The 144,179-nt window shown below is 36.1% G+C and overlaps 7 protein-coding genes, 3 long non-coding RNA genes and 8 pseudogenes across 18 annotated transcripts in view; 10 read left to right on the top strand and 8 right to left on the bottom strand.

The window, feature by feature from the left end:
• LOC104783774 (putative LRR receptor-like serine/threonine-protein kinase At3g47570) overlaps window positions 1-2,878 on the bottom strand; it is a 3,389-nt gene extending 511 nt beyond the window's left edge. Inside the window, exons 1-2 of the mRNA XM_019244612.2 lie at window positions 190-2,878; window positions 1-97 (exon numbers count right to left, since the gene is read on the bottom strand). The exon at window positions 1-97 is cut by the window's left edge and continues 511 nt beyond it. Coding sequence (XP_019100157.2) covers window positions 1-97; window positions 190-970 — 878 coding nt within the window. The 5' untranslated portion in view covers window positions 971-2,878. The remainder of the gene's footprint in view (window positions 98-189) is intronic.
• LOC147945829 (putative receptor-like protein kinase At3g47110 pseudogene) lies at window positions 1,003-2,878 on the bottom strand (annotated as a pseudogene).
• A 5,258-nt stretch (window positions 2,879-8,136) lies between these two features.
• On the top strand, window positions 8,137-10,299 carry LOC104780332 (putative F-box/LRR-repeat protein At3g44810). 2 transcript variants are annotated; one of them, XM_087510226.1, is made up of 4 exons: window positions 8,137-8,252; window positions 8,617-9,543; window positions 9,629-9,775; window positions 9,857-10,299. In XM_087510226.1, exons 2-4 carry the CDS (start codon window positions 8,629-8,631, stop codon window positions 10,121-10,123), a joined length of 1,329 nt encoding a protein of 442 aa, XP_087366352.1. In that variant the 5' UTR covers window positions 8,137-8,252; window positions 8,617-8,628; the 3' UTR covers window positions 10,124-10,299. The 2 variants fall into 2 exon arrangements, with proteins under 2 accessions (XP_087366352.1, XP_019100160.2); XM_019244615.2 differs by lacking the exon at window positions 8,137-8,252 and having other exon boundaries at window positions 8,608-9,543.
• An 8,679-nt stretch (window positions 10,300-18,978) lies between these two features.
• LOC104780330 (uncharacterized) lies at window positions 18,979-20,231 on the bottom strand. Its single transcript, XR_766704.2, has 3 exons — window positions 20,059-20,231; window positions 19,854-19,968; window positions 18,979-19,473 (listed from the first exon to the last, which is right to left on the bottom strand). It is a non-coding gene; the product is annotated as an uncharacterized LOC104780330 (long non-coding RNA).
• A 4,673-nt stretch (window positions 20,232-24,904) lies between these two features.
• Window positions 24,905-27,155, top strand: LOC104780329 (putative F-box/LRR-repeat protein At3g44810). 2 transcript variants are annotated; one of them, XM_019244616.2, is made up of 4 exons: window positions 24,905-25,044; window positions 25,414-26,346; window positions 26,431-26,577; window positions 26,686-27,155. In XM_019244616.2, exons 2-4 carry the CDS (start codon window positions 25,432-25,434, stop codon window positions 26,950-26,952), a joined length of 1,329 nt encoding a protein of 442 aa, XP_019100161.2. In that variant the 5' UTR covers window positions 24,905-25,044; window positions 25,414-25,431; the 3' UTR covers window positions 26,953-27,155. The 2 variants fall into 2 exon arrangements, with proteins under 2 accessions (XP_019100161.2, XP_087366351.1); XM_087510225.1 differs by having other exon boundaries at window positions 24,958-25,290.
• Window positions 27,156-27,436: 281 nt separating this feature from the next.
• LOC147945828 (uncharacterized) lies at window positions 27,437-30,084 on the top strand. Its single transcript, XR_015596148.1, has 4 exons — window positions 27,437-27,516; window positions 27,761-28,724; window positions 28,879-29,560; window positions 29,665-30,084. It is a non-coding gene; the product is annotated as an uncharacterized LOC147945828 (long non-coding RNA).
• Window positions 30,085-31,426: 1,342 nt separating this feature from the next.
• On the bottom strand, window positions 31,427-32,107 carry LOC147945827 (uncharacterized; annotated as a pseudogene).
• Window positions 32,108-36,981: 4,874 nt separating this feature from the next.
• LOC147945826 (putative F-box/LRR-repeat protein At3g44810 pseudogene) lies at window positions 36,982-38,545 on the top strand (annotated as a pseudogene).
• A 9,927-nt stretch (window positions 38,546-48,472) lies between these two features.
• Window positions 48,473-49,854, bottom strand: LOC147945825 (MATH domain and coiled-coil domain-containing protein At3g44790-like; annotated as a pseudogene).
• Window positions 49,855-52,850: 2,996 nt separating this feature from the next.
• LOC147945824 (uncharacterized) lies at window positions 52,851-55,450 on the bottom strand (annotated as a pseudogene).
• Window positions 55,451-56,319: 869 nt separating this feature from the next.
• Window positions 56,320-57,555, top strand: LOC147945823 (uncharacterized; annotated as a pseudogene).
• Window positions 57,556-58,453: 898 nt separating this feature from the next.
• LOC104780328 (MATH domain and coiled-coil domain-containing protein At3g44800-like) lies at window positions 58,454-60,007 on the bottom strand. 2 transcript variants are annotated; one of them, XM_087509071.1, is made up of 5 exons: window positions 59,910-60,007; window positions 59,655-59,803; window positions 59,242-59,531; window positions 58,650-58,952; window positions 58,479-58,586 (listed from the first exon to the last, which is right to left on the bottom strand). In XM_087509071.1, exons 1-5 carry the CDS (start codon window positions 60,005-60,007, stop codon window positions 58,479-58,481), a joined length of 948 nt encoding a protein of 315 aa, XP_087365197.1. The 2 variants fall into 2 exon arrangements, with proteins under 2 accessions (XP_087365195.1, XP_087365197.1); XM_087509069.1 differs by having other exon boundaries at window positions 58,454-58,952.
• Window positions 60,008-60,218: 211 nt separating this feature from the next.
• LOC104780327 (splicing factor U2af small subunit B) lies at window positions 60,219-62,915 on the top strand. Of its 4 annotated transcripts, none has more exons than XM_087510224.1 (5): window positions 60,219-60,596; window positions 60,863-60,949; window positions 61,050-61,131; window positions 61,238-61,803; window positions 62,629-62,915. In XM_087510224.1, the coding sequence occupies exons 1-4, from the start codon at window positions 60,360-60,362 to the stop codon at window positions 61,783-61,785; spliced, it is 954 nt and encodes a 317-aa protein (XP_087366350.1). In that variant the 5' UTR covers window positions 60,219-60,359; the 3' UTR covers window positions 61,786-61,803; window positions 62,629-62,915. The 4 variants fall into 4 exon arrangements, with proteins under 4 accessions (XP_087366350.1, XP_010503126.2, XP_087366349.1 ...); XM_010504824.3 differs by having other exon boundaries at window positions 62,578-62,915; XM_087510223.1 differs by having other exon boundaries at window positions 62,506-62,915.
• Window positions 62,916-67,371: 4,456 nt separating this feature from the next.
• LOC104780326 (uncharacterized) lies at window positions 67,372-69,227 on the top strand. Of its 2 annotated transcripts, none has more exons than XR_766701.3 (5): window positions 67,372-67,679; window positions 67,759-67,920; window positions 68,029-68,288; window positions 68,554-68,811; window positions 68,890-69,227. It is a non-coding gene; the product is annotated as an uncharacterized LOC104780326 (long non-coding RNA). The 2 variants fall into 2 exon arrangements; XR_766702.3 differs by having other exon boundaries at window positions 67,422-67,679; window positions 67,765-67,920.
• Window positions 69,228-80,186: 10,959 nt separating this feature from the next.
• On the bottom strand, window positions 80,187-82,818 carry LOC104783770 (UPF0725 protein At3g44770-like; annotated as a pseudogene).
• A 3,116-nt stretch (window positions 82,819-85,934) lies between these two features.
• On the top strand, window positions 85,935-87,395 carry LOC147945822 (protein HEAT-INDUCED TAS1 TARGET 2-like; annotated as a pseudogene). The gene is made up of 5 exons (XR_015596291.1): window positions 85,935-85,976; window positions 86,120-86,317; window positions 86,460-86,532; window positions 86,632-87,026; window positions 87,155-87,395. The product of XR_015596291.1 is annotated as a protein HEAT-INDUCED TAS1 TARGET 2-like (transcript).
• An 8,526-nt stretch (window positions 87,396-95,921) lies between these two features.
• On the top strand, window positions 95,922-99,697 carry LOC147945821 (uncharacterized). The gene is made up of 6 exons (XM_087509381.1): window positions 95,922-96,844; window positions 96,962-97,047; window positions 97,987-98,745; window positions 98,926-99,192; window positions 99,406-99,522; window positions 99,579-99,697. Exons 1-6 carry the CDS (start codon window positions 95,922-95,924, stop codon window positions 99,695-99,697), a joined length of 2,271 nt encoding a protein of 756 aa, XP_087365507.1.
• A 182-nt stretch (window positions 99,698-99,879) lies between these two features.
• On the top strand, window positions 99,880-116,323 carry LOC104780325 (UPF0725 protein At3g44770). Its single transcript, XM_087509380.1, has 8 exons — window positions 99,880-100,122; window positions 101,663-102,013; window positions 102,098-102,150; window positions 114,963-115,044; window positions 115,118-115,328; window positions 115,426-115,550; window positions 115,639-115,722; window positions 115,833-116,323. Exons 1-8 carry the CDS (start codon window positions 99,880-99,882, stop codon window positions 116,064-116,066), a joined length of 1,383 nt encoding a protein of 460 aa, XP_087365506.1. The 3' UTR covers window positions 116,067-116,323.
• Window positions 116,324-144,179: the final 27,856 nt, after the last annotated feature.

Here is a 144,179-nt window from a genome sequence, read left to right as displayed (position 1 = left end):
TCACTGGTTGGTCGTTTTCCAGTGAACATTTCCAAAAGGAGAACCCCAAAGCTATAAACATCACCATGTGTTGATGGTTGTCCTCCCATTCCATACTCTGCACCATAATCCATAAAAAACAAGATTGTATATGAAAACATAATATATGCGTTTTCTACGTACAAGATATCACATGTGTGACAGTTTTACCCGGTGCAACATAGCCGACGGTTCCTCTGACGTCGGTCGAGCTGAGTTGGCTGAGGAAGGACTCTTGGTCGAATTTTAGGAGAAGCTGGGATAGACCAAAGTCGCTAACATGAGCTGTAAGATCATCGTCTAGAAGGACATTGCTTGGCTTAAGATCGCAATGAGCTATAGGTTCATGACAATGGAAATGAAGATAGTCCAAAACAGAAGCCACGTCTATGGCAATGTTGAGCCTTTCAAGAAATGTCAATGTTCTTGAAGGCCTATGGATCTCTTCGACTTCTTCTGTGTGCAGCCAATTATCCAAGCTTCCATTAGGCATGAACTCATAAATGAGAGCTCTAAATTCGTTTCCTTGGAAATCAATACTTGAACAAGCCGTCAATAGTTTCACAAGATTACGATGCTTTATGTCCTTGAGGGATTCACATTCTGACATAAAGCTTCTCATTGCTCCACGTCTCTGCATGTTTAGAACTTTCACTGCAACAATCTTGTTCTCTGCAGGGAGCAAGGCTTTATATACAGTACCAAAACTTCCTGACCCAACCATATTGCTCGAAGAGAATCCATCAGTCGCATTTCGGATCTCTCCATAACTTATATGCTCATGAAAGACATCCAGTGTGGAAGTAGATGGATTATTACTCTGCTGGTTCTTCTTTCTTTTTCTAAACCAACGTAGAGAAAGTAAAGCTATGAAAAACAGCAAAAGCAAACCCATGCCTATGCTTACTTCAATCGCAACCTTCTTTAGGTAAGAGGAATGCTTTGATCCCATAAGTGGACCTCCCGTAAAGCATGGATTAAGTTTTAATTCCTTGATGCCTCCACAAAGATTTTTGTTTCCAAATACTGAAACTGTTGTAGCATTCTGAAATATTCCTTCTGTTCATCTGTTGGCACACTTCCCTCCAAGTTGTTGACCGATAAGTTGAGATATTCTAAAGAGGAAAAATTTGCAAGATATGCAGGTATACTCCCAGAGAGATTATTGTTCGAGAAATCAACTCTGTTAACAGCTTTTAACCTTCTTATATCTGGAATGGCCCCATCAAAATAGTTTCCTTGCATCAAAAGTATTTCCATCGAGAGACAATTTCCCAAGGCATGTGGGATTTGTCCAGACAATTTATTATGTCCAACTGATAGTTGAACAAGATATTCAAGTTGTCCAACATCTAGTGGTAGAAAGCCGGTCAAGAAATTACCTGACATGTCTAGATTAACAAGGGACTGGATTTGCATAATTTCCCGTGGTATAGTCCCAACCAACTTATTAGAATTAATGTATAACTCCCGCAGAGAAGTACAGTTACTGAGACTCAGAGGAATAGTTACTTCAAAATTATTGTTGTCCAAATATAGAATGTCTAACCGAGTGTGGTTGCCTAGGAAAGATGGTAATTCTCCTGAAAAATTATTTGACATGAGATTTAATCCCTCCAAGTTGAAAAGCTTACTAAGAGAAGTTGGAAATGCACCAGTCAACATATTTTCTTGCAAGCCAAGGCTTCGTAAACTTATGAGATTCCCAATGTCATAAGGAATGCTTCCATAGATGAAATTTATTCCAAGGTCTAGATGGTAGAGGTTCGTGGAGAGATTCGCAGTGGCGGTAGGTAATTCACCCCCGAGCCTATTGTGACCAATCTCTAAGGTCTCTAGTTTTGTGCAGTTAGTTAGAGCAACCATAAATTCAAGATCTCCAACAGAGTAACTTCCTAACGAATTACTTTGAATTAATAGCAGTTGCAAATTCCGTAATTTCCCAAAGCTTGGAGGAATACTGCCAATCAGATTGTTATCATCGATCCCTAACTTTTGAAGGGTCGAGATATTGGAAAGTGTTGTTGGAATGACTCCTGTGAGACTATTACCTCCCATATTTAACTCTTGTAGGTTTGGTAGCAGCTTACCAAAATCAGGCCTCAAGGAACCCGAGAAATGGTTACCAGAGATGTATAAATACTTAAGTGAGGAAAAATTGTAGATGGCTGGAGGAAAAACACCTACGAAATTGTTCACTCCTAAATTAAGTTCCACCATGTGAGTCAATCTAGCTATATCTTCTGAAATTTCTCCTTTCATGTTGTTACGTGCAATCGTAAGACTTCTCAGGGATGTCAAGTTTCCAAGAGATGCAGGGAGCTTCCCTTCCAGCTTGTTTCGACCAAGATATAAAAATACAAGCTTTGTCAATGACCCTAGTTCTGAAGGAACACCTTCTCCAAGATGATTTGAAAATAAATCAAGCCCTTGCAATCTAGAGCAGTTAGACAGGCTGACTTGAATCCCCTCCTCCCAAAAAATTAAAGCTCATATCCAAGTGTTTAAGTCTAAACAAGTTTCCAACTTCTTGAGGGATGATACCACTGAAAGAGTTATCCGAGAGATTAAGTGATATGAGAAACGAAAGATTACCAATAGATGGTGATATCACGCCGCCCAATTGCAATCTTCCAAGGTCCAAAGCAGTTACTCTCTTGTGTTTGCGGCCACAGGTAATCCCATTCCATTTGAAGAGAGGATTTGAGTTATTCCAAGAGGACAAGACAACTCTTTTTTCTTCAGAAACTTGATACTTGAACTCCAGCAACGCCATCATATCGGTTTCATCTTTAAAACGATATGCTTCATCACGTAGCATGAGAGCACTAAAAAAAACAAGTAAAACAAACAATCTCATAATTTGCAGGGAAGTAAGTACAAAGAAGGAACAAAAACATGCAAATGGTAGAAATGGTGGTGGTAGTAGTAATGTAGTATTAATGAAACTTATAGAGTAAAAACATACAAAAATATGCAAATAATTGTTTTCTCAAAACTCAAGTCAAGTCAAGTTGTCCACTTTCTCAAAAGCAAAACCATTTGACTAATCTTTAAGAATAGAACCAATTGACGACAGGTTTCGTGTTATATCACTGCCGACTAAACAGTTTGTAAAAATTGTAAAATTCTAAAGAGTAATTTTAAAACTCCACCATGAATTAGAATCTTACTTCCATTCTAAAACTCATTAACCCATTCTAAATTTTGGAATATGATCATTTTTTGGTTATAATTTGAATAATAACATTATTACTAAAACAAATTCATAGTATTATTTTTACTATTTTAAAATTTTTATTTATTTTACTTAATTCATTTTTATATAGTTATTAATTTTATTATGTGTACTAAAAAAATCTATTATTCCTCATACTATTTAAAAATTTAATTAATTTTAGTTAATTCATTTTTTATTTATTTTTATTATAATTAATGATAAATAATAAATAAGTAATTAATGAATCTATATTAATAAAAAGTAGGAGCTATAAGCTCCTAAAGCCGTCCACCTAGGATTTTAAACAACCAATAGAAATTTGACATATCACTTATTAACATTTTATATGATTTCCAGAATTTTCTATATTAAGAATTATTTTAAACAATCAATCATGATTTGACATGTCATCATTAACATTTTTAAATTTACAGAATTTTTTTAAAAAAGGAAAATTTTAAATTTATGTAAATCAAAGAACTAAGCACAATATCCCACATCGGCTAGAAAGTTTTTAGACAATGGTTCAGAACCAATATAAATAAGATTAATATGCTTCCAACAACGAATGAGCAGGAAAGCTTGATTTATCAGGCGTCCAAGTTTAAACGTTTTATTTGGTTTGACCTGGTTTTTTATTTGATCAAATTAAAACTTTAAACAGTTTCAAAAAAATATTATAATATTTAATAATTTTATAAGTTTAAATATTATAAATATTGAAACTTTTAAAAGTTCTTAGCTTTTAAAAAGTTTTTAAATATTATAAGTTTTAAATTTTAAAATTTAAAATATTATAAATATTGAAAATTTTTAAAAGGTTCAAATTTTATATTTCAAAACCTTTTAAAAGTTTAAAATATTCTAAATATTGATGCAAAACATAAATTATCTTATTTATCTATATTTGCGATTTTTATTTCTTATGAGCTATAAAACATATTATTGTGTATGATTTTATAGATGAGTTGATATTCTTTCATTAATTTTTTATTTTTTGGTCTAAGGAAGAAGGATTGACATCGCAAGACCTTAATTTGATGTTTGAGTCAAATTTTGAGGTTTAAAGAAGAAAGATGGACGACAAACACACATGTTTTATTAGCTATACATAGGCATGACCAGGGTTACAGTTGTCACGGTTAAGGTTTATTAACCATCGGTTATGGTTATAATTTTTTGTAACCTTAACCAGCACCGTTTAACAAACGGTTAAACGGTTACGTTTAAATACGGTTACGGTTCAAGCGGTTACTGTTATATACGGTTACGGTTATTTGATAATATGATACGATTGATATTATTTGATGATATAATATAATTGATATTATTTATTTATAATTAATATGTTCTTATAGTGTACTCATATTTCTATATATCATATGATTCATATTAAATAAATAATTATAAGTATATTTTATTATGTTTTTAAAATATTATAAACCAATTAAGAATTTTGGTTTGAGAAGTTTCTAAACGCGTGGATCTAAAACCAAATAAGTATATGGATAAAATTGTCAATAATTGGGTGCATGTGTTGAGTATGTTGGTAATCATGAATTTCACAAATTTTATGAGAAAAGAAATGATTTTGTTTTTAGAGTTTGATGGGTTAACAAGTTGTGTGGTAGTCTAAAAAAAGATTTTTCAGTGGAAGAATGTGAAGAAGTTGACGAGGAAGAAGAAGAAAAAGAGTATAACGAAAAACCAAACGGTAAAAGTTACAATGACAATTAACACAAAATTTGACAATGAAAATGAGAAGAAAGAATATGAAGAATAAGAAAAGATTGAATAAAAAACACGAAAACATAGGTGGTAGCGATCGATTAAATATGAAAACGAGTTAAATTCATGATTATAAAATTGTTTCGTTTTTCTGGTGGTCAAAGAAAATGGTTTAGGATATGTGAGGTCATCAGTTTGATTTGCCTCGTCTGGACGTCAAGTTAAATTAATGATTTTTTTATGAGATTTGATTTTATAACACAACTGATTTTTATATTTTAAAAAATTATGTATCTGAAATTTATTTTTTTTTCCTTAGTTTTAATTTTAATTTTTTATGAGATAATAATTTATTACCGTAATCAATCATATATAATATTTATCAAAATATATCAAATAAACTCACGCGTAACGTGGGTTGAAAACCTAGTATTTAAAATAGTATTTTTTTATGCAAAAACAAAAGTAAATATTGATTAGATGAATGATGATGTGGAAGATGAAGAGAGAAAAATTAATTTTATATATATAGATAGATACAAAACGAGCAGTAAATAGTTAAGCAAAAAGTAAAGTTATCAATCACTAGTGTCCTGCGAAGGCAGTATAGACGACTAAGAAACTGATAATACTTAAGATATATTTGGTAGTTAACTCAACCATGCATAGATAAAACTAAAATATTAGATCAAAGATTTTAAACATTATTTTCATTCTTCTTTTCATGAGATTCATCAACTCCACAAACACAACATAATTTATAATATTCTAATAATATACAACTGTCATATTCTTTGAGAAGAAAGACAAAGATTCACATTTCTTTATAACTTTTAAACTAATTAATTGTGGTTTTCTAGTTCAGTGAAAATATATAAAAGATTCACATGGTTTCAATTTTTTTTTTTTTAAAACGCTTCCAATCTAGAATCATAAAATATCTGAGCGCTTCTAAAATGCATTCAAATAAATTTATTTCTTTCGAAATCGCCTTTGTTTTGTGCTTCTTTACACTTCCAAAAATTTCCAAAAACCTTAGGAAGAAGCTTCCGTATCAGGGTTATCTTCTCTAACTTCAAATATAAATTGAAACATAACTCAAAATCATTTTTGTTCGGTGCTGGCTTCCATCTTCCTCCACTATGGCACCTGCTGCCAAAGTCTCTGAGTTTCACAGAGAAGGAAACAAATGGTAAATCCCTCGCTCCATTTTCAGCTTTTGCAACTCTTTGCTCGCCATATCATTCAAAATATGCTCAGAAAAGAAGTGTTTAGAAACTGTTTGGTTTGTTCATGAGAAAATTTGGATCTTGACATGGGAAAAAACGAACTCATGCCTGTTACATACTCATATCTCAACCATTTAATAGAGATAGTACAGAAGATGTATGTTCTTTCAGGGATTTCGATTTTGCAGGTTTTGCAAATCAGGGTTGAAAAAGTGATATCACTGTGGTTGTTGCTGACCTGAAGTTCCACCTTTCATAAGGTATATAGCATTTGATTATTCTTTGATGCTTTGCTTTTTTCCTGACTTTGGTATCTCCTCTGACGTCTTTGATAAGTATGTATTTGATCATTAGACCATAGAATTTGTTGTGAAACTCTCTGAGAAGTAGGAAAAATGCTGGATTCAACTAGTGGTTCTTGCTATGGTGATATTAAGAACATATATGATAAAGTTTCACCTTCATAAGGTTTATCTGATGCTTTGTTTTGTTCATGGGTTGGTATTGCGGTTATTCTCTTTGCTAAGTATGTGTTTAATGGTTGAGCCATAGAATTTTCGTAAACTTCTAAGGAGAGTAAGTATATGCTCACTGGAACTAGTGGTGAATTTAGGTAGGTAGGCTTGACCTATTTAGATAAACGATAGAAAGATAAGTCTTGTTGGTGGTCTATTGTGCCCATTAGTCTACTTGCTGACACTCAAGTAAAGTAGTGTTGTGTGTATCACATTTCTTATGGGTATGTAAGAACTGAATATATGTATGATGTTACTTACATGTTTAAGTATATGTGTATTAGTAAATTCCGAGAGAGAGTTTTAGAAGAACTACTATGTTAGTGTATATTTGCATTTTTTGCTGGTGTCGGAAATGGGAGATGTTAGCATATGGATTATGAAAATTCGTAAAACACTAATAAGAAATTATTTTGGACACGTATACTTTCCTTACAGCTACGAGATTCTGTTGTGACGCTCAAGTAAAGTTCACCTCAACACACTTAGTTTCCTTCCATACCCTCTGCCCTGCTTCCGAGTACTACCTCGAAATGACAATTAAATACGGTGAAGACAACCATATATTTCCCAAGTCGAAACAACCCGAAAACCCTCTCTCTCAGTAGCTTCCTATGTTGTGATGATCTATTGTGAACCCTCTGCACTTATATTTATTAGCTCCAAAGTCTCCTAGTCCTTATATGAATTAGATTTGAAGTCTTTTCCACTCTGGGAATGCTGTTGCTTCTCTCACAAGAAACACAAAACACACAAAATAGGTTTTGGGCTATTCTCTTGTTATTTCCTGCGTCCCATCTTCTACCCCAGCTAGCCCCTGTCCCCTGACCCGTGACAATAGGATCCACAAAATCAAACTATACCAATATTTCTTCAGCATCAAGGAAATAAAATCAAACATAGGATACACTGAAGTTATGCCAATGATAACTCTACCTAATATCAAATTTAAAGGTTTATTATATATAACAGCAACACAGAAAGCACCATTGTAGATTTTTCTCTACCTATTATTTGAACTATCTATCTTGCCATTTACACTTTATAATCTTTCATAATATATAATGTTTTAGAGGTTTTTCTTTGTTTCATAATATAAGATGCTTTCAACTTTTTAAGTAATTTTTAGATTATTTTTATATTTTCTTATTATTTATTTTTATGCAGTCTTGTTTATGATTGGTTGATCTTTTTTAAAGTGGTTATTTCTTAATCTGCGTGCTTTCACTCAAAACATCTTATATTTTGAAACGGAGGGAGTATAATCTAATTATATATATATATAGAATTAAATCACTAAAGTTACCTAAATCAGAAGAAAATACAAATTTTCCCACATGGCATCTTTACACAAATTCTTACCTAGTTATAGCCAATAAGGTGATGAGTTAAGTGATAACCTATCCAATGACTAATAAGCTCCATTATCATCCACCTTATAACATCCTAAAAACCAATCAAGACCACAGAAAAAAAAAAGAGACAAAAATTCTCAAAACTAAACCTTGAGAAATGAGAAATTGAGAAGAAGTTGTTGTTCGTGTAAGTATCCTTGAGTTCGTTTTCAATTGTTGATGAATTTATTTTTATGTCTCTTGGAGAGAAAGCTTGAAATTTTAGGGTTTTGGTGTTTAAATTGAACCTGAAAGCTTTGGCCTAGTAGCTTTGTTTAAGGAATCTTAAAGTCTCTCTCTAATGTAATTTTTTTCAATATGGAAACTGTATCTATTTGTCTGTGTAGAAACCATCTCCTTATCTTCCGTTTTTTGGTGTCAATTTTGATTTTTGTCTAGGTTGTCGGAATATTCCATTTTCTCTAAAGTGTGTTGTCCTTTACATACTTGTGGCATATTGGTGGTTGCTGGAATGTGTTAATTAGTGATAGACCTCAATTTTCATGTTTCAGGTACAACTAGGGATGGGTTCTGTCTCTATGGCTTCATGGGATTGTCTTCCAGACGAACTTCTTGTCGAAATCTTGTCCTTCCTTCCAACCAAACAGGCCGCTTCAACTTCTGTTCTCGCCAAGAGGTGGAGGACTTTGTTTGCTGTCCGGCAGAATCTCGACTTTGACGACTCCGACTTTTTGAACCCGGAAGAAGTAGGTGAAGATGATATGGACGAAATCAATGAGAGTTTCAGGAATTTTGTGGACAGAACATTGGCTTTGCAAGGCGCTCAACCTATCAACAAGTTGTCACTCAAATGTGGAGAGGAACCTGGCGAGGATCATGTTGACGGCTGGATAATAAATACCCTGGACCGAGGTGTCTCTGAGCTGCAGCTATGCTTAACATTTCATATGCGGACTCGTTTGCCATCCAATTTATTCGTCAGCAAAACATTGGTGAAGCTAATATTGGGAAAAGAATTTTGCATCGACTGTGTTCCTTCTGATACGTTTCTTCCAGTACTTAAGATTCTGTTCCTTCATTCAGTTTGGTTTATGGGAACCGAGTTTTCTGATGTGCTTCTTGCTGGTTGCCCTGCACTTGAGGACTTAACCATACACCACAAGTATTTTTTTGGAACACCAGAAATCATTTCCAGCAAAACCCTTAAGAGACTTTCTATCATCTCTAAATGCGCTGAAGATGTTCATCTGTTCGAATTCATTTCACTTGATGCACCAAATCTTGTCGACCTCTTCTATGCTGATTATGCTCGGCGTAAGTATCATCGTTGTAATTTGGATTCACTTGTCAAAGCTACGCTGGATCTTCATTTCCTAGAACCTGAAGAATGTGATGAGCCATTTGAACCGAATGTGACGGTTCTCATGAATGGGATACGCAACGTCAAGAAGCTTCAATTGACATTTTCTGCTACTGAGGTCAGTTTCTTTGTGTGCATGGTCACATTATCATTCGGTTAGAACTTATACAACAAAAATAACATACTGTGTGTGTGTGTTTCAGGTGATTTCGGAATGCTGCAAAGGTGGGCTACCTGTATTCAAGAACCTCCTTGAGTTGGTGTTTTTTGGTAACAAAGAAAAAGTTTGGAAAGAGCTATTGCCACTTGTGCTAAAGAATTCTCCAAACCTAAAATGTCTAATCCTCTCGGTAAGAAGCAAAAATCTTACTTTATATATATGACTATGGCATGAAACTAAATTAAAGTGGTCTCTTATGTTAATACTTCAGGCTCTGTACCCTTGCACGTATGGACATGAGTTTGATGGAATCCCCATTCCACAGACTAACAAGATAAACTTCTTGGGTATCACGTGTTATCAAGGAACTGAAAACGAGCTGAAGCATGTCAGCCACTTCCTACTGAAAATGGAGCGCCTTCAATTGCTGCAAGTCCACTTTTCAATGACATTGGTTGACTCCAAAAGGGTGCAACTCACAGAGGATCTGTTGAAGCTTCCGAGAGCCTCATCCACTCTCACGATGCAATTTGTTTGATCATCATCATCAGCAGCAGCAGCAGCATCCTTATCATCTATATGTTGTTCTATATGTCTTATGTTTTAATAATTTATGCTGGTCCTTAAACTATGGCTTCTTGAACAACTATTGTTCCTTTTATAAGTATCTTTCTTTTAAAGAATATTATTCTTAATATATCTCTTGATTATTAATTCTATGGCTTCTTCCTACTCCTCTATGCCAAAGTCTATAACCTTACAGTAACTGGTAATTTTCGCTCTCCGTTTGCATGAATCTGTGTTTGTGCATAAATTTTTGCTAACTGTTTGATGAGTGACTACGAACAGTGGTGGATTTGGGTAGCATAAATGTTCAGTATGATGATTTAGGAACATAGATGATCTCAAGACACAGTTGTGCAACGTAGGCATAAGGAAAAAGCTTTGAAGACTCTTACCATAAAGTTAATAGGGTTTTGGAAAAGACCTTTGTGATTTTTTGGGATATGGATAAGTAAATAACTACAGTTAGGATCTACACATAGATATAGTTGTGTTTGAACCTACAGTATGTATTTTTAAATACAATGACTGCATTTTTAAAAATTAATTAGAAATATAATAAATTTATTAAATGAAATATATAAAATTTTATTAAACAATTTAATTACTCATATTAAATTAAATAAAAAACTTTGTAATATTAATTGAATTTTAAAATTATTATGAATTTCCCTTGTTATCAATTGAAAAAAAAACTAATTTATTTTGAATTTTTGTACCAAAATTAATACCTTAAAATGTGTTATAAATTACTAAATTTTCCTATAATTAAAGAGAAATACCCTAAAATAGCATTAAAACAATTTTTATGGATAATTAAAGCACACTCCATAGTTTCCCAAATCTACCACCATTTAATATAATTATAATATTAGAAATTAATATTAGATTTTGTTTTAGGTTTGGTTTCTTTTTTATTATAAATTTAAGCATTTTTCAAAACATCCAAGCCTAATTACTCCCCGTGTAATCACTAACCCCACTTTATCTGTCTCGATTAATGACTAATCGTCTAATAAAATCAGATCTCTGATTATTTTACGCCTAATCCGATTATTTTCCGATTACAAATATAAACAGTATTTTTTGTCTTTTATTAATCAACAAGTCTGTCTCCCGGCAACACACGTGTACCGTTTCCTTTTCTTAAAATATAAAATTTTATAAAACTAAAATATAATTTTGATTAAATTTATAAATTAATGACAAAATTTAAGGTCCAAATTCTGATAAGAAAATATTAGGAAAAGTTACAAATATTTTTCTATAACCATAGAAAGGTTTTGCATTGTTCACATTTCTAGTTTGATTTTTCATTTTAAGTTTGGAAGTTAAAAAAGAAAAGTAAGAGAATATTTAGTGTACGTAATAGATCGTATTATTCACAGGTTTCAAACATTAATAATTTAAAATGTGTTTTAGTTTGAATTGAACAGTAGATAAAAAAAAAGGGTATCAGATTTAGTACGTTTTTGAAAGTTAATTAAGTTTTTAGTACATTGACTATTCAAAATTATAAAAATGGGTGTGAGTGTGAGAGAGTGAGAGAGAGTGAGAGAGAGTGAGAGAGGGTGAGAGTGGGTGAGAGTGGGCGTGAGAGAGGGTGTGAGAGAGGGTGTGAGAGAAGGAAAATTTATGTGGGACCCATGTGAGATATAATTTTTTTTTAAAAAAAATACTTTTATTCAGATATTTGATAATATAATTTTTTTTTCAGATACAAAAGTACTATATTTTTTCTTTATAATTTGATATGAGATATAATTTTGTTTTTTAATTTTTTTTTTTAAACACCCCATGTCTAGTTATTCAGATATTTGATAATATTATTTTTTTTCATATACAAAAGTACTATATTTTTTTCTTTATAATTTGATATGAGATATAATTTTTGTATTTTTATTTTTTTTAAAAACACCCCATATCTAGTTGTTTAGATATTTGATAATATAATTTTTTTTGATAATTTGTTAAAAATACCGGATACCTTTTCAAAAATACCATCTTTTTTGAACATTTTCATTTTTACCCTCTTTTAGATAATTTCAATGTGTTAAATTAATTTTTAGAATTTTTTTTTTGGTTTGGGTTTTCATTTTACATTTAGGATATAGTTTTGAGGGGTTAGGGTTTAATATTTGGAGTTTAGGGTTTAGAATTTAGTGGTTTTATTCATAGAAAAGTGTATTTTTGAAAATGACCAACATGAAAGGGTATTTTTAAAAAGTGATATAAGAAAATGGGTATTTTTGAAAATCCCTTTTTTCAGATACAAAAGTACTATATTTTTTTCTTTATAATTTGATATGCATTTTGTTTTATTTATTTCAAATGTATTTTATACCAAAAGTGGTATATGTAATAAAAAAAAATTCATATACAAAAAATCTATGTTTTTTTATATAATTTGATATGCATTTTGTTTTATTATTTTTAATTTTTTTTATATCACAACTGATGTATATGATTGTTCTCTACACATTTATTGTTGGATGGTTGTTAATCCGTACACTGGATTGTTTTGATCAGTAAACATTTATGGCAGTATGGTTTTGATCTGTACAAGTTTATGGCTGGATGGTTATTATACATGTTTTTTTGTTGGAATTGATTTATATATGTTTATGGCTGGATGGTTGTTAATCCGTACACTGAATTGTTTTGATCAGTAAACATTTATGGTTGTATGGTTTTGATCTATACAGGTTTATGGCTGGATGATTATTATACATGTTTTTTTGTTGGAATTGATTTGTATACGTTTATGGCTGGATGGTTTTGCTGGAATTGATATATCTAACAATCCAGTGTACGGATTATAAACCATCCAACTATAAATATGTACAGAACACTAATATATATCAGTTGTGTTATAAAAATATTTAATATAATAATACAAAATGCATATCAAACTATAAAAAAGAAAACATAGACAAAAATTTAGAAGAAAATATATCTGACCAAATATTTGTATCTCTCATAAGTGATCCTATTATGAATAGTGAACATACTATATTCCTAAATAAGTTTTGGAAATATTAAAATTACAATTATCCTGAGAAATAAGTTTTATAAAAAATATTTAATATTATCAAATAAAATCATCAAACAAAAAACATATCAAATTAAAAAAAAACAAAGATTTTTTGTATCTGATAAATTACATCTGTACACTTAATTATGTGTATAGACATCTGTAAAGAGCTATTGCATATATCGCTTTTGATATGAATATATATTTGAAATTACTAAAATAAAATGCATATCAAAGTGTAAAGAAAAAAATTTAGATTTTTATGTATCTGAAAATTTCAAAAAAAAACTAATTTATACTAGGATGTATTTCAAATTTAGATTAGGAGGTGTAATAGTGAAATGAAAAAAAAAAACAAAAAAAAAGTAAAGATATATATGTCGATGGAAAAAAGAAGGAGAAAAAAAAAAAGTTGCTTCTCACCCCACGTTCCCCTCTGCCTCTCACTCAAGTCACTTTATTTTATCTCAAGTGTATCTAACAAAGAGAAAGTCAAATGTACTACTTTTATAATTTTGAATAGGAAACATACTAAAAACCTAATTTTTTCTTTAAAACGTACTAAATTTACAAATACTCCTAAAAAACTTAGCTCATGGATAATGGATTACGTCATTAACATGATGAACACATAACACATCCGTGCTTTCCAGAATGAACATTTTGCTTCGTTATGACTTGTGAGATAATCAGAGAGGGTTGATTTCCTTCACATCACATTCTCTCTGGGACTGTTTCTTAAGTAAAGAAAAGAGCATGTGCCTTGGCTTTGCTTTCTCATCAGAGTAGTGCATCTTTTCCGGTAATAGATACTTTTGGTGTTGTCTTCAAGTGTTATGAACTGCACCCAAAAAAGAGACAGAAAATCTTATCTGCCCAAAACTTTTAGTGAAAAGAGTAAGAGTTGTGAGAGTTGAATAACACTTGCAAAAGGATGAAAAGAAGCAAAAGATATAAAAATTATGGATACCGTAAACATATGAAGAACTATGGTTTCTGTCAATTTTTGTCCTACATTTTGTCTTTGCAACCTGCAAAAGGAAGTAGATAGGAAGATTCTTATCTTAGAACCAAAAAGAAAAAAGAAGTAAAAATTGTTGATATAAACTGTTTCACGGATATTTTGAGTTTCAAATCAAGAGAGTAGAGTGTGGTTATTACATTGCCTCTCGATTGTATCTATAGGCTTTGGTAGCATAGAAAGAGAATATTGAAGAATATTGATCAGTGATGGCGGTGGGAGGAGAAAAGATGAACTCGAGTATCGTATGTGGAATATAATCGCGTCATCTAACCTTGAAGAACTTTTTTGCGTAAGGAAGCGAAAGAGAAGAGACAGAGTAAACAATTTGCAAACCAACAATCAAAACCTTCGGAGGGAGAAGAAGATATATGACACACAAATAGTAGAAACATGGTCTCTAAAAATCAAAAATTGTGTCAATTGTTTACTATGATGGAAGTTGAATTAAGTTGAATCAGTTATTGATTGTGCCATGATTTATCCCTAACCGTGGTGGTATTAGTGTGAGAAATTTTAGGAATATAGTTTTACAGTTTTTCTCTAATACACGAAAGTTTCGCATCGGAGAAGAAAAAATTGTTTTCCTACTAATAGTTAATAATAACATTTAAAATTTTGTTAATTATCAGATTTTTTTATTTGTTTTGCACGATCTTAGGCTCTTAGGTTTTATTTAAAATTATTATGTGGTGTAAATTAGAAAATAAAAATCTATATAGCAGTATATGATTGGTCAAGTGACTTGTGCTTTATAGGATAAAGGATTAGACTGACAGTTTATGATGTTTTACAATAATTTATGTTCAAAATTTTAAATGAAAATCATAAATTGGGTTTTAAAAATAAGTTTTCATGTGTTTACTACAATTTTTTTAACAATACTATAGTTTTGTATTTTATATTATGTTTTTGTTATTATTATAAATTTGATAAAATAGCTTTAAAAGTAGTCTACTTTTATTAAAGTCGGTTTATCAATAAATTTTATAGAACTTAAAGAAGACATTACTTTATTAAAGTCGGTTTATCAAATGACGTGAAACAATCAAAATAGAAATCAAATTACTGTCTTTATCTAGATGTACCAAAATAGAATTATTGGATTTTGGCCAAAAAAAAAAACTGAATTCAGCTTCCTACAAGGTTTCACTTTATTTAATGTTCTTTTCAAATCTTTTGCATACATGTGACTTGTGAAAACCGAAATTAAGTAGGAACATGTATCTGGGTTAATATTGTAGAAGTGTTGGTGTGATCAGGAGAGGAGAGAATCCAAGCATATTCGTTCCATCCAATGATCCAACTATGGGAAAATGGTTCTATGTAGATGTTCCTGCCAAGGCTCAAGGCTCGAGTCATAGGTCTTCCCAAAAACACAATCTACATAGAGGATTGATCAAAAGGTCAATTAAAACCTAATGTTCACTCAACCAAGATCTAGTGATATCGTCGAAATATTTCAGTATCGAATCCATAGAGACCAAGCTATTGCACTATGAAAATATGAATATCAAATATAGCTAAGGCAAAAAGAAGAAGTTTGTGTTTCAAGAAACTAATAAAAACGGAAAGTAAATAAGTTGTTTTAAATCAAAAAAGAAATATTGGGCGTAGGGAATCTATAGGGAATATAATCTCGGACTAGGATGATTGGATAGGGATGCGTTAAGCACCGTTCTAGAACTCAAATCACGGTTGTAAAGCTAACCTACTCTCACAACGTTAACTATCTATGCAATGAATTTAATAAACCCTAAACCATCATTTGGATCTAGCAAACCAAGCAAGCAATAATAAGTTCAAGTTTAATTAGTTCATAAGGTGTCTTAACTTCAACTCTCGTTCGTTATGGATCACCTTGCTTGCCTATGTTCTTTTCAAGCAACTCAACAACACTTTTGGTGCCACGATGAATTAAACCTACGATCATAAACTAGGTAGCTAATCTAGTTTAAGCTTTAAGAACAACAATAAATGAAACAAAATAAATCTATAACACCATCGTTAGAGAATTATAAACCCCTTTGAAACCCGAAACCCAATAGAGAAACTACTCAGGAAAATAAAAAGAACAGCAAATCAAAGATGAAGAAAACATAATTGAATTGCAAAAGAAAAATAAAAATAGAAAAGGTTCAGAATTCTTCTCCAAAGTGTTAAAGAGGATTAGAGATCTTCTCCCAAAGCTTACAAATGCTCAAAGGCTGCGTAGAATAAAAGTTGTGTTTTTAGAGGTCGAGCCTCATGCTTAAATACTAAAATAAAACCCTAAAATTCGGTTTAAAACGAAAAAGGAAAAGTTTCTTCAGGTACGGGATTGGTCGATCCTGGATGAGGATCAGTCGATCCAGGGTGCTTTTTCTGTGTTTGTTCCATCTGTTTGCTAGTCCGATCAGTCTTCAACAAATTGGCTCCAAATGCATGTTTTCATCTTCAAAACACTCAGTTTCCTTCAAAAGTAACTAGAACCTGTACAAACTCATAAAATATTGAAAAGACTTTAAAAGCACACTTTGACTCAATAAAAGACTCAAAACAAATGTAAATTACTATGACTAAAACTAGGCCTGGACAAAATACCCGACCCGAAATATCCGTATTGGAACCGAACCGAAAAACTTCGGTTCGGATTGGGTATGGATCTTCCCCAACATATTAGTTGGATCTTAATTGTAAATACTTTTGGGTATTGGGTACTACCCGATCCGAACTGATACCCAATCAATACCCATGTATATCTGAACCTATGTTGTTTATCATTTCACATATATAATCTTTATGTGTGTTTATTAGTTGAGATTGCATTGAAGAAGAAGAATCGTATTTATCAGTTCGTCTCCACTCTCCACTACCTATATGGCTATATCTGCGGAAGATTTGTTTTTCTTTATAAATTCTATAACCCTAATCCACAATTTGAATCTGGATTCTTTAAATTTCTTTGCTTCTTCTCCTGAATCTCCTCTTTCAGAGACGTTAAAGACTCATTCAAAGGTAAATACCATTGCTTAGTGAATTTAGTTCTTCAATTGACACTTATATTGTATATAGAGTTAACCACGAGAGTTTGATGCATTTAAGTATTTAACCTAGAGTGTTTGGTACTTTAGACTGTATATAGAATTGGTTTAGTTATTTTCGTATGATTTTTTTAGTTATAACTTCATGAAATTTGATATAGTTATTCAATTTATATATAGGGTATTATAGTTATATATGGGGGTATTTTGGTTCTAAATGGGTAAAAAATACTTATACCGAACCGAACCCAAAACATATTAGATATATTTCGGTATTCCAAAAAAAATACCCGAACCGACCCGAACCCGAAAAAATCCGAACCGAACCCGAACTGAATTTTCCATAATACCTATATGATTCTATAAATTATAAACCCAAATTACCCGAAACCCAAATTACTCGAACTTAATCCAAACCGATACCCGAATGCCCACCACAAACTAAAACCTATAAAATACAGACACATCAAGGATTTTCATGGAAACATAGATAGCATATGAATAAACCATACCCTTCTCCATGTTCCTAAGATTTTGTATTTTTTTAAGATATTATGTTTGGCCTCTTATTAAATATTTTTCCTTTTAATTTTTATGTTAAGTGCATTGTTATTTTGTATTTTTAGCTGTCATAAGTTATTTAAATTAAAAAGAAAACAAAACAGTGAAGTGACTTTAGTGCAGTAGCAGAAGGTAAATCCATTTGTAGAAGGCACCATCACACCCGGGATCGATTCCTGGTTCCTACGAATGTAAGAATTTGGCTAATGGATTGGCCAATTGTGGCCCAATGGTTGACAAAAAAAAACAAAAAACAAAAAAATCAGATAGATAGCGTTGGTTTCAAACATTGAAAAATGACCCATTTTTTTTTTTACGTTAATTAAAACATCAGTTATTTAAATAACGCAAAGAAATTTATGTCACCCCATAATACGTCTGATATTTTTTCTTGTAGTGAAATATACACTTATATATACAAAATTGGTATTAAGAATGATTATGCAAAAAATTGTATGAATTTTTGATTATTTAATGAGTGTGTTAGTATATTTTGATTTATGATTTATTTTTAAATACTTTAATTTATTTATAATTAGTTTTGCATGATGTAAATTATTATTTATAAACAAAATTGCCTTGGTCCAAAGGTAAAAGAAAAAAAATCCCGTCACCTGTGTTCGAGTAATAATGGCCATGAGAATTCGAAATTTAACATGGTTTTCCCTGACCTTAAGAAATTAGTCTTTAGGCCTAGAAAACTTAAACACTTAAGCAAATTGTCAACTATGAAACCCCTGAGCCACTACAAGAAAAACTGTCTGATTTTTTGCAGCTATGCTCCAAATCTTGTGGCTATATTGCCTATAGCAATGGAAAGACACAAAAAAAAATTGTGGCTATAGCGTTGTAGCTAATTGAATTTTGTGGCTATCCATGGTTACATTGCCACGACGTAGCCATAACAGAGTTTGTAGCCAATAGCCACGAAATCGCCACAAAACTGTTTGTGTCTATAATAGCCACAGTTTAACAACAAAATAATTCGTAACCATTAGCCATGACATGTTACAAATATGATCGTAGCTTAAATCCACAAATTGGCGACGAGTAAGGTAATGGCTATAGTATCCACAACTTAGCTACAAATAATCTGTAACTATTTGTCACAAATTGGCCACAACAAAACAGTGGCTAAGTAAAAAAATATACTAAAACAAAACTATTGGGAAATTAAATTAATTTGCTAATAATATAAAAGCCATTAATCTTATTAACACCATAGAGTTTTATATCCAAACTACACAGGTTTAAAGATACAAAAAAAAAACAAAAATGACAAATTACATAGATTCAAGTCCATTGAAACGACATATTAGTAGAGACCAAATTTAAATACCTCAACAGATATCAAAGTCATGTTGGATAGGTTGATCGGAGAGGTGCGGTTGGGTGCTGCACTGGTTCTTGTGTTGGACCAACAGCTGAGTCAGCATGTGTAGATGGACTTGCAGTTGATGAAAGCTCCATCAGCACGTGGAGTCTTGACTTGTTGGTTTGAAGAGTAGTTACTGAATCTTCTCCGTTACGGCGTTAAAATTATATCCAAGTCCCGCGCAATCACATCTATGTTTTCTTCATCGAAGTTTCGACGAAGAGAAGCAGAAACAGACTCATTAGGATCATCATTTTGATATTGAAATGATCCAAGACCATAGATATGCCCTTTGTTTGTTAATTACCATCTGCAGAGAAAAAAAAGTCAATCAAAACTTGGTTAGCAAAAGAGAAGCAGCAAATTAAAAATACATTATCACACAAGCTTTGACAGAACATTAGATTATTAATAACACTCACATAAATAAAACACATTATCAAATCATAAGAGAACATTAGTAAAAGGAAACAAACAAATCTCACTGATCTTAATTATAAGACCACCACACGAAAACAATGATTTGCAGAGAGAGAGTTTTGACACATTCACAATCACAATCACAAATCTCAGTTGCTGAAGGTGGTACTCCACCAGCCTCAAGTGACTCAGAAAGCATAGTGTCAATAATAACCACAAACACAAAAAATGAGAAAGGTGGACAAACCATCTCATAAGCAACACACGTACGTTTTTTTTTTGGCTCCTGAAACATTGCGGTGAGTGCCTAATCCATCTGGATCTGAGAGGTGGTGCAGTCCATGTGGATGTCTGGAAGTCCGGTTAGCTCCTTGCGAACATTCATCTGCAAATATGTTAAAGACTTAGTTAAATTGGCTAGGGTTATATACAGATTTGAACCACACAAGATTATACTCATACAAAACCTTCTTACTCAGAGAAAGAGATCGAAATTCAGAGGTTTCGGACCTTTGTGAGACGGAGAACCGACGATCCGGGGTTTGAAATGTCCAGCGCGTCCCGCCTCTCGTCCAAGAAACCGTCAGGGAGAATGAAAGAGAAAGGGATTAGAGAAAGAAAGAGAGACTGAGGAACAAACAACAGAGTAATTAAAGATGAACTATGGCTAACTTGTAATACTACTCGTTGAGAGAGAGAGTGAAATCGGCGGACTAGAGAGAATCAGAGAAAGAAATTTACACCAAACACTTGGATTTACACCAAACACTTGTAAATATGAATCTGTCAAACTCATTTTGTCTCTTTAATTTGCTGGATTTACACCAAACACTTGTTTTTTTTTCTTGGAAGATTTTCAAAATTTTAAGTTTGATTTGTCTTCGATGAAACCATAAGTAAAACACGATTCATACTATGATTTTTGTCATAGTTAATGATAAGAAGTACTGAATTCATTCCAAATCATGAGCAAAGCATTTGCCACATATAGTGAGGACAGTACAAATATTTACCAATTCGAACTAGTTCTATGTCTATAGCAACAAATATTTACAATTTTTGGTTTTGGCTATCTTTTGCCACAAAATATACTTAACTAGGTCGTGGTTATATAGTTATGAAAAATTTTGTGGCTACATGTGGCTATCTTGCCACAAATAATCACAGAAAATGTTTGTGGCTATATAGACACAAATTAGACACAAAATAGCCACAAATTTCCACGTTTTAAGATTGTGTCTCATTTGAGGCTAAAATTACATAGCCACGACATGTTTGTAGCTCATTTGCGGCTATGGACAGTTTTTTCTTGTAGTGAGCATATCAAGATCAAGCCGTAAACAGAACAAAAAATCAAGTTATTAATCACTAGATCCGCCCCTGCATAATATACTGCAGATATATTTGGTAAATAATCAAAAATTCATTCTTATAAACTCAATTTTTTTCATACGCATGTGATAGCCAAAATATGCTTTTATGGTTTGGCTAGCCATCCACAATCGACTCTTCACATGTGATAGAATGCGGGCTTGGAATGTGGGTGTCAATCCGACCTGCACTCTCTGCAACCCAGTCTTTGGAAACTAGAAATCACCTGTTCTTTGCTTGTTGTTACTCTCGGGAGGTTTGGTCTGGCCTCACATCCAAACTACTCCTCACGCGCTACACACCCTCTTGGACTCACCTACTACCTTTATTGACAGATACCTCATTGGGCTCTACCAGACTATATCTATTACGGTATGTTTTTCAGCTCACCATTCATTCACTGTGGATGGAACGAAACGCAAGACGCAATGGGGACACATTCCTTCCTTCAGCTCAGCTAGTTCGACGACTCGATCAACAAATTCGAAATCGATTGCTTTCAATCCAAGAACAGGGAGACGGGAAGTTACACGACGGTCTGGTCACATGGCTCGCCACACGCTATCCTCCTACCTAAGGCACAAGTTTCTCAAGCTTTCTTCTTTTAAAATGTATGCTCTTTATTAAAACAAACGCTGCAACCGATGTACAAAAGTTTTTCTGAATAAATTTTACATTTTATTCAAAAAAAAAAAAAAAAAAAAAAAAATCATACGCATTCTTAATATCAATCTTGTATATACAAGTGTATATTTCACTACAAAAAAAAATATGGCGTAGGTTTATCATGTAAATATATACAGCTTGATCATGAATGATTCTTCTGTCATCGGGTGAGAAAGCTCGAACTTTTGGGGTTTCTAGGGTTTAAATTGAACCTTAAAGGTTTGGCCTTTAGCTTTGGGTACTATCTTGAACTCTCTTTGTTAATTCGATTAGTCAAATTACCTCTCTCCGTCTCTTCTCAGTTGCTCTGTTGAAACCTTCTCATTCTGTAATATGGTTTCGTTGATGCAATTTTAAGCTTTGTATATAAGTTTTCAAATGTTCTAATTTCTTCAAAATGTTGTAATTAATTAGGGTATACTGTCTATATGGCTTCGTTGAATTGTCTTCCAGAGGTGCCAAATTATGTACTTACTTCTCACGAACAAGCTGCTTCAACATATGTTTCTCTCCTTAAGGTATGGCTTCTTGAACAGTTTGGTTCTTCCTTTTACGAGTGTCTTTCTGTCAAAAGAATAGTATTCGTACCCGAGATCAGCTCTGATCTTCTTGATTTTTGTTTGTGTTGGGCTTTCCAAGCCCAAGCCAACTCCCCCTATTAGTATGATATTGTCCGTTTTAGGTCCAGGTGGCAAAGCCCGCACGGATTTCTTATTGGACACCTTCCCAAAATGTCTCATACTAATTGGAATTGGTCTTAGCTTATATATTAGAAACTTATTTTCTAATCTTTAGATGTGGGACATTGTTTGTATCCCAACAAACCTCCCCTCAAACTATGTACCACAATATTTTGGTCTCCCCTTCAGGGGAACCCATGTACCTAGGCTCCGGTACCCCTTTATTCCTGAAGTATTCTTGAGGCACCCTTCATCATATCATCTTCTTGAGAGATCCTTCTCACCGAACACTGAGCCCAACACCCACTCCCCTGGGTCCACTTTTCGACCTAGGCTCTGATACCAATTGTTTGGCTTTCCAAGCCTAAGCCAACTCTCCTATTAGTATGATATTGTCCGCTTTGGGCCCAGGTGGCAAAGCCCGCACGGATTTCTTAGGGCTCCTTCCCAAAAAACCTCATACTAATTGGAGTTGGTCTTCGCTTATATATTAGAAACTTATTTACTAATCTTCAGATGTGTGACATTGTTTGTATCCTACAGTTTGGTTCTGGCTTCCATCTTCGTCCTCTATGGCACCTGCTGCCAAAGTCTCTGAGCTTCAAAGAGAAGGAAACAAATGGTGAATTCCTCTCTCCATTTTCAGCTTTTGCAACGCCTGGCTCGCCATCTCATTCAAAATATGTTCAGAAAGACGTGTTTAGAAACTGTCTGAAAGAATTTGGATCTCGACGTGGGAAACAAACGAGTCTTGCCAGTTACACACTCAAAACTCAACCATTGCATAGATAGTACAGAAGGTATTGTTTCATATGTGATTTTGATTTTGCAAGTTTGGCAAATTAAGCTTATATCACTGAGGCTGTTGCTGACCTGAATTTCCACCTTTCATAAGGTATAGCATTTGATTATTCTTTGATGCTTTGCTTTCTTCCTGAGTTTGGTATCTCCTCTGACGTCTTTGATAAGTATGTATTTGATCATTAGGCCAAAGAATTTGTTGAACTTTTTAAATAAATGAGAAAGGTAAGTCTAGCTGGTGGTTTTTTGTTCTCATTACTCTACATGCTGACACTATTTAGTCATGTAAGCTACAAGTATTGTTGTGCACGTATTACCTTTCTTATAGTGATGTGTATTAGTAAATTCCTGGAGAGCTAGAGAAGGTTTTAGAAGAACTAGTAATACCATTGATAGGGTTATATTTGTGTGTATTTGCAGTTTTTGCTGGTGTCAAAATGGGAGATGCTAGCATATGGATTATGAAGATTCGTAAAGCACCAATAAGAAATTTCTCTGGACACATATCATGACAGCTGCTAGATTATGTTATGTGGCTCAAGTAAAATTCACCTCAAAATGACAATTAAAAACGATGAAGAATTGAAGATAAATATTTCCCAAGTCTAAACAACCCGGAAACCGTCTCTCTCTCTCTCTCTCTCTCTCTCTCTTGCTTCTTATCTTTTGATGATCTATTGAACCCTCTGAACTTGTATTTATTAGCTTCAAAGTCTCCCTAGCTAGTCCTTCTGTGAATCAGATTTGAAGTCTTTTTCCACTATGGGAATGCTGTTGCTTCTTTCACAAGAAACACAAAAAACACAAAATAGGTTTTGGGCTGTTCCCTGACCCTTGACAATAGAATCCACAAAATCAAAATATACCAATATTTCTTCAGCATCATAAAAATAAATTCAATAGGATACAATGGAGTTTTTACCCAAAGAACCCAAAAAAAAAAGGGATACAATGGAATTATCAAACACGATGGATATACAATGGAATTATCAAACACGATGGATACAATGGAGTTATCCACAAAATCAAACTATACCAATATGACCGACGTTGCATGGAAAACTTTTTTTTGAAGTCTGTTTCCTGTTTTCGAAAGTTTTGGAAACAAAAACTAGTGAAAACACGAAAACAAAGCACATAAACACGATTTCAAAAAAATTTCTATTTAAAAACACGATGGAAACTCTATTTCCGTTCTGGAAACGCAATGGAAACTTTTATTTAGTCTAAAACTTCATAAATAAATAACTTTGAAATATAAAAATTTATTATAAATATAAATATATAATATTATTAGTGTTTTAATTCAACTATTTAATATTTATATTTTGAACTTTTGTTGTTTGAAGCCTTTTTAAATGGTTTTATGTTTGGTGTTTTATTATATTTATATATATATATATATATATATATATATTCATATGTTTCTAAAACATTTTCATTTCCTAATTTTAGTAAAAAGTCATTTCTCCTTTTCGAAACGTTTCGTTTTCGTTTCCGCATATCTGTTTCCGTTTCCATACAACCTACTTATGCCAATGGTAACTCTACCTATAGTGATATCAAAAAGCACCATTGTAGATTTTTCTCTATCGTTATTTGAACTATACAGTATCTTGCAATTTACACTTTTAATCTTTATAATTAATTAATATAATCTAATTATATATAAATTAAAGCACTAAAGTTATACCTAAAACAGAAGAAAATACAAAATTTCCCACATGGCGTCTTCACACGAAATCTTACCTAGTAATAACCAATAAGATCACTATTTAAGTGATAACCTATCCAGTTACTGATGACGCCATTATCCTCCATTATCCTCCACCGTATAAACAACCTAAAGACCTATCAAGACAACAGAAAAAAAAAACGAAGAGAAAAACAATCTCAAAACTAAACCTTGAGAAATGGGAAATTGAGAAGAAGCTGTTGTTCGTGTCAGTCTTGTCTATCCCTTGAGTTCGTTTACAATTTGATGAAATTTATTCTCATGTCTCTTGGGGAGAAAGCTTGAACTTTTAGGGTTTTGGTATTCGAATTGAACCTGAAAGCCTTGACCTAGTAGCTTTGTTTACTGTGTCATAAAGTCTCTTTCTATTGTATTTTTTTTTCAATATGGAAACTGTATCTATTTGTCTGTGGGAATAATCTCCTTATCTTCCGTTTGTGGTGTCAATTTTGAGGTTTGTCTAGGTTATCGGAATGTTCCATTTTCTTTAAAGTTTATTGTTCTATACATACTTGTGACATAATGTTGTTTGCGGGAATGTGTTAATTAGTGATAGAGCTCAAATGTCATGTTTCAGTTTCAGGTACCACTAGGGATGGGTTCTGTCTCTATGGCTTCAATGAATTGTCTTCCAGACGAACTTCTTGTCCAAATCTTGTCCTTCCTTCCAACCAAAAAGGCCGCTTCAACTTCTGTTCTCGCCAAGAGGTGGAGGACTTTGTTTGCTGTCCGGCAGAATCTCGACTTCGACGACTCCGACTTTTTGAACCCGGAAGAAGTAGGTGAAGATGATATGGACGAAATCAAAGAGAGTTTCAGGAATTTTGTGGGTAGAACATTGTCTTTGCAAGGCGCTCAACCTATCAACAAGTTGTCACTCAAATGTGGAGAGGTACCTGGCGAGGATCATGTTGACGGCTGGATAATAAATGCCCTGGACCGAGGTGTCTCTGAGCTGAAACTATGCTTAACAGATGAGATACGGACCTTTTTGCCATCCAATTTATTCATCAACAAAACATTGGTGAATCTAACATTGGGGAAAAAACTTGCCATCAACAATATTCCTTATGATACGTTTCTTCCAGTACTTACGATTCTCTTCCTTCGTTCAGTTTGGTTTCTAGGAAGAGAGTTGTCTGATGTGCTTCTTGCTGGTTGCCCTGCACTTGAGGACTTAACCATACACCACAAGCATTTTTCAGGAACGCCACAAGTCATTTGCAGCAAAACCATTAAGAGACTCTCTATCATCTCTAAATCCGCGGAAGATGTTAATCTGTTCAGCTTCGTTTCACTTGATGCACCAAATCTTGTCAACCTCTTCTATGTTGATTATGCTCGGCCTAGGTATCTTCGTTGGAATTTGGATTCACTAGTCAAAGCTACGCTGGATCTTCATTTCCTAGAACATGAAGAATGTGATGAGCCATTTGAACCGAATGTCACAGTTCTCATGAATGGGGTACGCAACGTCAAGATGCTTCAGTTGACATTTTCTGCTACTGAGGTCAGTTTCATTGTTTGTATGGTCACATTGTCATTCGGTTAGAACTTAGAAAACAAGATAACATTCTGTGTGTGTGTGTTTCAGGTGATTTCGGAATGCTGCAAATGTGGACTACCTATGTTCAAGAACCTCCTTGATTTGGTGTTTTTCGGTAACAAAGAAAGAGTTTGGAAAGAGCTACTGCCACTTATGCTAGAGCATTCTCCAAGCCTAAAATGTCTGATCCTCTCGGTAAAAAGCAAAATCTTACGTTATATATATATATATATGTGTGTGTGTGTGTGTGAATGTGGCATGAAACTAATTAAATTAAAGTGATCACTCTTGTTAATACTTCAGGGTCTGAAATGTTGCACGTATGAACAAGAGTTTGATGGGATTCGCATTCCACAGACTAACAAGGTAAACTTCTTGGGTATCATGTGTTATCAAGGAACTGAAAACGAGTTGAAGCATGTCAGCCACTTCCTACTGAAAATGGAGCGGCTTCAAGGGCTGCAAGTCCAATTTCCAACGACAATGGTTGAATCCAAAAGGGTGCAACTCACAGAGGATTTGTTGAAGCTTCCCAGAGCGTCATCCACTCTCACAATGCAAGCTGTTTGATCATCATCATCATTGTCAGCATCGTCAGCAGCATCATCGATCATCAGCATCATCATCCTTATTACCATCCATCTCATGTTCTATATCATATGTTTTAATGATTTATGTTGGTCCTTAAATTATGGCTTCTTGAACAGTTGTTGTGGGTATCATGTGTTATGTATTAAGTATGTTTTTATTTAAATGGTTATGGATTTGTCTAAGAAGTGCTTTGCTCTAGCAACGTAAAAAAAAATTATTTTTCTTTGAATATAATCTAAATTCTAATTTCTAACATTAAATTCAAAAAAAAATTATATCCAGATAAGTTAAAACACTAAAATTACCTTTTAAAGTAAAAAATACTAACTTGCCCACGTGGCGGCTTTTTGTGAAGTCTTACTTTGTAATAGCCAATAACTGGCTAGTTTAGTGAAGCTAATCTATCCAGTTACTGATAAGCTCCATCCTCCACCTTATAAACAAGAAAACCTAAAGACATATCAAGAGCCAAAAGAAAAAAAAAAAAAAAAATCTCAAACTGAACCTTGAGAAATGGGAAATTAAGAAGAGGCTGTTGTTCGTGTAAGTCTTGTCTGCCCTTGATTTTGTTTATAATTGAGAAGAAGCTGTTGTTCATGTAGTATTGTCTGTCCCTTTAGGGCTTTTATCATCTAATCATCTGAGGCTTTGTGGTGGCAATTTTTGAGTTTTGTCTAGGTTGTCGGAATGTTCCATTTTCTTCAAAGTATATTGTTGGTTCTTGCTATGTGTTAATTAGTGTTATATTGTTGGTTCTTCAAAGTGTGTTGTACTTGTCATGTTTCAGGTACCACTAGGGATGGGTTCTGTCTCTATGGCTTCTTTGAACTTCTGGTCCAAATCTTGTTGGTCTTAGAATATGACGATTTTCATGAGCCTTTTGACCCGAATGTGACAGATCCCATCAACGGAATAGGCAACATCAAGATCCTTCAATTGACTTCTTCTGCTGTTGAGGTCAGTTTCAAGATCCTTAGATGGATGATGATGATGACGATGACCATGATAACATGACTTACAAGACGATCAGTTTGATGGAGTGTATTCAAGAGATGCAATTCAAAGAGGATATGTTGAAGCTTCCCAAGCTTCATCCAGGCTTAAGATTCAAGTTGTTTTATCATTGTCATCTTCATCATCATCTTCCATCTGTTGTTCTTTTTCTTCCAAAACCAATTCATAAGGTCTTAATTAAGTTTTTAATGATTTATTATTTATGCTCATAATTCATAAGTTCATGTTTAGGCATTATATATTGTGGTCCTTAAGCTATGGCATCTTGAACAATTGCTGTTCCTTCTTGAAACATTTAACAACTCTGATGTTCCTGATTTTGTTTTGGTGCTGGCTTTTTCGTCCTCTTCTATGTTACCACTGCTGCCAAAGTCTCTGACTTTCACAGCGAAAGGAAGCAACTGGTAAATCTTTCTCTCCATTTGCATGAATGTGTGTTTGTTCATGATTAGGCTTTGCCAAAACATTGACTCAGTCTTAACAGTTTTATGATTGGGGTATCTCCGTGACCTTAATATTGTAGGGAGCTGGATTTTAAAGTTTGTTGTTTTTGCAAAACAGAGCTGGTCAAAGTGATATGTAAAATTGTATATACCCATAACGTCCATCTAGTCGTTTTCTACATACAAGCATACCATATAGGTACTCATTTCAGTTTCTTAATTGTTTTATTAATTGCTTTTGTTTGTTTGGAAGGTACGTAGTGGTGTCATATAAGAGGATCCTTATGTATTCAGGTTTGATTATATTCTTCCCTTCTATTTATATTGGCTAATCTGATTGACAGATGACAAGCATCTCTATCTGTTTAGGCTACTTTAAACAATGAGGATCACAATTTACACTGCACATAGTTAGTCACTAACCATTCATTATGATTGCAATGTATAGATTGGTGTGTGAAATCTGGATGGCGAGGACACTTACCCGCAGGGTATTCTTAGTCGACTCTACGGGAGTTCTCGACTCTCTTATAGGTCAGTTACTGCCTTTACAGGAAACTATCGGTTGATATATAACTTCTTCTTTTTTGCTTACTGTTTACTGCTAGATTTGGATTCAATGCAAGTCAATTCAATATATGTCTTGTTGCTCTTATCAAATGTATCTACATCTCTCGGAGGTTAGAGGTGTGAGAGACCTTGCTCTTCCAGAAACGGAGAATCTGTTAGATAGTTTCCGGGATTGTAAGTATTCTATATATTTTCACTTCATCACGGATCTTGAATGTAGTTTTGTTAAAGGATCCCAACCCTAATAATCAAGTGACAAAGACAACCTTTCTACTCTGGAAGTACAAGAACCATTCTCCGTTTGATCTAACTTTTTTCTGATATTCCAATCATAGTGTTGTTTTATTCCAGTTCACGCATTAGTGACTAGTCACTTTCCCAAATGGCCATGTGGACCTGTATGCAGTAATCTTAAGCCTGGAGTTGATATGGAGTTTTTATTTTCAGTAATGGTAGCTAAAATATTGCCATCTCAAAATGATGTGTATTTTCTATTTTCAGGCAAGGATTGAAACTGACCCAGCAGGCAGGACCTAACTGCGGTTAACAGTAGCCTCAGGGTATCCTCCTACACTACATTTAACTTCTGTAAAATTCTTGAATCATGCTGAGTGCTGACTAACCTTTTTCTTACATGTTGACGTGTCTTCCATGTTTAATTCAGTTGATCATTATGCAAGATCACTTTATTTGACTGGCATATTGAATAACCTCATCATGAGCTGCGCATAGACTCTGCCACTAGCACCACAAACCTTAAACTGTTTAATTCTCGATGATATGGAGTTTTCTTCCAACAGCCCTGTGCACCTGTAAAGACGTGAAGTATGAGAGGGCGACATGTAGAGACGGACTAAAAGTAAAGTTATAGTTTTTTATCCAATCATGCCTGTGTCCATGAAAATTTTGCTTGTGGGCTTATAATTATAAGATTAAAGGTTCATTTTCCCCCTATTTTATAAGATTAAGTTTGCAAATTTTGGCTATTTTTGCAACTCTTTGTATATCTATGTGATAAATCCATTTATCTTTTAGAGAAGAATCTAAAAAAAATATTTAAAAAATTTCCATTTAGAATACAAAATTTGTTGATTTTAAATTTAATACACTACCTAGTTAAAATTTGTTAGTAATCCTCTTTTAAATAATTAGATAAGGATCCGCGTAAATACACGGGTGTTTAAATAAATACATTGCTAACATTACATTTTCCAATATAATTTAACTATCTATTTCATCATAATATATAAGTGCAGTTTGTCTAAATTAATCGAATCAGAGCTGAACTTTCATCATATAAAATTATTTTTTGTTAGTATGAAAATTATTAAAATAAATTAATAAAACATAAATAGTATAAAAAAAATACACAAAATTTTTGGAAAACTAATTTTGTTTTAAATATAATTTTGATATGTTGTAGTCGCATACCTAATAATTTTTCATTATGTCAAACTAACTCTAAATGAATAAAAATATAAAAATAAAATAAAATATACTAACACACTCATCAAGTAATCAAAAGCTCATTCTTATAATCAACCTTTATTTTTTTTCCAAAACTTTGTGTTTTTCGCATTTGATTACATTTGCTAAAATTGATAAGATACGTAAAAATATACTAATATTTACATTTGATTACATTTGATAAAATTATAAGATACGTTAAACTACACAAATATTCACATGATACAATAAACATATCACTCTTATAATTTCATTCTTTTTAAATTTTTGTATTTATTCTTACGTATAAATATATTCTATTAAAATTGTATTTTTCAATCCAATCAAACTAATGTTAATAACATATATCGCTATTTTAAGCTTTAATATTATTTTTTATTGGTTAAATTTCTACGCTAAATGAATAAAATAACTTATGAACACATGTATATTAGCAAAGATAGATTTATATTTTTTTGTTTATTTTTATTCATTTAATATAAAAAATTTAATTTAATGAGTGTATATTTTAATTTACCAAATTTCAATTATGTGTAATTTTTTTATATAATTTACATAATATTATGTAAGATATTAATACAAACAAATTTACACTTGTAAGATATGGAGAAAGCGGATCAAGCGGATCAAGCGGATCAGGCGGAATAAAAGCGGATCAAGCAGATCTAGCGGAACAAGTGCGGATCAAGCGGATCTAGCGGTTCAAAATGTATGTTTGAATGGTGAAAGCGGATCAAATAATACGGATCAAATATTTATATTGTAAAAAATAAAAATTGTAAATAAATTATTTTACATAATATAATACATATTAATATAAATGTTATTTATATTTATGCAAATTAAAATTATAAAAAATATTTAATGTATACATATTCAATTAAAATGCTACAAATATATTTATTGTCATAAATACTAAAACATTAAGTAGAAACTTAAATACAACATAACAAAAAAAACTAACATCGAGTACTTTGATTTTCCCATAACATATCTGCAATATTTTCGCTGATATTTGCCAAGATTGCCATCAGCTATCTATGCAGATTTCATAGCCCCTATATCAAACTCAGAATTTGTGTTAATAATCTATGTCTCTCTCATGACTTGTGCAAAATCGTCATCTGAAAATTTGAAATTCTGATAAAATTATGTAGTCCCATCGTAGCTGTTACCACTCTTTTTTGCACATGAATATTATATCTAGGAAATTCATAGAGAATCCTTCATTTCTTCTTCCAAACTCCAAATGTCCTCTTAATAACAGAACGTAAAGATGTGTGACATCGATTAAATAGTTCTTGTTTATTCCTAGGAGGAGGTCCATTTTCGAACTGTGACATATGATACCGAATAATCCTGTTTCGTGAAGATCTTTATGGAGCAAGAAACCCTTGTTTATTTGGATAGCCAGGATCAACAACATAATATTTTTTCTAGTGGAGGCAAATGAAATTCAGAATCACTATCTTGTGCTATTGCGAGAACTGATGTATCATGACAAGATTCTGGTGCTCCATTCTAGACATATGTAAACAATATATTCAAATCACATATTTTCATGATGTTGTACCATGTCGATTCCAATACATTCTTTGTAATTCAGGCTTCACCTGAACATATACATGAACCCTATCCATGGCTCCAACAAATCCACTAAAATATGGCCAATATCTTCGATCTATTTGCAGTCGTTCGGGAATTCGGAATAGTTCTTGTCTTGTTGGAATCTTATAACTGGTAAAAAAATAGAGAATATGAAATTTATTAATTTTTGTACTTTATAAATGATAACAAATATACATAAAACTTTTTTACGCATTTCATTGAACGTCAACATTACATCTATATCATAAAAAATCATAATAAATTCATAAATTAAAATCATGAATAGAAACACTTATAATGAATATTACTAAAATATATTTTATATATACTTTGAATTATAACTAATGAAAATTATTAAATTAAACTTGTGAATATAAAAAGTTTTTATGAATATTTCTAATTATATTATACAAATACTTTGAATTATAACTATAAATATCTATATGACTATAGTTTTTTTTTTAAAGTTAATTTATATCTATGAGATTATAATAAAATATTCATGATACATAAATATATGCTATAAACAAAATGTATCGTACCTTTAATTGAAGGATCAAATGAGAAGATCAGAATTTTCAATTAAAAGAAAATATAGAAAGAGCAAAGTTTTCAACCAAAAAAAATATAGATAAAGCAAAGTTTTCAACCAAAGAAAATGTAGAGACAGAGCAAAGTTTTCAAAAGAGAGGATATGATTTTAGGTGTGGGTATGAAGTTTGTTGAGATTTTAGTTTTCGTATTATATAGACACAAGGAAGTGTGTTTGATGAAGTGTATGTGTTTTGAAATGTGTGTTGATAATAACAGTGTATGTATTGAGATGTGTTGATAATACACAACAGTATATGTGTTGAATTGCGTATATCCCACTAAAATTGTTAAAAAATTATTAATAAAATTGAAAAAAATAAAATAGTGGGCGAAACATAGCAGAAGACAGCAAAAAAATAGTGGTTTTATGGTGTAGGCAAATCATGCATGTTTCTTCATAAAAGTCTCATGCATATACTATAGTGGTTCAAAATATTTAAAAAAATGGAAAAACCACTTTTTTTACTTACACACGTGAATGGCTTGTTAATTACGGAACGTTTCATGTGACGGCTGAACCGGATTTGTTCCACTCTCCACTCAAAGCCATAATAAAAGCTGGCTTCACTTAACTAATCAGCTATTGGTTATCACTTGGTAAAGATTTGCGTAAAGAAAGACATCACACGAAAGCTTTTGTATTTAATAAAAAAGGTAATTTTTTTTTAAGGTGTATATAATTAGATTGTATTGACGGAAAGAACTTGTAAGATACTATAATGTTAGCTTCATTAAACAAATCAGCTCGCTTTGTAAGAATTCACGCAATGCCATGACGCGGATTTTTTTGTTTTTTAAGAAAATAACAATTACCAGTGTTTTAATTTATATATAGTTTAATTGTATTATTCATAAAAATTACAATTCACACTTAGAAGAAACTAACTGAATTTTTATAACCATATAGATACAATTAACATTTGTAAGGTACTACAAATGTTACCAAGTGTCAATAGCTCAATTGGTAAAGTCTCTTAGGGAAAGCCTAGACATCGCTAGTTCGAATAACAGTTGGGATGAGAGCATATGAAATGATCTAGTCTCTAGTCTAAGGGAATGTACGGACCTAGTCCCAAAACCCCTTTGATAATTCAATAAATATAAAAATAAGAGATCTCTAGGCTCTAGCAATGCAGTCCATCTTCAAATTAGATGTGCGTTGAATCCTAGACAATAAAAAGAATGGAAAAGAGGTCTTGAGCAAACAGAAATCATCTCGCTGATTAGAGAACGCCGATCAATCTTCAGGAGTCTGCACCATCGTGACTAGCTCCGCACAATCTGTCTCTAATCTCTGGCAATTCGGTCTCGAGAGAGAATACACTTCATAGCTCACGTCAATACACGTGTAAATATTTTAATATTTTACAAGTGTAAATTGTAATCTTCATTATTAATATAATCCAATTTTATATAAATATAAATACTAATAATTACCTTTCAAAAAATCAAAATACAAAATTTCTAGCAAAGCAGCTTCGCGCAATTTCTTACTAACTGATAACAATAGGGGATTGGTTTAGTAATGTTAACCTTTATAATATCTTTAAGTGTAAATTATTGCAGTGTTCCATGTGGTTGTGAATTGTGAGGCAATATATTTTTCTTTGTAGAATCCATAATTGTAAAGGATCGTATTTTGAACATTGATATAATTACGTTTCTTCTTAATTGCAAATTTGATATATATTGTTTCTTGAAAGTCTTGATAATCTCTTTGATCACTTACCTTTTTGAGATACGGAAAGGGACATTGCAGGAAAAGAGTGTTGGAGGTGGTTCCTTAAAAAAGGCAGAAAACAGAGTTTTTTATTCAAGTGATGTGTAGCCGTTGAGTTTGGGGAGAGATCAACTTGGGAAGAGATCGTTGTTCGTGTGAGGAAGAGAAAGCAAAGACTTCTCCGAGAAGAATGCATACATGAATAAGGGGGAGTAAAATGCCTTTACATGTTAACCTTAGACTTTGAAGTGTTAACATGTATTGCTAATGAATAATTGTGTTATTTGCAGTCAGTGCCGGCCCTGACCTAAAGCCCGTAAAGCAAGGGCTTTAGGCGGCAGATTATATTAGCAATTTAAGAGGCATCAATTTTCAAAACCTTGTGGTGGTACAGTGGTTGGATATGCCTTTATTCTTCTTCAGTGTTAAGAGTTCGAACCTTTGTGTAGCAGTTTTTGTAACTTTTTTTCTAATGTTTGTTAATGGGAAAAAAAAAATTGCTTGAAGCAGCAAAATTGGTTGGGCCGGCACTGTTTGCAGTCGAAGGATGTTGTAAATAAAAGAAAAAAACATAAAATCAATTTTGAAAAATGTTTGTGAAATTAACCGTTTACTACGTCGAAAGAAATTAAAAACCGATAGTAAGTGTATAACTTTAAAAAGGTTCGATGTATCCCCATGGGCTGTAGCATCTCTAACTCTACATAAATTGATACAATTTCTCTTGCAATCAGTCTTTAGGAACCACTGATAATGGTTGATATTATAAAGTTCCTTCTGGCGGGCTTTTAGTTTTTCAGGTTTTGCAAAACATTGGCAAAGTGATACCACCAAGGTTACTTATATAGTTTTTCAAGTTATTATTATTTGATGTTTTGCCTTCTTCATGAATTTGGTATCGCTCTGTCGTCTCTGATAAGTATGTGTTTGATCATTAGAGAGATTTTCATAAAATTTGTTGTTAATCTCTTGAGAAAAACCGGAGAGATTGTCAATTGTAATTATAGGTACAATGCTAGATTCAGCTAGTCGTTCTTACTCTAATTATATTAAGAATGTACTGACGAGTAATGTTATGTTAACTGAAATATATGTTACTCCGTTGGAATATATTTGATTTCTGTTCAAGATAAAGAAAACTCAAGAAATTTAAAAAAAAAAAAAAAAAAAAAAAAAAACTACAAAGAAAATATAAATGCAAAGATGGAAATCATGAAGAAATGCAAAGAAGGAAAAGTGGGAAATGTAAAATTTACAGTGTTAGAATCATAACTATATAAATAGTGTTTGTGTTAGATTTTTAAATCAATCATAGAAAATTATATAGAAAAAGAGAAGAATAAGAAACTGTTTAAGAGAAAGACACAAAAATCCCAACATATATACTTGCATCTTCTACTTATCTATGTGTAAAAGTAAATTCTAAGAACTGTTTAAAAAGAACTACAAGGGTTTGTATTTGCAGTTTTGATGGAGCCAGAATGTGATATACTAGCATGGATATAATGAACTTTCGGATAAGAAGCACCGACAATAAATTTCCTGGCAGTTTGCTAGATTCTGTGGGACTTAAGTAGATTTCACCCAAAAAAAAAAAACTTAGTTTCCATACACTCTCCAGCGGAGTATCTCGAAATGACAAATGAATACGGTGAAGCTTGGAATGATGTTACTTCTTAAACTTATTTAATTTTTTGCCCCTTGGAATGATGTTACTTCTTTCACAAGAAACACACAAACAGGTTTTGGCATGTTAACCCACCTCTTGATTTCTCCAGTGGTCCAATTTTTGGCCCAGCTAACCCGGTCCCCTGACCCGTCGACATTGAGATCGACAAAATTAAACTATACTCAACATTTCTTCCGCATCAAGCAAAGAAAATGAAACTTAAGATACAATGGGTTATGCTACGTACTTTACCTATTGTTAAATGTAAAGGCTTCTATCAGCAACAGCAACAAAAACAAAAAACAAAAAAGCAAGCCATTATAGACTTTTATCTACCAGTCTGTTATTTGAACTATATCTTACAAGTGTAAAATATAATCTGATGATTAATAAAATCTAATTATATATAAATTAAAATACAAAAAAATTACCTAAAACAGAAAAAAAAAAATATTTACCCATGTGGCGGAATTACATGTACAGATTCTTAGCTAGCAATAACCAATAGATGGTTAGTTTAGTGAAGCTAACCTATCCAGTTACTCATAAGCTCCATCCTCCACCTCATAAACAACCTAAAGACCAGTCGACACCACAGAAGAAAACACACTCAAACTGACCCTTGAGAAATAGGAAATTGAGAAGAAGTTGTTGTTCGTGTAAGTCTTCTTGTCTATTACTTGAGTACCTTTTTAATTTTGTAAATAATTTTCATGTCTCTTGTCTCTTAGCGAGAACCTTGAATTGTTAAAGCTTTATATACTTTGTCTTAAAACCCTTTCTCTCTATTTGAACTTTATCTTGGTTGTCGGAATCTTAAAAGTGTGTTGTACTTACAGACTTGTGGAATGTTGTTGGTTCTTGCCTTGTGTTAATTGGTGATAGAGCGCAAATGTCATGTACGTTTCAGGTACCACTAGGGGATGGGTTCTGTCTCTATGGCTTCATTGAATAGTCTTCCAAATGAACTCTTGGCCCATATCTTGTCCTTTTTTTCAACGAAAGAAGCTGCGTCAACCTCAGTTCTCGCCAAGAGGTGGAGGACTTTGTTTGCTGTCCGGGATAATCTCGACTTTGACGACTCCGACTTTGTCCACCTGGAAGTGGGTGAACAGGACATGGACAACATTCAAGAGAGTTTCAGGTCTTTTGTGGATAGAACATTGGATTTGCTAGGCGTTGTCCCTATCAACAAGTTCTCACTTAAATGTGGAGATAAACATGGCAAGGATCATGTTGATAGCTAGATAAATAAAGCCCTGGAACATGGTGCCGTTGAGCTTCATCTACTCTTAACCGATGATATGCGGAGTTTTTTGCCATCCAAGTTATTCATCAACAAAACAATGGTGAAGCTAAAATTGGGAACAGGACTTAGCATCGATACCATTCCTCCTGATACGTTTCTTCCAGTGCTTAAGATCCTCTTCCTTGATTCAGTTTGGTTTGATAGAAGAGAGTTCTCTGATTTGCTTCTTGCTGGTTGCCCTGCACTTGAAGACTTAACCATAGAATACAAGTATTTTCCAGGGACGCCACAAGTCATTTCCTGCAAAACCGTCAAGAGACTCTCTATCATCTCTAGATTCGATGAAGAAGTTGATTGGTTTAGCTTTGTATCACTTGATGCACCAAATCTTGTCAACCTAATCTACTCTGATTATGCTCGCCGTACGTACCTTCGTTGTAATTTGGATTCACTTGTCATAGCTACACTGGATCTTCATTTTGTTGAACATATCGATCTTGCGGTGTCATTTGAACCGAATGTGACGGATCTCATGAATGCAGTAAGCAACGTCAAGGTCCTTCAATTGACAGGTTCTGCTGCTGAGGTCAGTTTCATTTTGGTCTCATTTTCATCACCTTTTTGTTAGAAAACAGGATAACATTCTTTGGGTGTGTGTGTGTGTTCAGGTGATTTTGAGATGCTGCAAAGGTGGACTACCCGTGTTCAAGAACCTCCTTGGGTTAGTGTTTTTAGGTAACAGTGAGCGAGTTTGGAAAGAGCTACTGCCACTTCTGCTCCAGCATTCTCCAAACCTAAATAATTTGTACCTCTCGGTAAGAAGCAAAATCCTACTTTAGATATATATATGACTACATGTGGCATGAAATTAATTTAAACTAGTCTCTCATGTTAATACCTTAGGGTCTGAATCGTTGCACATATGCACATGAGTTCGATGGGATTCGCATTCCCACAAACAACAAAGTAACAATGTTGCGCATCTCATGTTATGGAGGCACTGAAAACGAGCTGAAGCGCGTCAGCCATTTATTACTGAAGATGGAGCACCTCCAAGTGGTGGAAGTCTACATTTTAAAGACAGTGGCTGACTCCGAAAAGGAGCAACTCATAGAGGATTTACTGAAGCTGCCCACAGATTCATCCAGTCTCCTGATGATGAAGATCATTGATCATCATTATCAATTTATCATTTTGGACATTAAACTATGGCTTCTTGAACTTGGATAAGTGTCTTTCTTTTTAAGAATATTATATTTTCCGGCAAAACATTTAACAACTCTGATGTTCTTGATTCTTGTTTTGGTGCTGGCTTCTTTCGTACTCATCTATGTCATTTGCATGAATAATGTGTATTTATGATGCCGGTATGGTATCTCCGAGACCTTGATATTATTCAGTCTTTTCAATACCTCACTTTGCCATCTCATCTAAAGATGGTTATATATTTACCTGGAAATCAAATGACTATTGCCAGATCTACCATATAGGTATTCATTTTAGTTTCTTAATTACTTTTGTTTTCCCTAAACAGCTTTCTCATAGACCAGGATTTTTATATATTCAGATTTGATTCTCTGTTCAATTTATATTAGCTAATCTGATTGACATATATTAGAGCTTGGTATGATAGTTACTGCAACATCCATGAACAACCTTCTTTCTAATCTGAGTGATTTTTCTCGAGTTCAGGCATTAGTCACTTTCCCAAATGGTCAGTTCCTTTGGGAAAGCAAACGTCAAAAGAAACTCTGGTTACTCTTTGAAATTTTACAACGTTAATGCAAATAACACTTTGGAGGTGATAAAACACTAAACTTGTCGTCGATTGGGTCATTTCTTATAGACTCTAGTGAAATGGTTTTGCTTTTGAGATAGTGGACTACTTGACTTGACTTCATTTTAAGAAAACAATATCATTTAATTTGCATCTTTTTCTATGTTTTTCCTCTATAAGTTGCATTACTTACTAACCATAATTTGCATATTTGGTTCCTCACTGATACTCACTTCCCTGAAATATGAGATTGTTTCTTTTACTTGATTTTTTCAATGCTCTCATGTTACTTGATGCATATGTTTTTGCTACGGTATAGAGAAGCACAACATACTGATTTACACTTGGAACGCGTCAAGCCAACGCTTTTCTCTTCAATCTTATTAACAAATTTTATCTCTTACAATGATACAATTTTGTCTCGGCCCTTACTCAACCTATTCTACCAAATAGCATTGACCCCGACTAAGGATGAATCTGAAACTCACTCTTTTCTATCTAACACAACACCTTGTATAGATCTAAGAGAGTAAAACCAACCCTCTCTCTTTTTATCTATAAGAGAAGAAAACCAACCCTCTCTCTTTTCTATCTAAACTCTCACCAGTGTAGATCTAAGAGAAAGAAAAAACAATTCTCTGCGCTTTTAATCATCTCCCTGATTAACATCACAGAGAACTGGGAACACACCTTCTAAGCCTTATTTTTCTGGCTTCGAAGTTTACAACTGTATCAATATTCTAGAGTGCTCAACTTGGCTCGTGGCCTACTCCTAGAATATATATACACGACTTGAGAAACCCTAAAAGGCGAATCTCCAAGTATCAAGGGATAAGGAAACTGTTTGCTCTCATCCTTATCTTTTTCTTATTTGTTGTAGAGAATATTCTTCATATCTCCAAGGATAAGGAAACTGTTTGCTGCTCAAGTTTATCATTTCCTTAATTTGCTGTGGAGAATATTCTTCATATCGCCAAGAACAATCTCGTCTCTATCTTCAATGCCAAGTCATCAACTTCCCTCAACACATCATCACATCCACTCACGTCTTGCCACGTCAGCTCACACATCCACGTCAGCAACTCAGGCGCTTGTGATCTGATGCAGCTTCCTGATTGGAACAACACTCTGTTCGGCACAACGACTCGTTCCTCGCAGCGAGTTGTTCCAGAATCTGCATTTACAATCTCCCCCTTTTTGACTGAGTTTGATACTCAAGCATCTCTCTGGTTCAACCTGAAAAGACACTCCAACAAACACAAGCCAAAAACAGAACAAGCAACAACTAGATAAAACAACAGTCATTATCTAGCAAAATCAATCATCAGCTTGTTCAAACATAACTATGAGTAAGAACCTAAAAATCAGAAACCCCAGCGGGCTGCAGGGGAACCCATGTTCTTAATAGCTCTCTAATCAGACTTAATCAATTGGCATATTCTCAATCATTAACAACCTAAGATCAACCAATTAATCAATTAAGTCTCCCCCATAAACAATGATTCTCCCCCATAAGTACAAAACTCCTTATCACTAGACGGTGATTAGAATTATATCAAAAACCAGAACCAGAATCATTCTCCCCCAGCTTGAGTGATCAACTAAGTCAAAAACAGACATATGTATCACAACAGTATACTGAGTTATGGGAATCACTTACCTGCTGACAATGCTTCGCATCCTTAAGCACTTTGATGATCAGTCTCGTCGCCTATTGAAACAGCTTCATGTTTGTAGGCATTTTGACCCTCCTTGCAACCACAACTGGATGTTGGGAAATAGGACGCTGATAGTCGAGAATTCGAACAGCAGGTAGCTCTTTGATCGAACCACAGTGTGACCGTGACCATACACAAGCTTTGCAAGAAAAACCAGCACCTTGTGTATCATGTTCTACACTTTCAAACCTCAGTTTCACTGTAGATAACCTTCATTCTTGCATCTAGACCAGTTTCTTTGAACGATTCTACGCAGAGTCTTGTTGCCCTTACCTAATCAGATCAGCTAAGCACATATCACTTCTCCAATTTGTCATCTGTAGGGAACTCAAACATATGATCATCTGTTAACTCAACTATCATCAGTCTCACATGTCTAATACCAGCCTAGCCATTTACTCCACCACACTCAGACAAAGTGTGATAGTACATGTGAGACTCCAAATGCATAGTACTTCACAGGAACATTCACTGTCTTGATCAAACCCCTGACAGTTGACAGATTAGCCTACAAAACTCATATACCTTTGGTTATGTAAGGCTTAATCTCAGACATAGTTTCCAGAAGCCCAGCAGCTTCAAACATCCTCATCCATCATTATTGGAACCAAACACAAGCGTTTGTTCTTCAATGGATGTAAACGTCCTAAAAACAGAGTATCACACACCTCTATTTTTTTTTATTGTAGATAACATGACTCATCACAATCATATGCACCTGTGGATCATTAAGGGTGAGACGATCACCTGTCCCTCTTTTGTTGACTCCACGACACTGAAGTTTCAACACACTTCTACAGATGATCTCTTAACTAAAAAAGATGTCTCCTCGGTGATATAGACGATAATGCACACATCAAACAGCTGGTGGGACATAGACACTTGCTTCGTAGCACAATCCATCTTCTGGTAACAGTCCCTTGCATCAAACATGTTGATCAAATATGGAACTATAATGAATAACCACATGTTGTACATACATGAAATAACCACTTGCAAGCACAATCTTCTGTCTAGGAGCACTCATCAGCCTCCGGTACTTGTAGCTCCATTCCTTCGTATCATGGAACTAACACTATACTCATTTATCGATACAAAATGAGTATCAGTCTTTCGAATCGTCTGCAGACGCATGATGACTCAACAACAATCCTCTAAAGCCCTTACACCACTAGAGCCAAGTTGTGAGTTTCAGTAACAGCTACTTCCAATCCTTCAATACTCCTGGTATACCCAAATATTTAGATGAACACGCAGCTCTTTGATCCTACTTACATGATCAATCCGTCGTTCAAAAGTCAGACCCTTGATCAATTGTTGCTCTATGGATTTTACCACTTAGAGAATCATGATCATTCTTGTGAGCTCAAACAGATGAGCTTAAACCTGAAAACACTTAACACACATTAGTGCACACCTGCTGAAAACATACAAGCATTCTTCACCAACAATATCTACAATCAGCCCATGTTACATCTATCAATCATCTGATTTTAACTACACAACATTGATTTTACAACACATTTTTTCATTTCAGCCATTTACACACAATCTCATACTTCCAAACATAGTTAAACACAGGAAGTGAGGGAACCAGAAAAGCAATAGACCATTAAGAGCACTCTTCTATTAATTTTTTACTTCTTAAAGCAAGAGGTTTTCATACCTTGAGATATGTTCTATGATGTGTGCCAACTACTTGTTAGGGTCTTCACCAGAAACTACCACAACCTTTTGTGAATCTTTAAGAGACAGTTCTGTGATCAGTGGCTAGTCTTTCGCTCTGGCATGCCTTTAATTCTCATGGTTCACCATCAACGTCAAGTAAGCTGCTGGAATTTCCATTGGAGAGTGCATTAACATGAGTGTATCAAGTCCTTTTTTTTTTTTTTTGACTTTGCATGATACACTACCTTAGAGCTTAGATTCAACAGACATGAATGATCTTCACAGTTGATGATATGAACGATCTTCTGCTGAATCTCCTGATTTCTATCAGCGATATCACTTGACTTCTCAACCGCGGATATTTGTGCATTCCCTTGTTATTATTCTTCAGGGTTCTGTTGCAGACGTACCAACCACATTATTATTATTATTATTTTTTTAAAATTACAAACCACTGGTACTTCTTTCAGAATAGAATGCATAATAATGTCACTCCTCAGCTCTTTGACCTCCTCCTTCACGAAAACGTTTTACGAGATCCCCAATATGAATTGGCATGACAGGCAGCTGTTTTCCACTGACTCTTTGTTTAGACAGAGTGTTGATTTTTATACATTCTAGGATTTCCATGGCCTGTTCTGATGCATGTCCCTGTATCTGATCAACACAACTTACCGAACATATTAGATCTCACAAACACCAATGACTTTTCTCAGAATCATGTGTTGATCCCAGTCCAATGGTTTTGTAAACAAATCAGCAATTTGCAAATCAGTGCTCTAATGTTCTATTACTATCAGTTTCTCCACAACTACTCTATGAATAAACTGATATTCAGGGTCCTATAATTTAGTTTTAGTATTTAATACATGATCTACAACAATATTAGCAAACAAACAATTATCACACAAAATTGAAGCATGGTCTAAGAATGTACCGTACGGTGTTCCCAATTGTTTGATCCTCATCAGGTGACCGAAAGAGGTTCCCAAGGCATTAACCTTAGATTCAACAATTGAACAAGGTACCTTAACAAGCTTCTAAGCGTAGCGGAAGATCAGCTTTGTTCCCAGAAAGCAATAGCCACCAAATCCTTCACGGTGATTTAGAGAGCGGTAACTCTTCAAGTTTCTGCTAGCTTATTTTTGTAAATGTCAACCTTATGATGCATGTGCCTTTGAAATACTTGACCATCCTTTCAGCAGCTTGCATGTGTGATACTAAAAACACTCACAGCTTGCAAGTACATAATAGATGTCTGGTTTGCTGGTAAAACACATCTTCAGACAACTGATCAACCCACCGTACCAGTTACCATTTACACAATCTCTTGAATCATCTTCTAAGATAGAACATTTCCAACTCCAATGGGTGTGGCTTCATCTTCACTTCTTTGTAACTCCCATGCACTGTTCAAGCCTTTGCCATACGCGCATTGGTATATGAATACCTCAAAACCTTGCAGTTGCTCAAAGTAAACAGTCTTCTGAAAGAAGCCATTCATAGAAATCCTCGTGCTGAAATGAAGGTGTTGCGTCTAGCAAGCTCTCCTTAGAGCTTTGTATGACCACTCATGCCTTGTTCTCCACAACTTGTCCACGTTTGTCTCTTGTGTTCTTGAAGACCCACACACAATTGACTCAGCACAATGATTTTATCAGCAAACATATGACCTGCAACGACATTTGTAGACCTAGTAGCCACCTCTGTAGTTTCACCCATCTGAGATAGATCACATTGTTGCAGGTTGAATCCATTTGCAAAGCTCTGACTTGCCACGTCATCAACTGCATCCGAACAACTCTGTGTAGTAGCAGCAGACTCAACAACTCTGCCCTCCTGAATCCTTCCAGCAGCTTCTCGATAGAAGTGATTCTCACAGTTTCCTGACTGCTGCAGCTTACACTTAACAACATCTAGTTAATGCACTATTTCTGAGATCATGTCTCTGATCACCAGAGAACATTGCTGATTGAGCTCTTTTGCTTTTGGATTGGACGACTTCCATATATAATAGCTAATATCAGAGTGCTGAGTTTTGACTCAATTATTGTGGTACTTATCAACCGCCTGACATCCTTTCTCGGTGAAGGTAACATCTAAACCCTCATCACACACCTAACTGCTTCAGCTTCATCTCCAAAAGTGACCTTGTCAGCTGAGCCTGCTCCAAAGTTGTGTAGCCTTCCTTGATTCCCAGTCATGTGTCTTGAACAAGCACTATCAAAGAACCAGTGCTTCAACACAACAGTATGTTGATCATCAACAGTTTGAGCAACATAATTCATGTCACGCTTCATGATGTTTACTCGCCTGTATCTTCGAACATCTTTGTGACACTCCTTCAGATGCGTGAGAAATATATTACAATCCAGACACTTGAAACAGCTAGCTTTGTGGAGGCTCAGACTTGCATAGTAACAGCGACATGTTCTTTTGTTCAGATCTTCGATTCTCCACAGTCTTGCCCCAACTTCTTATCTTGTCCTTTCATACATTGATTTGAGGTGTAAACCTTTATAAATTGTGGTACTTGAAGATCCACTATAACAATATAGATCATTCTTCTTAAGGAAGACTTGATTGCCTCTTCTTTTAACCTTGTGGAACTTCTTCTGGCGTATGAACTGACTTACACGATTCTTAAATCTGTAACAATCAACCTTAAAATGACCAGTCACACCACAATACCAACAATGACACTGTTTTCCTCTCAGGTTGTTTACAACAATCGTCTGTTTAGTCTTCTGCAAGTTGAACTGAGACACCCGTTTGACAGCCTCACCTCCGTTTTGCAGCACTTATGTTCCATGACCTATGTATGAAATCTTCTGACCATTCAAAGACCATTAACTGCACTCATGACACCGCTTGAGTTTCCTCCATGGTTCCTTATACCATATTTTATAATTATAGTACCCTCGTGAGTGATCAGCCCCCTGTACATATCTTTTGCTCCTTTACTCAGCTTCTTGTTATTACTTAGCTGATCCTCAAGGTATCTCAACAAAGATGAAATGACTTAGCTGATCCTCAAGGTATCTCAGACAACAATTTCTCAAGAGTGAAGACTCTACAAAGCAGCTCTTCCTTCTCAAACACCAGATCATAATTCTCCTTCTTCTGCAGAATCAGATCCTTAGACAGAGAGCTAGCCACATTAACCTTAGGTTTCAAAACAGACTCCTGATTCTCATCATCTTCTTTGGCTGAACCAAGATCACTCCATGTCAGACAAGATATCGAATGACCACAGCCTTGATGGTTGTAACACTTCAACACGCTTCTTCTTTAAAGTGCAGAACATTCTGATTGGAAGTGTCCATAACCTTGATATTCAGAACTCTGAGATTCTTTCTCTGCACCAGATCTGGATGATGAAGATTGATACTGACGTTGTACACCCTTCAGCCTTCTTAACTGCTTCTTGCTCAGTACTTCCTCATTACCTTGAACAAACGTCCGAGTTTCTACAGTCTTCAGAGTGAATGATTCCTCAGCCTTCTGATCATTCTTTCTCATCTGCAGTTCATCTGTCTCAACTAATTTCACACACTATTTCACTACAACTTCCTAACAAGGGGACCTTAGTTGACTGTTGAAATGACAAGATGGTGATACATCAGATTTTTCCTTCTTCACCCTTCTGGTTTCCTCAAAGAAGACTTCCAAACGATCCCAAGCTTCTTTCGCCGACATACACTCTTGCACCATCGCGAACAGATCTATCGACAAGCAGCTGAGAATAATAGATAGCGCTTCAGCATTCTGTTTTCCCTTAACTTCTCCTCTCATGTTCGTAAGTGTTGGAAGTGACCATCCATCTTCAACAGTGAACCAGGCTTCCATATCATGACTCTGAATTAGCTGTCTGATTTCTGCTTTCCAATCATCATAATGCTCAACGTCAAGCATCAGCGGATTGTTCTCATCAACGAACTGTTGTGGATTCTCCATACTTCGTCTCAAGATCTCACCTGTTGAAAAGATAAAAATTCTTTTATCAGGCATCTGCTCTGATACCAATTGTTACGGTATAGAGAAGCACAACACACTGATTTACACTTAGGATGCGCCAAGCCAACGCTTTTCTCTTCAATCGTATTAACAAAATTTATCTCTCACAATGATATAATTTTGTCTCGGCCCTTACTCAACCTATTCTACCAAATAGGATTGACCCCGACTAAGAATGAATCTGAAACTCTCTCTTTTCTATCTAACACAACACCCTGTGTAGATCTAAGAGAATAAAACCAACCCTCTCTCTTTTTATCTATGAGAGAAGAAAACCAACCCTCTCTCTTTTCTATCTAAACTCTCACTAGTGTAGATCTAAGAGAAACAAAAAACAATTCTCTGCGCACCTAATCACCTCCCTGATTAACGTCACAGAGAACTGGGAACACACCTTCTAAGCCTTATTATTCTAGCTTCGAAGTTTACAACTGTATCAATATTCTAGAATGCTCAACTTGGCTCGTGGCCTACTCCTAGAATATATATACACGACTTGAGAAACCCTAAAAGGCGAATCTCCAAGTATCAAGGGATAAGGAAACTGTTTGCTCTCATCCTTATCTTTTCCTTATTTGTTGTAGAGAATATTCTTCATATCTCCAAGGATAAGGAAACTGTTTGCTGCTCAAGTTTATCCTTTACTTAATTTGTTGTGGAGAATATTCTTCATATCTCCAAGAACAATCTCGTCTCTATCTTCAATGCCAAGTCATCAACGTCCCTCGCAAATCATCACATCCACTCACGTCTTGCCGCATCAGCTCACACATCCACATCAGCAACTCAGACGCTTGTGATCTGATACAGCTTCCTGATTGGAACAACACTCTGTTCGGCACAACGACTCGTTCCTCGCAGTGAGTTGTTCCAGAATCTGCATTTACAGTTTTTACTGATCAAACCGATAATAAAGCGTTGCTCGAGTTCAGTTCTCCAGTTTCACAAGGCAAAAGAGACGATATCTTGTCCTCATGGAATCACTCTTTCTCTCTCTGCAACGGGATTTAGACTGCAGAGACTTTGGCTGTAGATACTTTAACTGTTAAAATCTGATTGTTAAAAAAGAAAACTTTAAAAGTTGTGACAATAATTTTCTTAATAATAAAATTGTAAGAAAATACAAAGGTGATGATAAAAATAATAAATTTGTGAAGAGAAATGGATGTCAAAATAAAGGAAAAAAAATGCTGATAATTAAATGTTTTTAAATTTTATATTCAATCTAAGAACAAATTTAATATAATTATGTTATAAGCTGTATAAAACGTAAGAAGAAGAAAAAAACATTATAAACAAAATTATAAATTAATTAGATAAAATTTAATTAATGGAGAATTTGAAAACTAAATAAATTAAAAATTATTATTTAAATACATTAATTTATAATTTAGTTTTGTGGTGTACCGCGGGTGAATAAACAAACGTAACTTATATTACTAAGGTATAACGATATGAGTCGGTCATAATATGGAAATGGAGCAACTTATATCATAAAATTACATTGGAAATACTTATCAACAAAAACAACAAGTCATTTAGAGCACTTTGATAGAAATATATATGCCCGGAAGCGCCAAATGATTGATTTATGCAAATATAAAAAACGACCGTTAGAAAACAAAAAGAGACCAACGAGAATTCAAAGTTGAAAAAGTCAATCAACTCGCAAACCTAAAATTGCTCTACAAATCAAGACTAAAAACGGCTTCGAAAAGTTTTTCTTTCGCAGAGGGGATTGTTGTTTCCCTTGATGAATTCTAGTTTCAAAAAACGAACTTCGGTTTAAGTCAAAAATTGAGCAATACACTTGGTAGCTTAACCTTTGCCGGCAATAATCCGTTTACATACGTCTTAGTCCATGAAAGACTAACAAAATCTTAGTCCAAGCTGAGTCATCGTTACAACATACGTCTCTCTAGCTCCCCGTGTTAATTTTAAAACATTGATTCAAACGAACATAACACCTAGCAGAACCTAAGTCATCAGAAAAAATCATCCAACGTTAGAGGAGGAGCTCTGGCGGCGGCCAACACCTTTGTCTTCTCTTTTCCCAGCAAGGCCTCTGTTTCTGAGCACTTTAGCTTCAAGTTGTTCAGTTCTTCCTTCTCTTTCTCCAGTAGAGCTTCTATGTCTGAGCACTTCTGCTTAAAGACCTTAAGCTCTTTCTCTAATTCTTGCATCCGAGTCTTACCAAACTGCTCTTCCATCTTCTTTTTCTTTACTTCCTCCACCTTACGTTCCAACCAATCCACCTTAAACCCCGAATCCTTCAGGTATGTTAATGCTTTCTTTGCTTGGCTTAAGTCATCAAAGGAAAAGTCTTGCAGTGCCTGGCACAACGTCTCTATTATGTTGAGAAGGAGATTTATGCATGACGTTCTCATATGTTGGTTCTTTACTCGGAACTCTAGTGTCATATCCGGGTGTCTTTCCAATATACGTTTCACAGATTCCGCCTACAGTTGAAACAAAGTATAATAAACTCATATGTCTACTCCATATCCAAAGGCTGGATGGTATCATTAGTTAGAAACCTCAGAGCTGTAAGTAATGTTCAAATATGTTCCTATCTAACCAAACATTCTTAAACAGTGAGAAAATAAACTTTTACCTGTGAAGGAAGAACTTGAAACCCGTAGACATTAATGCTTTCCTTTACGGAAGCACCATGATCGTTAAGCTTTATCCTTTTCGGAGGATGAATTACAATTTTAGATGCATCTGAAACGTCTAATTCGCCAATAACTTCAAGAACATCTACCTCCGCAGTAATCTTGACTTCATCGTTAACAAGAAATCCACTTTTCTTGGCATAAAGTTTGGTAAGGAGGAGCATTTTATGATTCCCAGAAAGAGTAACATTTTGATCAAATCATTGTTCTTTATCTATAGACAACAAGAAGATAGAACTGATCATCTAACTGAACACAAACAAACACAAGTAGACATATATAGAACCCACAAAATACGAACTATCACCTCGTTGTTGGGAGAGTAGACCGGAGAGTTGATTGACAACAGTTAGGCGAAATTTTACGTGTCTTCTCCATCCACAAGGCAAAGTTTTACGAGTAGCAACCATCAGATACAAAGACAAATGACTAGCATTCTGAAATCCCTTTGGATAGGCCATAAGACGCCTGCTTACAAACAAAAAAAAGCCATAAGACAGTCAGCAACGGAGGATGTTCTCATAAACCTATACTGGAGGAGAAAAACAACAACATAAGTTGTCTTCTTCTTACCATTTGCAGCCAGCGATCACAAATTCATCAGAATGAATGGTCAAGCACGCAGATTCCAGAGATGAGAAATTCTTAATCACCCAAGTGAATTTCTTATCACCTGCTTCTTCATTCCCCATTGAAGATGACGACTCCTCGCAATCAAACTTGAAGACGAGAAAACGGAACTCTAGAGTGGCATTGGCACGCACCCAATTCGCAAATGGAACCACGCTTGTGTCCCTTGGTCTTCTTGGCTCTATGTATTATGAAAGAAAGGACTTTGGTTGGACGCTTTTGTCGCTTGGTCTTCTTGACTCATAGATTATGAAAATGGACTTAAAGTGGACTTCGGCCCAATTTATTTAAGCAAGCTCGATAGCATATATAATGACCATGACTCATAGTCTACCAGTCTCTCAAAAATGTCTATTAGTAGAGATTTATATGAATTTGTCTTTTGAATCAATCTAGAGAGTGTTATGAGCATGTACCTTCGCCGCAGATCTAGTAACTGGACCCGTCGTAAGTTGCTTAAGTTGCTTGGGGAAACAAAGAACGTAAAAGCTTTTAGCTTCTCTTAACCCTAGTCTCTCTTGAGAATAAGGTTTAATGCTTCAAAGTTCCCTTTATTCATGTTTGAGTCTCCTTTTTATAAAGACCCTGACAACCGACTCTTAACTACTAATTAACTAAAATTACCATAACCATAATTGAATCTAAGAAAGAAATAGAAGTAAATCGACATAAGAAGCTTCTAAAGTCTTCTTATTCCTTCTATGATATTTAATCCCATAGCGTGTATCAGAGAGATGTCTCTTTTTATTTTTATTTTTATGAAATAAAATCCAAGTTATTTGTGTTTTTGATGACAATTTAAAGATCTTCTTTTCTTTACTTTTACTTAAAACTTTGATAAGCTATTTCCTTTCAATTTCATTTTCTATATTTCTTTCTAGCTTAATAAGCTCATTTGAGCTTGAATCCTACCAGATTTGGATTCTCTTACATAATTTACCAGTTCGGCTAAATTTATCCTTCGTAACAGTTTATTGTTTTTGCATGAATGTAAAATTGTATTCATACAAAAACGTTTGTACTATGAATGCGACTTAAAGTAGAAAAGAGTTCTGCAAAAAAAACTTACTACAACATGAGGAATGTACAAGCTATGGGTATGGAACCAAGCTCCCTCATAAGCAGAACTTCTCGAGAGTTGATTTGAGCTTAACCGGTTTCTAATATTTTTGTCAATCATGCTAACAAGTTGGGACAGCGCCACAAATTACCAAATCTCCCCAATGGAAACCATATATCATGCCAGAACGATGTTAACCGACCAAAACAAACCTCCATCTTGTGGAACATGTTTGAGCTCTAATTAACTTGACCCTTTACAGGCTCATGCCTGTTCCAGAACACATAAGTTTGAATCACATCAGCTTTACCTTCTTTGCTCTTCGTGATGAGATCAGACCACATCTGAAAAAAAAAAAAAAAACCCCAATTCCTCTAAGTTAGCATTTCAACAAAACTATCATAAAGCTTTTTTTTTTATTTTTAAACAAACTTTATTAATGGGCCTTCCCAAAAATAATGGACAAGGCCTTGGTAGTTTACAATTGGGCAGGTACAAAAAGAGATAACAGAAAAATTGGTCCACTAACGAAAACAAGATCGACTCCTGCTGAATTTAGTTTGGCCTGAAGCAGCGGTCTAAACAGTAATTCCGGCGAAAGCGAGATCCACTCCTTTGCGGCATAGATAATGAAGTAAACCCTTACCAGAAGCTTTCGAAAACTGATGCCGGTTCACACTCCATCGTCTCACCTAACCCGGAACAAATCTCTCGGCTTGTTCTAACCGCCGACAGCAGGTTCTGCACAGTAGCGTAGCTAGGAAATTAGTTTACCAGGGTCAAAATAAATTTTAAAGTGTCAATTATGTTGTTAAATTTTTTTATAAAGGTCAATTGTGCTATTTTACCAGGGTCAATTTGATTTTTTCTTTAAAAATTTAATCAGTTTTAAAAATTCACCAGGGTCATTTGACCCATATTATCCTATATTGGCTCCGCCCATGGCTCTGCAGTGTTTGTCCCTTGCCTAGCAACTCAACAGACTCAGAGCTATCCCCCGTTTCCAGACTCAGAGCTATCCCCCGGTTATCTCAGAGCAAGAAAAATGCGGCGATCTCTAACTTGTTGATTGCTCAAGACATAAACTAAAGATCGGAATCCGCAACCGCCTACTAAGATCCAATGGATCTAGAACTTACCTCCAAGACGAGCAGCGTGATCCACCAATCCTCCATCGACTTCCGCTGCAAACTACAGCGGTCAATTGAATGTTGAGCTGTAAGAAAAACACCTACGACAACCTTCGGCGTCTTCAACCAAGAGGAAACTCCGGCGAACAACCACAAACTTTTCCATGTGCCAGATCTGCTCTGGAAACCACTTACCTTGAGCCCATAAACGGACGGAGGACAGCCGCAAAACTCAGGGAAAATATCATAAAGCTCTTACTACTGCAATTAGAAAGTTTATAAAAATACAACATAACCCCATGCTAAAGTTAATTTTAAGAAAAGATAGCAAATAAAAAAGTGGATTTAAAATTAGTTAATTAAATTTTAACATTCTCCTGGTCTGATTATTGAATGTTAAATTATCTGATCAAGACACTTAAGAAAAAAAGCAATTTTGTCTCAACAACGAATCATGACGTCTTTTTTAATATATACCTCAGAGTTTTGTTTCGGTGGAGCGTCTTGAGATATAAGGAAACTTCCTCTTATTTCCGGAAAAAAAGCTGAAGAGAGAGATTCAGATTCTTCTTAAAAGGAGGCTTGGCTCATTAAAACGAGAAACCAACACAATCACCGCTATGTATAAGAAAGATGGTGAAGAGAGCTTTGCAAACTGCAGGATTTGGTACTGGAAGAGCTTTTGCTGATTTGTTCTCTGCAACTCAGTCCTCCACTTGGTGATCATCAACTTCAAAGAATCAAAAATGTAATATATATGTGCAGTGGTGGAGCCAGAAAAGTTATTCATCCGTGTCATAACTCATAATATTTTTCTCAAGAAAATATAGATTATGATAAAAAAAAAATGTTTTTACAAAAGTTCATTCTAAAGATGAATCCTACGCTCATTCATACTTTGGAAACATTTAATCACTGTTTCGTTTGTCACAGTGTCAAGTACCTGTTTTTCAATAAAGCAAACTAGACAATCACTAAAAAATGTATCACAAATACGATTACGTGAAGCTGTCTTCACAATGTTCATTGCAGAAAAACATCTTTCAACGGTTGCGGTAGCAACAGGTAGAATCAAGGCTAGCTTCAAAAGTCGATAAACCAAAGAATGAGAAATATGTTTCTTTGTCTCCACCATCACACGAGCTAGATCACCAAGACTTTTAAGATTAGAAAACCTTTCATCTCTTTGCACATTATCAAGATAGATGTCAAGTTGATGATCAAGAGATACACGCTCCACAAAACTAAAGTCATCTGGATAAAGCTCAGCCATTCTCACCAACATTGATTTATTAAATTGCCGAAAAGAATCCACCGGACTTAAGGATGCAATGCAAACAAATAGTTCTGAATTTACCTCGTCAAATCGATCATTGAACTCTTGAAGTTGCATATCTAAGACAATGTAGAAATAATCTACCTTATAGTGATGCAAGTTGCTTTTTTTCCTTGGCCTTCTTGAATCAACAAACTCTTCGTCCATATTAAGCACTTCAGTATTGTTTTTCTCACCAAAAGAACATACTTTAGTAAGAAAATCATCCTATCCATCATCACTAAGCTTCTGCAGTTGTCGCTTAGTAGATGCCACCAATGAAATAGCATTCAAGATATCTTGATCTCTTCTCTGTAAAGCCTTGGATAAGCTATCAGTGTGCCCCAAAATATGTAAGGTTAACTGGAGATAGAAAGCAAAATCAAAGGTATGAAAGTATTTGAGGAGGCCATATGCTTGTCTCCTTTTGGTTGTATCTACGCCCTCATCCTGAATATATTCAAGAACCTCAATAATACAAGAAAACAAATCAACAAGCCGTAGTAAAGTCCTATAATGTGGACCCCAACGAGTATTTGTAGGCCGTTGAAGTGAAAGCTCCTGATTTAACCCAGTTCCAGTCTTAATTTCACCATTACTAATCCCTTCTTCAATTTTTTTGCGATAGCTTTCCCGAAGCATGTCTTTTCTCTTGCAAGAAGCCCCAACCACATTCAATAAGAGAGAAACCATATGAAAAAAGTCTCCAACTTCAAAATGTTTTTTTGCTACCGCCACAACAACTAACTGCAATTGATGGGCAAAGCAATGAACATAATACGCTGAACTACTTTCTTTCAAAATCAGTGACCTCAATCCATTGAATTCTCCTTTCATGTTGCTAGCTCCATCGTAACCTTGTCCTTTCACCTTTTTCAAACTCAATCCATGTTTGGCAAACAAAGAATCAATAGCAATCTTCAGAGATAAAGAAGATGTCTCCTTCACATGACTAATGCCAACAAATCTTTCTTTTACTATTCCATACTTATCAACAAAGCGAAAAACCACAGCCATCTGCTCTTTGTCTGAAACATCAGCTGATTCATCTACCAATAAGCCAAAGACATCGTTACCAATTTTTTGGATAACAGATTTAGTTACTTCTTCTGCAAAGCAGTGCACAATATCTTTTTGAACTGGAGGAGATGTCATCTGATTATTTTTAGGAGCATTCTTCAACACAACTTTTCTCACAATCTCATTTTGGCCAGCAGTATATTTGAGAAGCTCCAAAAAATTACCTTTATTTGTTGAATCTTCTGTCTCGTCATGGCCACGAAAAGGTAATCCTTGATGTAACAAATGTCTATAAACATCAATTGAAGCACTCAGCCGAACTCGATACTCATCTTTCATAACATCAGTTTGCTTCTGTAAAGCATGTTTGATAGACTGACCTTGTCTCATCAAGGCATCACATTTATTTTTGGAAATGCTGTGAAAACTAGTATGATCACCTACATGCTTAGTAAACCCATAGGTTTTATTCCACCCACAATAACCAATCGAAACAAAAGCATCACTTCCACCTTGTTTCTCAGCTTGATCTTTGAATAAATAACAACACAAGCAAAAAACTTTTTCTTTTTCCACACTATACTCTAACCAATCACTTCCATATTGATCATACCATTGTGGATTAAAACGCCGTAATATACCTCTTACAATAATTTGTTTAAAATTATGATCAAGAGGTTGATAAGGTCCTCTTATCAAATATCTAGGTCATACCTCCTCTCTTTGATTAGGATGATAACTTAGAATGCTTTTTTTTAGCTGGATCCCATGGCAAGTCATCCGAATCAATGTTGGGTGGTGGAGATTTTCTTTTCAAAAATCTATCAATTGTATTGCCTACAAAAAATACACAACCGAACAAATTATCTATACATGTAACATATTTGCGTAATTATTTGTACAAAAAAATCTAACATACAAGTAATGAAATAAATTTTTGTTACGTTCCAACTAGGTAACAAACTAACAATAATAAATAATAATTCATGATTCCATTCCCACTAAGATATCCAAGAGAAAAACTTAAGCAATCCCTTCTATTTTCACAAATCCAAAATCGTGTATAGTATTTTAATTACTTAAACTAAACAAAACAAAAAAATCTTATACAAATGAATTAACTTACGATTCATAGTTTTCAATCTGCTTAAGCAAAGATGATGATGGAAATTGGAAAGGAAGTCTGGAAGAGTACGCACGATGATGATGGAAAAGGAAGAGTCCAAACTTTTGTTAAATTAGGTTTTTTTAATCAACTTATTATTATGTTTAGTCATACAAATATATTGGATTAAGATTTTGTTAAAAGCTAAGTCCACCAGTTTGCCCAAAAGCCCAAATGTTAATATTTATTTAAGGGTGTCAACAAAATTTCATAGGGGTGTCAAACGTAACTTAAACATATGCTAATTAATTATTTTTATAAAAACTCTTCTAAATTTTATAATTTCATGGGTGTCATATGACACCCCTCATTTTTCACTGCCTCCGCCACTGTATATGTGTTCTTTTTTTCTTAAAGATATTTATATGTAAAATATGAACAATAGAGGAGAAAAAAATAAATAGAAGTTAGTGGAAGGTTTTAGATAAAATTATTATTAATTAATATTTAAGATACCTATTAGAGAATAACTGATAAAAATGCTCTTAGACCATAATTACTAGTAGTTATTTCTCCCAAATTCTCTTATTAAAAACTAATAAAAAATATTAAAAAGAGAGAGAAATAAAGAAAACGTTGCTCAAAGTAGTTATGAATAAAGCAACGTTTCTCAGCCATTTTTACACATGTCAGTTTCTTATAAGTTATGTATTAAAATATTAATTTTTTTTTGAGCAACGGTGCGCTAATGATGCTCTTACAGTCTATATATATATATAACAACATAATTCAGATACACGATCAAAGTTGTGTGAGTTTTTTTTAACCCTAGCTTACGTTGAGAACGTTCAACTGAGAGAAACACTCAGTTGCAACAGAAGAGAGATCATGAAGGTCATGATTGCAACAGAAGAGAGATCACTAGATCTTAACCGTTTGGCATATTCTGCAATTAGAGCTGCTAATGTTTCGGATGATGATCGCTGCTTTGGGAATCTACAATACATGAAACAGAGCTTGAATCTCTTTGTCAAAGATTTTTACATTCTGAAGCGATACTTCCTCTGGCGAGTCTAAGAGATCACGAAAACCCTAAGATATGAACGAAAGCTAACATCTTGTTTAACTCATGGATGAAGACTCTTTACTCCAACGGAAGAACAAACTCTTCTAATTGCAACAAAGTTGCTCTTCCCCTGAAACTGAAGATGATGGGGACATCAAGTCATTATCAGCCAAAGATCAGGGAGGGAACACCAATAAGACGGCCAAGATACTTGGAGAGGATCAGCTCGAGCGTACCAAAGAGATACATGCCTTTCTTGAAGCATATCAACCCAACCAAAAGGAATTAAGCTACAAAACGACTTGTTCTACATTCTTGACCCATCAGAGGAACACGTCGAGTTGGAATCAAGCCAAAATCAATTTTGGTTTAGAAGTTATTCAATTTCTAAACCAATGGTTTCTAGACTTGCCTTATTTGGAGTCTCACGAGTTTGGTAAAGATCAAACGTATCTGTGGCAGCCAAGAGACTATTATATACTTCTAGAAGATCCCTACAACACTCTAAGGTGCACCAACACACAAGAGATCAGGCGGATCCTCCCACACCTTTACTTTCTATATCCGGAACCAAGCTTGCCTTATTTGCCTTGTTTGGAGCCTAACGAGATCAACCAGAAACAGTTCTTTCCCAATCTGTTTGACTGCGTCTCAGAGACCCTCCAAGTGAACAAGAGACTTCCCAGGATACACCATTTCCTTCCCAAGCTATCAAGATACAAACAACGGCTATTTCCTCATCTCGACGATTTCTCATTAAATCTCCAACGACAAAATACAGTGCAGCCGTGAAGAAGAACTCAACGGAGATGTTGGAACTGTTTGATATGGCTAGGAAATCAACTGATGTGGCCAACGCAAAGGGACTTCTTGCGGCTAAAGCAAAGGCATGAATCTGCGTAGATACTCTCTCTTTACTCATGGATTTCCCCATCAGCTCAACTGCTACTGAAACAAGGCGGAGCATGCTAATGCTTGAGAGTCTCACAAAACACAAAGAGATCTGCAATTCTGCAACAGCGCTTCTTCACTATTGGAGACAGAACATTAGAGATCAACAACAGTGACATGTGTGTAAAAAAACTCAAGGATTGTGTCATCTGCAAAAGACAAGGGTCAGGTACTTGTAGACTTGTGTGACTTGACAGGTTTGGTTGTTTATTCTTTTGGTAAATTAGACTAGTGTAGTTACCAGTAAAAAAATCTATTACTCAAAAAAGCTAACAGTAAGGATTTTCACAATTTCTCTTTGTATGGTTCAACACTGGAGTGTGTTTGTTTTCTTTTGTTTTTATATATGTATCCTTGAAATTGCAGTTTGAGTAATCGAGAGCACATCAAGGCAACATCAGGGTACTGTTTGAACTGTTATTAGGATGCTATCCAGTATTTTATCTTCTTTGTAAGTGACTGACTCTGTTTGATTGAGAGTTACTCTATATGCTAAAGTACTCTTAACGGATTCGATCAGTATCCATTACCACCATAACCGATGAGACAGTCGACTGTTATGCAAGAAGCTACTTTCCCTATAATCACATTACGAGCTATGAGACATTAGGGAAGAAAATTACCAATAAATGATCAAACAACCTAAAAATGGCTCTACGAGTCGAGCTTAAAAACAGCTTCGAACGGCCTTTTTCTGCGGAGGGGATTATAGTTTTCCTTGATGAATTTAAACCACATAGAAATAAACTCGGTTTAAGACCAAACATAAGCTTTGATTCGCTTAATAAGCTAAGATTATAACTGAACAATGAAAAGTACACTTAGTAGTTTAAGCTTTGCCGGCGATTAATCCGTTTACATAGTCACGAAAGAAACAAACTAACAAAATCCTAATCCTAGACCTAGCGAGTCCTCTTAACAAAGAGATTACCTCTTTACAAAATATAGTAGTAATTTCCAACAGAGGTCTCTCTAGCTCCCCGTGTTAATTTTAAAACATTGATTCAAACGAACATAACACCTAGCAGAACCTAAGTCATCAGACAACATCATCCAACATCAGAGGAGCAGCTTTGGAGGCGGCCAACATCTTTGTCTTCTCTTTTCCCAGCAGAGCTTCTGTTTCTGAGCACTTTAGCTTCACGTTCTTTAGTTCTTCCTTCTCTTTCTCCAGTAGAGCTTCTATCTCTGAGCACTTCTTCTTAAAGACCTTGAGCTCTTCCTCTAACTCTTGCATCCGAGTCTTACCAAACTGCTCTTCCATCTTCTTTTCCTTTACTTCCTCCAGTTTACGCTCCAACCAATCAACCTTAAAGCCCGAATCTTTCAGATATGTTAATGCTTTCTCTGCTTGGCTTAAGTCATCAAAGGAAAAGTCTTGAAGTGACTGGCACAACGTCTCGATTATATTGAGGAGGAGATTTATGCATGATTTCCTCATATTTTGGTTCTTTACTCGGACCTCTAATGCTATGTCCGGGTGTTTTTCAAATATAAGTTTCACAGATTCCACCTGCAGTTGTAAAAAAAGGATGAAAAACGCATAAACTCATATGTATAGTTCTATATACACATCCATAAACTGAATGGTATACTTTAAAGATACTATTTTTTTTCCCAACATTTTCTCTGTAATAATATGTGTTCCAATGATAAATTCAAAACAGTAACAACAAAGAAGGAGATGATAAATCTCATGAGTTTGAAACTGATAGTTACGTAATAAAGTAATTAATCAAATAAGTTCCTATCAAACAAAACGCATCTAAAAAGAAGTTGTGAATTCTTTGTGAACAAGTTACCTGTGAAGGAAGAACTTGAAACCCATTGACATCTACTGATGATGAAGAATGACTAGACACCGCACCACCACCATAACCATTTAGCCTGATCCTTTTCAGAGGTTGGTTTACCTCTTGAGATTCCTCTGAAACATCTAATTTTCCAATAACTTCAAGAACATCAACCTCCGCAATAATCTTGACTTCATCATTCACAAGAAATCCACCTTCTTTGGCATTAAGTTTGGTAAGAAGAAGGCTTTCTGGATTCCCACCGAGAGGACGATTTTTATCAAACCATTGTTCTGTTTCTGTAGACCAAAAAAAGATATAAGTCAGTTTAACTCAAAAACAAACACAAAACAGAAATATAATTAAAAAAAAATAAAAAAAAAATACGAACTTTCTTTAGTCCAAAGCCTTATATAACTCACCTACTCGTGCGGAGAGTTGATTTACAGCAGTTAGGCTAAATCTTGTGTGTCTTCTCCATCCGGAAGGCAAAGTTTCAAAATCAGCTACCTTTAGATACAGAGACAAATACTTATGAATGAGAATTTCCTGAGGAAAGACAATGAGACACCTGCAACCAAAAATACCATAGAAAACGATCGAGGATGTTCTCATAAATCTGTACTGACCAGAAGAAAAAAAAACATTAGATATTAACAAAGTGGTCTTCTTCTTACCATTTGCAGCCACCAATCACAAATTCATCAGAACAAATGAACCTAAATTGCAAAGATGAGAAATTCTTAATCACCCACATGAACTTTTCATTCCCCATTGAAAAGGACTGACTCCTCACAACCAAAAGTATCAAAGCTTGAAGAAGACCAACGAAAACCCTAATATATAACTTGAGTGGCACGAATCATTCGTTAGTTTTCCTCACTTATTTGCTTATGAGCTTCGGCCCATTTACTATTCTCGGTCCAATTTAACATTTGTGGTTGGTTTGGAAATAAGTTAAAAAGGAAGGGCGGAAGGGTACAAAAAAATTAATATAAAGATAACTCAAATCTGTTCCAGAACCACCTTTTTAAGCCAATGCAACCCTAATTATAAGATTCGAGGAAGAAGACGAAGAAAGAAGGGTTTCGTGTTCTTCATCTTCACAAAGTAAAGCTATTTGAAAGATGGCGGAGCACTTAGCGTCTATATTCGGAACGGAGAAGGATCGAGTGAATTGTCCTTTCTACTTTAAAATCGGCGCTTGCCGTCACGGTGATCGATGCTCGCGCCTCCACACCAAGCCTAGCATCAGCCCTACTCTTCTCCTTTCGAACATGTATCAGCGCCCCGATATGATCACTCCTGGTGTTGATGTCTATGGTAACCCTATCGAACCGCGTAAGATGCAGCAACACTTCGAGGTTTGTAACACTTTTTATTTTCTCCAGGAGATTGAAATTTGGGAATAATTGATGCATTTTAAGGTTATTGGATTTTGAATTTTTTAGATTTTTTATTGCGAATTGAGTGGTCTTATTAGGGATTTTGAATATATTGTTGAAGTATGCTTTGAGTTTTTGTTAGCGATCTTGTTGTATTCACGTGCTATTCTGGTGAATGATTTTGGATGTGTAAATTTGATTCACGTTATCTGGTTTTGATTCAGTATGTTATTGTGAATTTGCAGGAATTTTATGAGGATCTGTTTGAGGAGCTGAACAAATATGGTGAGATTGAGAGTCTGAACATCTGTGACAATATCTCTGACCACTTGGTAAGTTTGTTTTTGGGATACTAGCAAAGTGCCAAAGCATTCTCTCATTTGTTTCTTTCCTGGACGTTAATGATAATTGTACATCAATCTTCTTGTGTAGGTTGGTAATGTGTATGTGCAGTTTCGAGAAGAGGAGCAAGCAGGAAAAGCGCTTCGTAATCTTCAAGGAAGATTCTATGCAGGTTGTTTACCAGTTCATTCTTTTATCTATCTTGTGTTTCAGAAGTTTACTTGATTTTTTCAGGCTTGTACGTTAGTCTTACTTTACTGAAATATTTGGAAACGCAGGTCGTCCGATCATTGTTGACTTCTCCCCTGTCACCGACTTCCGTGAAGCTACTTGTCGACAGTACGAGGAAGAGACTTGCAAACGTGGTGGATACTGCAATTTTATGCACCTGAAAAGCATTAGCAGTGGATTGAGGAGGCAGTTATATGGAAGATACAAAAACAGGCATAGCCATAGCAGAAGTAGGAGCCCTTACAGGCATCGTAGTCATGAAGATCGCTCTCATGAAAGGCATAGCCGCAGTAGAAGGCATGAGGCTGATGATGATAGTGAAAGCCGTAGCAGGAGCAGAAGATACAGGAGCAAGAGTCCTCGCCACAGAAGAGGACGGAGGAGTAGGAGCAGAAGTAGAAGTCCTGGTGGAAGGAGACAGAGGAGTCCTGTTAGGGAAGGGAGTGAGGAAAGACGTGCCAGGATTGAGCAATGGAACAGGGAGAAAGGAGAGCAAGAAAGTGCAAATAACAGGGCAAATGACAATTGCAGCGATGGGTACATGACGAAGGAAGATTATCATCAGGAGCCGTCCTTTCAACAAGAAGGCTATTGATACCACCAATTATATCTGGTCAGTTCAAATTTTCTTTCCCATATGTCTCGTCAATCCTTAGAGGTAGATTCAGTTAGGTATTCAACAAAAATGTAGCTCACAGCCCATTTTCCGCTGTGCAGGTTTGTGCAGGGTCAGAAAGTGTGATTAAAATTGTATAGTTTGCTTAGTTTCAATTGATGATTGGTTTAGTGCTGACAACTTTTTCTGTGCAAGTCATGCATATGCTTCTTTGCTTGCCCTGCAATGATGTGAACCACCCTAAATTTATGTTTTGCTCTTGCGAAACCATTGTCAGTTTTCCTGATTGTTTTCATCAAATCAACTATCTTAGTGCTGCAAGTTTCTGATACGCTCATTTCTCTATTTACAAAGAAAGAAGTTTTCTGAGCTAGTCCGTTTTTCCCCTTTGTTTTTGTGGGTTCGTCATACTTCACTAATAATCATTGTGTCCATGCTTAGTTTGGGTATAACCTTGTTTGTTACTCATAGTGTTGTATCATTGTGTGTGTGTTTGCGTTGTTTGGGTGCATATATGTAGTGCATATAGAATTTTGTTTGTTACAGTCAGGGCAATATGACAAGTGCAAGTTGGGAATTAAGCGAATACAACCATATCTCTCTGTACTGGTTCTGGTCATCTTATCTCCAACTCTTATTTTTTGTCCCATTTCTCTGGCTTTGCTTTTGTGTGCTTACGATTTGTGAAGATTTTTGCAGGTTCAGGTTTGGCCTTGTAGGAATGATAGGTGCGAAAAGGTTTGTTAACAATCTGCGGAATTTGTTTTACAGGTTCTAATGGTGGCTTGAAGATTTGTGTTTGAAAAGATTTGCAGATTCTAGGACTCTTGGATTCATGGTGGCTTGAAGATTTGTGTTTGAAAAGATTTGCAGATTCTAGGACTCTTGGATTCATGGTGGCTTGAAGATTTGTGTTTGAAAAGATTTGCAGATTCTAGGACTCTTGGATTCATGGTGGCTTGAAGATTTATTTTCCGTTTGTGTTTTTAATTTTCAGAATTAGTTCTTCTTGGCTCTGTATGGATATTATTCTATACTTTTGGATTTGGAAGTTTAGTGTGATTTGTCTAAGTGGATCTTACGGTTTGGTTAAGATGTTTTCAACTCGATTTGTTTGGTTCTGTTTAACAATGGATTGTGAATCCATAAACCAGTCTCTTCATTTTACCCATTAATTAACAAACAAGATAATTACTAAATATAATTGTGGATAGTTTACTGCCAATTCGTGGATATAGCACATTAATTTCTTAATGATAGATTTTAGGTGAGCAATCCCATTAGGAGATCTCTGTTATGTGGACTTGTCAAGAAACTAGGTCCATCTTCCTACCAAGAAAAAAAAATTAGGTCCATCGAGGGGAGGAGGAAAGAGAGAGAGAGTGAAGGGATGTGACCATGAACCACCGAGCAACTATGTAGAGAAGAGGGAAGATGTTGTAAAACTGACTAATGAAACGCAAACAACACCATTCAAAAATATATGATTGCAAAAATTGCTATGTTCAAAATCCAACATGATGGAAATGATAAAGGTCAACATTGATAATGCATCCTCCAACATTAATTAGTATGTGTCTATGTGTAGTACTTGAACTTCTTTCAGAGACTGATTATGGATATGAGAGGTTCTCTTTCAGTCATTTGCTCTAACCAGCTGAGCTACTTGTGAACCACTTTCATTTTAAACCTAATTGAAACTAGCTAGCGTTAATTAGTCTGTTCATTTATTTCAGAGAAGAGAAATTGATTTGGTTTGGTCTGAAATCTGGTTTATTCTTGTAATTGATTTAATATCGGTTTAGTATTGTATATTGATGGTTAATGGTTGTTTGGTAAACTGTATACCAATGGTTGTGGCTAATTGGATGAGATCTTTGAATTTGAGGAGAATTAGATAGAGCTTTTGATGCATGGACATATAGGTTGAGAGGAATTTGTGTGTGGATATTTAAGACGAGGTTAAAGTTTGGGCTCCATCTGATACGATACAATAGTTCTGATAGAAATATGACGTTTTCCCAAAATCATCCCTTGAGTCTGTGAGCTGTAATAAATTGTGAAATTTATAATTTATAAAATTTAAAATATTAAAAGCTAGAGTTTCGAAAATACGGTTCACTTTCAATATGAACACATAATTAAGATTTAGGTTTTTATCAGAAGACTGGGTATCTCTGATTCTTAATTTCATAGTGAAAGATCTATGTGAAAATTTAATGTATAAATGGAGCTAATAAGGCATTTCTCGAGAATTCAAGAGTTCTCGAGACACTTACTCTGCGATTGGCCGATCGTACGATAAAAGAAGAGTCTATCATCTTCATGGAACTCTTGAGATTCCGAAGATGCTCTAGCGCGTCTGGAGTACACGTTGTTTGACGATGCTGAAACTATGATTGAGGAGATTGTGTTTTAACACACTCAAACCTTCTTCTCTCTTCTCTTGTGTTCATTTGAATTCATATAAAGTATAATATTGTGTGTCTCTGTAGATTTTGAACTTCTCTTAGAGATGCGTCTGATTCTAAAACTTGTTGAAACTAAAATTCATAACATGGACAAACTTTTTGTTTAAAAATCCACTATTTCCAATTTCCCCTATATATATTTTACTAGTTATAAGAGAGTTTGATCACTTGAAGAAAAAGAAAACTAGTACTGATTTGTCAAATAATTAAATTAACTGCCCCAAAGGATATAATTCGAGACCGCACAAACTTGATCCAGCCTGGTCTCGAGTCTTAACTATAATTTAAGCCTAATTCTACCTTATACTTATGAGAACTGAGAAGTGAGATTCGGCGGCTGTGGAGAAAAAAGAGTATAAATCAAGACTTAATTTTCTTTTTGAAACATTAACAAATGGGAAATGGAAACCTTATATTGGTAGTAAGTATATTGCAGTTCATGTAGAACTAGGTTGGGATATCCTACTATATTAATTGGGAAGTATAAATATAAAATTTACGTTGTGTAAAAAATTACATTCAATTATCATTAGAAAAACTTAATTAAAATTAATTAATTAATTAAATAGATATAATTAATTAAAAAACGAAAATTGGGGACACATAAAATAAAATAAATTTTAGAAAAGTAAAAAAAAATCTATTAGAACCAAAACTAATTCGTACTTAAAAAAAAAATTTAACAGCTAAGATTTTAAAAATCTAATCGAATAAAATCTAAAGTTCATTATATGCAAATGTTTTATTGACAGGTATCGAATAAAATCTAAAGTTCATTATATGCAAATGTTTTATTGACAGGTTTTCAATAAACATTTTTAAAATATAAATATTTTAATATAAGTAAACCAAATTTTTAATCACAAATCTTTATTAATAACATAATAACAAAACAAATTATTAAAAAATTTCATCAAACAAAAAGTTCGCAATTTTCCGCGAGTTAATATCTAGTTAAATATTAATTTTGAGATTTATCCAGGTCAAACCAGGTCAACAGATGTTAAAAAAAAAAAGCAACGATAAAACCACAAAACTTCGCCAGATTTTTGGATAAGGGTTTGTCAAAAAATTGTTCATCTCCAAAATCAATATCTTCTTCAAGATTTCTCATCTGTTGAACAACGTACAAGATGAAGCAAGTGGGATTGACTCGCAGATGGATAGCTTTGGACGCAGCTTTCAACAAATTCTCGATCATATTCAACGTTCTCGTTATTATTTTTATTTTTTTTGTTAAAAACTTTCTCGTCATTGCAACGCTGGTTTTTCTTCTGAGGATGACATGGAGAGAATCTAAGTTCATCGATTTCGGAAACTTCGAGTTCTCGAAAGCAAATTTTCGTGCGGCGATGGGGATTCTAGCTCTGGTGATGCAGCTATGTATCAAGCTGGAAGTATTCCCTGGATTATAAATGACAAAGAGTTAGCTATGATATATGGTTTCTTGACTCTGGCCTTATACCAGAGCCGTGCCGAGGGTCATGGAGGCGAGAGGCGGTAAGAAAAAAACATTTTAACTTATATAAAAAAAACAAAAAATTAATGGTAACTAATATCACCTTTTCAAAAGAGTAGAGTCAAAAACTAAAATATTAGTTATAAAATATAACACAAATAGCAAAATATAATGATATCAAAGAAGTTAATTGTGCTAGAGGATTGCAAAAACAATGAAGAAACAAAAACACGTTTAAGTTTGACATTAGGAATAATAAATAAATAAGATTTTTATCCTAATTTGTTATTTTGATTTTAGCTTTAAGTTATAATTTGTTTCTTTTCTTTCTTTCTAGTAAAAACTCTGTGGTTCTATTAATTTAAAAGCATTATGTTTCTCAAGTTAAGCTTATATGATTAGAAACAAAAATTGAAGGCCGTAGGCCAAAGTTTCTTTTTTGCCTACATAGGCACGGCTCTGCTTATACCTCATGAACCTGTTCGGATTCGTAAGGGGGATTTTATTGCTATCAGTTTTTTCCTCCGAGTCTTCTTCTCTTGGTTTTTCGATTCGCCAAGTTCAGAAACGTAAAAGAATCTCAAGATTAGATTGCTTGAAGATGAAGATTCCAATCTATATATGGTTATTACCTTTAGATTGTAAGGGTTATAGTCTTTTATGGTTTTTTTTTTTATAAGTTTTTCTTTCTTCTCAAGTACTGTTGTAATTAATGCTATGAAGAATCTCTAGTTTAATTAAATTGCTTGGAGATGAAGGTTCAAATCTGGGTTTTAGGGTTTTCTTAGGGTTGAATCGTTCAGTGATGATTTTTTTACTGGTAAATATTGCTATGAGTTTGGCACCAGGTTTGGTTTTGCCTTTCGAATCCAAAACTTGTTTCAAAAGTACATTGAAACGATACCTCTTACTATTATTAGAGAGTTGATCGCATGAAAGCGAACGCAATTACTGATTTGTCAAATTAACTGTCACATAGGCGACTCTTTGCTACTATAGTTTTTCTCCCATGAAGAAGTGTTATCTCTAGTGAAGATGAGTGTAGCTTTAAGTTTTCCAGCGGTGAATCATCTCTTCAGTCTCCGTTGCCGGAATTAGATGTTGTTCAAACTAAGATGTGCGAAACGAGTATATACTTACAAAGCCAACACGTATGTCATGACTGAAATCATCTCTTCAATCCTCCTGAACCTGAAGTCGGTATACCTACAAATTAATTAAGCCACTCATTATCAGACATGTCATGCCCCCTGAACCTGTAACAACGTACGGTTACAAACTGAAGAAGAGCAAAAACCTCAAGCAAATAGACCAAACACATACAAACATATTAACATTATACAAGAGCATATATTTCAGACATAAAGATGAAGCATATATCTTTTATCCTATAAAGCACAAGTCACATATCTAATCAAAATTAGCCACATCAGATTTTTTTTTTAAATTTTTTAAAAAATTTCGAAATAACAAAAAAAGCAAACATCGTGGTATATAAAAATCCTCTATAAAAAAAACTGACAATAGAATAAATGGGTTTTTTATTTGGGTATATTTGAATCTAGCCCACAAAGAAGTCCATTTAACCAATATAACCCTAATCAAAAGAATCAGAACACGTTCACGTTTATCTCCACTTTTTTGTTTGTGTCGTTCAAGCTTTTCATCTTCCTCTGTTACACGACAAACACAACTGCTTAAGAAAATCATTCCTAATTTCACTCCCACTAACAGCTCCAAGTTCATGGTGGTTTAAAACAAATCTCATCTTCTATATAAATCCTCTTGAACTTTCTCTAAACAAAAAAAAAACACCACAAAACTTTTTTTATTTTCGATTACCAATTCACCACCAGATCACATATCCTCAGTTCGTTCAACCACGAAAACCTCTTTCAAATTCACAAATCCAAAGCCCTTTAAAAACTATAATTCTCTTAGAGGTAAATCCTTTAACTTTTGTTCATGTATATCCATTACTTTTCTCTTGAATTCATATTAATTCTCTTTTTTTTTCTTTAGTTTCAGGTGGAAGATGCCTCTGCATTATATTCCTCTCTCAAATATAAATTCTTTGAAAAAAGAATGGAAGATCACAGCTCTAATAATAAAGGACATGGAATTTTTATCTAAAAGATAAACCTGGTTATTCTCGGTATTGAAGCAATTCTTGTGGATGCAAAGGTATATGAACAGAATTGTGTTTGTATTTATAATCTTCGTATTACATTACATTATAGCATTTTCAAAGTAAAATTAACTTTGCATATATTTCTATTTTTCCGTTGACAGGGGATCAAATTCAAACATCTGTGAAAAACAAATTAGTTCGAAAATTCCAAAAAAGAATTGGTGGAAGGAAGGTGTTGTGATATCATGAATTTTGAAGTGTGAGATAACTTTGGTGACTACAAGGGGACCATACAAGGGGGTTAATTTCATGTATACGACATGTGTGAAGCTGGCTGATCAGATCCCAAGTATATCTCGCTTCAACTTATGTCCTTTTTCAGAGATTTTAAGTCAACCAAATGTGGATGACATATTCATTGGTATGTTTTTTCTGCTACTCTACATTTCACTTTAATCTTGAAATAGATTAGCGTCTCCATGATTAAACGATAGAAGGATTGGTTTAAAATTAGTAAAATTTATATCTGTTTCACAGTTTCTCCATTGGTGAATTGATTTGTGATAGTTTCTTTGTCCTTTTTAATTCAAATTCTATTACTATATCATTCCATTGTTGCATTTAGATCTATTTGCACTCTCATATGAATTGTTAATGATTTTTACTATTTGATTTGTTTTCTTCAGAGTAGTTTCATTATCGGAATTCGAGTCACAAACTTAAGGGCCTGAGCTTTTGTATGCTCCACGGGATTTATTCATCTCATTGTAGCCGAACTCCTGATTTTGAACCGCGCCTTGCAGACACCGAGTTTTATCGGGGCGAATCAAAAGGATTGATATGATCTACTTGACGAGCGGCTTCCAAAGACGACGAGTCTGGGATTAGGATGATGATTAACTTCCACACTTCTCCGCCTCTTCTTCGTTGTGGCTTCTGCATTGGTGAGTACAAAAATTAGTGGCTTCTGATTTAAAATTTTTAACAATATTGTTGTGACTTGTGAGTGGCCCTTGAAACAGAGGACACAAAGAAGATCACTCAACAATAATAATTGTTAAACAATAATTGAAGACCAGCCCTGTTAAACAAATGAATCACAAAAGCTACACCATAGTTAACACGTCTCTTCAAGTATCAGGACGGTGCATGTGCAAAGATGAAGGAGCAATTCATCACTCCAAATAGGTTTGAGATTCTCCATTCTCAAGGCAGTCACTCAACATTTATAATAAGCATCGTTTGAAATCAGTAATATTAAAATTTCATATTGTTTTACTTGGTGTATAAAACCCTTTTGAGTGAATGTAATACGTATTACGTAAGATGAAATCAATAATATGAGATTTTTTTTATCTAAGCCTATTGTAAGTTACATAATTAATTATCTTGATTTTCATTTTCTTAATATAAAATTATTTGACAAATTTTTTCCCCCGTACGAAGTACGGGCTTAATACTAGTATGATAAATAAAAGCAGAGTATGTTGTAGATGATTATGTTAACAAAACACATGGAGTCGTCAAACGAAGATAGGTCTCTAACCATAATTACTTAGTTCTACGATAAACTAAAACACTGCTCCTAAAACAATAAAACCTTAAGAAAATCCAATCAAACAAACCATGATATACATATGTTCTTCTTCACATGTGGTCCATAAGTTCAAAAGCTCATTGGTCCAAAAAGCTTTCACAAGGAGGAATGACACACTACAATTAAATACATAATATACTAATATAGTGTCTATGAATGTACAGACACACCTTCATAAAACAAAGTACATCCATGAATAAAAGGCATAAATAAGGTTTTGGCCACATTAACCGATAAAAACGTGTAAAACGGTTAAAACCTAAAGCCTTTTAGAAACAGTAATCGATGTAAAACTAGTAATTAAACTAGGCGGTTTAAAGACTCTTTTCTGGTTTTTCTCTCAAGTTCTTTAACGGCAACAGATATTTTCATTACAAATACGTCCAAAGTACACTTAACCTTTGCCGGTCATAATTCGTTTACATAGTCACGAGAGAGACAACTAACAAAATCCTAGTCCTAGCGAGTCCTCTTTACAAAAAATATAGGAGTTTCCAATAGACAGAGAAGAAGTTTATTTAGGCGTCCTGTGTTAATTTTGAAACCTAGACTCAAATGGACATAACACCTAGCACTAGCAGAACCTAAGTTATCAGACAACAACATCCAACGTTAGAGGAGGAGCTCTGGCAGCGGCCAGCGCTTTTTTCTTCTCTTTCTCGAGCAGAGCCTTCTATGTCTAAGCACTTCTGCTTGGAGACCTTCAGTTCCTCTTTCTTTTTCCAAGTGAACTTCTCATTCCCCATTGAAGTGATGAGTCGCGAGTAAAGGATCAATCAATGTTGATCCGAAGCAAGATCAAAAGAACTCTCGAACCATAGACGACAAAGTTTTCATTTGGGTAGTTGTGACTAACTCTTTTTGTTTTTTTTTTCATTTCATTATATATATATTTTTTGGTGAAATTTTTTCATTTCATTATATATGACAATACAAAGACTTGAGAAAACTCACGATTCCTACAAACTTGAAAATGGGAAAGTGGGATTCATGTCCCTAAATCACAGGAAGACTAACAAGAAGCAAACAAACGGAAAGAACATAGGGTTCAGAAATTTTCAATTTTTTTTTTTTTTTGACCGCAGAAAAATTTTCAATTTTGTGTATCTTTATTATGACTTAAATATGACTTGAATCAAAGGTGAGAATACCAAAACAAATTACTAATTGGTTCATTTATGGATTGTGAATGGTTATTACTCCCTCTGTTTAAATAGTTTTTTTCTTGAACTGTGTGGATTGTGTTAAAATGACACTCTTTGTAAAACAATGTCTTTTTGTATCCTTTTTATTAATTGGGAAGTACTTTTTTTAACATAACCTTAAAAGTGTAAATAATCACATAATTATGTCATTATAGATATATGTTTTAAAGAACAAATTAATAGTTAATACTTAATAGTCATTAAAAGTAAAAATGTCAAATATTAATTTAGTCAATTTATTTATTTTTAAAATTATAATAAATATGTAACATATCAAATAAAAAATTAGAAAAAACTCTTGTTTGATATATTAAAATATTAGAAAGTAGTCCATGCGATGTGTAGTTTATGTATGCATTATTAATTTAAAATAGAAAATGAAGTTTTTGTTCAATTATATATGAAATGTACAGATGTAATTGTTAATATATGTCTTAAAATTAATATTCATAATAATACGGTTCAACTACAATTTATAATTTATATATGTTATATACTGTTTCATAGAAGGGTCATGAAAAATAGAAAAGTTAAAGTAAATATTATTCAATATTTTTTTATTACAATTTATTGTTGAAATTATTTAAATAGTATGTTACTATATTAATAAGCCCTTTACTGATAGCAAAGTCAAAGTCAACTATAGATGGGTTTTTTTTGTTGACAACAAAACCATATATGGTATTCTCGTTAAATATTTAAGATAAATGATATTTTTTTTCTATTTTTTCTTTTTTTTAGAAAATAAAAAACTGATAAGTAGTCTAGAAAGAAAAGTGTAAGATCTTACCTAATTTTTTTTATAGATAATTTTATGTTTTCCTATATATTAATTTTATTGTCATCATCTAAAAGTAATAATTAACAAAAAAATAGTTTTAGATATGATAAGTCAATTTAAAAAAAATTATTAAAATAATATCACAATAAAATTATCTTATACTATAAGTTTAACCAGTTTTTATAAAATTTCATGAAAATAAAAGTGTGTGAAATTTAATATATTTTTTATTTTCTATATATTGTCTCTATTTCTAATCATTTTAATATAAATAGTATGAATAACAATAAATTAAACTCTGAAATTATTGTTTTCTGTTATATCATAGGGTGATAAAGCAATTATGTTATGATACCATTTTTTTAGTATATATCATTTAAACACAATCAAAATGTAACTTATAAATTACTATTAAATACAAATTTGAGTTGTGTCTTTAATACAATATATATGATTATTGAATATAATGTGAGGTTTTTAAATATTAGAAAATCTTTTATATTAAATTAGTCTATCATAAATTAATTTGGTTTCAGGTTTTACTTTGAAATCTATGAAACCATTTTATAGTAATAGAAAAATTAGTTACAGCAAAGTTAATTAATTTTTGTATGTTTGTTAAATAATTATGATAAATTAAATTATTTATAGTTTTGGCTAAGCAAACAATTCAACAGAACATAGAAACATAAACTCACCATGGAATCACATTGTAGGCTCGAAGAGTATGTTCTAGAACTTCATGTCACACACAATTGACTAACTCACATAATCAATCAAAACATTTAAACACGACGACATTTGGCAGCGTATATTTTCGACACCTATCCTCACTTATTAATTATTAAATTCTTTTAATTTATTTTTTCAAAAGTACATACATTATTTTTCATATTCACTAAATTTAAACGATATTTCTGTAGTAAAAAATATGGAATATTCAAAACCTATGGTATATTTATTAAAGTAGTGTAATACCTTACTTTGATAGATAAATTATGTTATCCATTAATTAATTTTATTTTCATATCTTAAAGTAATAGTTAACAATAAATAATTTTATAATATGATAAGTCAACTTTAAAATAATTTATTAAAATGATATCACAAAACATATATCTTATACTCTAAGTCTAACTAATTTTTTATAATAATTCATGAAAATAAAAGTGTGTCCAATAATATACATATTTTTTTCTTATATAAATTGTCCCTATTTCTAATCATTTTAAAATAAATAGTATAATTAACAATAAATTAATTTTCAAGTTATTGTTTTCTATTATTTATTGGGGGAGATAAAAAAATTATGTTATGATACCATTTTCTTTTAGTACATAAGTTTTAAGGACAGTCAAACTGTAACTTATATAATACTATTAAATACAAATTTGAGTTGTGTCTTTAATACATTATATATGATTATTAAATATAATATAATATATATATATATATATATATATATATATTTGAAAATCTTCTATATTTTTAAATTAGCCTATCATAAATGAATTTAGTTTAAGTTTTTACTTTAAAAGTATGAAACCATTTTCTTATTTTATTTGGTTTCAATTTGTTTATAATTTTTAGTTAGGTTGATCAATATTTTTTTTAGGTTCTATAATGTATGATTTCATTATCTTATTATATAACTCTTAGTTTTGAAAGTTATTAATTCATATAGTCGCGACATGTGTCAAGTATATCAATTTTTTTTTTGTCAACCATTGGGCCAGAACAGGCCGGTCCATTAGCCTAATCCCTACATTCGTAGAGAGCGGGACTCGATCCCTGGTGTGATGGTGCCTTGTGCATTAAGGACTTACCTTTGACCACTGCACTAAGGTCAAGTATATCAATTATATTTTGACATGTGTGAAAAGAAATTTTATTTAATAATTATTAGGAATATTAAAAAATCCTAAAATATATTGATTCAGATTAATATTTTTTAAAAGTATATAAAACCAAAAGTAATCTATTATATCACTAATTCAAATAGGAAAGTTATATATTAGATTATTAATTTCAATAGGAAAATATGTGCAGTTAATAAGGAAAATATGTGAAATTAATAAGGAAAATATTTGCAATTTTAATTGCAATTATTATTTATTATAATCATATAGTAAAAAGAAATTTATACAGAAAGTGATTAAAATTGGTTATTAACATAATATAAGAAAATAAGATAATCAAAATCATAAATTAATGTAATTTCCTTAAGTTTTTCAATTGGTGAATGATTTGTTGACATATTCAATATTATGTTATCATATAAACCTTGGTTTTCAATGGTAGTAACTCATGTGATCGCGACACGTGTCAATTTTAACAATTAAAAATTTTGTCATGTGTTATACAAAAACTTTATTTTACATATTTGTAAATTATAAGAAATTAAAAATTTGACAAATTTAAGAATTATAAAAGATAGTTCATCTATATATATATAATACTAATTCTAATTTTAAATTACTATTCTATAAGAAAAATAATTAAGAAAATTATACAATTAATTACTATAATACCATAATTAAATAAATTATACTGTCAATTATTAATCCTAAAAGATGATTGTAGATACTCACATTTACATAAACAAATAATTTCTCTCATAATAACGTTTTAAAATTTTTGATTAATTTATGATAATTTTAGTATAATTTTATTTAAAATTAATTGGACAAGTAGTAAAACTATTACGTATGAGATTACAAAATATGAAACTAATATATTTAAGATATTGTTACTTTTTAAAATATGAGAAAAAAATAGTTTTCAGTTATTTCTTTTAGAATTATTTTTTATTAATTTTTAGTTTTAAAAAATATTAAGTAAGATATAAATTTGATATAATGCACATTTTTTTGATATGAAAATTATAAATGTTACTCATTGGGATTGAGTGCATAGAATTAAATTCTAATTTTATTGTCATGTAATATAGTATATTACATAGTGAGCAGTTAGACACATGTAGCTCATATTTTGTATAGATGTCCAGCAGTCTGTAGTCAAAGAGATACTACCTTTATAGTTTCTAAAAAACTTTCTAAGCTTGCTCCTTTCATCTTCAAAAATCTAATGCTCTCTAGTCACAGTTTTGCGACAAGGCATTACAAAAAGTGGTTGAGATATCTGCATGAAACGTATGAACCCCTTATGTTCAACAAATCTGAAAGGTAACTCATCCATGATAATCATTTCTACCAATGCTTTGCGACTTGCAAACGGACTAAATGCTACTAAAGACGACACTTTACTACCAGCTCTACCATCTCCTTGATTCTGATGAAACAAGGTTGACTGTTTCATTTTTTTCCCATCCCTTTCACCATCAAGTTCTTCCCGAGGCATCATTTTGCATTTTTAAGGTGACCTCCCATTGCACTAGTTATGACACCATCCTTAGTTCTACAACTAATCAGTCCAGAACAATGCATACACTTAGCCTTACCATATACTTCAGACTCCACAAAATGCAACCAGACTATCGACTTCTTCTTTGATACTTCAGACCCATAAGCTGTTGAAAAATTTGTCTCTTCAGCGTTCTCATGCAACTCAGGTTCAACACTCTCATCCGCGTTGCCGCAATTGCCTGTGGATTTTGTAGTTTCGTCTTCCATCTATACAGAAAAATAAAAGCACACATTCATATCAACAACACGTTCATGTCAAGCACAATCAAGTTAATCTGTTGATATACTCTAGTAAGGGTCGAGATTAAAATGAACATATACCAGAGTTGTTTTAAGAAAAGGATCTGTTGATACTTGATTAAAATGAACACAATCAAGTTAATCTGTTGATACTTGATTTGAAACCATGAATGGTGAGAGATTTTGCTTACCTTTCAAGAAGCTCCAAAGAAAGATCTGTAGTAGAAGAAGCAAGCCGCAAGTTTTGATCCCTCTTTATTCTCTTTCGCAAAATCGCAAGCAGACAACAACAATGGCATAATTTTTTTTTCTGGGACAGCGGCTTGATCTAATGTCTCCACTCTCCAGTCTCCACGAGCTTTTGTTACCTTAGTTAATTAAAAAATACAAAAAAAATTGTTGATAAGTGATGGAAAAACGATGACATGTGTTTTATTGGGCTTATGCCTTATGGGCTCTAATAAAAATAGTTGGACGTTGTTGTTTATAAACTATTGACCAAGCCCACATGTAATATAAACATAAATACACAACTACTTCGGATATCCGGATATCCGGTTCTAGTTATTTTAGCTATCCGGATCCGTAAAACCACTATCCGGATCAGGATCCGCCTATACCGGATATCCTATTTTCCGGAGCGGAGCATGGCGGATGCCGGATCGGATAACGGATCTCGGATAGTAAGTCTCAGGGCTATAATATACAAAGAAATTGTATTACAAGATGGAGTGTGGGTTTAAAAAATAAAATAAAATAAAATTAACATTTTGAATACAACTTAAAATTTCACATATTTTTCTTATATATGCGTTAGTCCGCGGGCCTAATCTAATGAAATATATTAAATGCTAAAACTAAAAAATGGAAGGAATATATTTTTGTAACAATGTTGAAATTTTAAAAGCAAACTATACAATAATTATTTCTTTTTTTTTTGTCAACCATTGGGCCACAACAGGACGACCCATTAGCCTAATCCCAATATTCGTAGGGAGCGGGACTCGATCCCTGGTGTGATGGTGCCTTGTGCATTAAGGACTTACCATTGGCTACTGCACTAAGGTCACTTCACAACAATTATATTTTTTAACAAACTATAAACCATATAAGATACAAATAAAATAAAGTCAACTAAAAAATAAAATGTTAAATTTAAAATTAATGAAAATAGCATGTGTCACAAAAGTAGAGTGCCAAATGTCACATTGTTATGCAAAGTTAGAAAAAACCTTCTCTTATACTCTAAGACTAACTAATTTTTTATAATAATTTATGAAAATAAAAGTGTGTCCAATAATATACATATTTTTTTTCTTCTATAAATTGTCTCTATTCCTAATCATTTTAAAATAAATATTATAATTAACAATAAATTAATTTTCAAACTATTGTTTTCTATTATTTCTTGGGGGAGATAAAACAATTATGTTATGATACCATTTTCTTTTAGTACATATGTTTTAAAGACACTCAAACTGTAACTTATAGAATACTATTAAATACAAATTTGAGTTATGTTTTTAATACATTATATATGATTATTGAATATAATATAATTTATATATATATATTTGAAAATATTCTATATTTTTAAATTAGTCTATCATAAATGAATTTGGTTTCAGTTTTTACTTTAAAAGTATGAAACCATTTTCTATTTTTATTTGGTTTCAATTTGTTTATATTTTTTAGTTGGGTTGATCAGTATTTATTTTTATAGGTTCTATAATGTATGATTTCATTATGAAATATATTAGATGCTAACACTAAAAAAAATGGAAGGAACATATTTTTGTGACAATGTTGAAATTTAAAAAGCAAACTATAAAACAATTATATTTTTTAATAAACTATACACCATATAAGATACAAATAAAATAAAATCAAATAAAAAATAGAATGTTAAATTTAAAGTTAATGAGAATGGTATGTGTCATAAAAGTAGAGTGCCAAATGTCACATTGTTAGGCAAAGTTAGAAAAAACTTTATCTTATTATATAAGACTAGGTGTGTGCCCGCACTACGTGCGTGTTATTGTTTTCGTTTGTGTTATTATTTTTTTGGTTTTGTATTTTGGTATTATGACGTTTGTTTATTGTATGTTTTGTGTATACTTTTTGTATGTATTGTGTATTTAATATCAAACGCCTCAACCGATGTTTCAAACTCAGCAATATATGTTTGAAGAGTAGTATGATACTAATTCTTTCTTCTCAACAACCGCAAAAACAACAATATCAAACACCTTCTTTTCAGCCGCAACAGTTCCACCTGCAGCAGTAGCAACAAAAACAACTGCTACTAAATCAGTAACTTGTACAGTAGCTGTATTTAATTGAAATGGGACATAAGTTATAAAATAGTAATTAGTCAAATCAATTGATTGTATTACTAAGTTGGTTCATAATAATCCGTTAATAACTTTAGAAGAAACTAATAAGACAACTGTAAAAATATTATTCTAATTTTCTTACATCATTTATTTATTTGTTTCTCCATAAGATTTTTAAATTGGTAAAGTGAGACTGTAATTATAATTACAAAATCTAACCACATTGTCTTTTTAAAGAATTCAATTTGTTTGCTAAAAACCCCAAATTATTTTGACAAGTTAAAAAGTATTTAAATGGAAGTAAATAAAACACCAAGTTGTAGGAATTTTTTGAATTATCTATATTAACATTTATTAAGTACATTTGGTGTTCTAACCTTTGAATTATAAGATTGCTTGGAGATGAAGGTTCAAATTTGGGTTTTAGGTTTTCTTAAGTTGAATTTTTCGGTGATGATTTTTTTACTTGTAATTACTGCTACTACTACTAGTTTGCTTTTGCTTTCGGAATTCTGAGTTTGTTCCAAAAATAATAGATTGAAAGTATATATATATATTTTACAGTTCTCCATGTTATTGGAGAACTTTTTTTTTTTTTTTTTTGTTACTTTGTACGTATATAAAATAGACTGTCACTGAATAAAAGCTATGTATGTTCTCGTATGAATCTCATCGTCTCAGAAACTAAAATAGGTAAAAAGCTCGGTCGTTTATATCATACTACTTCAGTCTCATCTCTGTAGCTAATGTTCGATTTCAAGATACCTCGGTTACATTTGTATGTCGAACAAGACTTAATTATGGTAAGATGGAAAATCACCAAACACGAGTGCTAATGGAAGAGCCGATATTGGCCTCTGCTTAGCCATCATCAGTGTATTCGATTCTTTTCTTCACTAGTACCTGAGTCCAGAGCCAGCACGGAAACCTGAGTGCACCCTGATTAAGTTTGTGCACTACACATTCTCTAGCCCCGTCCAGCAAGTGGTAGGCTAGCTTTACTTTCAAACGGGCCCATGATTCATAGGGAGATTAATCAAAGTAACTCATCAAAGTTTTTTGAAAAAACTAAACAAAACCAAAATATAATTCATCGTTATCACAAAATATAACTCATCATTATCATCACACCATCTTTTATGATTTCAGATTATACATAACCAAAACTAAATAAAATATTGAACCAAAATCCAAAATCCTAAACGTTATTGGAAACACAAATATTGAACCAAATCCTAAACCTAATTAATAAAGCCTAAAACGTTACGCTTAATAACACCGGCACCAAAACAAACTCGCCGATTCATATATATATATATACATATATATATATATATATATACGATTTGGGTTCTAATCTTTATCTTCAGTTTCTTCAAGGTAATTCTCGCATCTGTCTCCTTTCTTAAGAAACGATGAAGCTAGACGTGGGATATAGTAACAGATTAATAGCGTCCGAAGCAGATTTCAACAACTTGGCCATTATATACAACATTCTCATAGTTGCAACGCTGATTGCTCTGTGGATGATAGGAGAACCTGAGTACATGGATTACGACAAATTTGAGATATCGAAAGTGACTTTCCGTGGGACAATGGGGATGTTGGCTATACTGATGGCAGCTAATTATTACGCGGTATCTGTTTCCGGCATTCTCTTTGCCTTGGTTATCGGGGTCATTAATCACTTAAGGATTGCCAAAGAGATGGGTATGCTACATGGTTTCTTGACTTTGGCCTTTTTCCTCATGAACTTGTTCGGATTCTTCGGAGGAGTTTTGTGTCTGCTTGTTTCACCTCCGTTTCTCTTTTTGGTTCAACAATTCGCCAAGTTCAGAAACGTTAAAGAATCTCAAGATTAGATTGCTTGGAGATGAAGCTACTACAAGAATCTCATATATAATGTTTAGGTTTTTTTTTTCAGGCTATAATTGTTTGGTGGTGGCTTTTAGGTTTTTTTTTTGTCTTATTTCTTCAGGTGTTGTTAGTTATTGCTGTGACTTTGGCACAAAGTCTGGTTTTGCTTTTCGAATCCAAAGTTTGTTTCAAAAATACATTGAAAAGATACTGATTATAGACATTGATCGCATGAAAGCGAATGCAAATACTGATTTTTGTCAAATTAATTAAGGTCACATATATCTCCATAAGCAGAAAAGTGGCAAGTCGGTATACACCTACAAATTAAGCCAGTCGTTATCACATAATGTCATGCCCCTGAACCTGTGAAACATAACAACGTACGGTTACAAACTGAAGAAGAGCATAACCCTTAAGCAAGTAGAGCAAACACATAAAAAAAACAGAGTATGTTGTAGATGCCTTTACCTCGTAGAATCGGATCTCAAAACATGACATACTTGTCAAAATCTTCAAGATATGATAAACAAAAGCAGATTATGTTGTAGATGATCATGTTAAAACACATGCATGGAGTCTTAAATTCAAATGAACATAGATCGCAATCCATAATTACTTAGTCCTATAATAAACTAAACGTCATTTAAAAACGTGTAGTTGTATATAAAGAGCTGTTAACAAAGTGTTATAGAAAAGAAGAAGAAGACGATATAACAAATTCGGTCATCAAGAAGTGCCTTTAAAACAATAAACTTAAGACAATTAAATACATAATATAATGTCAACGAGTGTACAGACACACACCTTCATAAGATTTAGCTGAGGTGAAAAACAAAAGTACATCTATTTCTAAAGGCATAACCGCATAAGGATAACTAAGTTAACAGATATATTTTTGGTTGATCGACCCAGCTATTAACTTCGAGAAGCATATGTCCGGAAATCCCATCCATGGTTCTCCTTACAACGGATTTGTAGAGGCGACTCTTGGCGCTGAAGTTTATGTGAAAGATGGCATTACTCGACTTGAGCTTAAGACGTGGCTCTGTATGAGTTTCACAAGTTTCCACAACAATCTTCTTGATCTCCACAGGCAAACAAGACTCCAATCCGTCCTGCAAACAAAACAAAAAAAGCTTACTAAAGTTGAAAAAAGTTTGCGGAAGATTGATTATAAAAGACTAAACGCAAACATGCTATAAAATATCCCACTAGTCTCTCAAGTATGTACCTCATCATTATAACTCCAAAAGGAGAAAAGTGCAAATTCAGTATATAGAAGTAGCCAATCATTATCACATATGTCCTGCTCCAGAACCTGCCAAAACACAAGAGAATCTCTTGAAACAATTTCGTGGAAGAAGGTTTCTTTGAAACACATATATAGAAGAAGAAACATGTAAAATCACCTCGTAGAACCTAAGCTTATCATCATCATCATCATCAGCTACTGCTTTAGAGACAAAGTTGGCATACAACCTCTGTAAAACTTATCGACTGCTTGGTCATCCAGCAAAGACATATGTCCTTCCGCTACAGATGTCAAGAATATACGCATTCAAAATGTTTGTATACGTACACCCAAAAGCATAACATACTTTGCCAATAGAGTTACTCAAACCTCCATCTCTATTAGATAAAATCAGTATACTTTTAATAGATAGAGAGAGTTACCAGGTATCTGGGGTTTGATTCTCAAGTTCTCTCCGTTCCTAGGGAGAGGACTGGCGGTGACTAAGGTCTGAAAAGTGTGAGGTGAATTATTATCTGAAAGATCATTCACCTCCACGGTTATATAGTAAGGCATCCTTAAAAATAATATCCGAGATTGTATCTGGGAATGCGCATATACTGCAACTTCCTCCCCTAGAATAAAAATTGACAAGTCTGAACAAAGAAAGACGATTCCAGAGTTTCCAGTTACGAATGAATAATATATAAAAACCAGTAAAAAAGGGCAAACCTGTTCAAAGTTAAACCTGTTCAAAGAATGCGCATATTTGGTTTTTCTTTTTCACCGCACATCCGCCTGAACAGTCCAACGTCTTTGGATGTAATGATGAATTTCTTCTTGCAGTCACTTCTACGGCCAAATCCTCCGTTTTTTCTGCCCATCGGCTCCGGTCGGCGAGATAGGGGAACCTAGTTTCAGTGTAGAGTCAAATGCGGAGATTCTAAGTGAGGGAAACAAAAGTAGATGTCCACTCGCTGATGGACCATTCGCTGATGGACCATTCGCTGATTGAACTGGGTATGTTCTCCCTCCGTAGGACCAGTTTCAACAGTCAAGGTCTGTCGAACTGTAGTTTCCTCAGTTTCAACATTCAATGGACGCAGTAGGTGTCCACTGTTTACATGTTTGTCCCTAATGCAGGTCTGCTGACCACGAAAGCGCATGACCTATAATACATCATGTGGACCAGTTACAACAGTCAAGGTATGTCCACCCCCATTTATGTCTTCGTTTTAAGTGGACTAGACTAAATAGGCATGATTCATGTCCATCACAATCATGTCCCCATTTACATATTCAAATCTGTTTGGTTATCCATTGTTGATTGTGAAAGTTGTTATTCAAAACCCGTTTGTCTATCGATTAACTAACATGTTCATTTCTCGTTACCATAGTAATGTTGTTGGGGTACTCACTGACAATGATGTGGCCATGGTGGACCAGATCATACAGACAAGGTAGATGTCCACTCGCTGATGGACCATTCGCAAGTCACACAATAATTATTAGTCCATTTTTGTATAAACAACACTTAATGTTTGTCCTATGCGGTGGAAATTGTATATCTGCTGTTTTTGTCTACCGTTTCTTCTACCACTATCCTAGTCGATAGACATGTATTCATGTTGTTTGTGTCTACCATTAATATGGATGTACAACTAATGCAATGTTTTTTTGTCTACCTTATTGTCACTCTCTATTACAATATGACCATAGCCAATTTATTGAAACTTGTCCATACACAATCTACTGGCGATAGACATTCTAATGCTGATGGACATGTCTTTCTGTTGTTTTTGTCTACCTCCCCGCGTATCTGTGTCCCATGCGGTGGAAATTATTACTTATAAGTTTTTGTCTACCCTTTCTTTTCTTCTATCTCTATCCTAATCGATGGACATGTATTCTTGTTGTTTTTGTCTATCTTTAATATAAATGTACTACTAATGCAATATTTTTTTATCTACTGCATTGTTATCTCTAAAATGAGACTTGTCCATCTACATTCTAATGTCGATAGACATTTGAATTCCGATTGAAAATCTAATGTCGATAGACATTATAATTCCGATAGACAATCACAAAGCCATCTCCAACAGACAATGTTCCTGGACCAAAAAACCTTCTTTGACAACAAACAAGGGAATTTGTCGGTGCCTAGATTAAATGCCAGAACATTATCTCTTTCTTAACTACCATTATCTTTTTCTTAAACCTATGAAGCATCCTATGGACCATAGCTTCGCTTCCATTAACTCATGTCCAATCGCCATTAATGTGAGCCTTTCGTTTGAACTGTCTGCAAACGTGTCCCCTCTATTAAGCCAAGGGCAAATTCGTCTTTAATCACTTCTCCCATACCCAAAAAATGGCATTTCTCACAAACTCAACCGAAACTGGCATTTTTGACAAGTTTTTAAGGAAAATGGTATTATTGGCCAAAATCCCTTAATTTTTTGGAATTGTTTTTTTGTAAATTTAATACAGTTTTATGTAAATATTAGACTAGGATTGTTCATATCTATATTAACATTTTTAAATTACATTTGGTAATCTTACCTAATTACATAAAAGGTTTATAAAAAAAAATACTTTCAAATTTTATCTAATTTTGATAATTTCTCTGTCTAATTCAAACATAAATATACGATTCTCTTTTCACTTTTATTTAATTTATATTTAAATTATTTTTAATTATTATTTAATATATTTACTTAATAAAATTTGTGGTTTTCTTTATATGATACGATGTGATTCAAAAAATTTAAATAGACATATATTATTCAATCAATGAATAAAAAGTATGTATACAATATTCTACATCTCTTGGAAAAATAGGATAATAGTTCAAAATCATACTATAAAAAAAAACTAAAATGATCCCGAATACAAAGAGTAGAGAGCATTATTTATCAGATTGTAACTCTCATTTTTCTAAATGTAATTTTTCATCACTTCTCTTCCTATAAATACTCATTATCTTATTCTTTTAGTCTTTCACTCTTTCATTCTCTCATCTTCTTCCACTATATTCAAATATCTTTTTTTTTTGTTTTGTTTTGTTTTGTGTTATTTTTGTTATTGTTGTTGTATGGGTAAAAAAAATCAAATCAAATATCATTGTAAAAGTTTAGTTGTAGAGTTTGTATGATATTTATATCTTATATTTTTTTTTTTAAATGTTTTAAAAGGTTTATCTCCATTGTCTAGTTTATATTAACATCTTATAGGTCATTATTTTCATACTTTCTTAGAATATTCAACACACAATAAGATCATGAAGTTGAAATGATATATATTTAATTATTTATTATGTTTCCGGTTATCTCACATATTCATGTATCATATTTAATAATTTATAAAGATCAATATAATTATCCATTTATAAAGTCTATTTTGTTTTGTAAAGTTTATCAACTATATTTATAAAGTCTATTTTATTTTGTGATCCAATTGATAAATCTGTAAAGATCAATATAATATTTATTTTATTTATGATTTGAGGTTTTTGAAAACAAAAAGAACAAAAGTAATATGAGCGTTGGTTTTACATAAAAATGGATTCTTTTTTTGGTCTGTCAACAAAAGAGACTGCGCTGCTTAACTTTCTATTTTAAGTTATCATTTTGAAATATATTTTATTGTTTATCTATAATATGTTAGTTACTAATATCTAATTTAGATTATAATCGATATGGTACATATGTATATCGTACGATGATATTAATTTTTTTCACGTTCCGTTGCTATTATTTGTCGTTGAAATTGTATTACGGGTTCTATAATCCGCTATGGTTATCAAATGATTCTTCATTTCTTCTGATACCATAACAAGAATAGAGAGCAAACTAAATAAACGACTGTATATTTCTCATTAACTTAGAGAAAAGAGTATGTACAAGTGTATTTATACTATGTACTACCTGAATCTACATGATCTATCTAACAAACTCTATACAGTATACTGTATCTGTACAAGTGGATATACAATGTCATCTAATACTATAGTCTTCTAGACATAACAGTTAATTAATAATCCTAACCGGCTCCGAACTATAAATAACAACATATTTTGCCTGTCAACCTTGGGCTTGGGATTATAGAATTAACATTCCTAGGGAAACCTATATTATATATAGTCTGCACTCTAACAAATTAATGATATTACGTTACTTTCATTGTTACGACTTTTGTTTACTACTATATATATAATTTTCTACGTCCAAAATTTCCATCGATAAGTGGTTTAATCCGATCCTTGTACAAAAATTAAATGACAACAAAATTCTAGCTATATGGTAGAAAAAGTATAGACTGACACAGTGAGAAAAAATAAAAATAGAAATGAATTAATAAAAAGGTTAAAAATTATTAGTGGAAAGAGAATGCAGAAGAGAGAGTTAAACACTTAACTCTTCCATGCTCAGTTTCTATAAAAGCTTTGCTTAGACGACGAAGCTGGTACACATCGTCTCTCTCTCTTTCTCTCTCAACCATCAAGTAATCTCTCATTAATTTCTTACTCAGAATCTGAGTTCTATTTTGTGGATCTAGGACCTAACTTGTTTCCATGTTCATGGTTGATTTTTAGGTGATTTCCATGGATGCTTTCGATTTACCACTTGTCTCACTGAGTCTGTGATTTCCTCTTTCACTTCCAAGAAACATTGGGGTTAGTTAATGTCTTCTCTTCCCTGCCATATTCATTGTTTACTATATAACAACCTTTATACGTTTTTCATCACTAGTCACCACTTTTTATCCATCCCTAACAAGTATCTCTTTCATCTACAGTTGCTTGGTTCAGTGGGAAGAGGCGAGAACTTCTCTAGGGTAAGATTAATCCTTCATTTTCGATTCCATTTCATTACTTACCTAGAATCTTTTTCTTAAAAAAATATGAAACACCACTAGCTCCTAGTACTAGCTAGCTTCCTATCCATCTGATTTTGTTAATCAACGTGTCTCTTTCAAGTCTTTGTCTCCTAGGGTTTCTTTTGCTAACTGTCTCTGTTGCGCTTGTGGCTTCTTCTGTATAGTTTTTTTGGTGCATTGTCCTTGAAGAAACTGTCTGCAAGGTAAATATATTAAAAAACACTCCATCCACTGTGTTTGTTTGGTTTCTCTACTCTAGATCTGTCTTTCCTTCAAATTTCATTTTTATGGGTTTACACTTTTTAAGTTAAGTTGGAATTTGTAATAAATCATGTAAAACAAAAGCTGTTGCATAACAGATAAGGTAAGAATTTGACTCTTTTCGTTTCCAGAAATTAACTGGAAACAAAAAAAAGTGAGAATTCAAAATGAGTTGTCTTCCATGTAACATCGCCTCAAAAATTCAAACATTTTTTTTATTTCTTGATAGGGTTTTTGGCAATTTTCCTGAGTTATGGAGAAAATTACAAAGGCCGAAGAATTCCTACCTCTTCCAGTAAGTATATATTATCATTAAGCAACTTTGCTTCAGGGATTAAGTAAAATTAATCTGTGTCAAAAAGACTATTCTTTTGCTTTGTTTATACTATATATATAATGTATATAATCAACAGTTTGATTATCGTAAAATCTAAACAGGTCATCTACGAGTCTGATGAATTGTTTTCAGAAATAAAAAAGATTCGCAAGATCATTCCACTATCACTATTGATCAAGATTCTGGAGGTACAACCTGAAGCTAAATTTGAGCTTTTCCGAGTGACAAATACAATACAGAAAGATACACCAACTGAGGAAAGTATTGATATAACATATGCTCGCTTGAGAAAACACAGGGTACGCAATTATATGTACTAACTATTTAGTTAATAGCTTACAACTTCTAATTGGTGGTCAAATCTTAATATAATAATCAGTTTTTTTTTTTTTTTTTTTGTCATTTCATATCATTTTTTCCATGTTGATCAATAAATAATAGGTACTTCCAGATGAAACGAAGAAAGTGGACTGGAGTCCTTATTATGGTATCGTGCTAGATCAGGAAGACCACGGTATAGTCCAATTTTTCTCCTTTTTTTTTTTAATAAATATTAATTTACAGATTTAATAATTAGAAAAGGATTTGATAAAAATAATTAATATTTTTTCAGACATATGTTGGGCTATAGTAGCAGCTGAATTGGTCAGGGCTATAAGATGGATTAGAGGACGTGAAGACGCAACGGCATACTCAATTCAAGAGCTTATTGATTTTGTGGATCAAGAGAAAGGAAAATTTGCCAAAAAGGGTCATTTTTGCTATACGCTAAGCATCATCAAAGCCTTGACATACATAGTCAAAAAGGGAATCTAAAGGGAGGTAGATCGACCATTCGTTGGGTGTAGAGCAGTTCCGCCACCACGAGTTATATTAAATTCCGAATTTGGATTTATTGGTGCTGCAAAGAAGGTCTCAACAATAGAAGAAGCACTTGTGCACTTGCAAAAACAACCACTAGGAGCAGCTTTCCCAATTTTCTTTCCGGATTACAAACAAATAAGAGAGGTACATACATATGCGCATGATCTCTTGTTTTTAATTTATGGAAAAATAAAAACATTTCAATTGCAGCTTCTTTTTTTTTTTGTGTGTCTGTGTTAATCTATATTAAGGATTTGTGTGTGTTTTTATAGGAGATATATCAAGGGCCCATGTACAAGAGTTCAGGTTTATGGGCATGCATGCAGTATCAGTGGTCAGAGCTGGAGTTGATGAAAAAACTGGAGAAAGTTATATGGTGGTGAGATCATCTCATGGCGAGAAAATAGGGGTAAAAGGTTACTTCAAAGTTTCAATAGATGTTTTGCTCCTCCGAACAAGCGAAGAATGCCTCAACAAGAATGATGAGAGTTATTTCCAAACGCCCACACCACTACTAACGAGGTTTGTCTTTCCGGAACTTCTAGAGGAAAGCGAAGACAAGAAGAGGAAAAGAAGATCATCATGGATCATCTAGCAAAAAATTGAGAGGAGGTTAGATCTATTGAATAATTATATGATTCATTGTTTATGATTATACTCCTTGTATATCCCATTTCTAGTGTAGTGTGTTGTAAAAACGGATCGTAACTCTCGATTGTAACGTACGGTGAACTTGGATAATGATTGAAACGTGCACATGAGCACTTTCCTTAAAGAGTATTTCGACCTTTCTCTCAAGCCTGGGTTACACGAAATCCCTTATAGGATATGACAATCAAACCTTTCTCTCTTGTTCTAGGCTAAGATACAAAAGAAACAAATAGAGATTTTGTGTTTTGTTTTTGTGTTTATCACCAAAGTTTTTTCAACTTTAATTTTTGTGAATCTCAGGACTTTCTCGCTTTCTCTCTTTCTCTTGTATTTTCTTGCTCTGTTTTTGATGTGGAGAAACAAAGTATATATAATGGTCGATGGTAGTGACGAACGTTTGCAACCGTTCGTTGAATAAGTGTGACCATTCACTCAAGCATTGCAATGGTTAATAATATAACAGTTTAATATTACTTAAATCTCCAACAATCCTCCCCCATTTAAGTGTACTCTTGGATTCACAACTTTAACAACACACATAAACCAAACTCATGCATAAATGTAAATATCGTAACGATTGAATTTACATTTTAGTAATATTACACATTCCAAATACCCGAGAATTAGGATGTCCAATGGATTGAATCCTTTCAACTCATTTGGGTACATGAAGATAACACACACACGAATTTCTACACTACTCTAAGTGTTTATACTTGACACTATTATAAGCCATGTGTCCATATCCATTCATGAGCATATAGGAAGCTAAGTCCAAACTTCTTGATGCGGCTCCACTTCATACTCATATAGGTAGATCTTTTAATCTTGCACCTGCAAATGCAATTTTTCAAAAGATCTATTAAGAAGAGAACTTCAACCTAATCCTTTCTTGCAGGTTCAAGCACTTACTTTGGGATGATACAACAAGTGCTTCAATCTTTAACTGTAAGCTTTCCACATTGAATTCAGCCCCTAACGTTGTATTGGAGGGGAATTGGGTATCTCACAATTAAATTTTTCTAAATGGACTTTAAACCCATCCCTTTAGCCGACTTGATCACCAAGTCTCTAGCTAACCCTTTAGTCAAGTGATCAGCTAGATTTTGCTCAGACCGAACAAACTGTATGGTAATTGCCCCATGAGTGATCAACACACGTATCATGCTATGTCTAACACACATGTGTCGTGACTTAACATTATAAACTTGGCTATAATCTCTAGCCAAAGTGGCTTTACTATCACAATGTATACAAATTGGTGATACCGGTCTCGGCCATAATGGAATCTCATAGACTAAGTTTCTTAGCCAATCTGCCTTTTTGCTGGCAGCCGCTAACGCTATGAACTCTGATTCCATAGTCAAACTTGTAATACAAGTTTGTTTTCTAGAGGCCCAAGAAATGGCACCTCCTCCAAGCAAGAACACCCAACCACTTGTAGAAGAGTTAATTTCTACGCTGGAGTTCCAACTTGCATCAGAATATCCTTCTAAGACCGAAGGAAATCTGACATAAGACAAACCATAATTTATGGTTCTTTTCAAGTACTTAAGCACCCGTCTAATAGCTTGCCAATGGTGAGTACTAGGGTTACTAGTATATCTACTCAACTTTCCTACCGCATAAGTTATATCCGGTGTAGTACTTGTCATGGCATACATTAAACAGCCAATAAGTTGTGAGTACTCGAGTTGTGAAATTGCTTTTCCCGTATTTAGCATAAGCTTCACACTCGCATCCATGGGAGTGCTCACAGGAGACCATTTCTCATAGTTGAACCTTTTTAGAACCTTTTCAATGTAATGAGATTGAGATAAACATAGGCCTTTGTTCTCACGCTTGATTCGAATTCCAAGAATCACATCCGCCTCCCCCATGTCTTTCATGGCAAAATTTGATGACAAGAACTCTTTTGCAAGTTCTACTTGTCTTAAGTCAGTACCAAAGATCAACATGTCATCAACATATAAGCAAATGATTACTCCATTACCGGAATCATCAAATTTTCTATATAAGCACTTGTCTGCTTGATTCAACTTTAATCCATTTGATAAGATAGCCTCATCAAATCTTTGATGCCACTGTTTAGGTGCTTGCTTCAGCCCATACAATGACTTTATTAATTTACACACCTTTTGCGCATTCCCGGGCATAACAAACCCTTCAGGTTGCTTCATATAGACTTTTTCTTCCAAAACACCGTTCATGAACGCTGTTTTAACATCCATTTGGTGGATCACAAGATCATTAATAGCAGCCAAAGCTATTAATAATCTTATAGAAGATATTCTAGCAACAGGAGCATAGGTATCAAAATAATTGATACCTTCTTTTTGTCTAAAGCCTTGGATCACCAATCTAGTTTTAAACTTGTCAATTGTTCCATCGACTTTCATTTTCTTTTTGAAGATCCACTTGCAGCCTAAAGGCTTGCAACCAGGTGGGAGATCGGTTAGGATCCATGTATTATTCTCTACGATGGAGTCTATCTCATCGTTTACCGCTTCTTTCCAAAACGCAACGTCTATAGACTGCATAGCCTCATCAAACGTTCTAGGGTCCTCATCAACATGATAACAATATAAATATTGATATTCAACCTCATCTCTTGATCCCTCAACTAAATAAAGCTGAAAATCAGGACCAAAAGATTTTTCAATTCTTCCTCGCTTGCTCTTGCGGAGCATAGGTGACGCATTAGAAGGAATGAGTGTGTCATCTCCTTCCTTTGTTCCACTTGAACTAGTAACCAGGTCCTTTGGTCTAGGTATTGATGAGAAACGTGTCTCATCAAATATTGCATCTCTTGACTCAATCACGGTGTTAACCGATATAGAATCATTAGGTTCTATGACATAAAACCTATAAGTCTTGGAATGTTCAGCATATCCAATGAAGATGCAATCAATACCTCTTTCTCCCAAAGTTTTAATCTTTGGTTGGGGTAGTCTAACAACTGCCCTACAACCCCAAACTCGAAGGTAATTCAAGTTTGGTTTCTTTTTGTACCAAAGCTCATATGGGGTAATCTTGTTCCTTTTGTTAGGAATCCTATTTAATAAATAGCAAACTGTTAACATGGCTTCACCCCAAAATCCGTCATTTAATCCTGAGTAAGATAACATGGAATTAACCACTTCTTTTAGGACTCTATTTTTCCTCTCAGATACACCATTTTGTTGTGGTGTATATGGAGCTGTAGTCTCATGTATAATTCCCACAGACTGAAAATAAACAGGATCATAATACTCTCCACCTCTATTGGTGCGTAACTTCTTAATCAAGTCACTATGTTGTAATTCAACCTCAGTTTTATAAACCTTGAATTTATCTAGGGCTTCATCTTTAGCATGTAATAGATAAACATAACAAAAACGAGTGTGATCATCTATGAAAGTGATGAAATACTTTTTGTTCCCTAAAGATGGTGTATCATGCAAATCACATAGATCACTATGTACAAGTTCTAGCACCTTAGAATTCCTTTCAATACTCTTAAAAGGTTTTCTAACTATCTTAGTCAACATACAAGTACTACACTTCTCGAAATTCATGTCAAAATTAGGAATTAATCCTTCTTTAGACATATCAATCATTCTTTTATAGTGTACATGACCTAATCTTAAATGCCATAGAGAAGAATCATTTTTGCTAGAACATGCCATGTAAATAGAACTCACAACTTTATTAATATTAAGCATAAACATGCCATTACAAAAATATCCAAATCCAACAAAGACACCAGCTTTAGATAAAACATACTTATCCGACTCATACACTTGTTTATAACCACACTTATTTAAAACACTACCAGAGACTAAGTTCTTCCTAATTCCATGTACATGAAGTACATTATTGAGATCAATAGATTTCCTGGAACTAAACTCCAACACCACTTTTCCACGGCCTAGGAGAGGAGTGGTTGACTCGTTGCCCATATGAAGTATGAAACCATCTTGAACTAGTTCATATGTCTTGAACCAGTCACGATCATTGCAAACATGTGTAGTTGCACCCGAGTCAATCCACCACGTCACTCCATCATCATGCATATAAAATGCCTCAGAAATGTTTGATACATAATACACATGTGAATGTGAATCATTTACAAGATTCTGACCTTGATGAGTGATTTGGCCTTGGTCCTTAGACCCTTGCCCTGAACGATTTTGTCCCATTCTATTCTTATTCCTTTGCAGCTCAACAATCACGTCTAAAGTGACCTGGCTTGTTACAAAACCAACAAACGCTCTTAAGCTTTTTGTTAGGCCCACCATAAGTGTTGTCATTAAAGGGATGCTTCTTCCCCTTATTCTTCATCTTAGAACTCCTACCTTCCTCCATCATATTGATTGAAGAAGGTTCAGCCTCTATGCGCAAATGGCTACCAAGTTGTACCAGAGACAACTCTTCCTTTTTGTGTTTTAACATGCGTCTAAAATCCTTCCATGAAGGCGGCAACTTGTCAATGATACTCGACACGAGATGGATTCATCCATCTTCATGTCTTGTTGAGCAAATTGCCCTAGGATGCGAAGCAATTCATTGTATTGCTCCATAACAGGCCTTGAATCAGACATATTGTAATTATTAAAATTACTAACAAAGAACTTCTTACTAGAAGCATCCTCAGCCATGTACTTTGATTCCAACGCATCCCACAGTTCCTTTGCTGATTCGACATTTTGATAGACATCAAAGAGAGGATCAGACATACCGTTAAGAATGTGGCCACGACATATGTAGTCATCGTTCTCCCACTTAAGTTGCTTCCTTGTCTCCTCCACAGAATCCTTCTCAGCATTCTCCGTCACAGTAGGCATTGGCATGCTTAGAACATGCACCACATTGAGTGTAGTGAGGAGGAAATGCATCTTCTTCTGCCATCTTCGAAAGTCCTCTCCTTCGAACTTGTCCAACTTGCCAAACTTTGAAGTCATCTCACGCACCGATGCACTCGTCATAGTTCACCAGAAAATACTCTTTAAGAATGTTGTAAAAACGGATCGTAACTCTCGATCGTAACGTACGGTGAACTTGGATAATGATTGAAACGTGCATATGAGCACTTTCCTTAAAGAGTATTTTGACCCTTCTCTCAAGCCTAGGGTTACACAAAATCCCGTGTAGGATATGATGATCAAAATTTCTCTCTTGTTCTAGGCTAAGATACAAAAGAAACAAATAGAGATTTTGTGTTTTGTTTTTGTGTTTATCACCAAAGTTTTCTCAACTTTGATTTTTGTGAATCTCTCGACTTTCTGGCTTTCTCTCTTTCTCTTATGTTTTCTTGCTCTCTTTTTGATGTGGAGAAACAGAGTATATATAATGGTCGATGGTAGTGACAGAACGTTTGCAACCGTTCGTTGAATAAATGTGACCATTCACTCAAGCATTGCAATGGTTAATAATATAACCGTTTAATATCACTTAAATCTCCAACATAGTGGAGCTGTTAGTTTGAGATAATTTATTATTCTGAAATGAATTTTTTTTTTTTATGTTTGTAGGAAAGGATGCACTTCAAGCTAGAAGTGTTGGCGTGCTGGTCTAATTATTCTAATTTTGTTGTGTCCGATGCTAGCTTAAAAACACTTATATTTTGCAACTTCAATAGTTTGGTACAGTCTTGTTATCTTGTAATTTCTACTACTACGTGGATTTAATTATCGTGGGATTATGTTTTAGTTTTCTTTATAAATATTATGATAATGTTCTAATAACCCTAGAGTTTAATGTAGTTTAGGAAAATGATTAAAAATGCTTAAACCAATAACAAATGAATTTAAAAGAATTTATAAAATCTCACATTGAATAACAGTAGAATTCAAATTTTCTATTAAATTCTGTCAAAATCATTTGTCCAATGGTGTAGAGCGACCTGTTATTTGAAGTTTGTGTGAGAAATATATATCCCGACCCAAAGTTATTTGTGATTGTGACTAATAAATCTAAATGTTAAGTTTTATCTGTTTGTTAATTTTGTTTTCTAGTGTTCAAGATTATATAATTGTATTTTCATTGTTAATTTTATAATTTATTCGCCATATATTTTATAACAATTTATTTTTAATATAATATTAATTTAATCAATTTTATTAAATATGTCTATTACTCTATTATTAATAGTGTTAATAAAATAATGGAACGATGTTTTACCCGTGTAGCACCAAATTAATGATATTTTAAAATTTTAAAAGTTTAATTTTTTTTAAACTAAAAAACCGGAATAACCAAATAAAATTTATATATCTGAATGTCTGAGAAATCATGCTCTCTGCTCATTTGCATTCAGGATCATTTTAATTTTTTTATATAGTATGATTTTGAACTATTATCCTATTTTTTCAAGAGATGTAGAATATTGTATATATACTTTTTATTCATCGATTGAATAATATATGTCTATTTAAAAATTTTGAATCACATCATATTATATAAAAAAAAGCCACAGATTTTATTAAGTAAATTTATTATATAATAACTAAAAATAATGTAAATATAAATTAAATAAAAGTGAAAAGAATTATGTTTGAATTAGTCAGAAAGATTATAAAAATTAGATAAAATTTGAAAGTATTTTTTTTATAAATCTTTTGCGTAATTAAATAAATTAAAAGGGTAAATTACCAAATGTAATTTAAAAATGTTAATATAGATATGAACAATCCTAGTCTAGTATTTATATAAAATTATTAAATTTAGAAAAAAATTCCAAAAAAATTAACTTATCAATTAATACACGGGAATAAGGTATTGTCAAAATAAATAAGAGTTTTATTTATTTATTTATTTTGCTTGCGTTGCGTCATATGTAGAGAGATCTAGGCACAAATCAATTCTGTAATAATTAATGAGGAATTTGAGCCTATAACCAAACAAAAAAATCTTAAATTCACTCCATAACCATTCTAACCGTTAAAAGGTTATATACTCTGTATCTTATGTATTAATGGCTAATTTATCCCTATCACCACCCCCTTTCACCACAACCCACTACCACCAGCAGCCATCGCCCACCGCTTGTCGTCGGATTCCGGCCAACTCCTCCAGCCACTGCCGGTCATCGGATTCTGGCCAACTCCTCCGACCACCGCCGACCACCACCCCTCCGGACACCGCCAGCCACCACCCTTCCGGCCACCTCCCCTCCGCTCACCGTCCACCTCTGGCTACCACCCCTCCGGTCGCCGGCCACCTCTCCGACCACCACTATCCTCCTCTACCACCACCACCACCATAACACCAAAATTCTAATTTTCCCTACCCCTCTTCCTATTCTTCTAATTTATTTGAATATTATACTATACTAGGTTGGTATCCGCGCTACATCGCGGGTTATTTTTAATTTATTTTATTTTAAATTTATAATTTTTTTTATGTTGTTTGAAATTAACTAGAGAATGTGTTTTGTCTAACTAAAGTATATTTTTACATTCTAATATATTGTGAGACAATTGTATAATCTATAGAAAGTATAATTATCATTTGGTAAAAAAATAAAGTAATTATAATTTTTCACGTTCAGGACTATTGTATGCAAGGTTGACAGTTATCTTGATTACTAATAAATTGTTCTTTTATTTACTATAATTGATTCTAGAAGTAATCAAAATAGGTTAAAAGAGAAAAACATTCATGATTGGACAGTTACAATTCATTTAATGCCTAACATATGATTATAGTATGTAGAAATAGATAGTTTCTTACTGTATAAGTGAGCAACAGTTGAACAATACTAAAGTGCTTGTAAGAGTTATGGTTGACGAGGTTGTTGATCTCTTTGTTGTATTGAACTTTAGCGTTACCTCTATGGAAACACATATCACCGTCCGTACGTCCGTACGTCCGTACAACCAAACCTTATGGGCCGTCCGTACAGTTAGAGGCCTTACAATGTCGGTCCATGAAGGACAACATCTCCTAACAGTCACAAAGCTTCGAGATCCTTCTCATTGATCCGTTGGCGAGTTGGTGCAAGTGGGAGGCCAAACAAAGATCACATGTGACATCTAGGTCATGTCGCTTTCACCTTGTGTATGTGTGTATAGCATCTTAGGTAGGATATTCTCTTTGTATATGCCTATATTTAGATTGTAACCATGAACTAAATAAAGCAAGAAGTTACTTTCTTCTTCTACACTTCTCTCTATTCACTCTCCCTTACACTCCCATTCGATCACCAAACCAAAACCGCAAACTCTCTCCCTCTCCTCTTCTTTGAATCTCAAACTTACATGGTATCAGAGCCTTGTTGTTCCTAACTACAAATCCTTCACTCATCACAAACTTCCGCTCTATCTCTTCTATTCGTTTTCATTACAATCTCAAAAGTTGATTCTCTTTATCCGGTGGGTAATACTATTGACCGGCGGATAAAACTCCATGGAAGGCACAAAGACCTTGATTGTTCCAGTTACTCTCAAAGGAGAGAACTACTTGTTGTGGGAAAGGACCAAAAAGACGGCATTGTGCGGCCGAGGGCTTTGGACCCATATTACCACAAGTGCGGCTCCCAAAGAAGAGCCTAGCAAAGACGGCAAAGAAGCGGTCACAAGCGGTGAAGACAAATGGTTTCAAGAAGACCAGAGTGTGCTCGCCATCATCCAGAACTCCCTTGATGCTCCAATACTCGAAGCCTACTCATATTGCAAGACGGCTAAAGATCTATGGGACACATTACAAAATGTGTTCGGTAACACTACCAATTTAAACCGAGTATTTGAGATCAAGAGGGCCATCAACAACCTAAACCAAGAAGACATGGAGTTCACCAAACATTTTGGAAAGTTTAGGTCTCTTTGGGCTGAACTTGAGATGCTCAGGCCAGCCACACTCGATCCGGCTGTACTGAATGAAAGGCGGGAGCAAGACAAGGTGTTTGGACTCCTCCTCACGCTAAACCCTTCATACAATGACCTCATCAAACACATCTTGAGGTCGGACAAGCTTCCTAGCCTAGAAGATGTGTGTAGCCAAATTCAAAAGGAGCATGGCTCCATGGGGCTGTTTGGAAGCAAGGGGGAGCTTGTAACCGCTAACAAGGCTGAAGTAGCGACCGCAAACAAGGGATACAACCAAGGTGAAGACAAGAATCCGCCAGCGTGCTATCATTGCAAGAAGCCTGGTCATTTCAAGAATCACTGCTGGATTCTTCACCCACATCTTCGAGCCAACCGGTCGATGAATAACCGTGGAGCACCAAGAGCACACCAAGCGACCGTGGAACCACCGAGTGCCGAGCCAAACCAGCGAGTAACCGAAGGAAATGGAACAGCCCTAGCAGCTACCACGGACCTGGTGAGGAAGTCAGACCTGGACGCCCTCATCAAAGCCCTCAAGGAAGCTTCCGGTAACTCCTTTCATGCTTTAAAACAAACTAAACCGCTTATAGTAGATTACGGTGCTTCCCATCACATGATTAGAGATTCAAACTTGATTAGTGATATTAAACCTGCCCTAGGAAATGTGATTATTGCTAATGGTGAAAAAATACCGGTTAAAGGAATTGGTAACTTAAAACTATTTGACAAAACAACTAAAGCGTTTTACATGCCAAGTTTCACCTCTAACTTATTATCGGTTAAAAGAGCTACCACTGATTTGAATTGTTATGCTATATTTGGTCCTAACAATGTGCATTTCCAGGATATTGAGACTAGTAAAGTTCTTGGCCAAGGCTCCTCTAGAGATGACTTATATGTGCTTGAAGACTTGAATTTATCTACTTCTACTGCCTCTTGTTTTAGTTCAATTTCTATTAAAGCAAACAATGTTATTTGGCATGCTAGACTAGGACATCCTCACTCTCGAGCTTTAGAGTTAATATTTCCAAGTATTTCTTTCAAGAATGATGAATATGAGGCATGTATCCTTGGTAAACATTGCAAATCTGTTTTTCCTAAGTCATTGACTATTTATGATAATTGTTTTGATCTTGTTCATTCTGATGTTTCTAGAGAAAATCAGAAATACTTTGTTACTTTTATTGATGAAAAGTCTAAGTATACTTGGCTAACTTTGCTCCCATCTAAAGATAGAGTCCTTGAAGCTTTTGTCAATTTTCAAAATTATGTGACTAACCACTATAATGCCAAGATTAAGATTTTGAGATCAAATAATGGTGGGGAATATACAAGTCATGCTTTCAAACAACATCTCACCAACCATGGCATAATTCACCAAACAAGTTGCCCTCACACCCCACAACAAAACGGTATAGCTGAGAGGAAGAATAGACATCTCATGGAAGTCGCAAGATCCATGATGTTTCACTCCAATGTACCCAAGCGTTTTTGGGGAGACGCAGTTCTTGCCGCATGTTACCTGATCAACCGGATTCCCACGAAGATCCTACATGATGTCTCTCCATTTGAGGTATTAAACAAAGAAAAACCCACCTTTGATCACTTACGTGTGTTTGGGTGCACTTGTTTTGTTTTAAAACCAGGTGAATTACGAGACAAACTCGATGCCAAAAGTACCAAAAGTATGTTTCTTGGCTACTCTACAACCCAAAAAGGCTACAAATGCTATGACCCTGAATCTAGACGTGTCTTGGTGTCTCGAGACGTGAAGTTCGTAGAAACCCAGGGGTATTATGACCAGAAAAATTGGGACGACCTTCGCGACCTGTCTACATCGCCTTCCGACCGCGCCAAGAATCTCTGGATTATACTTGAACGGCTAAGTGTTGATAACGATCGGGCCAATCAAAATCCAGCCGGGCCAAACGCTTCAGGGGAGTCTCATTTGCCTAAGGAAGCTGCACCGAGTCACTCTACTGCCGCTGAACCAGAAACTGATCCGATAGCCACAACTCATGCCGATGAAGACACTTTACAACACATTGACACCGAGGTGTCGTATGAAGACGAAATCACACCAACTGAAGCTGGAAATGAAGATGATGATCACGAGGAGGTCATACCACTACGACGCAGCCAACAACTCAAGTTTGACCCCTCAAACTGGAAGAACACACGTGTATATTACAACAATGCGGCTGTTGCACATCCTATTCAAGCGGTGTGTACTCTTGCACATTTTCCTGCAGAACACCAAGTCTTCCTTGGCCAAATTGACAAACATTGGGTACCGCAAACCTACGATGAAGCCAAGGAGCACAAGGTGTGGCATGATGCAGTAAGCGCTGAGAGAACAGCCATGGAGCAAAACCATACATGGGACGAGGCAAATCTACCAAAAGGCAAGAAGGCGGTCACCTCTCGATGGATCTTTACTATTAAATACAAGAGTGATGGGGAGATTGAACGCTATAAGGCAAGATTGGTCGCACGAGGCTTTACACAAACGTATGGGGAGGATTATGTTGATACGTTTGCTCCGGTTGCAAAACTTCACACGGTTCGAGTTGTTCTCTCACTAGCCACCAATCTGGATTGGGAATTGTGGCAAATGGACGTTAAGAATGCGTTCTTGCAAGGTGAACTTGAAGATGAAGTATATATGAGACCACCACCGGGTCTAGAAGACACTATTGGTCCAGGAAAGGTACTCAAACTGAACAAAGCAATCTATGGCCTAAAACAGTCCCCAAGAGCATGGTACCATAAGTTAAGCACCACACTACTTGGAAGAGGCTTTCACAAATCAGAAGCTGATCACACCCTCTTCACATTACCAAGCAACAAAGGTATTGTAGTCATTCTAGTATATGTTGATGATATCATCATATCTGGAAGTGACAAGGTAGGAATTAAAGAGACTAAAGACTTTCTCAAATCAGTTTTTGATATCAAAGACCTAGGAGAACTCAAATATTTCCTTGGTATAGAAGTCTATAGGTCTAATGAGGGTTTATTTCTATCACAAAGAAAATATGCCCTGGATTTATTGAGTGATGCAGGTAAACTAGGCTCAAAAGCAGTGTCAACACCACTTGAGGAAAACTATAAGGCAGGAGGAAAGGGGGAGCTTGATGCAGCTCCATTTGAAGATGTCAAGCAATATCGCCATCTAGTAGGTAAACTCATATACCTTACAATTACACGACCTGACATTTGTTTTGCTGTGAACCAGGCGAGCCAACACATGCAAAGCCCAACCGTTCAACACTGGAACATGGTGAACTGAATACTCAAGTATATCAAGGGATCGCCAGGGCAAGGTATTTGGATGGGTTGCAACAAGAGCATTGAACTAGGTTGGGTATTGCGATGCGGATTATGCTGGAGATCGCGAGGATCGTCGCTCTACCACTAGATACTGCACGTTCCTAGGAGGGAACTTGGTCACATGGAAAAGCAAGAAGCAGAAGGTGGTCTCTCTATCGAGTGCTGAATCGGAGTATAGAGCTATGAGGAAACTTACAACCGAGTTGATGTGGCTCAAAGCCCTTCTTAAGGACCTTGGAGTTGAGTCACCTAAACCTATCACCATGCATTGTGACAACGAAGCTGCCATTCACATTGCTACTAACTCAGTGTTTCACGAGCGAACCAAGCACATTGAAGTTGATTGTCATAAAGTTCGAGAACTAATCAAGCTCGGAGTTGTTCTACCATGTCATACCGAAAGCTCCGAAAAGTTGGCCGATGTCCTCACCAAAGCTGCTAGTCCACAAGTGTGTGAGTACATTCACACCGAACTCGGCCTTAGAGACCTCACTCGGCCATGAGTGCACAGCATGGCACCTACACTCTTTTTCCCTTAAGTATAGTTTTTCCCAAGTGGTTTTCTATACTAAGGTTTTTAATGAGGTGGGTGTTCATGAGTCCAAGCTTGATCAATGCTCTTGATCAAACTTGAGGGGGAGTATGGAAACACATATCACCGTCCGTACGTTCGTACGTCCGTACAACCAAACCTTATGGGTCGTCCGTACAGTTAGAGGCCTTACAATGTCGGTCCATGAAGGACAACATCTCCTAACGGTCACAAAGCTTCGAGATCCTTCTCATTGATCCGTTGGCGAGTTGGTGCAAGTGGGAGGCCAAACAAAGATCACATGTGACATCTAGGTCATGTCGCTCTCACCTTGTGTATGTGTGTATAGCATCTTAGGTAGGATATTCTCTTTGTATATGCTTATATTTAGATTGTAACCATGAACTAAATAAAGCAAGAAGTTACTTTCTTCTTCTACACTTCTCTCTATTCACTCTCCCTTACACTCCCATTCGATCACCAAACCAAAACCGCAAACTCTCTCCCTCTCCTCTTCTTTGAATCTCAAACTTACATGGTATCAGAGCCTTGTTGTTCCTAACTACAAATCCTTCACTCATCACAAACTTCCGCTCTATCTCTTCTATTCGTTTTCATTACAATCTCAAAAGTTGATTCTCTTTATCCAAGCCTTCTGCGTCAATGGTTGTATCTCAAGAACCTGACAGATGCAATCAACATCGACGTAGACTTCAGTTCACCATTTTTATAACTCTTGCTAGCACAATTTGAAATCATCAAACACTTAACTCAGTTGTAAATTTCTAATTTGCCTTGTTAGCAGTATTTGTTAGCTTTCACGAACAACTTCGAGATTGAGAAGACATAGTAAGAGGAACGGGGCTTGACACTAATGATTCAAGCTAGGAGTCGTTGCAAAGTTAGAGTTGTTAGTAGATCGAGCATCCTCCACTTCACTGTCCGATTAGGAGACTAACGAAGAGGAAGATGAAGAACCGACCCTCGCCTCTTCGAATCGCCCACAAACCCGCAGTTAGCAATGGGCATGACCACGTAACCCACAGTCCAAACGGATAGAGTCCGTGAGACCTGCAAATTTTGGCTTCAAAAGCAAGGCCCTTATCCGACCCATTATACTACTTACTGGGCTATGCCCGTGGGCTAAAGGCTCAACTGACATCTCTATTCCTAAAATCGGAGAGAGACTTAATAAAGAGAATAATGATTTTAACTGATGTGTTAGGTATACTTCAATGTTAAAGCTGATGTGTGAGATGAGGGGAGCAATGCATCCTTCTTTTATTGTATTGATTGATTGATTTTGGTTATACACCAAATTGACCCATAATTGATTACAAAAGAAGAAAAATTAAAAAAAAAAGAAGAAGTTTGGATTGGAATCCCTAAAAAAATCGATTGAAGCTTTAGGGATCTTTGTCGGAGATGGCGGACGTTCTAATCGATTGAAGCTTTAGGGATCTCTGTTGGACAGTGGAAAGTTATCAGACGAGGAGTGCCACTTGATTCTGCGTGGATTGGGTAAACAAATCGACGAATTGAATTTATCCAAAAAGAAACAGGACGAAGAAGAAGAAGCCTTTGAATTGAATTTATCCAAAAACGAACAAGACGAAGAAGTAGTAGAAGAAGAAGACGAAGAAGAAGAAGAAGAAGACTTTGAAGTGCATTTCATCAAACACGAAGAAGGCTTTGACGTGTATTTCTCCAAAAAGAAAGAAGAAGAAGAAGAAAAAGTCGACGGATGGATATCTGAGGAAGAGGAAGCACCGGACGAAGAATACTGTCGCCAAGTTGACGAATCTCTGGTACTCTTTCTTTCATATGTCTCTCTCTCTCTGCTTTGTTGATTTTGGGATTTGGGTTGTGTGTTTACGAAATTGGGCTGGCAGGGTTTTGATATTGATGGCAATGTTCATATCCCAGCATCTGGACTCTCACCAGTCTTTCTTGTTTGTACCGGGGGATTACACAGTTTAAACAAATAAGATTTAGTGGGAAAGAGCGAGCAAGTTCTTTATTAATCGGGGAAAACGTGAGATCGTCACTTAAACAAGTCGTATTAGAGCTTGTTAGTCCACAGACGAACTAGTAAGCTTAAAATGACGAACTGAAAACAAGACGAGTTATACGAAAGATAATAGCAGTTTTCGATGCAAAGTATTGCTCTGTGGGTATTGTCCGCGGGTCAGGATGATGATCCCAATAAATGCTTTCTCCTTTTATAGGAGACTGTTGACCTAGGGATCTCTAGGGTTTTCCGTCGTGAATTCCCGAGATTGCCCCTTTACGGGAATTAATGGACTTGCTCCCAATCTTGTTGGGTCGAGATCGCAATTAACAAATCTCGTTGGGCCGAGTGGCATATTGGGCGTAGCCCATATCCAACAATAGTCCCCCCTTTAGTCCGGAGAGTGGCAGTCCTTCTGCGATCGGCAGGCATACTTAAATCTTCCGTAATATGTCTGCTCGGCACAGATTGTCTCGGTTTGCCTTTGGGGATGAAATTGCCACAGTGGCTCTTCTGTAAATGCCAGGCGCGTCTTTCGAGAGATTCCGTGAATATCCAACGGTCCTTACTTTGAGCGCGGTATTCGATGAATTTCCGGAAATGGGGCATGTCGCAGATCGAGGTGACAGATTATGGCAGTAAAATTTCCGTTTTATTTACTTATTTATGTATCCACTCTCTTCTCCTTTTTCTTCACTTCCTCCACTTCCATAAGAAGGTAACTTTCTCTCTCTCTCTTTTATTTTTATGCCTATGCTTCTTTCTCTCTCCATTTTTCTTTTGTTTGCTCTCTCTCAATCCAAAGCTTCCGTCGTCTGATCCCTTGTATGAGGTCTCCGATGGTCGGCCGAGATGGTCTTCCTTTGGTTACCGATCTCCGAGAACGGACGGTTATCGACGTCCATGCTAGATCGATGGATGGCGATCTTGAGAGGGACGGCGGTAAGGTCGCCGGCGCTAGAGAGAGAGGTCGGCATTTTGAGCCAAGATCGATGTTGGACGGCAGTCAGATGAAATCTAGGAGATCGGCGGTCGTTGGTGCCAACAAGGGCGTTCGCGAGGTCGATGCCGCTCCTCTTGGGGCGACCTCAACCGAGGTGGATGTCAGGCTCGGCATTGAGCGGAAGTCTCGGAGATCGGCGGTTGTTGGTGCCAACAAGGGCGTTCGCGAGGTCGATGCCGCTCCTCTTGGGGCGACCTCAACCGAGGTGGATGTTGGGCTCGGCATTGAGCGGAAGTCTCGGAGATCGGTGGTTGTTGGTGCCAACAAGGGCGTTCGCAAGGTCGATGCCGCTCCTCTTGGGGCGACCTCAACTGAGGTGGATGTTGGGCTCGGCGTTGAGCGGAGGTCGGCATCGATCTTTGGTTCCTCCGATCGTGAAGTCGGCGGTTTGGAGATGGAGATGATTCGTCGCGGCATGGATCAAGGCATCGATCTGCACTTGCTCTGCGGATCTGGTAATTTTTGCGACACTGAGAGTGATTTGAGCGAGGTCGGCAGCTTGGTCGTCGGAGGGCGGCGTATCGTCGATAGTGAGGTCGGCGGACCTCGAGAAAAGAGCTTGTGTAACGACACGGAGGTCGGCACTCCGGACGATGATGAGGTCGGCAGCTTGGTCGTTGGAGGGCGGTGCATCGTTGATAATGAGGTCGGACTTCGAGAAGAGAGTTTGTGCAGCAACATGGAGGTCGGTACTCCGGACGGTGCTGAGGTCGGCATCGCCGAGATCGATGCTCAGGTCGGCACTCCGGACGATGCTGAGGTCGGCATAGTTGAGGGCGTTGGTCGACTTGATTCTTGTTTCGTTGATATCTCCCACGAGTTTGATTCCGACGATGGCGACCCAGATCTTATGATGGGAGGGCGCCGAAACACGAAGATATTGGGAGATCGGCGTGATTTGAGTAAGTCCGACACTCGCGATATTGGGTCGATCGGAGTAGATCACATTGAGTTCGACTTTCGGGAGAGAGAGCGGCTGAGAGCTGTGGTCGGCCAAATATCGGGGACTGAAGATCGGCCCGCGTTAAGGCCACCAGTTTCTGTATGCACGCGTGGCAAGACTCTTGCAGGAATCCAACGCGCTTTCTCCAAGGAATACGGGGTTTATAAAGATGTTTTCGATGACGTTGGTGTCGACATTGGAGCAGAGTGTGGAGATCTTGACAGCTTGGCCAAAGACTACAATTTTGCTGATATTCCCGAGTTCAGCAAGGATAGCGACAGTGGTTCTGGTGGGAGTCCTATGGATGTTGTCCCGACTGAGGATACTGGTCCTCGTTCGGCTGTCTTGGGTCTTAGTGCTGCGTCGATTGCTGCCAATCTTTCAGTCGGTCCGGCCGATCACGGTCCTTCGTTGTGCACATCGGATAGTATTGCTGAGATGGCGCGGTGGTGGAAGATGCCCGAGGGACTGGTTTTCCGGGTTCCTGAGTCTCACGAACGTCCTTGGACGCCTCCGACAGGTTTCATCGCGCTTTTTGAGCATTACTTCACTGAATGCGGTCTCTGGTTCCCTTTGCCGGAATTTTTGATACGTTATTGTGCGAGGCGTAGGATTGCCATTTCTCAGCTTTCTGTGGGAGGTATCCATAACGCGGTCGGTTTGGCGATACTTGGTACCAACTGTGGTATAGAAGTCGATGTGCATTTTTTGGAGGAAGCCACCAAGTTCACAAAAGTTAGAGGTAGTCCGGGGTACTTCTACACCAGTGCTAAATCGGGTCATCAGATAATCGTCGGGGCTGAGAAGAAGATTCGTCGTTGGCAACGTTATTTTTTCTTTGTCAAGCGGGACGAGATTTTGTTTGACGATCTCGATGTGTTTTGTGCTACCGAGTGGAATATGTTTCCCGGTAGCTTCATAGTTTCTTACTCATATTTGCTTGATTACCATTTGGCTGGTTTCTGAACCTTTCCTTGTTTTGTTGGTGTTTGCAGAGCCTGTCGTTCGTTTGCGCGCTCATCCTCCTAGTTTTTTCGATAACCTCAGACAGATCCGAACGCTAGGGGCGCTTCATTGGCCTTCGATTACTCATAGATCTCGTGAGTTTCCTTCTCATTTTGTTGTATCGATTGTTGCTTTCCTTAGTGGTTATTGGATTGTCACACTTTTGTTTTCCTTTTTAGGTCTACCGCGCTTAGGGATGGGAAAAGTTAACACTCGTCTTCCTCGATACGCCGATCAGTTCAAGAAGGTCGTTGACGCTGGGTCTTCTTCGCGCGCTGCCGACACTGAAGTCGTTGACCCGTCACCCGGTGGAGGTGCCGATCCGCGAGTTGCAGGAGATCTGAGGTCGGCGGAGGTTGGCGCTACCCGTGCCGACAAAAGGGCTGCCAAGGTTCCTGCTGTCGTTCCGCGTGGGCAGAAGTCACATGGCGAGGCTTCTAATGCTCTAGCGATCGTTGTCGCTGATTCTGGGCGTCCTACTCCATCGAGGAAGAGAGCTTCTCGTGGTGAGGTGGTCGCTCCCGAGCCCGAGCAGTCCAAGAGATCTAGGAGGGATGGCGTACCGCGCGACACCACTGAGATTGACGATTCGTTCTCCTTTTCTTACAAGTTGAAGGATGAGTTGTTCATCAACAACGCTACTGCTTGTGGTGAGCTCGCTAGCAAGGTTCGCGGGTCGTTCGACCCGCTTCCTTCTGTGGGTTCTCTCTACGATCCCGAGCTGTATCGGTCGTGGGCTCGGAAACACTTCCAGGTTGGCATTTCTCTTTATGTTCTTGATTGAATTTTCTCGATTATTGTCTTGATTCTTTATTTCTTGTATTTCAGGATGGTGGTGGCGTGAATCGCATGGTCGTCTCGTACGAGCGTCGCATTGCCGAACTGGAGAAGCAACTTGCTGATTCTCGTACTTCTGAACCATCGAGGAGATCGGCTCAGGAGCTTCGTCAGGATCTCGATAAAGAGCGAGGGGTTTCTGCTGTTCTCACGAAGCAAACTGCCGGTTTCAGGAAGCAAATGGCCGATCTCAAGGCTTCTCTTGATGCTTCCCGCTCTCGTCTCGAGCAGTTCGAGGTTGATCACACATTTCAGAAGGCGCAATTGCAGCAGCTGCAAGCGGAGCGGCATGGCATCGATATCGAGGTTGCTGGCTACAGGTCTCGTATTGAGAGGATGAGGAAGCATATTATTGACAACAGAGCGGCGCAGAAGTCTCTTCTGACTTTGAGCCAGGTGAGCGGCACCTATGATTGTCTTCAAGAGTTGGTGAAGAGTGGTACGATCTTTCCGTCGAAGACTTTACTCGGCTTGGAGGCTGATGCGAAGATGTGGGAGGACAAAGTTCTTGGTTTCGATATCGCCGACGTTCTAGACAGTGACCTCGAGGCTCTCCCAGAGACTGCAATCGTTGCTACGAACCTTCAGGCAGCGGAGGTTCCCGTGATCGTAGGAGAGGAGGTCGTCATGGCAGGGGCTCCTGCGGGGTCGGACGCTCAGGTTGCTGCCGAGCAGTGACTCGCTTTTATCTTGTTATTCTATTAGAACCTATTCCCGTTTTGTAACGGATGTTGGGCCGTTTAGGCGATGTATTTTTCTTTTTGAACCTTTGCATTATCATTGGACTTAGTTTATGTGTTGTCTGCTGGTTTTATGATATGTGTCCATCGTTTATGGATGTGTTTTTCGAGAACTGCGGTATTGATTGCTTTGCCTCGAAAATTGCATTATTTGTTCTATAAATTGGCCTTCAAGTTGCTCATTTCTCATCATCCTCCTTTCTTGTTTCAAAAATAAATCTCTCCTTTTGAAGGGTAGTTGAGATCGGTAATATGCCTGTGACAACGAGGTCGGCGTGGCTGAGGAGGGCGCGAGAGCGGCTCTCTGTGAGGTCTGGCGACGTAGTTCGTTCCAAGATGGAGTTTTATCGCGCTCGGATCCAGAAGTTGAGAGCTTACATTCTCGCTACGCATTGAAAGTTCGAGCGTCATTTCATGTTTCATCGTGTTGACGGAGTTATCGGATATCTTGAAACTATGATCGACGAGGGGTTTTTGGTCCCGAAATGGAGGTGGGATCGTTTGTTAGAGGAGCGATCTCGCCGTGAGGCGTCAATGGCTGAGGTGGAGATTCTCGTCCTTGAACCGGACGATCTCGATCCTATTGGGAGCAGGCCCTTTGAAGGTCGGCCCGAGCTCGATGCATGCCGGACTCGGATCGACATATTGCGTCGTTATATTATTCAGTTAGAGTGCACGGACCATTTCTTCGTTGAAAGCAACCATGCTGAAGGGATTCGCTCGTATCTCGAAGAGATGGCTGCTAGGGGTGCGAATGTTCCGATGGACACGCTGGAAAGTCTGCGGAGGGAGTGCCAGGTCTGGCATGTGAAGATCGGCGAGCTCGAGTTTGATAAACCCTTCGATGCCGATCTGGGATTTGAAGACTAAGTTTGCACTTTGAGACTTGTTTGTTTTGTTAGTTTTTGGTATGCCAAATGTGGCCTTTCGTATTTGGCTTTCGTTGCCTTATCCTTGTGTTTTTCTGGAATAAGAATGTTTATGGAATAAGAATGTTTTTGTGTTTTTCCTATCTTTGGTATCGAGTTGTACTTTACGGTGCAAGACGTCTCCTGGCTTATCCTATTACGTGTTTCGAATACCAAATGTTTAGGGTGGTAGTTGAGATGAGCTCGTCGTACCTTTTAGGTGCGGCTCTGGTGTCCGGCTTACCCCGTGTGTGCCACGAGGTCGGCAAGAGAGTGCAAGTAAGAACTTGGCTTATACAAACTTAACCGCCTGCTAGCTGAATGCGATCTGGGTCAGCTTATTTATGCAGATTATTTCACTGCTGCATCCATGAGGAACGCGTTTTAAATCGTTCCCTTGGCCAGAGGGTCGATGTAAGAGCTGGACATCTCGCAGAGACGGACTCGTTCGAGAGAGCTCGTGTGTTTTGATAGGTTGAAACTTTTGTTTTTAATTTTTTGGTATAGCTGTGCCGTGTGACGGGCTGCCTACGTACCCTTAGAAAAGGGATCAAGCCATTCGTAGTTCGTATTACAAAGAGAGAGCTCGGTCGTACGAGCGTTCTTTTTTTTTTTTTTGTTTTTTTTTTTGGTAAGCAAGTTCTAATGGTAATAACGTTTAAGGTTGCCGGAATTCCATGAGCAAGGAATTGGTGTGCCGTCCATGGCGAGCAGCTGGTAGACGCCGGGAGTGACGACCTTGGAAATCAGGTAAGGGCCTTCCCAATGAGCGCCCATCTTTCCTGCGTTGAGCTCGGCCGTGTTCTCGAAGACTTTTCGGAGGACGAGGTCGCCTTCGTCGAAGTGGCGTGGCTTCACCTTCTTGTTGTAATATTTAGCAGCTTGCTGTTGATAGTTCTGAATTCGAAGAAGAGCCTTATCGCGTTCTTCTTCGAGGGTATCGAGGGTATCGAGCATCATCTTAGCATTGAGAGTAGGATCGTGAACGAGCATTGAGCGAGGTAGGTACGCCGATTTCCTCCGGTGCGAGGGCTTCCATTCCATGCGCAAGGGAGAACGGTGTCTTTCCTGTTGATCGGCGCGGGGAAGTTCGGTGCGACCATAGAACGCCATCGAGCTCGTCGGCCCAGAGACCTTTCTTATCTTCGAGTCGTTTCTTTAGTCCGTCAATGATGGTCTTATTGGTCGCTTCGGCCTGTCCGTTGCCCTGTGGGTAGCGGGGGGTCGACTTGCTCAAACGGATTCTCCACTTCGCGCAAAAACCTTCGAATTGGAGCGAAGTGAATTGCGCACCGTTGTCGGTGACGATCTCATACGGAATTCCGTGCCTGCAAATGATGTTCTTCCACACAAATTTTTGGACTTCGTTTGTTCCGATTTTTGCGTAGGCTTCGCCTTCAACCCATTTGTTGAAATAATCCGTCATAATGAGAATGTATTTCTTTTGACGGGATGCAGGGAGAGGTCCAACGATATCCATTGCCCATCGCATAAAAGGATATGGTGGAGAGGTCGTTCTCAACAGTTCGGTTGGCGCGTGGATGATCGGAGCGTGGCGCTGGCATTTCTCGCATCTAGCGACAAACTTATCGCAGTCGTCGTTCATGGTTGGCCAATAGTGACCATTATTGCGTATGCGTTGTGCGAGTACGCGACCTCCTGAGTGATTACCGCCGGAACCTTCATGAACCTCTCTCATTACATCGTTGATTTCTTCGGGACCGACGCAAGTCAAAAGTGCACCAGATGCTGTCCAACGGAAGATGTTGCCATCGAGAAGTGTGTAATGCGCGCAGCAAGTTCGAAAGCGCCGGGCCTCCCACTTGTCTGAAGGGACGATACCGTCTGCGATAAAACAACGGATTTCTTCTTGCCAATCATGTGGTCGCTCGTGAAGTTCAGGATTGGGTTGGGCGTGCGATGATGACGCTCATTCGTGAGATGGTGACGATTGTTCCTGAGACGACGAAGTTCGTCCTTCTTCGCTGGTTGTGGATCCCTGCTCGGCCGAGCACTCCACAGGTGGCACATCTGCCGGTGGTTCAATGACGAATAGCGTGAGTACGGGGTCGCTGTCCTCTGTCTTTTGCTTTTTCGAGACTCGATCGCTGAAAGTCTCATGTTCGATAATCTGTTTTTTCTTTTTCTTATCTTGGATATTGGGCTCGGCGTGTGCGAGGAGATTGATGCTTGGTCGATCGATGCTCTCGACAGGGATTACTCGGCGTAAGTCGGGATCGGAGGTGGATGCGAGGACGGCCATAGCGTCGGCCGGTGCGTTGTCACTTCGGGGAATTTTGTTCAGCTCGAATGTCTCAAAATTGTTGGACATATCTTGGACAACTCTGAGGTAGTCATCCATGCGGTTGTTCTTCGCCTCGTAGTCACCGCTAAACTGGTGAGTTACCAGCTGTGAGTCACAGAAGACTTGTATCTTTTTCACCCCTATTCCCCTTGCCAATCGCATTCCGGCGATTCGAGCTTCGTACTCGGCCTCGTTGTTCGAGGCGGGAAAGGCGAGCCGGAACGATTGCTCGAGTACTTCACCCGTTGGTGAAACGAGGTGAATGCCAATCCCGGAGCCGTGTCGAGAGGATGCGCCGTCAACGTGCAGTGTCCACTTCTCCTTTCGCGGATAGCCGAACTCTAGCTCGGGGGGAGTTCGATCAAGAAATCAGCGAGCACCTGAGATTTTGCACAAGTGCGGTTTTTATATTCGATGTCGTACTCGCTGAGTTCCACTGCCCACTTCGCCAGGCGGCCCGATTGACTAGGGCTGTGGAGAATGGTTCGCAGGGGTTGGTTGGTTAAGACTTCAACAGTGTGGGATTGAAAATACGGCCGAAGCTTCCTGGCCGAGATAACTACAGCGTAAGCGAGTTTTTCCAACGTGGGATATCGGAGCTCGGATCCGTCTAAGCTTTTACTCACATAGAAGATAGGGTGTTGTTCTCCTTTGTCCTCCTTGATTAGTACGCCACTGACCGCCGAGCCGGAGACAGCGATGTACAGATATAGAGTTTCACCCTGATCGGGCTTTGCTAGGACAGGGGGAGTAGCTAGGTAGTGCTTGAGTTCTTGGAAAGCATACTCGCACTTATCATCCCATTCGAACTTTTTGTTGCTACGAAGCAACTGGTAGAAAGGTAGACACTTATCGGTAGAACGTGAAATAAATCTGTTCAGAGCAGTGATCCGCCCGGTGAGGCGCTGAACTTGTCGGGTGTTGCGTGGAGATGGGAGGTTGGTGAGCGCTGAAATTTATTTTTGGAGTTAGCTTCGATACCTCTCTTCGTGACAAGGTATCCTAAGAGTTCTCCAGAAGTCACGCCGAACGAACACTTGGCTGGGTTCAGCTTCATATTGTATCGCTTTAGCACTTCAAAACACTGAGCGAGATGCAAGACGTGATCAACGGCCTGGGTTGACTTGACCAGCATATCATCGATGTAAACTTCCATGGTTCGTCCGAGCTACTTGGCAAACATGCGGTTGACGAGGCGCTGATAGTTTGCACCAGCGTTCTTGAGGCCGAATGGCATAACCTTGTAACAGTAAGTTCCCTGATCCGTGATGAAGGCCGTTTTCTCCTGATCGTTCTTGTGCATCATAATTTGGTTGTATCCTGAGTACGCATCCATGAACGACAAGAGCTCGTTTCCCACGGTCGCCTCGACTAGTTGGTCGATGCGCGGCAGAGGAAAGCTATCCTTTGGACATGCCTTGTTGAGATCGGTAAAATCGACACACACTCGCCACTTGCCGTTCTTTTTCTTCACCACTACAGGATTGCTCAGCCAGTCAGGATACTTAACCTCACGGATGGATCCAGCCTTGAGTAGTTTCTTGACCTCCTCGTTAACGGCGGCGGTACGCTCTAGCCCGAGCTTTCGACGCCTTTGTTTGATCGGTTTGAACGTCGAGTCCACATTGAGCTCGTGGCAGGTTACATTTAGGTCGATGCCGGTCATACTGTTCATGCTCCATGCAAAGGTCGCTGCGTTCTGACACAGGAACTTTACGAGCTCGTCCTTGATTGGTTGTGGTAGGTCGGCCCCGACTCCCACGCATCAAGTTGCGTCGGAATAGTCAATATTTACTTGGACGATTGATTCAGAGTTAGGGCGAACACGACTGTCTGGGCGCTCGGCTGAGTCCGAAACGGTGAACGTCCGGGCGTGGCGTTGTTGACGCTCGATGATGAAGCAGGTCCGTGCTACCAGTGGGTCCCCTTGTAGTGTAAATATTCCTCTAGGAGTTGGGAACTTTACGCACTGGTGGTAAGTTGACGCCACGGCCTTCATCTTATGCAACCAAGGAGTGCCGAGGATGACGTTGTATACGATCGGCTTGTCGACTATAGCAAAGTTGATGCAATGCATCGTCCTGCCCACATAGACTGGCAGCATGATCGTACCTTCCGTCATCACCGTGTCACCGTCGAATCCGGTGAGAGGTTGAACATCGTGCTCGGTGGTCTGCAAGTCGATTTCCATTTGAATGAGCACGTCTTTGAAAATGACGTTTACCGAACTACCTGTGTCGATCAAGATTTTGGTAACCATGCTTTCGCCGATCTCCATCTCGACCACCAGTGGGTCGTTATGGGGTCCAGTTAGACCTGATGCGTCGGCTTCTGTGAACACGATTGGATCGGAGTTCGTAGTAGGTGGCGTGCTTTGAGCTAACCATCCTCGCTTGGCCTCTAGTCCCCGTCGATAAGCTTTGATAGAACGGACCGAATCACGGCAGGTCGCCAGACCACCCATGATCATGTTTATTCTTCGGCGTGGAGCCGGAGCGTTGGCATCCTCAGTTCGCTCAGGATTCCTTTTATGGGTTGGTGGGGGCGGCGGTAGAGTTTTGGGTCTCGGTTGTGGTGCGGTGGCGGCGTTATATTGCTTGCTCGGGTTTTCGTTCTCAGGATTGAAGAAATGGTTATCCCTGTGAGCGGCTATTTGTCGTCGCTCGAGATCGACGTCAATTTGGCCTTCTTTAAATTTGTCGAGCAATACTTGTTGGAGGGTGCGGCACTCTTCTATTGAGTGTCCTGCTCGCTTGTGGTATTCGCAATATTTGTTGCCACCCTTTCCTGATGGGTCTCGGACCAACGTGTTATTCCAGGGCCTTGATGCAGATGCCTTGGGATCATGATTACTAACTGCAAACTTTTGGACTTTCTTTCCTTTGTCCAACTTATCGGCGTATTCTTTGTCAAAGTGTTGACGAGGCTCGTGATGCTCGTCTTGTGCCTTCTCTTTTCCTTTGGACGATTTGGGGGCCGGGGGTTCTGGACGGTTTGTCCTCGATGTCTTCTCTTCGTCTAACTCTATGTATCTGTTAGCACGGTGTAGTGCGTCATCCAGAGTCAGGGGCTCGTGTATTATGATGTCTTCCCTAAATCGGGAGCCGTGAGCGAGAGCATTTCAGAGAGCCGATATTGCTGTGTCGTCGGCAATCGAGAGCTTCGAGACGATTCTTTTAAACCTCTCCTTGAAGTCTCGGAGAGATTCGTCGTTTTGCTGGAACATGTTCCAGAGATCGGCGTTAGACGCGCCCCGAATCATGAATGTAGGAATGATGTTGGAGAAAGGCGGTGGTAAGCTCGTGATAGCTCCCTATAGAGTTCGACGGGAGCCGGGAGAACCATCCTAGAGCATCATGGGCCAAATTCTCAACGAATAGCTGGCAGCAGCCAGCTTCGTACTCTTCGTCACTGAAGTGAGCTCGGCTGATTGCGAAACTCATTGACGTCAAAAATGGTTTTGGATCGTCTAATCCGTTATACGGGGTGAACTTGAACTTGTTTACGTAGCGGACTTGAATGCGGGAGATTCGTGCCGTGAACGGTGAGCGTTGGACTTCTTCGAGCACTCGATCGAGGTTGGGAGCAGAGCTCGTGGCTCGATGGACTCTGGAAGAGAGTTCGTGGACCATCGCCTCTAGGCGTCGTATGGTTTCATCTTTGAGATCGGCTTCGGGCTGTTGGATCGGCAGTGTCGAAGTCGGCGGGCTACCGCTTCTTTGGTCATGGCCGTCTCGCAGCTCCTCATTTGGCTCCTCTCTACTGCGTCGATCAACGGATCCTACGATAATGGACGTCGGGCGGCGTCTGTGGCCGCCGTATCGGTCCTCCACAGAAGGTTGCGCTGGGGGAGGATTCTCGTTCTCGCCGGCAGGACTGCTGTCGTTTCGGCGCTCGCCCCTCCTTTGTTGGAGCCTGCTGATTTGGTTCTGCGAGGCCTCTTGTGCGGCTGCGATGGCCTCGAGCCGTTCGTTCGTTCGTGTTTCCTGGCCATCAAGACGACCGAGAATGATCTGCATCATATCGTCGAGTCTGTTTCTTTGTACAGGTAAGGGGAGAGCGGCGCTGGGGGAGCGGTAGCGTTGGTGAGAGCGGCGGTTAGGAGGGCAGCGGCGCTGGTAACCAGCTGGTCTGCGACAGGTCCGGCTCCGGCGTGCGCAGCTACGGGAGGCTCGGAGGACGTGTCAGGCGCCGGCGGAGAGGCTGTGCTCGGCAGTGGGCCCTCGTCTGGGCTCGGCAGGGAGCCTTCAGTTGGGCTTGGCAGGGAGCTCGGCAGGGAGCTCGGCAGGGAGCTTGGCAGGGAGCTCGGCAGGGAGCTTGGCAGGGAGCTCGGCAGGGAGCTTGGCAGGGAGCTCGACAGGGAACTCGGCAAGGAGCTCGGCAGGGAACTCGGCAGGGGGACAGTTCGCGTTCTCGTTCGCCCCCATCGCTGCCCCGTTGGCTGCTCCGTTGCTTCGTCGAAATTTTCGCTGGGGTTCGTCATGACTTTCGAGATTTTGAGGAAGTGAGGATCGTCGGTTTTGAGTCGTTAAAAGAAACGCTTTACTCTTGCCCCACGGTGGGCGCCAATTGTTTGTACCGGGGGATTACACAGTTTAAACAAATAAGATTTAGTGGGAAAGAGCGAGCAAGTTCTTTATTAATCGGGGAAAACGTGAGATCGTCACTTAAACAGGTCGTATTGCTTGTTAGTCCACAGACGAACTAGTAAGCTTAAAATGACGAACTGAAAACAAGACGAGTTATACGAAAGATAATAACAGTTTTCGATGCAAAGTATTGCTCTGTGGGTATTGTCCGCGGGTCAGGATGATGATCCCAATAAATGCTTTCTCCTTTTATAGGAGACTGTTGACCTAGGGATCTCTAGGGTTTTCCGTCGTGAATTCCCGAGATTGTCCCTTTACAGGAATTAATGGACTTGCTCCCAATTTTGTTGGGTCGAGATCGCAATTAACAAATCTTATTGGGCCGAGTGGCATATTGGGCGTAGCCCATATCCAACATTTCTTGGTGATGATCGTAAACCACGTAGCGAAGTCTCTCTTTATGGCCGTTTGGGTGTTCACTGCTTTAACTTTGAACAGGTTTGGTAGTAGATTCATTCATAACAACCTGGCAACTGTGGTTTCTGATTCATTTTTTTTTTTTTTTTTGTAGGGGAGGAAGTTGCAGTATGTGCGCATTCCCAAATATAATATCCAACTTCCTTACGCTATGTCTTACCATATAACCGTCGAGGTGAAGGATCTTGCTGATGATGATGACTCACCTCACACTTTTCAGACCTTGGCCACCAGATTTTTCTCTAAGTACGGAGAAGACTTGAGAGTCTCTACCGTATTTTGCAGAATCAAACCCGACACACCTGGTAACTCTCTATTAGTATTCTCTCTATTCACAAAAAGTATGGTATGCTTTGGGATATTATACAAACCAGTTTTAAATGTTTCTTCTTAACACTGTAGTAGCGGATGAACATATCTCTTTGCTGGATAACCATGCAGTTGATAAGTTTTACAAAGGTTGTATGCCCAACTTTGTCTCTGAAGCAGGAGCTGATGATGATGATGATAAGCTGAGGTTCTATGAGGTGATTTTACATGTTTCTTCTATATATGTGTTTGAATGAAACCTTCTTCTACGTAATTGTTTCAAGAGATTCTGTTGTGTTTTGACAGGTTCAGGAGCAGGACATATGTGATAATGATTGGCTATGTCTATATACTGAATTTGCGCTTTTCTGTTTCTGGAGATATAATGAGGTACATATTTGAGAGACTAGTGGGAAATTTTATAGCATGTTTGTGCTTTTAGTCTTTATAATCTCCCGCAACTTTTTTCAACTTTAATAAGCTTTGTTTTTTTTTTGCAGGACGGATTTGAGTCTTGTTTGCCTGTTGAGATCAAGAAGATTGTTGTGGAAACTTGTGAAACTCATACAGAGCCACGTCTTAAGCTCAAGTCGAGTAATGCCATCTTTCACATTAACTTCAGCGCCAAGAGTCGCCACTACAAATCGGTTGTAAGGAGAACCATGGATGGGATTTCCGGACATATGGTTCTCGAAGTTAATAGCTGGGTGAACGATCAGCCAAGCTCTGCCTGAACCGCTTAATTTACTATTACCAAAAAAAAAAGAGTCCTGAAGCCGCCTTCTTTACTAGTTTTCATTGATTATTGTTACCAAACGACTTTAGTTTAGTTTTTATCCGTTAACTTAGTTATGCCTTAAGTCATGGATGTACTTTTGTTTTTCACCTCAGCTAATCTTATGAAGGTGTGCGTCTGTACACTCGTTGACATTATATTATGTATTTAATTGTAATAAGTTTATTGTTTTAGGAGCACTTCTTGATGACCAAATTTGTTATATCGTGTTTTTTTTTCTATACCACTTTGTTAATAGCTCTTTATATACTACACGTTTTTAAATGACGTTTAGTTTATTGTAGGACTAAGTAATTATGGATTGCGATCTATGTTCATTTTAAAGACTCCATGCATGTGTTTTAACATGATCATCTACAACATACTCTGCTTTTATTTATCATATCGCTAAGATTTTGACAAGTATGCCATGTTTTGAGATTCTACGAGGTAAAGGCATTAATTATTTCCTCTTTGTGTCTTGAAGTATATGCTCTTGTACAATGTTAATATGTTTTTGTATGTGTTTGCTCTACTTGCTTAAGGTTTATGCTCTTCTTCAGTTTGTAACCGTACGTTGTTATGTTTCACAGGTTCAGGGGAATAATATTATGTGATAACGATTGGCTTAATTTGTAGATATACCGTACCGACTTACCACTTTTCTGCTTATGGAGATATATGTGACCTTAATGTATTTAAAAACAAACTTTGGATTCGAAAAGCAAAACCAGACTTTGTGCCAAAGTCACAGCAATAACTAACAACACCTGAAGAAATAAGACAAAAAAAAAACCTAAAAGCCACCACCAAACAATTACAGCCTGAAAAAAAAAAACCTAAACATTATATATGAGATTCTTGTAGTAGCTTCATCCCCAAGCAATCTAATCTTGAGATTCTTTAACGTTTCTGAACTTGGCGAATTGTTGAACCAAAAAGAGAAACGGAGGTGAAACAAGTAGACACAAAACTCCTCCGAAGAATCCGAACAAGTTCATGAGGAAAAAGGCCAAAGTCAAGAAACCATGTAGCAAACCCATCTCTTTGACAAACCTTATGTGATTAATGACCCCGATAACCAAGGCAAATAGAACCTGAACAGATACCGCGTAATATAAGGTTGCCATCATTATAGCCAAAATCCTCATTGTCTCACGGAAACTCGCTTTCGATATCTCAAAGTTCTCGTAATCCACAGGCTCTCCTATCATCCAGAGAGCAATCAGCGTTGCAACTATGAGAATGTTGTATATGATCGCCAAGTTGTTGAAATCTGCTTCGGACGCTGTAGAAACTAGAGGGGGCAAGATAAACCGAATGATTTGTGTTATTCATCTTAGACGATTACAACATGTATATATATACAAAGAGAGTAATTTGGGAATTAAGATAAGAGAACTTCCTAATCTCTATTAGAGAATATTACAATATTATGTATATGGACATAAGTATATTTTCCTCTATATTCCAATATTCCCCCTCAAGTTGGAGCATAAAGATCACAAATGCCCAACTTGAATGATAACCTTTCAAACGAACACGTCCCAACGGCTTGGTAAAGATATCAGCAAGTTGATTATGTGTATTGACATGTACCATGGTGAGCATCCCATCTTGAACGGCATCATGTACCGCGTGACAATCAGATTCGATATGTTTAGTACGCTCATGAAAAACCGGATTTGAGGAGATATGGATAGCAGCTTGACTATCACAAAACAAACGAACAAACTGAGATTGAGAACAACCCAAATCAGCAAACAACTTTTGGAGCCATAAGATTTCTTGCAAAGCATTTCACATAGACCGATACTCAGCTTCAGCGGACGAGTGCGAAACCTTATCTTGCTTTTTAGTTTTCCACGAAACAGGGGATCCACCAAGAAATATAACAAAACCACTCAACGATCGTCGGGAAAATGGACATGAGTTGTAATCAGAATCACAATAGGCAGTAAGAGTCAAATCAGAGTCTGAACTCAAGAGAATACCTTGACCCAGAGTCCCTTTCAGATACCGTACAACACGATATGCGGCTTCTAAATGATCAACTCGTGGCGTTTCCATAAACTGAGACAGAAGCTGAACAGCATAGGACAATTCAGGCCGAGTCGTAAGTAGATAAATGAGGCAACCAACGAGTCGTCTATACACCTCAGGATTGGGTAATAAATCACTTTTGCTTATCCCCAACTTATGATTCTCTTCAATCGGAATTGGCGATGGCTGAGAACCGAGGAGACCAGTCTCGGAAACAATATCAAGAACATACTTTCTTTGAGAAAGATAAAAACCCTCACGATTACGAGCAATCTCAATACCAAGAAAATATTTGGCTTTACCTAAATCCTTCATGTGAAAACAACGGCCCAAATATTCTTTTAAACTCTTAATCATATGAGAGTGATTTCCACAAATTAAAAGATCATCAACGTAGATAAGTACTCGAAGCTCAACATCACCTTTCGAGTATGTAAAAAGAGAATAATCTTCATATGACTGCACGAACCCAAACTTGACCAACGCATAACGAAGCTTAGCAAACCAACAACGTGGAGCCTGTTTAAGCCCATAAATAGACTTGTGCAAACGACATACTTTATTCGGAGAAAAATGACGAAAACCCATTGGTAACTTCATATAAACTTCTTCCTCTAAATCCTCATGTAAGAATGCGTTATGGACATCCATTTGATGAGCTTCCCAATTCTTAGCCGCAACAATACGTAATAAACTTCTAACTTTAGTCATCTTGACTACGGGAGCAAAAGTCTCGTTATAGTCTTCACCCTCGACCTGTCGATTCCCACAAGCAACTAACCGAGCTTTATAACGTTCCAACAAACCATCAACATGATACTTGAGCTTAAAAACCCACTTGTTATCGATTGCTTCTTTGTCGGGAGGTAAGTCAACCACACTCCATGTATGTGTTGCTTCCATAGCATCAATCTCGGTACCAACAGCATTTGTCCACCGCGGATCTTGCATTGCTTGTTTAAACGAGGTTGGTTCAACACCGGCAACAACAGCCGCTAAAAACACTTGGTGAGAAGGAGAGAAATTATCATCACAAATATAATTCGTGAGAGGGTATGGAGTTTGTGTACCTGGAACCGTTGATGAAGACACTGAGTTGGAGTCGGGGGAAGCGTGATGGGTTTCTTCAATACGACGAACAGAATAAGACACATAGTCTTTCAATTTAACCGACGGGATTTTTTGCACGTTTACCTCAGCCCAACTCATCAGCAACAATAGGTTGATTGTGAGTACTATCAGTCACAACCGGTGTCAACACAGCAGGAGGAACAATTTGAACAGCGGAAGTAGAGTCGACAGGATCATCCAGCACAACTAAATCAGTGTTCGAGGCTGGAGCAGGGACCGCCGTGTCTACCGGCTCGTCATTTTCGAAACTCCCCCTGTCCTCAAATGTAGGGACCAAATTAACCACCCAATCATCATCAATATTGTCAATATGATGCAAACTAGTTGAATTCTCCGTATCACTATTCATCACCGCAAATGGGAACACATCTTCTTGAAAAAACACATCACGAGAAACTAAGAACTCATTAGACTCGAGATCATATACTTTCCAACCTTTCTTGCCAAACGGATAACCAACAAAAACACACCGACGACTACGTTCTCCAAATTTGTCTTTATCCCGAGACCAACAATGAGAATAACACAAGGATCCAAAAACCTTAATATGATCATAGGATGGCTTGTTACCGTGAAGAAGTTCGTATGGAGTACGGTTTTAAAGTAGCTTCGTTGGCGTCCTATTAATCAAATATGTGGCTGTCAAAATCGCTTCTCCCCAAAACGAAACAGGGAGACTTGCTTGGCACAATAAGGCACAAGCAACATTTAAAATGTGACGGTGCTTCCTCTCAACACGTCCATTTTGTTGTGGAGTGTCAACGCAGGACGTTTGATGAATAATGCCATTACTCTTAAAGAATGAAGCAAGACACATAAATTATGTGCCATTATCACTGTGAACCATACGTACCTGCTTGTCAAACTGTCTAGTGGCATAGGCACAAAAATTTTCCAAATCTTGACGAACTTCGGACTTCTCAAGTAAGAGATGTGTCCACACCGCTCTAGAGAAATCATCAACAATGGTCAAAAAATACACTGCTCCACACGTTGCAGAAACGCGATAGGGACCCCAAACATCAACATGAATTAACGAGAAACAATCCCATAATTTATTAGAACTCTCAAAAAAACTTCTCTTGTTTGATTATCCCTAAAACAAATGTCACAAGGACTGGGACTAGCTAAATTAAAAACACCAGTATTTTGCGGTAAATGAGAAAGAACTGAAACTGCCGGATGTCCTAGCCTACGGTGCCACAAACTTGCATCACACTTCACTCCAACCTTGTTGACTTGTATTCCAGCAACATCCTTAAAATAGTAAACCCCATCACGTTCAACCCCGGCTCCAATCAGAGTCTTCGAAAAACGGTCCTGTAACACAGAAAGAGTATCATTAAACAATGCCATTCCGCCAAGTTGTTTAAGCAGTTGTGAAACTGAAATAAGTGAAAAATTGAGGTCAGGAACATATAGAACATTGTCCAAGACAATTCGATCCGAAACATGAAGTACACCCATACTCTTCGACACTGTTTTGCTTCCGTCCGCAAAGCCCACGGAACACAACGGAATAGACTGTATATCTACTAGCAACTTAAGATTTCCTGTCATGTGATGAGATGCTCCAGTATCAAGTATCAAATCCTCATGTATATATACAAAGAGAGTAACTTGGGAACCAAGATAAGAGAACTTCCTAATCTCTATTAGAGAATATTACAATATTATGTATATGGACATAAGTATATTTTCCTCTATATTCCAATAGACGCTATTAATCTGTTACTATATCCCACGTCTAGCTTCAACGTTTCTTAAGTAAGGAGACAGATGCGAGAATTATCTTGAAGAAACTGAAGATAAAGATTAGAACACAAATCGTATATATATATATGAATCGGCGAGTTTGTTTTGGTGTCGGTTTTCTTAAGCGTAACGTTTTAGGCTTTATTATATTAGGTTTAGGATTTTGGTTCAATATTTGTGTTTCAATAACGTTTAGAATTTTAGTTCATTATTTTATTTATTTTTGGTTATGTATAATCTGAAATCATAAAAGATGGTGTGATGATAATGATGAGTTATATTTTGGTTTTGTTTAGAGTTTTTTCAAAAAACTTTGATAAGTTTAATGATTAAACTATTACAACTCAATATCAATCCATGACAAACTTGGTTTTTTTTTCTTTTTCTTTTTTCACCACAGCTAATCTCCCTTCTCATTAGAATATATGTAGCTTTACTCAATGTATCATGGGGTGGAACTCTGCATTCGACCAGGATTATTTGCAACCTCGCCTTGCCCGTTTGGAAGGTAAAGTCTACCACTTGCTGGACTGGGCTAGGGCATGTTTCGCACACAATATATCATTGTGTAGTGCACAAACTTAATCAGGTTTATGCTTAAAACATAAAGTCAACCGGCTAGGCTGTTGGAGTCAGTTAAGTTGTTATGTTGTTGTGTACTGTTTTTACGTTGTGTTCTGCTTTTGCGTTTTATTTGCTTCAGTTATGTTATTTACCGAGTCAATGTTCTGTTAGAGTCAAGTGGCTTAAGTTGGGTTAGTGGTCCTAGTTGTTTCCTATTTTCACGTTGAGTCAGTTCTTGTTTATGTAAGCCACTATAAAAGGCACTTGCAGTTCACTAATGAAAGTTAAGGGATTCTGGTGCAAAACTGTATTTCACATTTGGTATCAGAGCCAACTGTTAATCCCAGCGAGAGAGAGAGAAAGATGAGCGACGACAAGATATTGACGAAGATTCCTCACTTTGATGGTCACTATGATCATTGGAGCGAGCTGATGGAGAACCTTTTGAGAGCAAAGGGTTTATGGAGTTTGGTAGCAGACGGTTACACCGAGATGGCAGCAGAGGCTGAAGCAACCGCCGCACAAATGAGAGATCAGGAGGATCTAAAGATGAAGGATCACCATGTGAAGCATTTTCTGTTTCAAGCAATCGATCGAACGGTGTTTGAACAGATCTTGGATTGGAGGACGTCCAAGATCATCTGGGATTCAATGAAGAGGAAGTTTGGAGGTAATGAGAGAGTGAAGCGATCTCTTCTCAACACCTTGAGAAGAGAGTTTGAGGTCTTATCAATGAAGATGGATGAGTCCGTCGATGATTACTTTGGGAGAGTCATGGCGGTTTCAAACAAAATGAGGAGCAATGGAGAAGAGATGTCAGATTCAAAGATTGTGGAGAAGATTCTTCGAACCTTAACTGACAAATTCACGTACGTGGTGGTGTCAATCGAGGAGTCCAAAGACACATGAAGCATGTCCATTGATGAATAGCAGAGTTCATTATCGGTTCATGAAAAGAAGTTCAAGAAGACACCACTTGAAGAAGAAATGCAGGCTCTAAATGTGAATGTCCAAGGAAGGGGCAGAGGATCATTTAGAGGCCGAGGCAAGGGAAGAGGAGGAAGAGGTCGTGTTTTCAACAAAGCAACGGTTGAGTGCTACAAGTGTCATGGTCTGGGACATTTTCAATACGAATGTCCAAAATGGAACAACGAGGCACACTATGCTAAGATTGGTGAGAAAGAAGAAGTCTTACTAATGGCGTATGTGGAGCTTATTGGAGCACAACGAAGTGATGTGTGGTTTGTGGACTCTGGGTGCTCAAATCACATGTGTGGAGACAAGAAGCTGTTCTCGGAGCTGTTCACAAATTTCACACATCATGTGAAACTTGGTAACAATCACAAGCTGGAGGTTGCTGGAGTCGGTATGGTGAAATTTGTACTTGGGGGAGTAATGTATGTTGTAAGTGATGTCTATTATGTTCCTGAGTTAAGGAACAACTTGCTGAGTGTTGGACAGATTCAAGAAAAGGGGATGGATCTGCTATTCAAAGGAGGGAGCAAAAGACGTGTAGTATCTTTCATCCTACAAGAGGGAAGATAGCAGAATCTGTCATGACTGCAAATAGGATGTAAGTGTTGATTGTTGAAACAAGTGGAAGTAAGGGTGAAGGAGAAGCGTTGCAATGTCTGCAAGTTGATGCTTCTGACAATACCAAACTATGACACCATCGCTATGGTCATTTAAGCTACAGTGGTTTACTCACTCTGCATAACAAGAAGATGGTCGAGGGCTTGCCAGAGATTCAACAAGTCAAAGCAACCTGTGAAATCTGTGTGAAAGGGAAGCAACATCGAGCACCTTTCCCTAAGCAAAGCACATGGAGAGCAACCGAGAAGCTGCAACTCATTCATTCCGACTTGTGTGGTCCGATCACTCCTTCATCAAACAGTCAGAAGAGGTATCTGATCAGTTTCATTGATAATTTCTCTAGGAAAACATGGATCTACTTTGCCTTAGAGAAATCAGAAGCTCTGCATCATTTCAAGGTGTTCAAAGCATTTGTTGAAAAACAAACTGGGATCCTATTGCATACACTCCTCAACAAAATGGAGTTGCTGAGAGGAAAAATCGAACCATCATGAACATGGTGAGAACAGTTCTACGAGAGAAATAGATTCCACGTTCGTTCTGGCCTGAAGTTGTAGCATGGGCAACTCATGTTCTCAACAGATCACCTACAGTGGCTGTGAAAGACAAAACTCCGGAGGAAGCATGGAGTGACAAGAAGCCATCAGTGGAGTATTTCAAGATATTTGGGTGTGTGGGGCATGTGCACATTTCAGATGTCAAACGAACCAAACTTGATGACAAAAGCGTGAATTGTGTCTTGTTAGGCTACAGTAGTGAATCGAAAGCTTTCAAGATGTACGATCCAGTGGAGAAAAGAATTCACATCAGCCGAGATGTGATCTTTGAAGAAGAGAAGAAGTGGATTTGGAAACAGATTCATTCAGCTGAACCGGATATTGAACTTGAGTGGGAGAACAATGAAAGAGAAGAGATGAATGAAGAAGGTGATGAGAATGAAGAAGCTGAGCAGAATGATGCAGAGGATGAAAACATCGAAGTTGCAGCACCTCAAGTTGGAGAAACCAGAGTTCGAAGACCACCAGTATGGGCTGCAGACTATACCTCTGGAGAGGAACTGTCTGACACGGAGGAAGAAATCAACATGGCGAAGGTCGATGTTTTCAATGTTGATTATCTTGCCTTCATGACCATCTCAGATCCCACACAGTTCCAAGACGCAGCTCAACATCAAAAGTGGAATGAAGCAATGGATGCAGAGATGAGCTCCATCGAGAAAAATCAAATATGGTCCCTCACCGCACTACCAGATGGAGCTAAAGCAATCGAAGTTAAGTGGATTTACAAGACCAAACTAAATGAGTTGGGAGAGGTGGATAAATTCAAAGCGAGGTTAGTCGTGAAAGGCTATGCACAGGAGTATGGAGTGGACTACACTGAAGTATTTGCTCCTGTAGCTCGAATGGACACTGTGAGAATGATTCTTACTGAAGCAGCTCACAAAGGATGGGGAGTTTATCAGTTAGATGTCAAATCTGCATTTTTACATGGGGAGCTAGAAGAGGAGGTATATGTGGAGCAACCTCAAGGTTATGAAGTTCTAGGAAAGGAAGAAATGGTCTACAAGTTTCACAAGGCTCTCTATGGGCTAAAACAAGCACCACGAGCTTGGTTTAGCCGCATAGAAGCATATTTTGTCAAAGAAGGCTTCACTAACAGTCCAAATGAACAGACCTTGTTCATCAAGCGAGTTGGAGGTAACATCTTGATTGTAAGTGTTTATGTTGATGATTTGCTGTTCACGGGAAACAATGATGAGCTGCTAGAGGAGTTCAAGTGCTCCATGAAGAAAGAGTTTGACATGACATATTTGGGGAAGATGAGATATTTTCTCGGCATATAGGTGATACAATCAGAGAAAGGTATCTTTATTTGCCAAAGAAAATATGCTGCTGAGGTTATTGACAGGTTTGGAATGCAACATCACAATCCGGTCTGCAATTCGATTGTTCCTGGTCAAAAGATTGGTCGAGATGAAACTGGTGAGAAGGTTGATCCAACTTTGTACAAGCAAATGGTGGGGAGTCTGATGTATCTGACTGCATCACGGCCTGATCTTATGTTTGTGGTATGTCTACTCAGTCGCTTTATGGGTTCACCTACTCAGCTGCATCTTGTTGTAGCAAAGAGAGTTCTGCGCTATCTCAAAGGAACGCTGGAGTGTGGCATTTGGTACAAGTGGGGAACAATGAGTGACTTGGTGGCTTACACAGACAGCAACTACGCAGGTGATATAAATGACAACTAGAGTACATCGGGGTATGTGTTTATGATGATTGGAGGAGCTGTGTCATGGTCTTCATGGAAACAACCCATTGTGACACTCTCTACTACTGAGGCTGAGTCTGTCGCGGCTGTAGCTTGTGCTTGTCAGGCTATCTGGATGAGGAGAATACTAGAAGAGATCGGTCATGAACAAGCTAACGAAATGGTGGTTCTCTGCGACAACACTTCAACCATCAAATTGTCCAAGAATGCAGTCATGCACGGAAAGTCCAAGCATATACGGGTGCGTTATCATTTCTTGAGAGAGTTAACTAAGCAAGGAGTTATCAAACTCGTCTACTGCAACACGGAGTCGCAGCTTGCAGATGCAATGACAAAATCATTGAAGCTGGTTTCGTTTCAGAAGGCTAGAGCAGCATTTGGGATGATCACTTTGAGTGAACTTAATCTCTCGGAGAGTTAAGTTCAAGGGAGGGTTTGTTGGAGTCAGTTAAGTTGTTATGTTGTTGTGTTCTGTTTTTACGTTGTGTTCTGCTTTTGCGTTTTATTTGCTTCAGTTATGTTATTTACCGAGCCAATGTTCGGTTAGAGTCAAGTGGCTTAAGTTGGGTTAGTGGTCCTAGTTGTTTCCTATTTTCTCGTTGAGTCAGTTCTTGTTTATGTAAGCCCCTATAAAAAGCACTTGCAGTTCACTAATGAAAGTTAAGGGATTCTAGTGCAAAACTGTATTTCACATAGGCGGGTTGTTTGTTCAGTCCGTAACTACAGCCTTTTTGCACAGCTAATATGACAAGATACTAGTAAGGACAAAAAATCTACAGTTGTTCATACTGAGTTAAACTGAAAACCATTAGAAAACTCCGGTTGATATTTTCCAAATTGGCTCTGCATCACTTGTTTTTGGTAATTTTCATCGTATAAGTCGTATATTCGATATAAAATTATAAATGTAATTGTCTCGAAACCGAGCATTATCAACAGTGGTTAGAATGAATTATTAATGACGACGGTGCTTTAGCCTATTTTATTTTCTGAGAAGATGAGATGAGATGTTAACCATAGCTTATGTTCACATTTTTGTAACAGTTTTTGTTCAAAAATATTAATATAGAAATTTTTTGCATTAAATGCTATTAAATTCTGTCTGACCTCTTAGTATTTTATGGGCCTCTTGATAATAATCTATGTACATAATTAATGGGCCTCCGTTAGTTTAGGTTGTAGAAAAATCAAAGTCCAATTAGAGTCTTTCTTATGTGAAAAGAAACCCTTTTCTGTACTATTTTAATAAAAAATAAACGACATAAATGATATCCTTAATTGCCTTACCTTAGTTACCATCGCTGTATATACATAATTCTCTACTATAGGAAGTTCATCATACACCCTGAAAAGACATGATTTACTTACCTTAACAATCATCTCTCTATATATACACCTTTTCCACCTTCTTCTATAATTGAATGTTAGATTCCTTAAACAAATTGACAATATTTCCCAACGACATAATAAGGAAGCAAATTATCAAAGCCTTCCTTATAAAATTAAACAAAATCATCGATTCCAAACATTGCTCAATTACATTTTCCAGCGATCTTATACTTGGTCACCAAGAATAACATTAACTACTACTTTTATCACGATACTCTACACATCAGTATAAATAATTCTACTTCTTATCATCTCACCTCACATCTTACCACAACAAACTCGCATAGATCTTACCATGGAAAGATTGACAGTAAAACAACTAACGTTGTTTTTATAGAGGTTTTTCAAAATCTGAAGAACTAATTTTAGATTCTACAAGACCTATTTGCTTTAAGGTACGTTTGAACTTAATTATGCTAATTGTTCTCAGGCTTTTGTGAAGTTAGTCTTACTATTACCTGGTGTTAACCTTTTTTCCCAGGTAAATCAAGCTAAAAGGTAAAAGAACGAATGTCATAGCCAAGACTGTCAAGATCAACCAACTCAAGACTATCTAATGGTTTTAAAAAAATCCAACAAATAAATCAAAGACAATCTTCATTACTTTTTCTCAAGAACTGTTGTTTAGAGTATTGTGATTCAATGAACTATATGTTTTGCAGAAAATTATTTTATAATTCACATTGCTATTCAATTATTTCTACGAGTTTTAAATAATAAAGAATACTGACCTTCTTCCATTGCTTATATAAAAATAGCTTTCCTTATGTGTGTACACAACAACATATTAGCAGTTTACACTATCTGTCACCTACACATTATAAAAGTACATGTTAATAAATAATTTTATGAAAAAGGAAATAGGATATGTTTGAAATAACAAACAGATTAATTATCTTTGTCGAAGTAGATCATCGCAAAATGTTATTAATTGGATCCGCGGCAACCATCCATTATCAATGAACTTAATACATTGACCCGCCGATTGATATCCCTGTTGAAACCCAGAAATCAATCAAACGATAAGATATTGATAGTTTTACGTAAACCTATAATTTGACAATTTGTTCTCCCTAATATAATCAGAGATAATAATTTGTACTACCTTCGGATCATCAAATCAGAAAAAACAAGTCTGTTACCAAAACTAAATCTAAACAAGTAGAACCCGATTTTCACAATAAGATACATGTTTTGTGACTTAGCTATAGAATCATGGACGAAAGATTAAATTATCGGAGCATTCAAAATAACAATTTTATCAAAGCTGATATTTTACCTCTTCCATATTTACAATCCCAATTTAATAAGACTTGTGCCAAAAGATTCTGCCTTTCATTGATAATGACAAACGTATATATACAATCTTAAGAGACCGACTATACAAGCAATATATAGAAAGACAATATCACCTAAAGAGATATAGAAACTTGACAATATTCTGAGAAACATCTAGAAGATTAACATAGCCTTCACCAATACTCCCCCTCAAGTTGGAGCATGTAAATCACAAATGCCCAACTTGCGACATAAATACTCAAACTGCTGAATGCCGAGTCCTTTGGTAAAGATGTCAGCTACTTGCTCAGTGGTGTGTATCTTCGAAGTCCGCAATAGTCCAGTAGTAATCTCATCACGAACAAAGTGGCAATCAGACTCCACATGTTTTGTGCGTTCGTGAAAAACCGGATTAGCTGCAATGTGTAAGGCTGCTTGATTGTCACAATACAACGTTACAGGCTTGTCATGAGATATTTCAAAACATGAAAGCAATTCTCGATCCCATTTAAGTTCAGACACTGTGTCAGCCATTGAACGATATTCCGCTTCACTGAAGAACGAGACACCACTCTCTGTTTTTGAGTTCTCCACTTAACCGGCGAGTCACCAAGCATCACCACAAAACCACTTAAGGACCGTCGCGTCAGTCGACATGATCCATGATCAGCATCACAATAGGCTGAAATACTAAGATCACTCTTAGCGGAAAGCATAATCCCTTTTCCTGGACAACCTTTAAGATATCTTACAACCCGCAAAGCTCCAAACCAATGTTTTTTTTGAGGTTGATGCATAAATTGAGCTAAAACATTCACAATATAAGACAATTCAGGTCTAGTAATTGTCAAATATACTAGACGCCCAACCAACCTGCGATAGCCATCGGGATCATCATAAAAATCTTTTCCATCCGCCGTGAGATTATGATTTTCCTCAACCGGAGTTGCTACTGGACGACCACCTAATAACCCACACTCTGAAATAATATCACATGCATATTTACGTTGAGATAAGTAAATGCCGTGTGAAGATCGAGCTACTTCAATACCAAGAAAATATTTGAGAGGCCCTAAATCTTTCATCCGGAAACATTGTCCCAAGTATCCTTTAAAACGTTGAATCGCAGCACTATCATTCCCTCCAATGAGGAGATCATCAACATAAACAATCATGTATAACCGAAGCTCACCACGTTTGAGAACAAATAGAGAATAATCTGTCTTCGACAATTGAGCTTGATGCATAAATTGAGCTAAAACATTCACAATATAAGACAATTCAGGTCTAGTAATTGTCAAATATACTAGACGCCCAACCAACCTGCGATAGCCATCGGGATCATCATAAAAATCTTTTCCATCCGCCGTGAGATTATGATTTTCCTCAACCGGAGTTGCTATTGGACGACCACCTAATAACCCACACTCTGAAATAATATCACATGCATATTTACGTTGAGATAAGTAAATGCCGTGTGAAGATCGAGCTACTTCAATACCAAGAAAATATTTGAGAGGCCCTAAATCTTTCATCCGGAAACATTGTCCCAAGTATCCTTTAAAACGTTGAATCGCAGCACTATCATTCCCTCCAATGAGGAGATCATCAACATAAACAATCATGTATAACCGAAGCTCACCACGTTTGAGAACAAATAGAGAATAATCTGTCTTCGACTGGACGAAACCATAGCCTTTAAGAGCTGTTGTGAGTTTAGCAAACCAACACCTTGGAGCTTGTTTTAAACCATAAAGAGACTTCTTAAGTTTACATACCTTGTTTCCATTAGAACCTTTGAATCCCGGTGGAAGTGTCATATAAATTTCTTCAATCAAATCACCGTGAAGAAATGCATTATGAACATCCATCTGATGAACTTCCCAATTCTTTGCCGCTGCGATTTTCAGAAATATACGCACTGTAGTCATCTTGACAACCGGAGCAAATGTCTCATCATAATCTACTCCTTCTGTTTGTCGATTTCCCAATATCACCAATCTGGCTTTATAACGCTCAATAGTTCCATCCGAGTTATATTTAATCGTATAAACCCAACGACATCCGATAGCTACCTTCCCTGGGGGCAGATCCGTGATATCCCATGTGTCATTTATTTCGAGTGCCTCAATCTCAGTACCCATGGCATTTCTCCACCTTTCGTCTTTAACTGCTTCTGCATAATGTCGTGGTGCCGTATTCACCGTAATTGCAGCCAGAAAAATTTTATGGCTAGCTGAGAATCTATCACAAGTAACATAGTTCGCAATAGGATAGGAGACCATACCTGAATTAGACGAGAAAGATGTTGGTGAGAGATGTGGGGGGTCATCCGAGATCGTAGTGTAAAGATAGTAATCTTTTAGACGTGCAGACGGAGTTTTTTTTCTTTGACCGACACCCATTTGTTCAATAACATGGTCTTGTGTTTCTGCCTGCGGTTCTAGCAAAGTATGAGACTGCAGTGATGCTTTTACTTCTTGCATCTGCATGTTTGGTCCAACAACTGCTTCTTGTCGTACTACCGTAACTGGAGGTTGTATTATTGGTGATGGATCTTCGTGTGGCTGCCCTGTTGGAACTAGAGCAGTAGAATTTTCTGGAAAAACTTCAACATCATCCAATAATTGTGATATCACCAAATCAGTTTCCGGAGATTTTAAAGTCTCATCCGCCGACAACACCGACGAAAACGGAAAAACAGTCTCATGGAAGACAACGTCACGAGAGACAAAGAAATCCTCCGTTTCCAAATCATAAAGCAACCATCCTTTTTTCCATAAGGATACCCAGCAAAAACACACTTACGACTTCGCTCAGCAAATTTATCCTTGTCTCGATTAGTCTTGTGAGCATAACACAAACAACCAAGCACACGCAAACTTTCTAGGCATGGTGGTGTACCAAATAAGATCTCATACGGTGTCTTGCCCTTCAAAATGGGTGTTGGTGTGCGATTAATAAGATGAGTCGCTGCTAAAACACACTCCCCCCAAAATTTGATCGGAAATTTTGCTTGAAACATTACGGCACGGGCCACATTTAAAATGTGTCTGTGTTTCCGCTCCACTCCTCCATTTTGTTGTGGAGTTGCTACACACGAAGTTTGGTGTAAGATCCCCTCATTTGTGAAATAGGATTTCATACACAGGAACTCCGAACCATTGTCGCTACGCACAATTTTTACTTGTCTCCCAAACTGCCGAGCTACCATCGTCATAAAATTCTGTAAAATGCCTGACACCTCACGTTTTTCAGCCATCAAAAACACCCATAAAGCACGAGAGCAATCATCAACAATAGTTAAGAAATATCTAGCTCTCGAAGAAGAAGGAGTTCGATAAGGACCCCAGACATTACAATGTATCAAATCAAAAATTGCAGCAGCTTGATTATTACTCTCATAAAAAATATCTCGGGTTTGCTTAGCCCGGAAACAAGTATCACAGACCGCGTCATTCTCGGCTGGTTTAAGTGTAGCAATAGAAGATGATAAATAAGATAAAACCCGACTTGAGGGATGTCCAAGTCTTTGATGCCACAAGTCTCGGTTACAGTTCCTAGCTGCTGTTGTATTTGCTACTCCTCCTACAGATCCTCGGAAAATATAGACCCCACCGCATTCTTCACCCGCACCAATCATAGTCTTGGTATGGTCCTGCAAAACACACAAGTCAGCGGTGAAAGTAACGGAAGAGCCTCGTATTGCCTTAAGTAATTTGGCCACTGAAATCAAAGAGCATTTCAAATTTGGCGCATAAAGCACTTCTTTCAACCATAAATCACCTCCGAGACATAAATCTCCTTGTTTAATTGCCAAAGTATAATCTCCATCAGGTAAACCAATGGAGCAAGGCATGATATCAACGGCATTAGTTAAATAATCAAGATTCCAAGTCATATGATGAGAAGCTCCCGTGTCGATTATAAAGTCGACCGGTGTGACCTTACCATTTAGCTTTTCAGCTTTGTCTTCTGGTTGATTCAGTCGACGTGTGTTGAGAAAAGCAAGAAGAGATGACCACTGCTCATCGTTGAGTTGTGGGAGAGCACTCCGGTCGTACTCTGTTTCACTTCTTGTTGCATGTGCAGCAACTGCTCCTTGTGGTGGAATTACTTGTGCAGCATTGGCTGTAAAGTTTGATGTGTTGCTTCTTTGAGTCTGAGGAAAACTTCCGCGTCCCTTACCATAGCTTCCAACCATGCCACCACCACGCCCTCTGCCTCGTGAACCACCACAAGTTCCACCAGTACGTCCTCCTCTCTCTCCCCACCATTCGGGATAACCTTTCAATTGATAGCAATTTGACACCTCATGTCCACTCTTTCCACAATGAGCACATCGCAATGTATCGGACTCACGAGAATACCCACTGTTGTTCTTGTGATACGAACCAGCTTGAACCGCAAAACCCACGGCCTCTGGACGATCCTCTGTTTTGTGAGTAATTGTCTGCTGTCTCTCCTCTCTAACAATTCTTTGGTAGACTTGTGACAACTTTGGCAGGGGTTCGATACTCGTGATAGTGGAGCGAACCGTGGCAAATTTTACGCTGTCCAGTCCCATCAAAAATTCATGGGTTCGATCCACTTCTTGGTCTTGTCGTAGGAGCGCTGAAATTTCTCCACATTGACAAGATCGAATTGGCTTATACACAGCCAATTCGTCCCACATCTTCTTCAATTTTCCATAATAAACCATTACTGATTCACCTTGTTGTCTACAACACGCAATCTCAGATTTCAGTTCATGAATACGAACTCCATTACCAGCAGAAAACTGCAACTTCAAATCGTCCCATAGAGTTTTAGCTTCTTCAACCATGGAGATAGTTGTACGAAGCGTGGGTTCGATCGTGTTCATTATCCACGCTACCAACATCGAATTCACCACCTCCCACTGTTCGAGTTCTGCAACCACAATTGGTTTCTTCTGGGTTCCATCAATGAATCCAAGTTTCCGCTTGGTTCGCAAGGCATTCCGCACATGCTTAGACCATTCTTCATAATTCTCCCCCTTAAGCTGCACCGTTGTAATCAAGTTTCCCGGACTGTCTGCAGTACTCAAATAATATGGTGAAGACATCGCTTCCACGACCTTTGTCTCACTCGCTTCAAAGTTTTCCTTCTTCTCGCCTTCTCCCATGTCAACTACGAACTTTGAACTTTTAGGGTTTTGTTGTTGCTTTTGGCTCTGATACCATAATAAGACTTGTGCCAAAAGATTCTGCCTTTCATTGATAATGACAAACGTATATATACAATCTTAAGAGACCGACTATACAAGCAATATATAGAAAGACAATATCACCTAAAGAGATATAGAAACTTGACAATATTCTGAGAAACATCTAGAAGATTAACATAGCCTTCACCAATACAATTCGCCTTGACAAAAAATTACAAGGGTCTAATCTTCTTCGACAGTAGATAACGAAAAATACAAAGAACGCAGATCGATATCTTTTTGAAATCGGTTAGTGAAATTGAAGACATTGAATCGATCGCAGATGAGTTTGGTTTTTTTTCTTCTAGGTAGGTGGCATATGAAAGAACAACAAAACCAGAATGAACGTCAAAGTCTGTTTCTTTTTCTCAATTTCATATATTTTTTGTTTTTTTTTAAAAATTTTTTGCAAGCCCAGTAAAGTCCAGCAAGTAAAATTATATCCAGTACAAAAAAACAATGGCCCAAACAAAGTCATTGATTAATACTTAAAAGGATATAATGGAGGGTTTAATAACATTTTTAATCCTTTTTTCAATGTTTTTAATCCTTATTCTGGGTCAAAAAAATATTCATAATTTTAAACATACAAATCTTACTTACTTATGTTTTAAGTAAAAAATAATTACTAGATTTACAGAAATTAGGCAAAACATTGTCTATATTATTAGATTAGTATATACATAAAATAACATAATATCATTCAGTTATACACATTAACACATATTATTAAGTCACACAATGATGAGAGATAAATAGATTTTTGAAAATAATTAGACAACAAACTTAGACACAAATTATATTTTAATATTATATAGATTATATTTGTAAAAAAAATAAAATAAAAATATATCCTGCGGTGTACCGCGGATACTGATCTAGTATTTTATATAATATGAGAAAATTTTCCTTAACTTTTGCTAAAAAGATGACACTTGGCGTGTTATCTATCTGACACCTATACACTTAAGTAAATTCATTTGTACTTTAGACCTAATTAATTACAGGCCCATAAAAAAACTCTCTAACATATCTTTCTCCCCTTCTTTAATTAGGCCCCTTCCAATCTAAAGCCACCATTTATCAGTTTGTGGTTTCGTCCTAGAAAAAATCTGATTATAGTTTACTTTGAAAATCGAAAAATGGATTTCAATCTTATATATGATTCACGGGTAAGAACGGATTCTAAATTATGTATAAAATTTATATATGGGTTTCAATCTTATAAATGATTTATGGGCAAGAAAGGTATCTAATTTATGTTAGATTGTGGGATGTTTATGTGTTCTCAAAATTATCTTATAAATTCATAAATTTTTGACTCAAAATTCAAATTCTGGGTTTCCATTCCTGGGTTTAGTTTTTGGCATTTAATCTTATATAATCTAATGGTGGGATGTTTTACGTGAGTAATTTGATAATTGTTTACTCATCTATTTCCCATTAGATTTTACCAATTTGTTTTCCATAATATTAGAATTCAATCCATTTTCCAAAAAAATAAAATTCAATCCCTAACTATCCTCCTTTTAAAATAATTTCTTCAGTCATAATTATTTAATTCATTCATTAGGTTCCTATGAAGAATTATATTATTTTTATATATCTTTATAAATTTAAATAGGAATTCTTGAATAATTTTAAATATGTTTTTGCAGGTTATCATGTTTGTTGTTCACATTAAAACATAGGAAAATATAATGTGAGAATGTTTGACTACATAGAAAAATATAATGTGAAAATAGTATATTTTTTTCTTTTATATAACTTGAACTTATAAAATTTTCCGAACTTATAAAACAATCTAATAATAACTAAACTCATATTTTTTTTTTCTACATAAAAGACAAAAAAATATTTAGCCTAAAATATGCTCCAAAAAATTTGATGCCTTAATGCTTTGCTTCACTTGCTTACCCTATGGGCTGGACCTTGGGCCGGGCCTTGAACCATGTTTTATATTTACTCAAGGGTCGTCGTGTTTGTTGGTTATGTTCATGAAAAAATGATCTATCATGATTTATTATATTCAACATGTTAGGTTTTGTTCATTTCTTATATTTTAGAATCTCTATTTTTTTTTTCCTTTTGGACATTGATGTGGTAAAGCAGACTACATGAAACGACCCGACCCGTTTTTTTTTAATAATAAATAATATATAATAAATAATAATAATAATAATATACTACAACTAGTGGTCTCATACCCACTAGCCACCTAACCACAACCACAATCAAACAGCGGAAATAACCAATATTAATAACCAATAATAATCCAATAATCAAATATAACCATAAACAATATCCAAATACCAATCATCAGAAAACATGAAACCAACAACCTAGAAATGTTTCTAATGACCCAACTCTAGCAACCTAGCAATGCCAGACAACATCCAATCGAGTCCCTAGAACATCCTCCTCTTCATTGCCTTGATTCCACGATCACACTTTGCCTTTACCTGCACCACAAACACAAATTGCAATGCATGAGTATTTTATAAACACTCAGTAAGGCAATCCTCCCATCTACAGGGCTATACACACAAGCAATAGAGACATCTCTAACCATCAACCAACAATCAACAAACAACAAATAACAAACCAGGACTCTGCATCGACCGACACCAACATGCATCGACCGACACCACATGGGGATGCATCGACCGATGCAAGTGTAACTTGCATCGACCGACACTCGCATTGCATCGACCGACGCATACTCGACATAACATGAAAACCCTAGGTTTTACGCGTCGTCCTCGCACTTGCATCGACCGATGCATCATGCCGAGCATCGTGTTCCCCGAAGCTTCTCGCCGGATCTTTGTTCCTGCAACCACAAAACTCGATCCCAAGCCACAAGAAAGCTTACTAACGTCCCAAATAACCATCTAACAAGCCTAACAACACGTAAACAAGCAGATCAAAGAAGCTCTAGCTTAGATAAGCCATGGTCCTGCAGTTACCTTTGCCACAGAAGAATCTGAACCTCAAACAAGCAATAGAACACTCCTAGCAAGCTCCTACAACGTTCTAAGCCTCAGATCTCACCAGAAAACGCCACAAACCCACAAAAATCACCAAGAACGCCAAGAACACTCTTTCTCTCCTTTGTTTCTCTCAAAAACGGCCAAAGTCGACTAATGAGACAAAAGAATCGACTTATGGGTTTTCCTCTTTCCTTTGCCCAAAACGCAGCGTTTCACTTAAGTCAAAACGCAGAAAACTGAACCTGCATCGACCGATGCACCTTCTGCATCGACCGATGCAATCCCCAAACCGGGATTTCAGTTCGCGGGTGTTACACTACAACTTCTCCTTATTAGACTATGCATATGAGTCTCTTCATTGTAAATTTACTATCATATACTTAAAAATCATGTTGTTAAGCTTGTGATGTCTTTTTATATCATGGTACGATATGGGTTGCATTTTTCTATGCTATATCTGATTAATTTGACTTCTATAGTTTTGAGTAGTATATGCTAATTGTATATTGATATCATATATTTTTAGGAATCTTAGAATCAAATAGCTTTAGAATTAACCATCTCAAAAATAAAAGAACAAAAAAAATTTCCATAACATTTTCCACTTTCACATATAATAGTTTACTTTCTAAAAAAAATTATTATTATGAGATTTGACATTATAATATTCTACGGTTTGTCTTCTAAGTAGCTACGACAAAATAAATATTTGTTTTATTCAATTACATTTATGATAAAGCTAAATAGACAGATCTAAAAATTCATTTCGGCAATAGAATAAAACTATTACATTTTTATACTCATCCAAAACTTAAAGTAACATTTTATAACTTTATTTACTTGGATTCATTTTCATCATTAAAATTTTGTAAAACCTATTTTAATTTGTATTAGAATGTATAAAGAATAAATTATATGATGAGGGAGCAATGTGATTGCATTTTTTACCTCACCAAAAATTAGCTGGTAAAAAATATTTATTAAGTTCATTTTTGGTTACCTAAATTTCAAGTTCATTTTTGTATACCTAACTTTCATATGTAGATTATATTCATGTAAGTTATATTCCAAAATTACATGTTTTTGTAGATGTCGAAGTGGTAATATAAATTGTGCAAACGCAAGCAACAAAAGAAAAAGATCGGGAATGCTTAATATGTTTTGAAAATCTAAAGGGAGAAAAAACCATAAACACACTACTATGTAATCAAAAATTTCTCTACGTGTTAAAATACTCTAATACTATATATAAAAAGGAAAACTCAAGTAACACCAAACAAAAGAACCCAAAAACAAATTAAAATGATCAGTATATTTTTAAAATCAGAAAAATAACCATTGCTAAGTAAACAAATAAAAAACCTATAATATCTAAATAACTAAATTTTAAAAACAATGTAAGCTAAATTGGTGCGTAGCACAAGATGACTTCTAATTGTTTATATGATGTTGTAACATTCCTAATAATCCTTTTAGGATTTTATTTTGTTTATTTCCTTTTTCTAGATTAATAATATCTAAATAACTAAAATTTAAAAACAATGTAATCCTTTCTGACTTTTGATTCACCTCTTCTATTGGAAAAAAAAAAAGAACGTTCAAGAGTTGATTTAGTTTCTTTATTAGTTATACTAATTAATTGAAAATCTTATATATTTACTTATAAACCCAAAGAGTGAATCATATACTATGCAGGTCCAACAATAAAACTCGTATATTTGTTTCACAATCTTATGTTTTTGATCCATAGATAGATCATAGCTAGAAGTGACGACAATTTCGTGCTTGGATTTGTTTGATATATTGATAAAATGACATGATATGATATAAAGTAGTGAAAATAGACCAGATTGACACAATTTTAGAAAAAAATTGCTCGATTGACACTCTCTCTTAGGGAAAAACTAGAATGACACAATATTGTGTTTAAATTACCAAAAGCCCAATTTAAATTGAAATAGGAAATAAAAATTAAGTGATAAAATAAAAACAAAAAATGTTAAGCACGGTCTAAAGTCTGATACATAATACTCAAGCTGAAAACAGTGAGCTTACTTCAAAACCACTTGACCGAGATGTTCTCAAGTTTTTATTCATAGAAGACATCACAGCATCCTCAATATCACCCACTAGAGTATCAAGTTTTAGTGCAGTCTCTGAAACATAAAGAACCATCTTGAAATGTTGAACGTAACTAAAAACTAATCTTGATAAATCCATCGAAAAAACACCAAATCACACAACCTAAAGCTATTGTTTCTCAGAAACTATCTGACGATTTCCCAACAAAAAACGCCTTTAACACCAAATGAAAAGCCAACGTCCCAACATAAGCCCGCACAGACTCAACTTGTGCTACTTCTTTTGCTATAATGACGGAAGCTCCTCTCCAGCTACATGCTCCGTCGTCGTCTCCTCCTCCTCCTTTCCGCCATCTAAATGAATTAAACAGACAACAATTCTCAACATTGCCAAAATCAACATTTCAAGATCATAATCTGCATTTCGATGTTTCTACAGATGAGAACCTGACGGGGAGCGCGGAACGCAGGTAGAAGAAGATAGATGAGCCAATTTGGCATTAACCTTGACAAATATACCACCGACGCGATCCGAAAACGAAGCGTAAGAAGCGAGACCTGACTCTAGCTGGTGATTTAATCCGGCTAATCTCTGATCCAATTCGGAAATCTCGGTCTGTAACTCGGAAACCAGACCCGGAGAATGAGAGAGATCTCCGGCGTCTCTGAACCTGTCATCGAGGAAGCTGAATACCGAAGTGGTTTGATCGCGTCCATTCGCGGTTCCTCGTCAGCTCCAATTTCATCAATGAGAGAAATCGTTAGAAAATCTGTTGGAAAAGTCTGTCCCGTTAAAAAGTCTGTCGCTTAACCGTAAAGAAAATCTGTGGCAAAACACACTAATAAATCTGTCATTATCCTGAAAAAAAATCTAGCAATAATATAAGAAAAACTGTCATTAACCTCCAAAATAAATAATCTGTCATTACTGATAACAAATCTGCCGTCATTATATTAACAAAAAAACAAATCTGTTATCATTGTATCTATATATAATAAATCTGTTATCAAGCAGCAGTTTTTATAGTAGAAAAAAATAAAACTGTCATAACATAAGAAAATCTGCCACAACATATAGTGTTAATGTAGGTCAATGTAGCAATTTTAAAAAGACTTTAGAAAATTTGTTATCAAACAACAGATTTTTTTTTTTCAATCCAAAAATCAGTCATAACCTAAAAAAATCTGTCACCAATAGATGTCAAACTAGTAATTATTTTTCCGTTGTCGCAATGTGACAGATTTTTGAAGCAAACAAAAAAAAACTGTTACAACAATCATAAAAAATCTGCCACAAATTTCCTAATAATTTCTCTAAAATAATGAAAATCTGTCATGACTTTCTAAATAAGTCTGTCGCGTCAAAAAAATCTGTTGTTCAAAAAAAATCTGTCGTTACACACTTCAAATAAATCTGCCGTAAAAACAAAATCTGCCGTCAAACTCTTCAAATTAATCTGCCATCCAAAATAAGTCTGCCAAAATAAATCTGCCATGGACAAAAAAATCTGCCACTTACAAATTAATCTGCCATTACTTGTTTGGCATACTTTTATAATAAAAAGAAAAAAAAAAAACGAAATTGCTGGAATTTTTAACCAAGGGTAATATAGACTCTTTTTTTTCCTAACAAAGCAAAAAAAAAGTATTTTAGGTATGAAAATAAACCAACTAACCCCAAAATTTTATGAGTTAATCTAGCAATTAACTGTTCAATTTTGGTCAAAATAGTAATTTTCCCTATAAAGTATGCAAGCTAAAAGATATGTCCTTATTCACGTTGCTGTGGAAGGAAATTGGTTCATTCAAGAAAAAAGCTGCAAGATCCTTGCCTGGATAATAAGGTATACAGTACTAATTATCTTTCATACTTCTGCATGTATGTAACATACAGCTTCATTTTGCATATAATGCTAGGCCAAAAACTGGTAATGGTGTTATTGCTAATGAAGAAGCTTCGGATTCAAAGAAACAAATTACTACAATTGATGATGTTCTCAAGGGATAGGTGGAATGGCTTTGTGGGACCTCCAAGATTTGTAGTAGGCCGCATTTTTTAATCTCCAATTGGTATTGCTTGTTTTGAACTCAAAGAAAAGCTCGTTGGAACACCTCCTTTGCTTCAACTTCAAATGTTAGATATGCTCTTCTAAAAGTCGATATAATTCATGTTATTTCGTGTTTTTTTTTTTTGGGTCAACAATCTCAAGTAGTGTGTTGTCAAGTTTCTCAACTATCCATGGATCATGGCATTGGCATCAGGCTATGAAATAAAACAGAGTAAGCAAACAAAAAAGAAAACCAAAAGTATCTGCAATACGTCTATTAAGAATCCATAAAGCAACCGGGACTTATTAGATACAGTTTGTAGCAGTGACATATATATAGTAGCATATATATAGTGTAGTGGTTCCAGCACATGATTTCAGTAGTCTGTTCAGGTATGAGGTAACTATATATCCTGTTATGAACCAGCAGTAGAGTACTCGCCAGATTGGTCCTTCTCTAGTCTTGAATACATGCCAGATTGGTCCCTAAAATACATGTAAACTTTTTTCCCCAACAGAAAAAAGTGGTAATGCCAACATTTTGTAGTTTTCTTGTAAGAGATTCCTCGGTATAGTCTCATGCCTTTTGTCATATATATATATATATATGCGTTTGTATGTTCCAAAGAGTCCCCTGTACACACACCCTCGTCCACCAGCTTCTTCCAACGGTAGGACTGTGAAATCCTGGACAGAAAATCACAAACAAAAATACGATGAGGGAAAGAACAAAAATCTGAGTCTGTCTTTTGCAACGCACAACAACTTTTGGATTCTGATCTAAAAAATATGCCTGTTAGAGTAAAACATTTTACAATGTCTCTCACTTGAAAGCTATGTTGTCTGAACATCAAAATTGTTATTCAGCAGCCAAGTAAGGCTAGTTGAATCTGCAGAGTAAAGGATAAAATAAAACAGGGCAAGCAAACAGAAAAAACAAAACTTTCTGCAGATACGTCTATTAAGAATCCATAAAGAAAGATATACAAAAGAGCACAAAGCTTGGATCAATGCGAACAAATTGCAAATCTGAACACCTAAAAACTGCAACTGGAAAATAAAATAAAATAATGATTAATATGCAGTTTTTACAGTTAAGTTGAAAACTTTATGGTATCTCAAGTCCTTCTCAATCTTTCATATGCCATGTAATTCCAATAATCACAATCATTCAATCGTGCATATTAGATAATCTTATATGCATATTAGATAATCTTATATAACATGAGAAGGTTTTTATCAGTTTTTGCTAAGGAGATGACACTTGGCATTTTATCTATCTAACATCTGTCTTCTTTTGTTATTCAGACCTAATTAATTAAATTCATTTGTACTTTGGACCTAAATAATTAGAGGCCTATAAAACAAACAAAAAGACTTTGAACATTTCATTTTTCCCTTCTTCAATAAGAACCAGTTGTACACCCCTTCTGATCTAAAGCCACCATTTATTAGTTTGTGGTTTCATTCTAAGAAAAAAAACTGATTATAGTTTATTTTAAAATTATAAATATGAGTTTTAATCTTATCTATGATTCAGGGCAAAAACGGATTCTAAATTATGTATAAAATTTATTTCTGGGTTTCAATCTTAGAAATGATTCATGGGCAAGAAAGGATTCTAGATTATGTTAGACTGTGGGATGTTTATGTGTTCTCAAAATTCTCTTATAAATTCATAAATTTTTGGATTTTCATTTCTGCTTAGTTTATGGCCTTTAATCTTATATAATCTAATGGTGGGATGTTTTCTGTAAGTAATTTGATAATTGCTAACTCATTTATTCCCCATACGATCTTACCAAATTTCTTTCCATAAAAGTAGAATTCATTCCGTTTTCCATGAAATTAGGATTCAATCCCTAATTACTCTCCTTTTAATACAATTTTCAGTTATTATTATTTAATTTCAGTCATTAGGTTCCTATAAAGAATTATATTATTTTTATATATCTTTCCAAATTTTAATAGGTATTTTTAATTTTTTGCAGGTTATTATGTTTGTTGTTCACATTAATACTACATAAAAAAATTATGTGAGAATGTTTGACAAATTTATTTATTCATTAGAGTGTTTATGCATGTCTTTCCTACTCTCCATGAGCCGGTCCGACAATTTTGGATGTCATACACCAATATTTTTTAAAAACCCATTTTTATTATTGTAAACAAAATTATAAAATATATTAATATAAAAAATTATTTTCATTATTTTCATATTGTAGTTCGTTTTTTGCTTGCTCACATTTTTCTTTCTCTTTTCAATGTATTCATGTTCATTTAAATATTTGTACAAAAATAAATATTATATTGTCAAATAACTCATTATTCTTTTAAAATTTTCGAATATGGAAATTTTTTTATTAGAGTTAATAACTGAACTTATAATTTTAATTTTAATTTTTTCCTACATAAAAAACCTAAAATTTTGGCCTAAAATATGCCCCAAAAAAATTGATGCCCTTATCTTTAACTTCACTTGCTTGGCCTATGGGTAGAGCCTTGAACCATGTTTTATTTTTATTTCAGAGTTGTCGTGTTTGTTGGTTGTGGTAATATTACTACGTCATGAGAAAAATGAACTATATCATGATTTAATATGTTGGCATTTTAGGTTTTGTTCCTTTCTTATATTTTAGAATTTCAATTTATTTTCCCTTTTGGACATTCATGTGGTAAAGCAGGATAAAACTTCTTCTTATTTGACGATGCATATGAGCTTCTCCAATGTAAATTTAGTTTCTTAGTAGTCTTCATCTTTAAGCAAAAATTAACGTATTTAAAACTACTATAAAAAAAGGAAAATTGTATGTTTACTATCATATGCTTAAAAAATAATGTTGTTAAGCTTGTGATGTCTTTTTATGTCATGATACGATATGAGTTGCATTTTTCTATAATATATCTGATTAATTTGACTTCTATAGTTTTGAGTAGTATATGCTAATTGTATACTGGTATCATATATTTTTAAGAATCTTAGTATCAAATTGCTTTCGAATTAACCATCTTAGAAATAAAAGAACAAAAAAATTCCTATAGCATTTTCCACTTTCACATATAATAGTTTACTTTCCAAGAAATTTTGTTATTATGACATTTGACATTATAATATTCTACGGTTTTTCTTCTAAGTAGATACACCAAAATGATTATTCATTTTATTCAATTGCATCTATGATGATGATGAAATAAAACCATTGCATGTTTATACTCATCCAAAAATTAATGCAATTTTTTTATAACTTGATTTACTTGGATTCATTTTCATTATTAAAATTTTGTATTTTTTTTTAATTTGTATTAGAATGTATAAATAATAAATTATAATATGAGGGAGCAATGTGATTGCATTTTTTACCTCACTTAAAATTAACTGATAAAAATATTTATTGAATTTATTTTGTTTTATCTAAATTTCATATTTAGATTGTATTCATGTAAGTTATATTCCAAAATTCTATTTTTCTGTAGATTTCGAACTGGTAATAGAAATTGTGCAAACGCAAGCGACAAAATAAAAAAGATGGTGAATGCTTAAGACCATGTGCATTGGTAGTTCGTCATAGAGTTTCTAATAATTAAAATAAATAAAAAGGAATAATATTATTTTAATTAAAAAAGGGAAAATCGATTCTCAAGGTTTAACATATAATGACACATCTAAGTAGATTTTATTATAAATTTATAATAAACTAAATC

This window comes from Camelina sativa, chromosome 4 (genome assembly GCF_030686135.1).
Source record: "Camelina sativa cultivar CO46 ecotype springtype chromosome 4, ASM3068613v1".
In the NCBI taxonomy this organism is placed as follows: Eukaryota; Viridiplantae; Streptophyta; class Magnoliopsida; order Brassicales; family Brassicaceae; genus Camelina; species Camelina sativa.
The sequence above is the reverse complement of the archived record's forward strand: the minus strand, read 5'-3'. Positions and strand labels throughout refer to the sequence as shown.

Coding starts and splice junctions, on each gene's coding strand:
- LOC147945821 (XM_087509381.1), top strand. CDS start 95,922: ATGGAAGGCACAAAGACCTTGATTGTTCCAGTTACTCTCAAAGGAGAG. Junction 96,845..96,961: donor ACCACGGACCTGGTGAGGAA/GTCAGACCTGGA, acceptor TCACATGATTAG/AGATTCAAACTTGATTAGTG. Junction 99,193..99,405: donor CACATTACCAAGCAACAAAG/GTATTGTAGTCA, acceptor TGAGTGATGCAG/GTAAACTAGGCTCAAAAGCA.
- LOC104780329 (XM_019244616.2), top strand. CDS start 25,432: ATGGGTTCTGTCTCTATGGCTTCAATGAATTGTCTTCCAGACGAACTT. Junction 26,347..26,430: donor TGACATTTTCTGCTACTGAG/GTCAGTTTCATT, acceptor TGTGTGTTTCAG/GTGATTTCGGAATGCTGCAA. Junction 26,578..26,685: donor TAAAATGTCTGATCCTCTCG/GTAAAAAGCAAA, acceptor TTAATACTTCAG/GGTCTGAAATGTTGCACGTA.
- LOC104780325 (XM_087509380.1), top strand. CDS start 99,880: ATGTGGCTCAAAGCCCTTCTTAAGGACCTTGGAGTTGAGTCACCTAAA. Junction 102,014..102,097: donor GCCAAGTTGACGAATCTCTG/GTACTCTTTCTT, acceptor TTGGGCTGGCAG/GGTTTTGATATTGATGGCAA. Junction 115,723..115,832: donor GTTTCTGGAGATATAATGAG/GTACATATTTGA, acceptor TTTTTTTTGCAG/GACGGATTTGAGTCTTGTTT.
- LOC104780328 (XM_087509069.1), bottom strand. CDS start 60,007: ATGGGGAATGAAAAGTTCATGTGGGTGATTAAGAATTTCTCATCTTTG. Junction 59,804..59,909: donor GTGATTGGTGGCTGCAAATG/GTAAGAAGAAGA, acceptor TTTTGGTTGCAG/GTGTCTCATTGTCTTTCCTC. Junction 58,953..59,241: donor TTCAAGTTCTTCCTTCACAG/GTAACTTGTTCA, acceptor TTACAACTGCAG/GTGGAATCTGTGAAACTTAT.
- LOC104780327 (XM_087510224.1), top strand. CDS start 60,360: ATGGCGGAGCACTTAGCGTCTATATTCGGAACGGAGAAGGATCGAGTG. Junction 60,597..60,862: donor AGATGCAGCAACACTTCGAG/GTTTGTAACACT, acceptor GTGAATTTGCAG/GAATTTTATGAGGATCTGTT. Junction 60,950..61,049: donor ACAATATCTCTGACCACTTG/GTAAGTTTGTTT, acceptor CTTCTTGTGTAG/GTTGGTAATGTGTATGTGCA.
- LOC104780332 (XM_019244615.2), top strand. CDS start 8,608: ATGTTTCAGGTACAACTAGGGATGGGTTCTGTCTCTATGGCTTCATGG. Junction 9,544..9,628: donor TGACATTTTCTGCTACTGAG/GTCAGTTTCTTT, acceptor TGTGTGTTTCAG/GTGATTTCGGAATGCTGCAA. Junction 9,776..9,856: donor TAAAATGTCTAATCCTCTCG/GTAAGAAGCAAA, acceptor TTAATACTTCAG/GCTCTGTACCCTTGCACGTA.